This window comes from Patella vulgata, chromosome 5 (assembly GCF_932274485.2).
Source record: "Patella vulgata chromosome 5, xgPatVulg1.2, whole genome shotgun sequence".
Lineage (NCBI taxonomy): Eukaryota > Metazoa > Mollusca > Gastropoda > Patellidae > Patella > Patella vulgata.
Window position 1 is genome coordinate 51807301 of NC_065883.2, and position 144179 is coordinate 51951479.

The following is a 144179-nucleotide window of genomic DNA, read 5'->3' on the forward strand; positions in this document are numbered from 1 at the left end:
CAGTTTTATATGCCCAAATTTTCATGTGGCCGTATATTGTCGTCGCCCCTGTCCGCCCATCCATCCATCCGGATGTCCGTCCACAATTGTTTGTGAACACTCTACAGGTCACAATTTTTATCCAATTTCAATGAAACTTGAAACACAACAACTTTTGGTCTTGGAAGGAATTATTAGTGAGCAGAAATTTGCCCATTATCTGTTATCACTTGTCACTTCAGTCAGTTATATAGAGGGATGACTCGTGTTTTCCTTTGGCGTTCGTCACTTCTGATTCAGGAAACCTGTATTACTCAGCTATCGTAGCAATGATCTCTATGTTAAAATTATATTTGGAAGTGTTTAATTAGTTCTATCACATATGTGATAATGACTGACACCAATATTGACCTTTAAATTGAAGTACAGTTTTGTCCCATGTCATGATGTGTCACATTTAGCCAGAGATGTCACATATTTTATTCATGAAATGAAAGTAACCATATTCCTGTCCTTTCTTTGTGTTAAGATGGTGCATGTGAGGCTGAGATGGAAAGTGTTCCAGACATTAAGATGGGATGACAACTGACACTGACCAAATTCTGTTTTCTCACATGACACATTCATCCGTAAAAATACTGTATATTATGGTTGTGCAAAGATTTGAATTTCTTTGGTGTATTGCAACTGCTTAGAGTAAAATCTGTATTATTTCGTAATAAACATGTATTATCTTTTAAGTTTATAAGTAGGTTGCCAGGCAACAAAACATACACCCACAACAGCTAACTTGTCTGTGTGGTCTTAAAAGGTTATGGTTGACACCTAATTTTTCTCTTCTGTAGGTAACCAAAGATTTACATGACACTAAAGAATAACAACCGCTTAAGTAATTATAGGAAATAATTAAAATTTGATTGGCATCTAGTTCTTCCCAATCATAAATAAATACGAAAGACACTGAAAATGAACGGGTTTTATCTTTCTAGAAGCCCAACAAGATTTGAAAAATGACTCAAAGGCCATAACTCTTGACAGTAGTCCTAATTATCGTTCAACTAGGATTCTTCAATCAGTTGATAACCTTAGGCCTCTACCATGCCCACAAGGACCATAACAGACAGTAATTATCAGAAATTGTTCAATGAAGACAAGATCCATCATAAAAAGCAATAAACCTTTAACTTGATTTTATTTCAAATTATACAAAAGCTTGATGTGTAAAATAAAATAGAAATACATGATTAATATTCATTCTGAAAAATAAGATTAACTACTGTTTTTTTGCCAAAAAGTTTTGTAAAATCAAAGTAAAGGCTAGTTATATATTTTGGCTGGAGGGACATCCAACATTTTCAAAAGAAGAAAGGAGTTGGTAAATACAAGTTAGATCTAAAAATCTTGATTTTAACATTTAAGAATAAAAAAAATAATTTTAAACTATATGAAGGAAATTATCTCTTGCAATCATTGGATCATATCACAATAGAATAAAACAATGGTTGACTTAATTACACCAGTACACAAATAAATCTATAAATTAAGAATAGTTCCATTTTAAAAAGCTGTTTCACAGATTTGTTTTTTAAATTTCTAGACTATTATCAGTATTATGACTGGTGCATATATCTAGAAAGATGATGGAATGCTAACATCTTGGCGTTCCTTATGGTTAGCTAATAAGTTGTTTAAAGATGCATTATGTAAGATTTAGATAAAGAGTTGCCATAATAGTTTAAAAATAGATAATGAAAAAGGAATATATTGAAAAATTAATTCATTCTGAGCATAGTCTCGATTTTCATTATGTCTCAATTATTGATTTTTAAAATAAATTATTTAATGGCAACTGTGTTTCAATCTGTTCAAGATCACAACCATCCTGGAGAGTTGCTTATGAGTTTGTCCTGTGAATAAATTAATGTCTAATTAATGATTTATATAACAGTTTAGTCCAAAAGAGAGATCTGCAATAGACAGATTTAGCTCTTTCATAATGTATAAGTGACATTGATATCAAGAAAATCATTGTTGAAATGTTGCTCCTATTAAATTCACAAATTATATTCAGATATTTTATTATTTTTTTATAATTTACAGCTCTCTACCTTTTGTAATAGTCAGTCTATACTATAACTATAGTAGGCCTATCAAATGTTTAACATGGCCATGGTGCCAAAAGGATAAAAATAGCCCATTACCAAGGGTAATATAAAAACTAATGATGACAAACCAAGAGGAATACTTACTAATATTAACTACTAATGAACATTTACATTCTAGTTCTACAATGCTTAAACCCATAAATCCACTTTCAATAGGGTTAAAAAAAATGGAAATGAGCAATGGGACATTTTCCATTAGGCCACGGTTAATTAATTGTAAGTTTCTCATGACCTGAGTTTGTGAAATATACATGCTACATGCGGTAATTATTAATTATTGAGATGAATTTTTTTTTGTTTTTAGTTTAATGCTGTTTCTATTTCAGCAATAACTAATGTCAGTTAAACTTGGTCTATAAATATTTATAGATTAAAATATCCGTTGCACAGTATCCGGGCACATCGGAAGACTTGATATACTATTCAAAAAAAGTAGGGGATATTTGATTTTGGGGGCATAATACTAAAATATGCAAATGACTACGAAAAAAGTCACTATAGAACCTAACAGAAGAAACATTTCCAGTTACATGTGACGCCCAAACGCACCAATAGCTACCGCATGGAATGCAGGTGATGCTTGGGATCATCATGGGGGTCCAACCCAAGATTTGCACGACTCTGACTTTGAATGTTACAGTCATTGTGGCATTGAATTCCAGGGTGGAAACATCAGTTTAATTGTTTTAGTGACCAGAAAACAAATTTTGATATGCGTCGGCTTACCCAAAATGAAAGGTTACGTGCCCTTGGCATGCTACAGATCGGCACAACACAGGCGGTTGTGGCGCGGACGATGAATGTTTCTCAGTCTGTCATAAGCAGGCTATGGTCCAGATACCGTGATACACAATCTGTACAGGACAGACCACGCTCAGGTCGACCAAGGGCGGCAACTCAAGCCAAGGATCGATTTATCCGTACCTTGGCCTTGAGAAATCGTGTCATCACAGCAAATCAGATCAGCGCTCGTCTTCAAACAGACACTGGTGTGAGAGTGAGTGGCCAGACGATTCGGAATCGACTGCATAAGGGTCACCTTCGCGCCCGACGTCCTCGCGTGATCCCTTGTTTGAGAGATCATCACATTCAGGCAAGACGTCGTTGGTGTAGGGATCGTCAACACTGGGATAATCGATGATGGACCAATGTGATGTTTTCAGATGAGTCAAGGTTCACTGTTGATTTTTTGGACAGACGTAGGAGGGTGTGGCGTCGTCGAAACGAGCGCTTCCAAGACGTTAACGTCATCAGACATGATCGATTTGGGGGTGGTTCTGTTATGGTGTGGGGAGGCATCACTGTTGCTGGAAGAACGGCTTTACATGTTGTTGCAGGGCGTGTTACAGGCCAGTACTACCGGGACAACATCTTGGCAGTCCATGTTGTGCCGTTCGCACGACGTCATGGCCGCCGTTTCATCTTCCAGGATGTCAACGCAAGATGTCACAGGGCCAGGATCGTTACAGGTTACCTCCAACAACAGAACATCACCACATTACCTTGGCCAGCACTGAGTCCCGACCTCTCCCCCATCGAGCATGTCTGGGACATGCTTGGACAGAGGTTACGTCAACGTCAACAACGTCCTGCCAATGTCCAAGAACTTGCTGCTGCGTTGCAACAGGAATGGGACAATCTGGACCAAAATGACCTTAGACCTCTCATTAGGAGTATGCCACGTCGGATCAATGCTTGTTTGGCAAACAGAGGAGGATTTACCCGTTACTGACTTGGTTGTGATGCTGTGGTAACTTTGCTGTTTGACCCCGGGTATCATTTTACCCTTATAATGGTCAGTCTGTGCCTTACTTAGTCTAACGATCATTTGGAATAAATCGATGAATGTGAACTTCATTTCATTTTGTCATTTGTTTCTTCGTCAGTTTCATTAGGTGACTTTAATAACACTTAAAAATCAAATATCCCCTACTTTTTTTGAATAGTATATAATAAATCAGTTTAAATTATTAGTGATATGCTTCTAAGTTAACGGTTTGTTAATTCATTCATTCTTGGCATTTCATATCTTTATCCTTCTCTACTTTGACAGGTTACGAAATGACCTGTTCCAAACTGGTTAATGATTTGTTCTGACATAAATAATTAAAAGCATACACTTGGAATTTTAAATACAAATAAGTTAGATTATTTAACAAGTCAGTCAAAGAATTTACTACACACGTGGGCGTTTCTCTAGCCGTGAGCGAAGATAGTACCAATGCCATGGAAATAGCCCGTATGTTAATTGTCGTCAACTTTGAACACATCTTCGGCAAGAGGCATCATGATAATATGAATACTTTTATTATTGTGTCTATCTTAATCAAACTGTTTACATTTATTTGTATCTCTGTGTCCTTTTGAGACTGTTTATATAGTGTTGTTAATAAAATACCGTGAAGCAGTGTCAACCAGTTGGTATCTCATGATCGAGGCTATCTCATGGCGGCAGTTCTAGGACCGCTGCTAGTCAGTAAATGAAATAATTTAGCAGGAATCAAAAGACATTTATATCTTTCTGTGAATTTTATTACAAATGACAAGTGCCTTATAGAGTATATATGTGGTCTTTGGTGAATGTTGTAGCTACCATTCCTTGGTATGGATGACAGATATGATACGGCTTTATCACTTCCGTTTTGCGTATGGATTCACATTCTAGCCTACTTTTAAGTACTTTACTTATCACCCACGGTGTCCTGTTCAGCGATAAATAGTGTATTTTAATGCGTCTATTCATTGTTCATATTTAAAGGCAAACAAATATAGTTTTAAAGGAAATATTTTGGAGCTCACTAAATTTGACCAAATAATTATGGAAGTGCGTAATTATTACGGATGAAAACAGACATGCGGGCGGGTCATGAGAAACAAACAATTAATTAACCGCGGCCTTATGCTACAATATTTTATTCAGTTCAATCCTACCTTTCAAATGACAATTTTTGAACTGTTCAGATTAGTACCTTGTTGAGATATTTCCATCTGACAAGCATTTTGGAAGGTGACTCACATAAAACAGTAAACATAAAGTGATTGTAATTCCTCGATTAAAAACAAATTACTAAAAAAAAAAAATGCCGAAAACCATCAATATAAATCCCCAGACATCTTTTTCATTACGATTACGATTCATCTTTTTGTCAGTGACATTGCCGGTTTGGAGTGCAGTCATCTCCTGGGCGCACGGGAGAGGCAGCACTAATTTTCATCTTGGCTTTGACTAATTTTGTCTTCCCCTTTTTTTTAGATTAATATTCCTACTCCACTTTAAGTGACAACATTAAAATTATGCATTTATTGCATTTTATTGCCTTTTTATTCATTTATTATGCAATTTAATAGATATCTTTAAAGGGCATTTAGTGAAAGCAATATATAAAAACAGACAGTTTTACACTAGGTTTATTAACTGCAACATTTCAATGAGTAAAAGTGTATTTAATATGTTACATATACTGCACTTTAATAATAAGAACTCGCTCGGCCTGGATTAACAATACTGTTGATGCTGCCACATTATGGATAAAAAAATATCAATAAAGTCTTATATTCTAGTCAGATATCTAACTGCACAATTATTTTTGTCAAGAAAGGCATCTACCACATTTTTCATGTAAACACTTCACATGTTTGTCATGTTGATGGAAATATTCAACAATAATTTAACAAAGAAATTCATGAATTAGTTGGATATTAAACAAGAACTAAGACAATAAGACATTATTAACTGGATGTGTATGCTGCAAATATTTTCCTGGTATGCCTCTAAGACATTACAGGCAAATTAAAGCATATATTATGAATACATTCAAATATTTACACAACTCCCACACTCTAGCACAAATGGTAAAATCGTTCTTGTTTTAAATGGAAGGCTTAGAAAAATATATAAAACAGAAATCGTTTACTGACTCTTGGTGAGTCCCACAATTTTGCCACATAATCCACTTATAATACCTCCACTAGGGATGATGTATTCACCTGGTTCTCTTTCAGGTCCAACCTCTCTTAAATTTGCATTACTGTCCAATAATTCATTTAGGAACCAATATCCGGTATATTTGCTCTTTCCCTGGTGTCCGTACACTAATATGCCTCTTGCGGAACTAATTAATTCGGTTTCACATGGCGAAATACTGTTTACATCTACACAGTGGTACAAATGTCTGTGAGTATCGTCTGCCTTAAAATGTGTTTTAAGAGTTTTCAGGTGTGTCATATCCATCATGATTAAAAACCCTGTCAAATAAAATATATATATAGACGAGGTTAGCCATTACTAACTAGGAAATGCAGGGTTCAATTCTGTGGTTGTCCGAGAAAGTCCCCTGGGATTTCACAACATGGTTTCACTTTATAAGTGGTGCAGGGCGGAGGTCCTGACAATGGAATGATAAACCTTGGTCATGTGTACAAACTGGCATGCATGTAAAAGAACACTTGACAGTTAGATTTCAAAATAAGAATACACCATAGCTTCACTGACCGGACAACATTCCTCTCATAGCATATTATATGGTGTATGCCCATCTTTATTATATTATAGCAGGTGGTACAGAAACGTATGGCATTACATTTCATTTCTTATTTAGTCCACACATTATAGGTTTTATGTGTGCTACTGGCTAACAATCCATTGTCGACACACCATTGTGATTGATAAAAGTTATTTCCAAATGCATACTTTTATAATGGATACGGTTTCAGCCCTGATGGCGGCCATTATGTTTAGTTTTGTATAAACCATCATTGTATGAGTAAATGCTTAAATAAACATCGATATGTAACATGAAGGCAACAGGGTATTCTTGAACATATGTTAGTAACGAAAAAGTGCAATAGTCTACACTAAGTGTTCTGCCCGACAGATTGTTACTGATGAGAAATCGGACAGTTGGCAATAAACAATTCTTAGCCTACGCAAGCTTTAAGCCTCAATAATCTTGGGACAATGACAAGCAGCAGAAAGGATGGTCTGCTTTGCACTAAAATTTGTGAGCAGTGGTAGTATTTTTATAGAAAAACTGAATTGTCGACCATATTCTTACCAGATAACAAAGCCCAATGGGCCTTATGTCCTCTCTTTTTACATGGACCATGATTTTTATCAGCATCATATCTGGATATAATTGAGGATAATCAAATAGTAAAATTCAAACAGATTTATCAAAACATCTTTTTAACATTCATTCTTAAAAAAAAAAACAACAATATAATATTAGCAATTCATCTGGTTTCACCCACTGCTAATAATCCCTATGCACAAGCAAATTACTGAATTAAAATTGTACTATATGTTAGTCCCGAAATGGCCTAGTTTGTGTTGATTGGACCGCATTGTTATTTTTTTTAATAATTATTGAAATTCCTGTTGAAATACATGATTTTAAGTACAGTATGTACTGAATAATGAATATAATCAACAGAAGTAAATAAAAGCCAGGTAATTTTGTGGGTTTAATATCATTGTGAATATTGTATTTAACATATTAATATGAACTTGCATCAAATTTAAAATCGCAATCGTTGGAGTAAAGTTATTGCTACTTGAGGTCTTGGGTTGCCTTCAATCAGAGGATTGTTGAAAGACAACCACCTTGATTTTTTGGCTGCAAACCTGTCAATTATTTGGTCAATGTCCAAATTAATATCGCACAGAAATTCTTACATTGCAACCACTGGAAATTGAGAATGAAGTTCAATGAGACTATTAATGTATATCTCTTGCCAATGTACTGTCTATTGTAGATTTAAATAAAGGATACGGAACAAGTAAAATGGATCCTCTAAGTAAGTGTTGTAGAATTGTTTTCTTTCCATTCACCATCTCCACGACTTCAGAATGACAATTGAGAACTTGATGTGATAATCTGGACAAATAGTCAGCTGTAAATATAAAATAAAGGGCAAATAATCCAAAGATAGCAGCATGTATGATAAAAGCACTGGAATCTCAATAAAACATGGTTATATATAGTGGGTTTCTGTATAATAGACAATAAAGGATAACATCACAATAAAACAAGGACAGAACAAACTATACAGTAGAGACAGTACAATTGTATCTACATTCTCAGAGTATAAACACCGGGGCAGGGAATCCGTATAATGCAGTCATATGGTAAGGACCATTATGGAAGATAAGATAAAGAGCTGACAGTTCTCACTATAGCAGTTAAAAAATAGATAATAAAAAGGGAACGGCAATACTATATACCGGAAAACACAGGAGAACAACCGGAAAACACCATGTTATACTGAATACTGGAAAACACACTAAATACCGGAAAACACCCTAAAAAGGTAACCCGGAGCCGTCTGGTCCTCTTTGTGCCGGGGGTGTGGGTGTGTGTGTGTGTTAGGGTTAGGGTTTTCCAGAAAACCAGCGGATTGGGGGAACAGGGTGGTTGGGTTAGGGTTAGGTTTTTCCGTTGTTTTCCAGAGAACCAGGCTCCGGGTTACCTATTTAGGGTGTTTAGTGTTTTTCCGATATTCAGTATAACATGGTGTTTTCCGGTATATAGTATAGCCCAAAGGGAATGTTAAAAATTTTCGTCAAATTACTTCTATGTTACATTATATCTTTGTTACAATAACACTGCAGCCTTCATTGTCATTGCTACCATTGTTACGAACTTACGATAATGACTTACTTACGATAAGTCTGGATTATCCCTTTTTACGGTAAATCATCTACTCCCGTTGAACCGCAGATCAGATTTAAATCTGTTGATGGCATTGAGAGTTGATTAATGTCTAATTAATCTTTTATAACATGTAAAGCATAAAGAAAGACCTGCAATAGGCAGATTTAGCCCTTGCATAATGTATAACAAATCTACATGTCCATAAACAGATTTATAAATCTTTAAAAAACAATGTGAATAAATTAATTGAAGATGCTAAAATTAAATTTTACTCTGATAAAATAGCAAATGGCGAAAACAGACAAAAAGACCTGTATAAAGTTGTGAATTCCCTTTTGGACCATAATGCTGAGCGTACTATCCTCCCGGACAATGATAATGACACTGAACTTGCAAATTTATTCTCTGATTTCTTTCAAATAAAAATACAGAAAATACGAACTGAACTTGATGATTTAAATAAAACTATTGACTTTAACCCTCGTGATTTTGATAAGTTAGAAAATTCTGTTTATTTAGAAAATTTTAACTTGGTTAGTGAATCTTTTGTTTTAAAGTTTATTAAATCGTCTGCTCCTAAATCTTGTTCATTAGATCCTGTTCCGACTTCTGTTCTTAAGGACTGTCTAGACGAAGTTATTCCAGTTTTTACCAATATTATTAATTCTTGTATATCATTCGCTACTATTCCCAACGTTTTCAAACGAGCTTATGTTACCCCTTTAATTAAAAAGTCTACACTGGATCCTAATGTTTTTAAAAATTACAGGCCAGTCTCTAACTTAAATTTTATTTCTAAAATATTGGAGAAATGTATTGCTTCTCAGATAAAGGCCCATCTAGATGATAATTGTTTGTATGAACCATTTCAAAGTGCTTATAAACAATTTCACAGTACCGAAACAGCTTTAACCCGGGTTTCAAATGATATTTTAATGGAAATTGATAATAGAAAATGTACATTTTTAATTTTATTAAATTTATCTGCTGCTTTCGACACGGTGGACCCTTCCATTCTTCTACGTAGACTTCAATTTAAATTCGGTATTTGTGGCTCTGCATTAAATCTTTTAGAGAGCTATCTTGTGGGTAGAAAACAGTGTATTTTAGTTAATTGCAAATCGTCGTCTGAATCTGTTTTGTCATCTGGGGTTCCCCAAGGTTCTGTTCTTGGTCCGATTTTATTTACCCTCTATACGTCACCATTAGGAGATATTGTCAGAAAATATGGTCTCAGCTTTCATTTGTATGCCGATGATACTCAATTATATATTTCAATTACACCTAATTGTCCATCTTCTTTCAATTTATCAAAATTGCAACTTGAGAACTGTATTAGTGAAATTAGAAAATGGATGTCAAAGAACTTTCTAAAATTGAATGATGATAAAACCGAATATTTGTTATTAGGCTCAAGGCATCAATTAAGTAAATCTGCACAAGATAACCCCCCTGTTGTAATTGGTAATTGTGATATATTTTCATCTTATTCTGCTCGTAATATTGGCGCTATCTTTGATAGTTTTATGCTTATGGGAGCTCAAGTAAATAATATTTGTAAATTGTGCTATTTTAATATTAGAAATATAGGTAAAATACGTAAATGTGTAACTGTAAAGGCCACTAAGTCACTTGTTAATTCTCTAGTCACTTCTCGATTAGATAACTTTAATTCACTTTTAGTTGGTTTACCTTTAAAGCTTATAGATAAATTACAAAAAGTACAGAATACTGCGGCTAGACTTGTTACTTTAACTAAGAAATGTGACCACATAACTCCTGTTTTATATAATTTACACTGGTAACCTGTTAAATATCGAATTGATTTTAAGATTTTATTACTTACTTTTAAATGTTTAAATAATTTAGCTCCTGTTTACCTCTCAGATCTTTTAAAACTTTATACACCTGGCCGAACATTCATACATCAGATAAACTACTTTTAAAGCCCAAAACTGTTCAACTAGTCTCTTATGGTCAGCGCTCTTTTAGTTATCAAGCACCTGTTTTATGGAATAATCTACCATTTAGTTTAAGATGTTGTACATCTCTATATTCTTTTAAAAAACAACTTAAAACACATTTATTTAATCAGGCTTTTAACTGACTCTGTATACAATCGTTAACATGCCCATAATCTTGTTGTTTATGTGTGATTTACATTGTCACGTTGTAAAGTGCCCCTGAACATGTTATATAAAATGGTGCACTAAAAATATGCTGTAAAATAATAATAATGTTTATATGCCCTCATAGGACAAGAAAGAATAAACAAAATTAATTCTTAGCCCTTCCATATATGCCATTTGAAATTGCCCATCACATTTTTATGTGTGCACTGACTATAAACGACCACCAATATGTTAATAACTCCTTGGCTATATGACATATATGTAATAAAAATACTTTAATCTACTGTGTGTTCATATACAGGAGTTGTGTGTGTAAATAAACTGGCAGTATACTACTAATGGCTTTCGTTGGCAATAGTCAGGACCAGATTTAGACTTTGGGGAAAGGAACTTCAGCTCAGGGCCCCTCAACACAGAAATTAAATTACATGACAAATAAAAAGAGTGAACTAAAAACAAATGGTAAAACTAATTTGTTAAAAAAAATAGTTAGGCCCTGAAGTCAACTTTGACTACATTTTTTCAGTTTGTATCATGCCAAAGTAAATTTTTTTTTATAAATGAAATCTTATCGTCCCACTGTGGCTCAGCACAATTGATCCCACACCTCACCCCCTCCCCTTATGAATCCAGTCCTGGCAAATGATGTCGGTTTTATATTTTGTCTGTGATACAAGAGGTTTAATATCAAACAATATAACACAATATATGTAAATCTTACCAGAGAATAACTCTCCCTGTTTTGTGAAGTTTTTGGACTGTGCTACTGAATAAATTTTATCTGGACTTATATCCTGTTTACCTAACAATGGAGCAGCCATGGCTAAGGCTACCATTCCACACCTGTTCAAAGAGACAGAAATAAGAAATTCAAAGCATCTTTCTGCATTTAATTGATCTTAAGGTAAAATAACATCATTTAAACATGCATTATGCAAGAGCAAAATCTGCTTATTACAAGTCTTTCTTTAGGCCTGAAATGTTATCTAAATTATCAATTAGACATTAATTAACTTATCCAGGCCATAATAAACTCTTGATGTGAAGGCTAGCCTTCGATGTTGGCTGGATTAGATTCCTATATGCCGCTAACGGCTATTGATAATTAATCAATAAAAATGGATAATCGAGACTATGCTGTTTATATTAATGATTTTAGTAATGATGACCGAGACTATGCAAAAATTTCAGCCGCTTCTTTCTCGGCTCATAGTGGATCAATTTGACTGAAATTTTCAGCAAATTACCTTTACACTATCTAGTTTTTAACTATTATAGCGAGAACTGCCATCTCTTTATCTTATCTCCAATAATGTATCTTTAACTAAAAAAAAAGATTTCCCATGGTTAGTAGGTAACTACCGCAGTGGTATCTGGTATTCTGAAAGGAGTAAGAATACCCTTAATTCACTTCTTGTCATCTTATGTATAGCCTGCTAAAGACAATTACATATGTACCATTGACTGCAAATTACATTTTTTTTTCTAATCTAAACTGACTGATCAGGAAATCTGTAACAAAATTTGTATTTATATCTAGATCTACCTCCTGGTCAATATAATAAATCAATAGAGCAGATCTGGTATGAAATCTACTCCAAAATCTGAAGAGGTAACCCTTTTCATGGATGTACCTATTTATAAAAAAAAACCCATCTTGGATGGCGTGAATACAATAAAAAAATTTCATAATGAAGACTGAATGCTCTGTCATTTCAGAGTAAATTCAAGATAGATAGATAAATATTTTCTATCCTCTATCCTGGCAATATTAACATGTATTTCTATATATCTGGTTATAATAAATGTATTCAGGTTAATACACAAAAAGTGTTTATAAATACGGGTTATTTTATTCTGCAAGGAAATCAATCTATTTAGTCAATCTATTTACATGATGAACACTTCAAAGGTATGGTTAATGCTACATTAATAACTTTGAGACAATACCAAATACAGTAGTCTTATCTTAAAGGATATGGGTTCAAAAATGATTAAAATCAATCAATCCTAACATAAATTATCTCAATTTTATATTGCTATTTACTGCTTTTATGCCATTATCTCAATTGTCTAAGAATTGTGTGTCAATACCTGATAGATGATTCATTTCTATTAATAAACATTGAGCCAAGATGGCATTTAGTCTAGGTGGATTTTGTTTTAAGTGGCTAAATGGACACTTGTGCCTATCTTGTCCGATAATATGGTCTTTGTTGTCAAGAATGCCTTTTGGTTACATGTGCTTAATTTCAAAAGAGACTAATTCCAACTTCAGTCCATATTCCTGAAGCAATGGTCTGGAAATCCCTCAAAGGCTATTGTTGGATTGGCTTCTGATACTTGAGCTTTTGAGGGAGTGTGTCTATTCTTCCTGTTCAATCAAATCTATCCCAAGTACAGCCACATGAGAGCCCTTCGTTTAATCTGGGGTCTTCCCTAAAACTTTGGACAGTGATTTAAGGTTTTAAAAACGGTCAAAGTATTGTATGTCTCCAAACAGTATTGTTTACATTGTATCCATGTTGATAGGCTCATTTCTGCAATATTCTGCTATGCACTGGTTAATTGGGCATAACAATATCGTGAGTCATGACGTAACGTTATGTAAACATAATATGGTCCAATTTGGAGCTCTGTTTAAAGCGTAATGATATTGTTACGCAGTTAGCTATTGCTTGTTAATCGGACTATTGACCAATCATAATTTGGAACAGAAATTTGCTTCCTTTACAGCAGTGTTAAATGGGATTAGGTATAATCAAATGAAACACTGTGAGGAGTATGACTTCAATCATGCTCGACAGCCGTTTTGCAATGCCAAAGATGACTTATTAAATTCGCTTTAGCCAAGCTGATAATGATAAACTGGAAATTTATTCTTAGGCAAATCTTAAAAGTTCAGGTAAAATGTCAACCAAATATAAAGATATTAGACTAAGACTATTAATTATTCCAATTTTTCTAATACAAGAAAATCAGTTGGAAATGTGCCATACATATATTATAACAAGCCAACAGTGAGGCTGATGTCCCCCGCCGAAATCCCAAAATAAATAGATGACACATATTAATTAATCGCGCATTTATTTTTTTTCAAAAGTATCGAGCAATCATCACTCTCTATCAGATAGAATCAAGGCTATCTTGTCCCAAAGCATCGACAAATGAAATTGCTTAGCTTTAGCTTGAAATGTTAATCATTGAACTCGATAAAGACATTCACCTAATGAACATCTACATCAAGTTTAAACATTCTACCTCAATTAAAAGCAGAGTTGTTATGTTCCAAAGTCTTGACCAATCAAATTGCTTGTTGCTCCTTAGCCTTAGCAGAACATTCTCATCATCGAACGTAGTCAAGGTAATATTATAATGAATCTATACTCAAGAGTTTCCTCACTCTCACTTAATTAAAACTAAAGTTATCGTACCCCAAAGAATCAACCAATCAGATTGCTTATCTCTGCTTACCCTAAGCAGAAAAAGCTCATCTTCGAACTCCATCAAGGCACTGACCTAATGAACGCCTACACCGCAATTAGAAGGAGAGTTATTGTGTTCCAAAGTCTCGACCGATCAAATTGCTTATCGCTCTGCTTACTATGAGCTGAGCAGAAAATGCTCATTATCGAACTTAGTCAAGGTATGGATGTAATGAAACTATGCACCAAGTTTCACCACTCTGGCTTAATTAGAACTAAAGTTATCATGTCCCAAAGCATCAACCAATCAAATTGCTGATCTCTGCTTACCCTAAGCAGAAAATGCTCATCTTCAAACTCCATCAAGGCATTCACCTAAAAAACACCTACACCAATTTTGAACATTCTTGCTCAATTAGAAAGAGAGTTATTGTGTTCCAAAAAGTGTGACAGACAGACGAACCCATTATAATAAGGCAAAGGAAATTTTACTGTCATGCTTTTTCTCTCAATTTGATGTGATTTAACTTTGATAATTGGGTTGGCCCTGTTTATATTACACTATGATCTACTGACACATTCCTAACTAAACACCACACATTAATTAATTGCACATTTATCTTTTTGTAAAGCATTAAACAAGGAAACTTAGCCTAAACAGAAAATGCTCATATTTGAACTTAGTCATGGTCTTTATGTAGTGAAACTACCCTTATATAACAAGTTTTATCACTCTCACGCAATCAGAATCAAAGTTATTATCTAACAAACAATCGACCAATCAAATTGCTTATCTCCGTTTAACCTTAGGTGAAAATGCTAATAATTGAACTCCAAGGCTTTCACCAACTGAACATCTACCTCAGTTAAAATCAGAGTTATTGTGTCCAAAACGTGTGAAAGACAGAAAGATTGGCAAACCAGCCCATTTTAATAGTCCCCTGTTTTCTTTGAAAAGTGGGGAACAAAAATGTATGCCATTAATTAGCTTGCCTATAGTTATAAATCTGTATAAAACTTACTGTGGACCTTTCTGTATTATAGGATTAACTGTATAACCAAATGATAAATAACAATTCTCTTCTCTTCCTCTGCCTTGTCTACAATATACAATTTGTCATTGGGTTGGAATAAACTAAACACATGGGTCAAATAATTAATTTAAATTGATGTATTGAGGTCTTGTGGTACTAGAGTGATATTCAATGGCTGTTTACTATTTTGATTTGGTGATTTTCATTTTTTATGTATTTACATGTTTTTAGACCAAGACCTGGTTATAATTACTGGTCACCAAGGGCTACTCATCTTCTTGATATTTGGGGAGACAATCTTAGAAAAAAAGCCTAAGACTCTGCCAAGTCATGTACAATCGACAATTGTGCATCAATTGACAGACTTCAATTTTGATATGACATCCAAATTTTGAGATGGCTGCGATGATGTTCTGCTCGGTTCTTGATCCCTATAGTACACTCATACTTGTTATTTTACAATTAATAGTATTAAGTGTATAAGGTCTATTGTAGCTTACAAAAAATAAAGCACCGAGTCCATCTGGGTATGGAGTCAGACTGCTATATTCATTTTCAACAAAGATGTAGTTTACAAACAATGCACTTACCTCTCTAAAAATTCTTTGTAGACTTTATATCCTTCTTTTCCCATTTCAATAGGTGTGACCACTTCGAAATTATCCAAAGTGTTAGCTCTCAATTCATCTAAATCAGGAACAGATGATACTTGTGGGGGTGGTGGGGGCGGGGGAGGGGGGAGCATGGCTGACATATTCATCTTGGTTTCCTGATAAATGACCTTCAAAGACAAAGACATTTCAATTATGATTCGGTCAAAAAATATAAGCCAAGTTTTTAAATAACAACCAGATTAGTGTAAATACAGTGTACATTATAAAAGCATCCTATAAAGAAGGATTATGTAAGATTTAGATAAAGAGCTGACCGTTCTTGCTACAATAAAAGTTTAAAGATTGATAATGAACATAATTAAAATTTCAGGTAGCAATACATTATTTAAATACCAGTACTCTTTGAATGTGCATGCGTGTCCAGACTACAGAGGGTGGGTTCAAACCCCTTCCGCCTCACGCAAAGCATAATTTTGTCTCTCCTACATTCATCAAAATAACATCAGCCAAACAAACTGCTAAGTATGGCCACTATTTTGGCGTCACTCCACCCTAATCCTATATATGTATGCGAGGACAGATCTAGGATTTTTTGCAGGAGGGGGTTTGCCAGGTTCCTGTAATGGAAATATGACAGTAGACAATGCATCACACCATCATTGTCTCCAAATTACGTAGGCATACATACACACTGAGCTTTTTAAAGAGTGAAATCCAACGCCCCATTAGACGTCAATTTTTATTATGAATTAATAGGATCACATTTGAATGCCCATCCCATCCCATCCCACCAGGAGCCATGGTGGCTGAGTGGGTAAGACGCTGGCCCGCTTGCCTGAAGGTCGCGTGTTCGATCCCTGCATTGGCTGAGAAAGTTCATTGCCATATTCCGGCGTGACATCCCCTTGTCAGAGGTGCAGGACAAAGGGCCTGACAAGGACAGCTGTCTAGTCATTCAGATGAGATGAAAATCTGAGGTCCTGTGTACACATTCGCGTGCACGTAAAAGATCCCTTGGCAGTTGGAATTCGATATAAGCTTCTGATTTTATAAAAATCTTGGGTAATCCCCTAGACCTCACGCCAAATTTGATGATGTCTCCTCCTGAATACGCCTCTGATGTAGGAGGAATTTCACTGTACTGTACAATAGTGAGATAAGCTTAACCAGTTAACTACTCTACAATACTGGGATCAAGGCAACCCAGTTAATTATTCTACAATAGTGGGATTAAATTAAACTCACCCAGTTAATTACTGTGCAATAGTAGGATTAAACTCACCCTGTTAATTACTGTACAATAGTGGGATTAAATTAAACTCACACGGTTAATTAATATATTTACAGTAGTAGTATGAAACTCACCCAGTTAATTACAGTACAATAGTGGGCTCAGACACAACTAGTTTATTACTAAAAAATATATAGTGGGATTAAATTCACCCAGTTAATTAGCATACAACAGTGAGATCAACTTAAGATGACATACCTATGACCTACATTGTGATGCTTTAGAGTTTAGACCACTCTGCCAATCACCTATTGTTTTTAAAATGTTTATAAATGTACAGTTAAAGGACAATATTGGTGCCAGTCATTATCACATATGTGTTAGAGCTGGTTAAACACATTCCAAATAATTTTTTAACAGAGATCATTGCTACGATAGCTGAGTAATACATGTTTCCCGTATCGGAAACCTGTATTACTCAGCTATCGTAGCAATGATCTCTGTGTTAAAAATATATTTGGAATGTGTTTAACCAGCTCTAACACAAATGTGATAATGACTGGCACCAATATTGTTCTTTAAGTGTTATAAATGCCTGCATTTCATTACTTCTTTAAGTGGCATTTATAGTAATTGAACAGCATTTCATTAATATGCAAAGAAATGGATATTTTATATTCCAACTCCTAAATCACAATAATGCGGATGCTTACTCACAATATTAATGGGTCCACTAAATCCCTGGCCGTTTACAATAACTTCATGCCATAGTAGCTAACTTACTTTAACTTCAATTAAAGGGCCATTTCTTGCACGGTTTAGCACCCTGTATAAAACATGCACCATAGCGCTTATTATCCAATAAAATGTTCCTCATGTGTTGATTAACTCATTCTAAAACGATGATAAACAGATTACTATGCCAAATGAGAGCCATAAACTTAAGCATTATCATCATCACAGTAACTATAAACTACTTTCACAAAGTCTTCACTTTTTGCAAATTCAAGAGATCTACATTCCTTTTACATTATGTGTGCTATATGTTTTGCTCGGCAATTAGTACTGTACACATGTATATAACTATTTCACTCTGATATTATAATTTCTTCATTAAAGGTAAACTATTCTTATTGGTTAAAATCACAAAAACACCATTAGATTCTTTAAAATATTGTATAATTTCATAATTATTAGTAATAGAATCATTTTAATAAAAAAAAATTAATTATATAAGACATTTGCATATTAAAAAACTCACACACAAAAAAACTCACTGCTTTTGATAAGAACAGATAAAACAAAGTCTCACCAAAAACTTTACTAGTGATTTCACAGGATACTGGATCGGTCCATTAAAAGAATATCAACAAGATCACAATAGTAAAAATCAACTGCTATCTGTCACGTCAAATCTTTATGGGATACTGATTCCCTTTAAACACAATAAACTGATGAAAATACCATACATACATGAGAAATATCTTATTTTTGTAGATAATGGAAATAAGAAACATGATATCCTTCTATCAGTACCAAAATTTAACCTTATGATTTACCTGGCCAGTATATGATGCCATATGATGGATAACTCCCTAGAGATGTATTCAAAGAAGTCTATATGGTTCAGGATGTTAATCATTATGAGTACTATAACATTCTAGAAAGAGCTGATAGCAAGATTTTGGACAAGGCTTTGTTTTTTTTTACCCTACAATAGAAAATGTATAGCAGATGTAACGATGGTATGGAAAGAAAACAAGATAAGCTAGATATAGATCTACATTGCCTACGCCAGATGTTCCTGGCTATATACTTTAGAATTAATAATAAACACTGATAATAGATAGTGATGACCATAGTATGCATGTATCTATAATATTCTATCGTTATTATATCATTTAACCTCTTGACTTTTATGATAACTTTCACTAGCCAAATGGAAAAAAACCCCATTGTTTTTTAAGCGTGGGCAGTGAGGAAAAGAGGGAGAAATGGGGTTGAAACCAGGACCATGTTGCACAACATACAATTGAAGTTAGATGTATGTATTATGTCCCTTATGCAATGCAATCCAGGTAAGATACAGTAACACAAGTCAACAGTAAGTATGATAATCCACCAAAAAATAAATGACACTAATTAATTACTTGCACATTTATCTTTTTATAAAGCATACAACAATAAAATTGCTTATCAGACCTTATAGACCTTATAGTCATGGTATTCACATAATGAAGTTGTACATCAAGTTTCATCAATTGTACACAATGACAATGAGAGCTATCATGTTCCAAAGCATTGACAAATCAAGTGGAAAATGCTCATCATTGAAGTTAATCAAGACATTCACCTAATGAATATTTATACCTCAATTAGAAGCAGAAACCCTCATCACGGAACTTGGTCAAGGTATTGATGTAACAAAACTATACACCAAGTTTCATCACACTCACTCAATCAGAATCACGATTACCAATCAAATTGCTCATCATTCAGCTTAAACTCAACAAAAAATGTTTATTATCAAACTTAGTCTTGGTATTGATGCAGTGAGAGAGAGAGAGAGAGAGAGAGAGAGAGAGAGAGAGAGAGAGAGAAATGGGGTCTAACCTCCACTCCACACAAACTAGGTCATTTCAGGACCAACATGGTTTTTAATTTTATTTCAATAATTCGCTTGCTCCAAAGCATCACAAATCAAATTTCTTACCTGTACTAACATGAACTGAACTTGGATAAGTAATTCACCTAATAAACACCTACACCAAGTTTGAGCCTTCTACCACAATTAAAAGCAAAGTTATAATGTTCCAAAAAGTGTTCCAAAAGACTAGGGCCAAAAAAAGTTTAATTCATTGAAATCCAGGAGAAAGCCAATAAGGTTAGAACAGCATCATGACTCTTTGCATCTATACAAATTTAACTAAAATTAGAAAATATCTCAATCGCACCTGGAAAATGTGATATTAATCAGTATACCCACTACATGTAATACATGTGTGATGGATCCACCCACCTAAATATTGGGTGTCTCAAAAATATTACACGTTCTTACAAAAACACATCAACTATTAGTAAAAGATATATGTATGGAATTTATTAAATATCTACAGGTGCCAACCGATTAACATCATGTCAGTTTGTTTATCTAATATTCTAATATCAACCAAACTTCATATGTTTGGGATGTTGTAATTGATAAATTATAAATTGGTACATGCTGATGAGTACATGAGGAAAGTACCATGTGTTTTTCTAACTTATTTCTCTAAGTAATTTTGTCAAGGTGACTTTTAAATTGATGTAGATTCCAGAAATTCTCAAATTTCTATACAATCAAATAAGATTAACTTATTCAATTATTCTAGCATCTGTTAGAAATACCTCTCTTAATCATTCTTCTCACAGAAAATATCTGTAACATATGACTTCATTTAGCAACCAGAATGATTTTTCATTCTTAAACGAGACAACTGAATTTTGGTTTTCTTCTCATATAACTGTTGTTGTCAATTTTTAATGACTTTTGAAAATTTAAATATATCAAACTCTGTGCCTGTGAACATGCAATTTTTAAAACAATATTAATATGAAATAGCATCAGTAAATGTCTAATTTAATACTCTTTTCTTTGAGGAAAAAATCTAAAACATTTCACTGAGTGTAAGAGCTATAAGTACAGGTAATTCTAATCAAGGATACATAATGCTGCACTACACATATATACCCATAAAAACCATACAAAATATCAAACATGAACCAAACACACAAGACATCATCTAATTAAGTGACAAGTGATATCTGGTGTTTAGAAAATCATAAGCATAACCTGCCTCATTTATGACACCCATGACTACTTGAAGCCATTATTTCCAAAATGGCCAGGTTTCATGCCATTGGAAAATGTGAAATGCCATCCTGTTACCAAGGTCAGTTTGACATAGGCTTTTAACACCAATTAAATCATATAACATTTGTACTGTCATGTGGACATGTCATAACTATGAATAGAACCTCAGTCTTATTTTCTTATTATAAATTTGTCAAATCAATCAACATTTAACAAATAATTATCTGCATTCCATACAACCCAACCATTACATGGTATTGTTGGATCAGTGGGTGTAATTTTATTACTCTCTTAAAACTTTCTTGTCAGAACAATGAACAAGAGTTTAATTCTGACAAATAGATGTTCGTATAGAGGATTTTACTGCAGAGCTTAGAACCTATAGTGACCACATGAAAACAAAAGCACTTTTTTTTAAATTAAAAGACATTTGTTTCAAATCAAACAATTCTAAATAAGTTAAGGCTCTTTAAGAGTCTATTGATTTCACATCTTTATAATAGTACTAGCAGGATACCTGGCTTCGCTTGGGGGTCATAACTCCGAAACCGGAAGTGGTAAACTAACGCCACCTGGCCTATGTTACTCCCTGGTCCGAGCTACCCCTATACCCCAAATTTCAGAAATGAAATGAAATGAAATGAAATGGGGTTTAACGTTCTACTGTTTTGCTCCGAACTGGGTTAATGAAGATGGGCATACGCCATACAGTGTGCTATGAGGGAAATTTTGCCCGGGCAGCGGCACTATCGCCTACTCTTATATCGAATTCCAACTGCCAAGGGATCTTTTACGTGCACGCCAATGTGTACACGGGACCTCGTTTTTTTGTTCCATCCGAACGACTAGACAGCTTCCTTGTCAGCCCCCAAATTTCAGACTCGGACCAGACCTAGTGTAGCCGCCAACCACGAACAGACCGGCTTCGCTCGGGGGTCATAACCCTGAAACCGGAAGTGGTAGACTAACGCCACCTGGCCTATGTTATTCCCCGGTCCGAGCTACCCCTATACCTCAAATTTCAGACTCGGGGCTGACCTAGTGTAGCCGTCAACCCCGAACAGACCGGCTTCGCTCGGGGGTCATAACTCCGAAACCGGAAGTGGTAGACTAACGCCACCTGGCCTATGTTACTCCCCGGTCCGAATTACCCCTATACCCCAAATTTCAGACTCGGGGCAGACCTAGTGTAGCCGCCAACCCTGAACAGACAGACAGACAGACAAACGACAGTCACAAATATATATATAGATAGATAGATTATAGGACCAATAATAGCTTTAGTCTTAGAGACTTTAACAAAGGCTAGAAAGGGTATGATACTAAGTTACTATTCCATTGAAACACGAAAATATAACATTGACTTGTTTACCTGTAGATACTTTCAACAATAACAAAAAACACCCCAAAAACCCATTCTGCTATCATTTTGTACAAGGTCTTTTTTGTGTATTGATAATTACAGTATCTACCTCTATGCAGCTTTGTTTCATTAACAGCTTGTGATAGCTGCTCAAGTTTGCAATATATTGAAATATAGCCAAAATGTATTGTGATACATATTGCAATATATTGCAAAAAGCCACGTTTTGAAAAGATCATATCAGGTTTTATTTAAAAAAAAAAAATTTTCAAGAACATTCTTTAAAGCCCCAACAGCACTAAATAAAATTTAGACTAAATAAAGACAATAATGTTTTTATTACAAAATATTTTCCTTCAAAAATTATTCAGTTATGGGAATTTCTATGTTTTTCATTTTATCTCATTTAGATGACGTCATGAAATCAGATGGCTATAACATACATTACAACTGACCAATTTTAATAATTCATAGATGTCAGCTTTTGCATCCCATCTGAAAACTTTTCTTTGACGTGCCTTTTGTCCTGCCCTACTGACAAGGGAAATTAGGTTGGAAAATCTAAAAGAAATTCTTGGCTAACACCAGGATCGAACCCAGGAACTCCTGGTTAGTGAGCTGAAGAAATTCAAATAAACCAACAGAAAAATAAAATTCTCTTCTATGAAAACAAAATGTCTTTAGCACTCCACTGGTGGTCTGAAGATGAAATAGAAAAATAAACATCTTCCCACTTGGATGCAAAAATATCAAATGAATGCAGGTAAACTAGACATCTGTATACAATATATATTACATGCCAAAAGAATCTTTTGTATGTAGCATTATATGAATGGAAAAATAGAGGTGGAACGGCAACACTCCCTTAACAGAGTAGTAGAGGCTGGACAGCCTGTTAGATCTGTGTAGCTGCTGGATCAAACGGTGATACCATGCTCAACCGTAGTACAAACAGATTAAAAGTAGCAATAAGAAGTGGTTTATTCTTCATAACGTTTCGGGTGATATGACCCTTTTTCAAATGATACAATTAATTATTACTATGTCGCCTTTATATACACTGTAAATGATCCTTCAACTACTAGTGTCCACCGTAGAACTTTATCCCATACCTTAAATGTCACCGGATAATATGCACGACAGGTCTACATATTTGTCTACAACATATCTATTTCCTAGATTCTGGCATTTTTAACCGCTCCATACCCGAAGAATTAATACCTACCTTTTCTTTAAAATTTGTTTTAATACTCTGGGAAAAAGCTTACTACGTATTTGAAAAACAAGAAACTATACTTGCCGATTATTCGAAAGACAGATTAACTTATTTAAAGAAAAAATGAAGAAGAAATAAGAGATATCGAAGCCAGCACCAAAAAATGAAACCGAAACTCTGAAATCTATTAAGAACTCCACGATACTGTCATACATCATATTATTGAAAGATTTAATTTAAAAATCCAACAAGAACATTTCTATGGCTGACAGAATAAATCCCCCATTCTAATCTATACCCATCTTCAATAGAAGGCTTGATCTCGCTTTAACTACGTACATCTTATCAAGCCCTTCACATAATACCCCACATATTTTAGCACTAATTTCGATTGGGTATAAGCCCACAAGCGCAAAAATTCGGCAATTGTTGAGTATTGAAGCAACAACTAGATGTTGTAAAATTCGCGGTCGTTGCTTCAGGAACATGATCTATACCCAGATTTATGTACTTATATGGATTTATCATATGAACTCTAACCACCTGATAAGAGAAATTAATATCCAATAAAAATTTCCCACATGATCTACAACCTCGGATAAACTGCACAATGAAGAACACACCGCTGCAACAAATTTTACCCAGACTTTAACTATTCCATTCAAAATATTTTTTTGGCAATCTTAATTCGACTAAATTTAGAAAAAATCTTTTATCTTTATTTTCATATCACAATTTATTTATCATTTTTCATGCAATTAATTTTTAAATTTTGTATAATTTATTCTATTTTTATTATTTATAGTCCAATCCAAAAATTGTAAACACCCTGATTACTCTAATCATTCTACTCTGTTAATTTTAATAATCTTCTGTTTTTAAAAATCATTATTTGTACATCTATAAATTTAAAAACCCTGTGACCTCACTACTATTGTGAATAGAAAGGCGACACAGGATTAATTAATTGTATCATTTGAAAAAGGGTCATATTGACTCATATCAACCGAAACGTTATGAAGAAAAAAACACTTCTTATTGCTACTTTTAATATGTTTGTACTACTGTTGAGCGGGGATTTTTATATTTTCAGTATATGAATGGTCCTGCAAGGACAGCTGTTTAGTCCTTCGGATGAGACGAAAAACCTAGGTCCCGTGTATACATTAGAATGAACGTAAAAGATCCCTTGGCAGTTGGAATTCGATATAAGAGTAGGCGATAGTGCTGCTGCCCGGGCAAAATTTCCTTCATAGCACACTGTATGGCGTATGCCCGTCTTCATTAGCCCAGCATAGGAGCAGAACAGTAGGATGTTAAACCTCATTTCATTTCATTTCATATATGAATGGTAAGTAAAAGTGTACTTGTCAAAAACAATAGACTAACAGATCACATTGACATAACATGTATGACACAACAAAAATAAATTTGCTTGAAATAAATATACAAATAAATCTTGTTCACACTATGATGCAAATGCTACAAATGTAACTGATTCTTCAAATTTCTATTGTATTCTCCAGTAAAAATTACCATTTATGTTGCTATACTGGTCACTACTCTTTCTTTATACTTCAACTTTGCATTAGCTAATGTGATACACTTCAGAACGGATTAAACAGAAAACTCCCAAACCTACTAAATCTTACCTTCCAACAGTGTTTCATGCTTATTCCTTAAGATATTTGTTGAGATTTGCTAGTTGGTTCAGTTATTTGGAATAAATTAAATCATAAGAGAGGTTTATTTCACATGACAATTTCCACCCACGAGAAATCAGATTGAAGTGTGTGATTGGTCAAAATACTTGCAATCTGGAACCATGGTTAGTTTAAGTAACAATTTCGCACAGTATAACAGAGGTTAATTGTAGCTCAATCATACACATCATACCAATGTTTTATCTACATATTCTTTTATCTGCATATTTAGTAGCTTTTGGTAATTATTTTCCTAATTGTTACATATCTAATTGCATTAACTTCTATCTCACATATATACTTCTATTTTACATAATAATATTGTCACATATTTACTTTTATATCACGTATGGTTACATATTTCTTTCTATTTCACACACAGTGTTACATATTTACTTCTATTTCACATCCGTCGTAATTAGCCCAGTCAGAGCAGAACAGTAGGATATTAAACCAAATTTCATTTCATTTCATCTCTATTTCACATATTATTACATATACTTCACATATTGTTACATATACTTCACATATTGTTACTTCTATTTCACATATTGTTATATATTTACTTCTATTTCACATATTATCATATGTACTTCTATTTCACATATTTATGGTACTTCTATTATTTACTTCTATTTCACATACTGGTTACATGTATATATTTACTTCTATGTCCCATATTTCAAATTGAAATATCCATAACAAATGTGGTTCAATCACACAATTACAATTTATTTAACATTATTTATACATTATCAGTGCAATAACAAATATATTATTTTTCAATTTAATTTTTCAGAAAATTAAAATACTTTATATTCAAACCAAAATGTCACCAGTACTGTATATAAAAGAATTTTTCGCCTATTTTAGCAAACACTTACCTTAATGAACATAAATATTTTCTTGTTGTTTACCACTTGGTTTAATCTTATATAATATTATCATTGGTAGATAGAAGCTGTACTAGTAATAGTACATACACAAGTTTATCTCTATAGAACTTTATCACACCATGCTATTGGTGCCAACGTCTTAGACTATCAGAAAGCAATACGAGGATAAAGTTGTAACTGATAATACACTGGACACATTTTGGCACCTGCTTTACCTATACACCCTCTCACATCAATCTTACAACTTGTATCTGAGGCCATATTGGTGTTGGTAGTGCTCACTTTTGGCTGATTACATTCATTTGAATCATCATGTTCCTGTAACTATAACGCCAACAACAAAATACCACAAATACTTAACCAAATGAATCACTAAAGTATAATTGTTTAATCCATCCATCTATTTCAATGTTAATTTAAATAATGGTATCTAATTAACTCTAAGATGAATGTACAAGGCGAAACTATCAATAAAAACTATTAAAATTATTATTTTCATTGTATATTAAATATAAAACATTCTTATTAAGAAAAAACCCCAACAATAAGCGAAAATACCATGTTTTGTTTCTTTTTAAATTCAAGATGCATTATGTAAAATTTAAATAAAGAATTGTTTGTTTTTCCTATAGTTAAAAAAAAAGATTATGAAAAATGAACATATTGAAAATTCATTCAAATTACTTTATTGTGAGTGAAGTGTTCAAAGATATAGGGCAGATTGTTTATTATCATTATCATAGATATGGTACTGGGCAGTCAAGACTTAGTCTCGTTTGTCCATTTTATCATTAAATTTTTAAATCTTACAAGCATCCTAATCAATTTAAATCTTTGCCATCTGATGGTCTAGAGAGTGGATTATGGGCTTGTCATGTTAATAAATGCCAATCTGATCAAAATACAGATCTATATTTCATTTCGTTTTTTTATACTTTCGATGGCCTACACGAGTTGTACTCAAAGGTCATGTCAGGCAGGGGTCGTACGAGCGTCTTTTGACCCTATGACGTCAGACATTGATTAATCAATCAACGTTGGGGTTTCTAGTGGATTTCCCACAGTTCCGTGCATGGCACGGCAAGAAGATGCCGTAACAGACTGTTTCATTGGCCTATCCGTCACTTCAACCAAAATGTCGGTAATATAACAACTCTTCCAGATCCTAGTGTAATAAAGACAAGCAAAATGAAACTTTGAACTATAAAAATGAAATGAAATAGGATCTGTCTTAATCAGATTGAATAAATGCCTAAATAATATCACATCACATTTAAAGCCAAAATATGCAATAGGAAGATTTAGCTCTTGCATTTATAGTACATCTGTAATAAATCAGTAGATCAACCCTGTTTTTTTTTTTAAATGTGAAAGTATTAAGTACGACCACTTATTTTATTCATCTGTGGTTCAAATGATAGAATTTAGTTGACAATCACCATAAACAAAACCATTCAAATGTTATTCACTAAATGTAGATACCTAATCAGCAATTCCCATTGTTTTCATTATGACAATCTTGTGTATATGTTCCCAAGATGTATTTTAATTCTGTCCATCATTGCACTCACTAAAGTATAAACAATCAAGCTTTGAGTTGACATAAAAATTATGAAACTAGGTCCCTTTAATACAATGAATATCAAATGTAAATATTTGAATGCGTCATATCAGGTGGAATGTAAAATATCATAACTGGCATACCATTAATACAATTTAAACCATTTAAACAATTAACAATTGGTGAGATTGATAATATCTGATTTTACTCATCCTTGGACAAGGTAAGGTACATATTGACACCCCAATTTTGGACTATAGACTTGATCAACCACATAATTTAGTTAAACAAGCTACAGAGGGTCTAATCAGTTCGATTTCACCTAAAATGATCTTCATACATACATATGAAAGGATTATTTAGTAGCCATATTATCTGTTAAAGGTCAATTTTATAAATACCGGAGATCAGTTATTGTTACTGATTGAAGTAGAGAGGAGATCAGTTATTGTTACTGATTGAAGTAGAGAGGGGTAACAGGTACCCAGTCGATTGAAGCTCTATAGTAATTTCTATGAAGATGAGGAGCTGCAAAATAAAATGGGGTTTAATGTCCTACTTATCTTCACCAACCAGGCTAATCAAGACAAGCATATACCATGAATGAAGTGTGCTATGATGGAAGTTTATAATGGACAACAATGATTCCACCTACTCTTCTTTAAATTCCACCCATCAAGGGCGTACACGGGACCACAAAGAGTTGTAAAATACAGGATACCAGTTATTGTTACTGACTGACTTTAAATATATGAACTGTACATGGGCAGATCCAGGAATTATTGCAGGAGAGGGTTTTCCAGGCTCCTGTTAAGGAAATCTGACAGTTGACAAAGCATGATGTCATCATCGTCTATAAATTGCGTAGGCATACATACACATTGAGCTTTTTAAAGAGAGAAATCCAACACCCTGATTGACATCAATTTTTATATAATGATTTAATAGGATCACATTGCGATTCAATTCCATTGATGCAAAGCATTAATTGTGATATCACATATGTCTATATCATTATTTCGCACTTTGAATGCCAATCCCATCCCACCATCTGATGATAATGGATAAAGCACACAACCATTACACTTTTCTCATAAAGTGTTGTTTTACAAAATTTTTTATGTAGCTGAGCAAGGTGGGGTTTGCAGTTGGAACCCCAGTCCTCTGGATCCGCCCCTGCGGTAAAATCATCATTCAATGCAACCACTATCTGTTTCTTGTGAAATCACCGTGGAAAATTCCCACCAAAGAAGAAGCAGAGGGCTTATTTCAGGTCAAGATTATCAATGTGAGTTTAATTTCATTTCTGTAAAGAATATAAAATAACCTGATAGAGATCATATTAAACCTAGGACTGTTACCATTCTCTGATTAGCACAATTTAGATTCTAGAGCACATAATTCAACTAATTTCCTACATTAAATACTCCCTTATCAATAGAAAATTAACAGATTGTACACTTCACAATGTCTGTCATATTTTTTATTGACAAAAATGTCTTGATTGTCCACTTGAAAAAGATTGTTTTAAAACAAGTTAAAGCTTGATTTTCCTGTACTACTTTGCTTAAGGTGCTCCCATCGGTTCTAGGGATTAGAACATCCCTAGTTTAAACCCAGAGTCTGGGCTCTTAGAACATCCACTGAGAATTTTCAAGACTGGTTCCAGCTTGTCAGAGGTAAGACCTATGGGGGGCCAGATATGGAAATTGGCCAATCAGATATGAAAACAAAAAAACCATGGTCGTTCGCTGACAGTAAGAGTAGGCAGATATACTGCTGTTTTGGCAAAATTCTCTTCACTGCATATAACCAAAGTAAATCATAAAAATCATATTTAAACCTCAAAATGATGTTGGTAAGACATTAAAACAACCAATACAGAACTCATTCTGCAAGCCAGAAAGTTTATCTGAGCATCTGCCAAGGTTAATTTTAAAATTCAAACACCTACATTATGAGGATGCTAATTCACGAATGCTGTTCTACCCTCTAAACCTCATGGCATATATTTGTAGAGTTAAAACTAATACAAGATTTTTCATAGTAAAAACCGAGACTGGTCTTCATGTTCTGTCAATATTGTGGTGTGAAATGGTGAATACAAACACGTAAAACATGTATTTAAATAGTTCCATTGTTTAAACATTAAATAATTTACTCCTCATAAGAGGAGACTAGACGGAAGTTTCCAGATTTTATAAACCTATACCAGTGTACCAGCCAGTTATAGCAGATCCTTCTAACAATGGGTAACATTATCAATATCACCAGTTATTAATCCAATAAGGAAATTTATCCGGGTTAGATGATACATTGAGACTGACATGTAAATCGTCATCTATAATTCTTACAACTGAATGCTTATTTGGGCATTATTGCCAGTGAATAGGCAGTTTTGAAGTGAGGTGATGGGAGTTTGGCAATTCCGTAAAGTGCTGAAATATGAGAAACTACATCCAATTATGTATCTCATAGTCTTTGACTGGCATTTAGTAATTTATATATGTAATAAAGTTGAGAGGACCCTCAAGGAAACATTGCTTCAATTAAAATTTTGTATCTGTTCAGAACTCAGCGTTAGAAACCAACTAATATTTACTGGGTAGTTTAACATACATAAAAATGAGAGTTTCACATATGCAATAAGGATTCATTAAAAATAATGCTCACAGACACATGACTTTAAAATATATGTATCTATTTAAAACTTTGCATTTTCATATTATATATGAATAAAAGGTTATTTATATAATAATGTAAGTAAATCTATGCATTGTGTATAAACAATAAACACATTATTAAAATACTCCCTTTTAACAAATGCCCCCAATCAAAATGAATGCATTATATTTCTAGCAGACGACATATTGCTTATAGTGTGTATAAATGATAAACGCCTAACCCGAATATTTTAATATTCTTCCTGTTTGATGAGTGCCAACTTCCTGGTGAGTTTAAAGTACTCAAAGTGATTTCTATTGTTATCAAAGATAACACTAATAAGCACATCACAATGAACGTACATGATAAGCTGTATTAAGCTATATTAGATGTGGATAACTGTGTTTTAAAAAGTTTCATGTGATATTCGGATAACTATTTTCAGGGTTTGTGATTTTGATACTCAGTGTTAGAGAAGGAAGTTCTTTCGATTTATTGAGAATTTTAAATATGTCTGAAATTATATATCTCGTTAAATTTGGTATACCCATATTATAGTGTATCTTTCTAAAATAAATATTGCAGCAAGAGGTCTCACATCTGATCCCATAACTCATTGATTTAACAATCAGATTTTGCTTTGTATGTGTAAGTTTAGTTAGAGTGCAACAGTCAATTTGTTCAAGTACAAATAAGTTTATCAGATCATATCAAATGATAAGTTATTTCTCCTTTATATTACTTATGGCAGTTAAGAGAAAAAGACAGCCATGTTTTCTACTATAGCCTCATACTCATAAGCAATATGACATGTACAACATCAGATCCAGTTATTTTCAGTTCATTGAGCGGAATCAGTTGTAATTCTTTACTGCCCTCACCAGGTCTTCTAACTGGAAGATATTTAAAGGGACAATAACACTCTTGCTGGCTTGACAGCTCCAGAAAATAAAAAAATAGCCTTATTCTAAGTAATAGATGTGTTAGTGTCTTACCTGTTGTGTAAATTATCTATTAAATCCTATTTTACTTGTCCAGAGGGTTCAAAATTATTTTTAAATCCAAGTCACATTTGAAAAGCTTTACGTCAGTCTTTTCAAATCATTTAGTTGAATTTTTCCAATTTTTTAAATTAGGTGTGTTAAGATGAAATTTGTATCATCAATTAATTGGAATATTGTAAAATAGTACAATTTGTTGACCAGAATAAAGATTGGGACATATTATTCAGTTACAACAAGAGTGGTATTGAGCCTTTAATTAATACTTTTTCACTTAGTTGCTTCCATATTTAATGTTTAGACTTGGGGTAGCACCCCACCCATATCTCCTATGGATTAGCCCTTCCTGAATAAATGTAAGGATTACTTGTTCAATGTAATCTTAAACAGGCGTGAATTTTCATATCTTAACCAACCGAGAAAAGAAAGCTACCCATGACATACTTTATATGTATTGAATTGTAAATGGGGCTGTACATTTTATTACAAAAATGACCTACTGATGTATGCAGGCCATTTATTATTCACACAATTGAAGGCTATTTAAATCATTTCATCATGTACTATATATATCAGCACAAAATAGTGAAAATTATGTCCAAGTCTGTGTAGTTTATTCAGAGTACATGTTAAAACTGGGTAGGGCCTATACTATAAAACATATCTATTAAAATTCATTTGGGTAATAAAATACAATTTGACTTGTTAAAAAGGGAGCCAAGATATATTTTAATGATTCAAACAAAGTTAATTCTATGTAGAAGACTTTACATTGCTGACTCGGGAAGGTACAGCACAGGAGATGCTTATGGCTGGCCCCTAGATCCATTCACTTGATCTGATATTAATTGTTCTTGCCAAGTCATGTCTTGTCCACAGGTTTGTCTTATCAGTTCTGTTTGCATTTAATAATAATAATAATATATGCATTTGTATCGCGCTGACATTCACTACTGATAGTGTGCTCCTTTAAGTGGTCTATATGAGGTTGGTGATATATCTGCATATCACGCCATCCCTCATTCAACTGAACAATGAAACTTTCAAAAATATAGCGACCACTTCTCAATGTCTCAATATTTTGAGCTGACACACTTATTTCTTCATGTTTAGGTGTTTAATTTGTACACCTTATGTATTTTTAAAATCTGGGGCTGCTCCATCAAAGCATATAATTGTCAGTTTATAAAGATATCTAGGCATGAATTGACAAAGAAATTAATGAGGAAAATATAATATTGTAAACTGTAATCTTGGGAGGAGTCCCTTTGGATAACATTCAAGTAGTGAAGACATGAACCATTGTACTGGACGATGAAAGTTCAATGCATTTAAAATATGTGAAGCCATACAAATGGTTTTATAATTTAAAGGCATAAACCAGGTCCTCGTGGGACTAACATTGCTTGCACATACATGTAGGGGTCTTTAGAAGTGCGAGAAAACTGGATGTCATGTAAAAAACAAATGATTTTGACAAGGCGATCATACTCCTTGTCAGTAGGACGTTAAACTCCATTTCATTTCATTTCATTTCATACTCCTTGTATGCCCCAAAGACTCAATCATAAAGCCTAGTAATCAGAAATGAGAACGGGTGACATTCTAAATGTCAAAACATCAATGCATAAATTAAGCAGGGCAGCTTGTACAACAAAGCTACCAGCGAAACATTTAATATTTAAACAGAACTTAATCTAATTTCATTCTTTGATTGGACGCCAATCTGAAATGAATGCCTGTGACCACTGCCCCTCTATGAATGCCATAGTGTACAAGCCATCGAAACCCACACCACTTGACCAGTGACAGACCTTCTGACTTAAAGTGCATGCATTAGACCATTCAATAATATAAAAATATGCGAAAGCATATGAAATGTTTTATATACTCTTTTCAGACTGTGACAGAGAATTGCTCAAAATGACCAGCAATAATGCTCGACCACCAGTACAGAAAAAACTAGTCATAGTAGGTGATGGAGCATGTGGTAAAACATGTCTATTAATAGTCTTCAGTAAAAATGAATTTCCAGAGGAACATATACCAACAGTTTTTGAAAATTATGTGGCCGATATCTTTGTGGATAATCAACATGTGAGTTTTTATCACTGAAATATATCAATCACATTTCAAATTACATAATTCACATGGCTAGTTATCATTCTTCTGGGGGATATAAACGTAGTAAGCCCATTCCAGCTCCCAATGTAATAGACTTAAGGCCACATAATTGAAGTCAAATAAGATGACATTAAGACGGCTATATATAGGTTAGTTTTTAGGCCAGAAGACCGTTGTCTACAAGCAACATTAGCTTAATTTACTGAAAGCCACAAACGGAGATGATAGTTTAATTAAGCATGCATATATCGATATATCGGATCCTAAGCTACCGGTACTTGAAACCAGCAACATTTAGATGACCTATTCAGACAGCCAAAATAAGCTGAATTAGAAAATAAAAACCTTGTTGGAGGTTTTTTTGTGTGAGAAAACCCACAAGGATAGGACAGGCAGACGACGCTACCCCTTATCATGTATAAGATTAGTTTCAAAACCATATGATTTGACTCAATGACAGACTTGATCTAGAACGCATGTGCTAGATCACTTGACCACATAACAGAGCACAGAGCACTGTTACCAAAGTAGTCAGATCTTTATCTAACATACTATAGTCCAAAACAAAACTGCAACAAAATAAAGTTTATTGAGAAGGAGTTGATATGGAAAGTGTCTTACGCAGTGTGAGGGGCAGAAAAATGAGGTTCATGTTAACGGCTGGAATTTGTCAAGGGTAGACAAAAATAACCAGCCAATTTGTCCTCCCTTGCTTTACTTACTAAGCATAGTGATGAAAATTAGAAATGTTATCTAGAGTTAAAACTCCATTCCATTAATTTGACAACACAGATAACTCTTTTTCAGTTTAAATGTCATACAATTTCAACACACTTGCCAACAAAAATATATTCTGCTAACTCCATGGTTATAAAATTTCTTTTATACATAGATGAGCAACGATTAGTTCTGTTCTGGATAAATAAAGAATTTAAATATATAAATTCATTATTACAGGTTGAACTGGCATTATGGGATACAGCAGGACAAGAAGAATATGACCGTCTGCGACCATTATCTTACTCTAACAATGATGTTGTGCTTATGTGCTTTAGTCTCGACAACAAAGATAGTCTTGATAATGTTTCTGAAAAATGGAAACCTGAAGTAAGCCATTACATGCCTAGAGTACCAATAATCCTTGTTGGAACCAAAAAAGACTTAAGAACTGGCTCCAAATCCAAAAAATCTAATTCAGATGTTGAACAAGTTACATATGAAAAAGGTCTCCAAATGAAAGAGATGATCAAGGCACATGAATATCTTGAATGCTCATCCAAGACAAGAGAAGGGGTTAAAGAAGTGTTTGAAGCTGCTACTCGAGCAGCTCTTAAGAATAATCGAAGGAAACCAAATGCTAGGAAATGTAAAATTTTTTAAACTGTATATGCCAGAATTAAGCTGAAACTAATTTTAATTTAGTATATTATCTTATTTTGCTGAAAGTTTAGATCTTAAACATTTACCAGTTTTCACTTAGAACAAAGGAGGATCAGGGTGATGACATTCACTGTCTCAATTAAATATATGTACACCCCTACGTTTTTACTGTTATTAGAATCTGATTAGCATATAAATTTATTAAATCCAAGCACAAATTAAACTGTATATATAATGGCTTGGTTTCAGATAATTTCTGAATTATTATTTTTAAATATAATTAAAGATAACTGCATGAAATCAGTAAAAACTACATGTAAACTCCATATGACCATAACTTAAACATGCATTATGCAAGAGCTAAATCTGCCTATTGCAGGTCTTTCTTTAAGGCATTTAATGTTATCTAAATTATTAATTAGAGATTACTGAACTTACCAAGACCATAATCAGCTCTCGATGCCATCAGATGCCTGCGATTTTTAGCGGATTTGAATACACTTTGTGGTGAATGAAATAACCATAAATATGGAAAATTGAGACTTTGTTAGAAGCAATTTGATTGTAATTTTCAGCATATTCTCTTTTCATTATCTATTTTGTAACAATTTTAGTAAGAAATTTTAGCTCTTTATCTAATCTTACCTGATGCCCCTTTAAATGAGATAGATGTCTTTAATTTAATTTAGGTCACAATATATATCATTGAATTGGGTTGTTCTGATGCTTATGGTAATTTGATGGGATATTTTTGTTTAGAAATATTAAAGATACATTATTGGAGATTAGATAAAGGGCTGGCAGTTCTCACTATAATAGTTAAAACCTATAGATAATGTAAAGGGAATTTGTGGAAAATTTCAGTCAAATTGATCCACTCTGAACTGAGAATTTGGCGATTGAATTTTCAGCCTAGCCTCGATCATCATTACCAAAGTCGGTATGATAAAAACATAGTCTCGATTATCCATTTCATGATTAAATCATGAATGAAACTTGAGTAGCAAATCGGATCCTAATCCAGTAATTATTGCAGGCTAGCGATGACATCGAGAGTTGATTATGGTCTGGATAAGTTAATTAATGTCTAATTAATAATTTAAATAACATTTCAGGCCTAAAGGAAGACCTGCAATAGGCAGAATTAGCTCTTGCATAATGTACGTTTAAGCAGAATTTGTCTATCTTTTACTGTATCTAACTTCATCTTTAGATTTAGACTATTCAAATCACAAAACAAATCAAAATATAAAATCCAATGAAATCAAAATTTTGGGTGGAACAAGTTGTGTGTGTGTTGGTATTTATAGATTTGAATAACGATAGTATGTTTTTAGCATGTACACTTTTGATTGAGTCTTAGACTCTACTTGACTTATTGCTCTTGCATCTTGTTATCTACATTTACCAATTTATATTATGTATATTACCTGAATTAGCTTTATATCAATTGAAGAAATTCATTTTCTGTGGTGGACTTCTGCTTCATATATAATATATTCTTTCCTGAAAGAAATTGAACTTCATTCTTAAAACCGTTTTTCTTAAAATATCAACTTAATATAAAACAACACAGTTCTATGAATAACAATCACTATATTATATACACAACACATTTCAAGAAGATTTCATTAGTTGTTTTTTGTATGCTTGAAATCTTATCGAAGTGTTGTGTGTACCGTATATAATATTGTGATTGTTATCCATAGAACTGTGCCGTGTTATATTATGTTTAATCACCAAATGCCAATCTAAAAACATATATCAACTTTAATATGTAATTATGTATAATAAATCTCATAAATATCTAATGTTTATATATCTAAAATTCTTCTTTGTCTAGAAGACATTACCTTTCAATTAAAAGTGATTAACATTTATTTATATACATATATTTTTTAAAAATCTAGTCCAATAAGTTCAATTATGCCATCACCCTGTCGATCAGTTGGTACATCAACAATTGGCTTGCCTGTGAAGCGATAGAGAGTAGGCTACAGTTTTTTGCAGATTGTTTTTTAAATTTTTGGGGGAAGCATTGGGGCCATGAAAGGGAGGACCCTATTTATATTCAACATTCCAGACTTATGCCCCTTTTTCACAAACAGTTTTTAACTGATTTCAAATGGTGGTTTCTCTATCTTTGCTGAATATCCTAAAAGAATAGGGTTATTGTTTCAACCAAATGGTGAATAACTAATTCACCATCCGGGCAGCATATACCACTCCCTTGAAAATTAAATTTGCCTACATTTATTATTTTGGTGAGAGTAATAATTATGGTGGCTGATTGGTATCATGTCGTAATAATGACCTTCATAAGGCGACAACCCGACATCACGCCGTTTTAATCTGACAACACAAAATTTTAACCCAACCTGATACAGCATGATGTTGGGTTATCATGTTATCGCCTTTCTAGAACAATGTTAAAAGCTACCATGCTCATCTCAATATTAGGCATATGTACACTGATCCTGGCGTTGGTCAAGATAATTCTGCAGGATTTTGCAGTGTGGTTTCTCTCTGTCGGTAGGGCAGGGCGGAAGGCCTGGCAAAGAAGTGTCTAACTGGGACAAATAACACAAGCTTCTGTGTACACATTGGCATGCACATAAGATAAGAGAATCCTTCACAGTTGGAATTCAATGAAGAAATGCCCTGTCCAGGGAAAATTTCCCTCAAAGCACACTGCATAGTGTATATGCCCATCTACAATAGTCCGATTGGTGCAGAAACGTAGGATGTTAAACCCCATTTCATTGACTCAATTGGTAGAAAATTTGATATGATATATTATAATAAAATAGAGAAAAAGTAATCATGAAAATGTAGTTTATTATGAATAACACTATTATTGCACTATTAAATTGTAAATAATCACAAATCATAAACATAAATATGGAATGGGGTTTAACATATCTTGTCAACTTCAGTATTTCATTAGGATAACATGTGGTAATCTTTATTCTATGACTGTTTGTAAAATGCAAGGAAGGAGAATTTTGCCCAGACAGCGTCTATCTGTCCATGCTTCTTTGATTTTAAACTATCAAGGGCTCTTTTATGTACATGCTAAGTATATGGTTCTTTACGTATATGTTCCTTTACGTACATGTACTGGGTTCTTTTCTCTTGTTAGAACAATATTAATTACAACAAGCCAACAGTGAGGCCGAAATCCCAAAATAAATAGATGACACATATTAATTAATCACACATTTACTTTTTTCAAAAGTATCAAGCATTCAAACTACACTAAGATTCATCACCTTCTATCAGATAGAATCAAATTTATCTTGTCCCAAAACATCGACCAATGAAATTTCTTAGCTCTGCTTAGCTTTAGCTCGAAATGTTAATTATTGAACTCAGTCAAGACATTCACCTAATGAACATCTACATCAAGTTTAAACATTCTACCTCAATTAAAAGCAGAGTTGTTATGTTCCAAAGTCTTGACCAATCAAATTGCTTATCGCTCCTTAGCCTAAGCAGAAAATTTGGATCATCGAACTTAGTCAAGGTAATGATATGATGAATCTATACTAAGAGTTTCATCACTCTAACTTATTTATAACCAAAGTTATCATGCCCCAAAGCATCAACCAATCAGATTGCTTATCTCTGCTTACCGTAAGCAGACGATGTTTATCATCGAACTCCATCAAGGCATTCACCTATTGAACCCCTACACCATGTTTGAATATTCTACCTCAATTAGAAAGAGAGTTATTGTGTTCCAAAGTATCGACCAATCAAATTGCTTATCGTTCTGCTTATCGTTCTGCTTACCCTGAGCAGAAAATGCTCACTATCGAACTTAGTCAAGGTATTGATGTGATAAAACTATACACCAAGTGTTTATTTATCAAATATCTCTAACCCAGGTCGGATTGTAAATTCCTGGATTATTGCCCCTGACTGTACAACATTATAAACATGATAGAGGATTTGATGTGAAAATGAAATGAAATGAAGTTTAATGTTTATGTGCTATTTTTCTGCACTGGCTTGGCTAATAAACACACGTGTTTGCCATACAATGTGCTATGAAATAAATTCTGCTCGGACAGCAGCGTAATTGCCTATTCTTATTTCGAATTCAAACTGTCGATGATTCTTTTACATGCACGCAATGAATAGACAGTGTCATTGCTAGGCCCTCCATCCCAAACCACTGACAAGGGGAAACTACACTGAAAAATTCCTGGTTATTGAGCCACTGCAGCTTCCGAAATTTGGCGTGAAGTAGTGCTGGGTATTGTGACTGCTTGAGATTCAATACGCGAATCGTGAGATGGTGAATCGCGATACCGTGCCAACACAAGTGTGAAGCATTGGGACAATGAGAGCATGAGCTCTATTGATTTTCCCTGGACAGTGGCATTTCCAATGGTGAAGGTTTCTTTTATGTACACGCTGTATACAGGAGCTTGTGTTTTTTTGTTTCATCTACAGTACACAACTAGACATTGTGTTTTGCCAAGCTCTTCGTCCTGAACTACCGACAGAAAGAAACCGCACTGCAAAATCCTTTAAAAGACATGGACAGAATGATGTTGATTTGTGGTCTAGAGCATCCAGACCAAGCAAAATTTAGAGAAAAGTTAAAGCCGGGCATTGGTGGTCTTCCCCCGTTGAACGCCTAAGGATGCATTTTGACTGTAACAAAAAAAAAAAAGAAATTACGAACCATCCTTGACATATTTATACCGATGGTAAAATCTTTAGATGAGTTCCAGACCAAGGAAAATTTAGAGAAAAGTTGGTGGTCATTGGTGGTCTTCCCTCGTTGAACGCCTAAGGAGTTATGCCCCTTGATGCATTTTGACGGTAACAAAAAAAAAAGAAAGAAATTACGAACCGTCCTTGACATTTTTATACCGATGGTAAAATCTTTAGATGAGTTCCAATAACTGTACATGTGACTTGCTTCGTAATAACCATCACGGGTTGGGGCTAAACTGTATGGACAATTCGTAAACAATAATACATCTTCAAGTGAAATTTCATGGTCGAATCTATCCAATGAGAGTTACGTCCCTTACATGATTTTCAATGGTGGAGGTAAGATTACGGTCACAGAAACAGGTGCTTGGTCAATGTATAACCATAGACATATTTTTAATAATAATATTATTAATATGTCTATGGTTTGGTCTTCTTTGTGCCCATTTGTGGTGTGAAATTTCTCAATTTAACAGGTATTTTATCATAAGAAAATGACAGCACGTTAGTTTTGATTAGATTTGTGTAATAATGTAATTACATAGAAATGCCCAACTATGGTTTATTTCATATGTTTACCATAGCAACGCAAGCAAGTTCAGTGACAGTTTGAGTTGACGTTGTGATCAGAATGATCAGCCAAATCGGACCCTTTCTCAAACTCCATTTAAGGTAGTTTCTTTAGGAACTGTCTTAGTTCAGCTCTGAATGTAGGTCTCATTACACTCGCCCAGTACGTTCAGGAACCTTCCTATTGAATCCTTGTCAAAACTAAAATCAGCCCCAGTCAATTTAATTGGGCAACTTTTTACTGCTAAACGGTCGTGTGTCAGTCTCCGTAAAGGGAGCAGGTCGTTTCATCCCACTACTGGTTCGTCTTGGGCTGTTTCATCCCAAATTTACATGGGTCGTTTCATCCCACTTATATCGGGTCGTTTCATCCCACAAATTTAAAAAACAGGTATTGCATGAATTTTTAATATTTTATTTATACATTAATACCAATAACAATATTTCAATGCAATTTTATCATGAATAGTGTCCAACTTCTTCCTTTGCATATTTTAGCTTATTTTCCGAATATTTTATTTATACAATATGTCAATGCAATTTTAACATGAATAGTGTCCAACTTCTTCCTTTGCATACACTTTAGCTTATTTTCCGAATCCACAACAATTCTCGACACCAATTTCACTAAAATTACATCGCTTACAATCGAGCGATACCCATAGCAAAACTTTGAACTTGTAATATAGTCATTTACATGCATGTTGGTTTCACTAACAAAATTGCCCGTGATAGAACAGATCAAAGAATAAAATTGCACGTACACATGTTATCTTCAGTTGTTCACACTACCTGGCGCCTCAAATAACCTAACGTTAAAAGAAAGCATGCAGTGTCCACCTTACAACAGGTTCCATTGATTATTGATTTATGATTTATTTTAAAATTTATCACACAGTTTAGACCACAATGTGTTACGATTTGCATTTTGGTATTCTAAATTAATTCTTATTCGGAATTCTTATATTTGGAGTTGTTTAGTTCGATTTCGTGTACAGAAATTAAATCAACAATTAGTTTTAAAATCTTTGAAAAGTTGAGAATCTTCAGTCATTTATTGCTTTGCCTAGCCCAATTGCAATAATTTACAATCAAATTTTTTCAAACATCCCAAAGTTGTTTCACCTGCTTACCTAAATTTTGTTTCGTCTTATATGGCCGAGTTACGTAAATTTGTGCATCACCCTATATTTAGATTTCAATGGTGTTTAGCAGACAAAAAATTTACTGGCCTATTAATTCCTTTAGTAACTGTGTTTTATCGGACGATGTCGTCGCAATATGAAAATACCGCTCATCCCCCACCTCTGGTCTAAGCCTATTTTGGAATCCTTATCGACTATTTTTCACCGTGATTCATTTCTTGCCACAGCTGACACAGATTTATAATAATTCAACACTATTGTCAAGTAGAATTTTGCGATTAAAAACATACACAAAATATGTTTAAACTAATGAGCCATTACGAGACTAGACCACACATTTATTTAATCGCTAAATTCTACTTGAAAATAGTGTTGAATTTTTATAAATTTGTGTCAGATATGTTGAGAAATCATTTCGTTTGTAAAAAATAAAGAACCATAGTGAAAAATAGAAGGTAAGGGTTCCAAAATAGCCTGAGAACAGAGGTTGGGAGGAGCATTATTTTATCGTAGTTTCATATTGCTGCTATATAGGAAGGGATAGGAACTGTCAGCCGACATCGTCTAGTCAGAGACATTTCCTAAAGGAACTAATGGCCTATCACTCCCTTAATAATTCCTAATTAATCTGACCCCAAACTGTACTGCAGATAGCTTAACATATACTATTCAAAAAAAGTAGGGGATATTTGATTTTGGGGGCATAATACTAAAATATGCAAATGACTACGAAAAAAGTCACTATAGAACCTAACAGAAGAAACATTTCCAGTTACATGTGACGCCCAAACGCACCAATAGCTACCGCATGGAATGCAGGTGATGCTTGGGATCATCATGGGGGTCCAACCCAAGATTTGCACGACTCTGACTTTGAATGTTACATTCATTGTGGCATTGAATTCCAGGGTGGAAACATCAGTTTAATTGTTTTAGTGACCAGAAAACAAATTTTGATATGCGTCGGCTTACCCAAAATGAAAGGTTACGTGCCCTTGTCATGCTACAGATCGGCACAACACAGGCGGTTGTGGCGCGGACGATGAATGTTTCTCAGTCTGTCATAAGCAGGCTATGGTCCAGATACCGTGATACACAATCTGTACAGGACAGACCACGCTCAGGTCGACCAAGGGCGACAACTCAAGCCCAGGATCGATTTATCCGTACCTTGGCCTTGAGAAATCGTGTCATCACAGCAAATCAGATCAGCGCTCGTCTTCAAACAGACACTGGTGTGAGAGTGAGTGGCCAGACGATTCGGAATCGACTGCATAGGGGTCACCTTCGCGCCCGACGTCCTCGCGTGATCCCTTGTTTGAGAGATCATCACATTCAGGCAAGACGTCGTTGGTTTAGGGATCGTCAACACTGGGATAATCGACGCTGGAGCAATGTGATGTTTTCAGATGAGTCAAGGTTCACTGTTGATTTTTTGGACAGACGTAGGAGGGTGTGGCGTCATCGAAACGAGCACTTCCAAGACGTTAACGTCATCAGACATGATCGATTTGGGGGTGGTTCTGTTATGGTGTGGGGAGGCATCACTGTTGCTGGAAGAACGGCTTTACATGTTGTTGCAGGGCGTGTTACAGGCCAGTACTACCGGGACAACATCTTGGCAGTCCATGTTGTGCCGTTCGCACGACGTCATGGCCGCCGTTTCATCTTCCAGGATGACAACGCAAGATGTCACAGGGCCAGGATCGTTACAGGTTACCTCCAACAACAGAACATCACCACATTACCTTGGACAGCACTGAGTCCCGACCTCTCCCCCATCGAGCATGTCTGGGACATGCTTGGACAGAGGTTACGTCAACGTCAACAACGTCCTGCCAATGTCCAAGAACTTGCTGCTGCGTTGCATTACCTTGGCCAGCACTGAGTCCCGACCTCTCCCCCATCGAGCATGTCTGGGACATGCTTGGACAGAGGTTACGTCAACGTCAACAACGTCCTGCCAATGTCCAAGAACTTGCTGCTGCGTTGCAACAGGAATGGGACAATCTGGACCAAAATGGCCTTAGATGTCTCATTAGGAGTATGCCACGTCGGATCAATGCTTGTTTGGCAAACAGAGGAGGATTTACCCGTTACTGACTTGGTTGTGATGCTGTGGTAACTTTGCTGTTTGACCCCGGGTATCATTTTACCCTTATAATGGTCAGTCTGTGCCTTACTTAGTCTAACGATCATTTGGAATAAATCGATGAATGTGAACTTCATTTCATTTTGTCATTTGTTTCTTCGTCAGTTTCATTAGGTGACTTTAATAACACTTAAAAATCAAATATCCCCTACTTTTTTTGAATAGTATATAATAAACCAATTTCCATTGAAATAAAGGTCAAACCTTACCACATAATTATATGATTTGATAAAACCCAACTGCTACACAAAATTTCTGTCCATTTTAAAATGGCCGCCAAACAAGAATTAGAACCCGCACATGATTTCACTTTACCTCGAAAATACAGAGAAAACTGTTCGGTAAGATAAGATTAAGATTTCAAAGTTCCACTCTTCACAATTTGTAACATAATTACTTATTTCCATGCAAACTGTGACAATATGTTTTCAAAATTTTGCAATTGAACCAAATTTTACTTGTGCAAAAACTTAAATAGTGTATCAATTGATTGCAGCTACATTTAAGGCATAACATTATGAAATTCCAGACTTAAAGGCAAATATAAACTTGCATGCCATACATAATAAAAGTAATCTTGCCAAAATGCACATTGTCATTGGTCCAAAATTGTTTCTAAATCAGCTTAGTCAGTCCTTAATTAAAAGGAAGTCATGACCATCTAAACTTAAAGTTACCATTTTTAAGAAATAAACAGTTTTGGTTTTTGTATGCAGTATTCTTACTTTAAAACTATTATTGTGCAAATGATTGATATCATGATAATCATACAATGTTCACTTATCTTTCTAAACAGTGCACCACACATAAACAACAGAGAAACCAATACGACAAGCCTATATACAACACACCCATATTACTAACAACAGTAGTACTGGTACTCTCAAATCAAATGAATTGATCCGAGGTCTGGCCTGTAAGCATCCACTGTACTATACAGTCTCGTGCTACAGTAATACAGGCTTCACTCAAAATGAAACGAACTCATAGAAAAAGAGACAATGTATAACAAGAATTTACATTGTAGCCTGTTATTCAAGTGTCGTTCATAATCAGCTGTGTCTTTACAAGAGCTCTGGAGAAATCAATTTATAACTAGACTATTCACTTTATAGAAATGGGACAAAAAGGCAAGTCCAAAAGATTTGAAAAATATGAGTCTATTATATACAAAGTTCAGGTATAAGTTGTTTTTCAAAAACAGAAAAAAACCCTAGAAATACCAGAAAGAATCAATATAAATGATGTGAGCGTTCCTGATGGCAGTCGTCTGTCTAATAACGTCTCTTGACAACAGTAGTTTGCGGAATGATGTTAAATTAAACTGTCAAGAAATGCAAATAGCAATATAGGCAATAATACATTAAAAAAATTTGAAATGTCCCACAATGGTTTGAATTTTAAAGGTCAAATCCTGATAATATTTTGGAGAATAAAATTGCTTTATTTTGTGTTAAAATCCCTTACCTAAGGGCCGAGCAACTAACTCAATATTTGTATACGTTTTCAAACAACTTGAACCCATCAGTCTTCATCTGGAAATGCAGACCGGTGTCCCAAGCTGTATTATGCAGTGATAGTGAAATTACCATTCGTTATCAAGTACAGCACATAGGTCATTTACTGTATAGCCAAAGGAACGGGAATCGATTATCAGGTCACCCATCGAAAAAATTGACCAAAAATCTTAAAAGGGTTACGTGTCCGGATAAGCATTTTTGACATTCACGTCCAATCGACTCAATATTTGGAACTGAAATCTTTGAGACAATGTAAATACACCATTCCTCTATATTTTGGCGCTTAAATTTCATATGTACTCAGACTTTTATTTTTGAGACCCTGTTCAAATCGGGATAGTCCCTTTAAATCAATATATATAGATTATCTGAGTCCTCACCAGATTGTGACTAGCCCTAGCGGCATAGTGTATTGTATCTTTCTGTCTGACTGAGTATCATTATTGTTTTTTCTAAGATCCTGTTAAATCAAGACCTGTAGATGTAAAAGTATGTCATCTTTCACAAATGAAGAACCAGTCATTGAACAGAACATAAAAGAGTTTATTTACTCTAAAACTGGAGAATGTGTGTTTGTTGATATACAAACTCCTTCCTCCATAAAGATTGTTCCAAAAATCAAACATGGGTCAATTGTCTTGGGAATCTTGTGGGTGAAAGTATTACAACATCGTGGAAATTATCCTGTGATCAGATATCCATACAAGAAAATGGTTGGTTCAAAATCTGTGAATGAAATAGTATTGGGTCTTGAAGATGTTGTGATTATAGTTAATTTGAAGACCGGATTATTGGAGATCAAAGGCCGATTTGTGATTGAGTGGTTTACTAGATATTTTCAGTCAGTTCTAGACGTGTATGATGGTATCCTTAAAGAAACCTTTAAACTTGAAAAGATTTACACAGAGAATGAAGTAAAGCATCTAGATCGAGACATCGAAACAAATAAACAATACTGTAATTATATACCAGTTCTTTATTTTGTTATCTGTAATAAATATATTAAAGGCTTGATGTAGCATTTAGCCTATAGGAATCCCTTGCAAACTACAATATTGAGAAAGTTTAATAATAGGGATATTAGTCCAAAAACAGTTCCATTCAGTATTTACAAAGCTATTATAATTGAAATTTCATTGATCTATGATGCTTGAGCGTAACAAGACACTGCCATCTTTTAATAGTAGCGGAGAAACCTGATGGGCCTATTTTAAATCTGATTGAATCCAAGCCGGTAGATTATCTAGCGTCTGTATTTACATATTTAGCATGTATTAAGCCTTGAGAAATTTGATATTTTTCCAAACATGAAAATAACACACCAAGCAACAGTAACTCACAAAATTACCAGTAGTGGTTTATAAACATGCAAGGTTTCGTCTCTATCAAGCAAATGGTAACATGGCAGGAACTTATCTATAAAACATGATTTTGCTATAGAATAGACCCCCACCCCCTCTTCCCTTGTACCTCAACCATTCTGGTTAAATATTGCTATATATAGCTCTAAAACATACTTGCTTAGTTGTAACAGTAGTTTAAAATGTAGGTATCTAGTATAATTTATATTTATTTCTATGTTCCAAACATTTTCTTTTTAAAAATAGATGCTAATAACTGGCCAGATGAAGCCCTGAAAGATGGAGTATCAGTTTTTAATGTCTCTTCTAATGAGTTAACTTCTGTTGACAATGAGGTACCATTAGAACTACAAGTTCCAGACAAAAAAGATTTGGATGTGGTAAGCATTTATCAACAGCTATAAAACAAACATATCCTACAGACAATTAGCTGTAGGTAGACACAGCCATTCCATAGTTATTCACCTACAATATGGAAATAGATCACTAATGATTTCCCCATTGACTTTAATATTAATTATCATCTCTTAGACCAGCTCTAACTTTTTCCAAAATTTTCGTTGGGTAGAACGTTTTCCGCCACAGATGGAGCAACATGTGGCAAACTCTTGCCCGAAGGCATATGTAAGGTTCACCATGAAAAACTTGAGATACACAAGCTTCAAGTAGAGACAAGTAAACATCCAATTTTCGGCCCTACATTTCAACCTAACATCCTCTCAACTATTGTATCCTTCCACCTCAAAATCATGAATATTTACCAAAACCTGGCAGAAAGTAATTTTCCACTTTTTTTAGATAGCCAGACTGGCAAGGAATATATTTTTAGAAACCCTGGACAATATGCAAACAGAAAAGTCACAAACCAGTTGCATTGATTGTAATATTAGAGATCTATACTGAAACATGTATTCCCACCCCCTAAACGTGTCACTGACTAAATCTATCTAATCTTTGGTTGCAGAACTAACATTACCAAAGGAATCTGTCTAACAGCTATGTTTTACCATCCCTGGCTGACATATGTACAAATAAACTAAAATATGTGCAATAAATATGAATTATGGTTAAAAATAGGCCTTGATGAAAGAAAACAATGGTCACAGAATACACAATTTTGACAAATTTGGAAATATTTCAATGTTTTCAACATCTCAAAACTCAGAGGCATCATACAAATCTTTGTTTCGACCTTTACATCAATTTAGGGAAAAATTTCCAAAATTTCCAAAATGTAGTTATGACAGAGTTGACAACATAAAGGAGACCTGAAAAGGAGCAAAATTAACATTTTACCTCAATCACCACAAATCCTAGATTTTGATAAGAAAATATTGAACATTAAGCTGACATTTACACATCTACACCAGTTTTGTATCAGGGTGTGGTCTCATTGACCTGATATGTCTCAGGGCTCTAAGTTTGACTTTAAACAAAAAAGGTTAGAAATCTTTGAAATGTACAAAATAACTATTTATTGTTGAAAAATAACATTCCTAGCTGTAATTCAACCACAAATTAAAATTTCTATCATTTAATTGTCAACACAGGTGCAATTAAATCTCTCAAAACACATTAATAAAAAAGGTTGGGGTGGGGCATTTATAGCCTCTCTTAATGGAATGACGGAGTGAAAAATGTCTAGAAAGACTGGAATATTGCTTTCTAAATGAAGGAAATGCAAGAATTTAATGTTTCAGAGAAGAAAAATGCTTGTTCTAGGTAAAATAGTAGCAAAATTGAGCCAACCCCTGTTTTGAACATTTTGTACAAACCCATCTGCTGTGCATTATTAACTCGGTGCTACCAATTTTCAATTTTCTGTAGGAAAACTGGAACTATTTCTAAACCTGTCAAACTTATAGATCCCATCTAAGTTATAATAGAAAGGAAAATAAGGGCATTCTTAGACATTTTGACAGTCATGAAAGGATTAATTTCTACATCGAAATGGGAGAATCTGGAGATTTTCTGTGAATATTCCTGATTTTTAGACAAAATTTGGTGAAATTACAATACTGTTCACTTTATCTGTGCTTCCCGAGGCTGAATAAGCCAAATTGTGCATTAAAATATTTTTCTTACTGTTAGAAATTAAATAAAAACTGAAAATTGAGAAATTTGCAGTAAAATCAGAATTTTTTCTCTAACTTTTTTTTTTAAAATTTAACTTTTTTTTAGTTTTTCTGTTGTCAAAATATTTTATACATATTTTCTTAGAATTAAGTCTTCATATTTTCAAAACTAAGACATATCAGTCACAGCCTTGTCATACACAGACAGGCCACAGATCACTAATGATTTCCCCATTGAGGGGATCACGTGGCTAGCCTGGAGGTCGGGTGTTCGATCCCTGCATTGGCCGAGAAAGTTCATCATGATTTTCCGGTGTGGTTCCCCCTTGTCAGTGATGCAGGACGGAGGGCCTGACAAGGACATCTGTCTAGTCGTTTGGATGGGACGAAAAACCAAGGTCCCATGTACAAATTGGCGTGCACGTAAAAGATCCCTTGACAGTTTGAATTCGATATAAGAGTAGGCCGTAGTGCCACTGTCCGGGCAAAATTTTCCTCATAGCACACTGTATGGCGTATGCCCGTCTTCATTAGCCCAGTTCGGAGCAGAACAGTAGGACGTTAAACCCCATTTCATTTCATTTCCCCATTGACTTTAATGTTAATTTTCGTCTCTTTCCCCAAATTTTCGTTGGGTAGAACACTTTCTGCCACAGGTGGAGCAACATGTGGCAAACTCTTGCCAAAAAGCATGTATGAGGTTCACCATGAAAAACTTTAGATACACAAGACAAGTAAACATGCAATTTTCGACCCTACATTTCAACCTAACCAACCTCTCAACTCTTGTATCCTTCAGCCTCAAAACCATGAATATTCACCAAAACCTGGCAGAAAATGTATACTAAACAGCAAACAATATGTTGACACATTATTGATTAATTCATCACAATTCCAAGACATTACACAGTCTATACATCAGTATCTGGTTTGTCCACTGCGAGTGTCAATAACAGCAGCGCAGCGTCTGTACATGGAGTGGACCAGACGATTGATGAATGCCATTGGCACCTGGAACCACACTCTCAGAAAAGCCTTGCGCAATCTATCGACTGTTTTTGGTCTCGGTACGACGTTGTTAAGTCTCCTCTGAATTTCATCCCAAAGATGTTCAGTGGGGTTTAAGTCCGGACTAAGCGCTGGCCAGTGCATAACGTTGACATCGTTCTGCTGTAGAAAGTCCGAAGTAACTCTGGCGGTGTGGGCACGGGCGTTGTCATGCTGGAAAACGTTGTTTCGATGACGTGCGAAATGTGGTATGACGTGGGGTCTGAGAGCTTGATCGATGTAGTGCACTGCTGTGATGCCGCCTCCTCTCCCTGGACCAAGATTTTGGCATACCACAGGACCCACTCTCTGGTTGAGGCCGATTTTGCCCCAAACCATTATGCTTGGACCCCCCCCCCCCCCATGAGTCTCGTTCCATGACACATTGGTCAGAATAACGCTGGCCACGTCGACGCCATATTATAGTCCTGCCATCTGCAGTTGATAGGGCCTACGCAATACCGACTTTCATCTGTGAACAGAACAGTTCTCCATTGCCAGTGTAGCCAGTTCTGGTGTTGTTGGGCAAACTGTAGACGTTCACGTCAATGGCGAGGGGTGAGGATCGGTCCACGGTAAGGTCTACAGCAATTGATGTTCTGTCTGGTGAGACGTCTGCGCACTGTATCGGTACTGATGGGTCTTCCGTGTGTTCCCACTGGCTGACGTGCTGTCTCGGATGCCTGTGTGAAGGGATTCTGCACGTGCTGTCGCACAACATGGCGGTCTTGTCGCCTTGTGGTAACCCTTGGTCTACCAGTTCGGGGCCGATCATCTGTGGTGTTGGTGGCCCGAAAGCGTCGCTGAAGCCGGTAGATGGTCCGAACATGCGTCGAGTCTTCCAAGCGCCTGGTTCCTCTGAGCTGTCGTGAGTCGTGGCATGCTGCTGACGTTGTAGTGTGAATGATTCAACCTAGGTATGGGGGTGTATTTTATAGGGCAGGTCCAGGTGAACAGCACGTGCAGCATGAGTTACATGAAAATCATGGAGAACACATTAGCATCTCAGAAGTCAGGTTGCCTTTTTGAGAACATTTCCTGGGTTTAATTCTGTGTTTGGGAAGGAGCCTTATTGCTCAGGTAAAGTTGGGGATGTGGTCACAAATTATACAATAAAACATTTGGCAAGTTGTATGCAATCCGTCTGTTCACAGTAACATACCAACCTGATGTTTCTTTTGCTGCTTAGTATATTTTCAAACCCTTTTCTTCGATTCTACACCAAAAAGTCAACAAAAATCGCCATGAAAAAGGGAAAGGGAGAGAAAGACTAAATATAACTTTCGCCCTACATTCGTGGGTGACGGCGTAGAAATATTTGGTGAGGTTTGTTCAGTTATGACCAGCTCTGGCTAAATAAGATATATAACTTATGCCCCTTATTTCAGAAAAGGTACAAATTATGCAACAATAATTTTACCAATCCACCCTAGATCTTAAAGATGATTTAATTTAAGTCAGTGGTTTTGAAATCATGTTAGTTTAGTTTTTTTTTTAACTTTGAAAGTTTAATGGCTCTTGATATAATTGGACATCTGTATTTTAAATAGAGAGCAGCACTTCAATGACATCATTCCGTTTGTAAAATATGCAGGGTTGTGTTATCCTGATAGGATTGTTCTATTTGTTTCAGAAATCCTCATCGTGCTGGTTCTGATTTTTATAAACACGATGTATGTGCCACATACAAATTTAATGGTCTTGAATACAGAATTTAGATTTATGCATAGCTGTGTTTTGATCTTTTGACTTATACTGGTATGTCTCATTCAGCTATTTACATATATATTGATATTTTTGTTTTATTTTTAGATGACACAAGAAGAGGTAGATGAGCAGACATCAACATTAGCACCAGGCTCGGTATTAGATGGTGTTACTTTACATAGAATCTGGAGATCCCTTCTTAATGCATGGTGTTCAAGTGAAAATTGCAGTATTTCCATAGCAACACCACGAATTGATGTACCTAGTCTTGTGGAAATTTGCCACTTTTTCATCAAATACCGAGAAATTGTTAAAATATGTGCGATTTGTATTCCTATGCAGTTTGATGGAACAAAGCTTGGTGTTGTTAAACAGAATGTTTTAAAGGAGTTTTCTCCCAGTAATCAAATTTTCATTGAATATAAAGTATTCACTCAGTTTCTTTATCCTTTAAACACATTCCAGGTAGCGTTTATTTCCTCTCTAAATGAAGATGGCATTGTAGATGTTTTAGCAACAAGTGGCGATTTCACCAAATCGGGTTTCGGTAAGAAATCTAGTAATTTGGTTGTATATAATTCAATGCGGGAAGATGAATTTAAATCAAAATATCTGAATCCAATAATGGATTAATAATCAGATGTATTATTCAAATATAAATATTATAATAACAGAGTTTTAATTATTCTATACATTCTAATCAAAATACAGTGATTTGGGTTGTATTTAATTCAATGCGGGTAGATGAATTTAAATCAAAACATCTGAATCAAAATAATGGACTATCAGATATGCAATATACAATTATTATTTTATATAGACCTAATAAAAAAAGGGCTTTAATTATTGTACACATTCTAATCAAAATACAGTATCATGGTTGTATGTAATTCTAGCAGGAAGATGAATTTATATCAAAATATCAGAATCTAACAATTGATTATATACAATACAGTATACAATTAATATTTTTATACGCCCACATTTTCATGTGGACGTATATTGTCGTCGCTCCTGTTCGTCCGGACGTCGACAATTTGTTTGTGGACACTCTACGTGAGTCTACAGGTGTATATTCAAAAGATATTGTTTCCTTTCGAATTTGGCATGTATCAGACTGTAACTTCATGGATTATGGCCCCTAATTGTACGAAAAATCATTTTTTAGCCTGTGAACACTCTAGAGGTCACAATTTTTATTTGGTTTTGATGAAACTTGAAATGTAAGTTTATAACCCAAAGATCTCAGTTCCTTTCGATATTCGTGCATATCGCGGACTGTAACTTCCTGGATTATGGCCCCTGATTGTATGAAAAATCACGTTTTTAGGTCACAATTTTTATCCAATTTAAAAAAAACGTTCGAGTGTATCACCGTTGCACCATAATGTAGGTTGAGTTCGAATTTCGTGAAAATCGAATCGAAACTGTCAGACAAAATGGCCGCTCCCTGTACGCACAATTTTTATCCAGTTTTTATGAAACTTAAAACACGTGTTACCACAATATTGGTTTATATCGTCACTATTTTTTATCCGATCTAAAATACCGTTACACCATAATGAAGGCTGAGTTTGAATTTCATAAAAATCAGACCGAAACTTCCCGAGAAAATGTCCGATGCTTGAACGCAACTAGTGTAAAAGTATGTAATACCAAGGTTGTGGACCCTTTTTTCCCGATTTGTATGTTTATATCCCAAAGATCTCGGTTCTTTTCAATGTTTGGTATATTAGTAGACGATAACTTCCTGTATTATGGCCCCTGATTGTACAAATAATTATGATGGTTGAGTTCAAATTTGTGGACCCTCTGTAACTCACAATTTTTGTCCAATTTGGATGAAACATTAAGTATGTGTTTATATCCCAAAGGTCTCAAGTTTCTTTTGACATTCGCGCATTTCAGACCATAACTTCCTGGATTATGGCCCCGGGATTTATGAAAAATCGTGGGGTTTTTTTTTTAGCTTGTTCTCTATCCATCTCTTGCAAAATGTGGTTGTATCTTGCCTGACAACCGCTGGTTTACAGAATTGATAACAAAAAAAAAAGATTTAATTACTGTATATGCATTCTTATTAAAATACAGTAATTTAATAGTATGTAATTGAGTGTGGAGAGATAAATTTAAATCAAAATATTTGAATCCAATAGTGGATTTATTAATCAAATTTTAATTGATAACAAAATAGCTTTAATTACTGTAAAGTCAATCTGATTAAAATACAGACATGAATGCTTTTGATATTTTTTCATTATTCGCCCACATGGAAATGTGGACGTATATTGCCGTCGCCCCCGTCCTTCCGTCTGTACGTCCGACCGTCCGTCGTCCACAATTTCTTGTGACCGCTCTAACACCAAAAGTTATCACTCGATTGTTTTAAAATTGATATATGTTGTTGACATTAGTGCGATAAAGAATCCTATTGAATTTCCCATAATTACTTCTAGAGTTATGGCCCTTGTTTCACTTTGTTGCGCCTTTTGAGCGCTCTAACATCTAAAGTTATCTGCCGATCTGTATGAAATTTATATGTGTTATTTAAATTAGTAAAAAGAAGAATCCTGATGAATTTAAGCAATTTCCGTTTATTGAAATTTAAATGAAATGAAATGGGGTTTAACGTCCTACTGTTTCCGTTTATTACTTCTAGAGTTATGGCCCCTGTTTTCACATTGTTGCACCTTGTGAATGCTCTAACATCAAAAGTTAACTGCCGATCTGTATGAAATTCATATGCGCCATTTAGATTAGTAAATTTCAGCCTATTGAATTTCAGCAACAATAATTACTTCTAGAGTTATGGCCCTTGTTTTACTTTGTTCAACCTTGTTAATGCTCGATTGATGAAAGTTATCATCCGACATGTATGAAATTTATATGTATCATTTAAATTTGTGAAACGGGGGTCTGTTGAATTTCAGCAATTTCCATCAATTATTTCTAGAGCTATGGCCCTTGTTTTACTTTGTGAACCTTGTGAAATTTCAAAATTTTCTGAAAATTACTTCCAGAGTTAAGGCCCTCGTTTCAGTTAGTAGAACCTTGTGAACCGTCAAATGACAACAATTATAATCGGATCTGTATGAAATTGTCTTGTAAATGCTCCCAATTACCTACAAAAGAGTAAATATGCGTCAACCCTTGTCGACCGCCCGGGCGATTAAGCTTCTGTGGACGTATGTTTTGTTGCCTGGCAACCTATCTTCTTTTAGTAATTTTTATTTCCTCTGGTACAAAGCATAGGTCAGGTCTTGTTTTGACCACTTCTGCGAGAATACCACTGAGTCTTTTTGGCTCTGTTCCTGGTGTGGTAGAGTAAAATTACTCCGATGTATCTATAGATTTATAATTTATTAAAGCAACACTCCCAGAGTTCACATGTATTACGTTAACCAGTCCGTAAAAGTATCAAAGGCCAAAATGTTTAGGTATATTATTATATGTTTGTAAAGTGGTGGATACACTAGCTGAATCAATCGGCGTCAAAATTCGCCTAGTGTGCCCACTGCCATTCGGCCAAATGATTCGCCCGAATCAAACATGTTTGATATATTTGGCCGAATTTGGGGTAATATAGTTCATAATTGTCGCACAATTTTCCTTCATAAAAATAGAAATATGTTATCCTAACAATTTTAATTAAGCATTTCTGTCTGTTTCACTCAAAGAGTAATCATATCCCTTTCCACTACACCAGTATTTTGAAAGTATATAACATAGGACACGCATGTATGAAAGTATAATCATGAATTATCAACTGGATTTGTTGTTGAGAGGTTTTAAAAGTTCAATAGAACAAAAGTATGGTGATTGTTGTGTTAGATATTTTTGAGAGTTAAACATCTCCATCATAAAACAAGGCAAATTATATGATCTGTATTTTAATCAAATTGATAAGTTGTTGATAAAATAACTATAATATACCAAATAAAAGTATTCTCATACATTTACATAACTATATATATATATATGCCTAAAACTGTGATATATTTACGCATTTTTATATGCCCACATTTTTATGTGGATGTATTATGTCGTTGCCCCTGTCTGTCCACTCTACAGGTCACAATTTTTATCCGATTTTCACGAAACTTGAAATATAGGTTTATCTCCAAAAGATCCTGGTTCATTTCGATATTGGCATTTATCGGATTGATACTTCATGGATGTTGGCCCCTGATTGTACGAAAAATCACGTTTTTAGCTTGTGGACACTTTAGAGGTCACATATATTTATCAGTCTTGATGAAACTTAAAATATATGTTTATATCCAAAAGATCTCGGTTCTTGTCGATATTAATGCATATTGGACCGTAATTTCCTGGATTATGGCCCCTGATTGTACCAAAAGTTGCATTTTTTTTTTAGCTTTTCTCTGGGCGTTTCTTGCATAGAAACCGCTTGTTCTAATATTTTATCATTTTTTAAAGAGTGATTTTTCTGTTATCTGTTTATATTCTATGAGGTGTAATTTTAGATGTTCCTGTGTAATTTTACTTTGTTAAAGTGTGTGATAATGAATACAGCATGTAGAACTATTTATGATGGACAGGCTGTAGAACAAGCATTTTCTAATTATTACCAACTGCTAGTTCTGCAACAAAGTTTTTTCACATGTTGTCAATAAAACAAGTATTCCTGATATGAAAAATCAATTTGTTATGTACTCAATGATAACGTTTAATAAATTGTTCTTTTTTGTTGTTTCCTTGTATATTTCATTTAAAGATACATTATGCAAGAGCTAAATCTGCCTATGGCAGGCTTTTCTTTAGGCCTAAAATGTTGTATAAACTATTAATTAGATAATTATTAACATAACAAGACCATAATCAACTCTCGATGCCATCTTATGTGTCCGATTTTCATTGGATTTGAATACGCCGATTGATGATTAACCGCAAAAATGGATAATGGAGACTTTGTTAATTATCGTGACAGCGGTAACAATCATAATCGAGGCTAGAGTGATTTTAAGGTAAGGGTTTCTTGGCTTAGGGTCAAGCAATTTGACAGACATTTTCAGCATATTCCCTTAACTTTATCCAGTTTTTAACTATTATATGGAGAACTGTCAGCTCTTTATCTAGTCTTCCATAATGTATCTTTAATCCGTTTCCTTATTATTACCATATACCTGCATTTAGAAAACCTCCATAGATATTACCTAATATGAAACAGGAATTAATGCGCCATAAAATAAATGTGATCCTGGTCAAAATATAGTTATTTTAGTAACGTAAATGTATCGGCCCTGCTCTCTACTACTTTAAAGTAACTAGTCAAAATAATGCTGTTGAAATTAATGTGAGCAGTCGTACCCTACTTGATTTTGTAATTTTAACAAATAAATTAGTTGGACACTGTTCACAAGTTATGTTCCTTGGTTACAATTAACTTCCAAACTTGCTTGAAAATCGCGTTTTTAGGTGAATTTTGACACGTATTAAAGCAATGATTTTATATTAAAAATGACAATTTGGCATGAAGAACGGTATATTATCAAATATCAATTTAATAGGGCTATAAATTGTTGAACCAATGATGGATTTGGTTACAACTTCCAAACTTGTTTGAAAATTGCATTTTGAGGGGCATTTTGACACCAAAAAGTTATGATTTTATATGAAAAATGACAATTTGCCATAAAGAATATACATTATCAAATATTGAACTTTTGTGAACTTCCAAACTTGCTTGGAAATAACATTTTGAACGGTATTTTGACCCTGAAACGCTACGATTTTATATTAAAAATGAAAGTGTGTGATACGACACGAGTTGAAATAATGGTGAATTTGGTTAAATTGTGCAAGCTTGCATGGAAATCACATGTTAAGGGGCGTTTTGACACAAAAACGCTACGATTTTATGTTAAAAATTCTGACAATTTGATATAAAGAACGGTAGGCCCTATATTATCATTATCGATATACATTATAAGCTATTATACGAATTGAAATAATCGTGGATATGTGTAAATCGTAGGCCTACGTGTAAACCGATAAAATAAAAAAAAATTAAAAAAACCCGCTCGGATCGGTAATTAGAAGAGGACCGTTTTTGTCAATGTACTGTACTGTAGGCTGTTGCCTTATAGTTATAAATAAACTGTTTGTTTGTTGTTTGTTGTTTTTGTCAATATTTCTATTATCCATATATTTTTTTTTATACGCCCACATTTTCATGTGGACGTATTATGCCGTCGCCCCTGTCCGTCCGGACGTCTGTCGGTCCGTCCGTCCGTCCGTCCACAATTGTTTGTGGACTCTCTACAGGTCACAATTCTTATCCGATTTTGACGAAACTTGAAATATAGGTTTATCTCCAAAAGATCTCGGCTGCTTTCGATATTGGCATGTATCAGATCGAAACTTCATGGATTATGGCCCCTGTTTGTACGAAAAATCACGTTTTTAGCTTGTGGACCCTATAGAGGTCACAATTTTTATCCGATTTTGTTGAAACTTGAAATGTAAGTTTATAACCCAAAGATCTCGGTTTCTTTCGATATTCGCGCATATCGAACCATAACTTCCTGAATTATGGCCCCTGATTGTACGAAAAATCGCGTTTTTAGCTTGTGGACCCTATAGAAGTCATAATTTTTATCCGATTTAAAAACTCGTATTATTATATCACCGTTACACCCTAAGGACGACTGAGTTCGAATTTCGTGAAAATCGGCCCAAAATTGACAGACAAAATGGCCGCCGTTCGTTCTCAAATAGCGTAAGAATATGGTATATCAAGGTTGTGGACCCTATAGACGTCACAATTTTTATCCGATTTTGTTGAAACTTGAAATGTAAGTTTATAACCCAAAGATTTCGGTTCCTTTCGATATTCGCGCATATCGGACCGTAACTTCCTGAATTATGGCCCCTGATTGTACGAAAAATCGCGTTTAGTAGTCATAATTTTTTTAGGAAAAATCACTTTCTTGTTAGCTTATTCTCTATCCATCTCTCGAAAATGTGGGCGTATCCTGCCTGGCAGCCGCTGGTTATGAACCATATAATGTTGTACATATATGATGTATCTATAACACATCACAAGCCAGTGCGCCTGTTATCGTGTATCTCATGATAGAACATGAATGTTATTGTGAAATTTTGTTATCAGTTTGTTTATTTAGCATACATTTAAGTCCATTCTGTTTTAATGGGATTGCTATGTCGGCTGCAATAAAATAATTGCACCGCAAGATTGAGTCGGCGTGGCATTTTGATAAAGTCAAAGTAGATAGGTCCACTGACGTATGTTCTATATTTAGCGTAAACGTGTAGTACTACGCTTTTTTTTATTTTATCATATGTACCGATATAATGAAACGTTAGACGTGCAAATCACATAATTACAGCATAAAAATGAATAAGCGGCGTATAAAAATATCAGAACTTCATGAAGAGAATATACTATTAAGCTAGAACTACTTTTAGAATGGAAGAATATTGCGTTAATTGGCTATGTGTGGGCGTTGTTATTTATCCATTTCTCGTGATCTTGACCTCGCCGAGTTGAAGCTGGCATACAATAAGCCACCATACAATAGATCGTTTAGCATACAATTAAGCATCCCAAGTTTAGCCTGCCAAGATGGATCGCTGCGTGCAGTATGGGATTAAGATATTATAAACAGATAAAAACAACATCAACATGCATTGCACGTAAACTTAAAGTTGCAATTGCAAATTTTCAAGTTATATTTTTAAAATGTATTAAAATAAAGCCTTAAAATAGATGGTATCCATAAACAGTCCTACCTTGTTAAATATTAATCCTATAATTCGCTATTGCCAGCTGAGAAATTGGCAAAAATATCATTTTTAACTTCAAATCCCAACGTTGGAAAATGGCTTCCCCATGTTGTCAATAGCAAAACAGGGGAGGTAATTATGTTGTTATTTTCTGTGTCATAGATTTTTAAGGGTGGGAAATAATGCCCATGATCGTATAATAGTGATTTGATAACCTATTAAGCAAAAGACATAGAAATAATTATGTTTTGACTTTCTTAGAAAATTTGAAATTCTCGCTTTAACATTTAATAAATAAATAATCTCATTTATATTACACTACACATTGGGTTTGTCACACCTGGTCATGAAGAATCAAGGATGACATCAAATAAAAGCACACATTATGTGTTAAGCCGCAGACACGTTTATACACCTGAGAGACAATGACATGAAATCGGTATTTTTCAGAAGAGGTTATGATATAACAATAAGTTTTAGAAGTATACAAACTGGGAAGAACTGTATGATATTATAAGGAAGACTATTCCAAAGCTTCTGATCACTATAGTGAAAAGATTTTTTTACCACGAGATTTAACATTAGTTACTTTTATTGACAACTGACTAGATCTAGTAAAGTGTTTATGAACATCATTAGTGAACATTAATTTGTCTGTCCATGGACCTTATAATCCCATGGTCTGTCAAGTACCTATAGGGGCCAGACCATTTACTATACGTAAATAATGGTTTAATTTTATTTGATTTACCCTTAAATGGACCTTCGAGGAATTCATCACTTCCAACATGGGAACGATTACTTAAATTTAAAACAAATCTTATAACTTCTTCTTTGTTATTTCTGATAGACTGGAATACCAGAAAGAACAGGCATAATCGAAATGACATTGGACTAAAGCAGAAATTAGTAATTTCTTAGCATGTAAAGACAAAAATTTACTCTTTCTATACATGAATTTTAGTTTACAGTTTGCTTTTTTGATTAGCCTTCTACCCATACCCCCATCCTTGCCCCACTGACTACAGGCCTGTTGCAGACTACCTTTATACTAGAATGTTCCTTTAATTTTGATTTAGTACCAAAAATAATGGACTCAGTCTTGCCTAAATGTAGTGATAATTTATTATCACATAACCACTAACTGAGTTTTGAGAGGTTGCTACTAAGTTTATTTTCAATTTCCTCTGTTCCTACTTGAAACAATTAGGGTAGAATCATCTACATACAACAGCAGCAGTCTACAAGGCACCGACGCTTGCATATCATTAACACACAAGAGGAATAAAAGGGGTCCAAGTATTGACCCTTGGGGCACCCCACATGATATATTAGAGTAACTGGAATGAATACCATTTACATCAACCGTCTAGCTCCCCCCAGTTAAACATACATTAAGCAAGAGCTAAATCTGCCAATTGCAGGCCTTTCTTTGGGCCTGAAATGTTATCTAAATTATTATTTAGACATTAATTAACTTATCCAGACCATATTCAACACTCGATGGCATCGCTAGCCTGCGATATTTACTGGATTATGATCCCATTTGCTGCTCGGCTTCCATTCATAATTTAATCATGAAATGGATGATCGAGACTATGTTTTTTTATCGTACAGACTTTAGTAATGATGATCGAGGCTAGGTCAACATTTCAATCGCTTAATTCTCGGTTCATAGTGGATCAATGTGGCTGAAATTGTCAGTAAATTGCCTTTAAATTATCTAGTTTTTTTTTTATTACAGTGAGAACTGCCAGCTCTTTATCCTATCTCCCATAATGTATCTTTAAGTAAGAGTGAAACCATCCAACTGACATTTTGTCCATACCCATTGCTACTCTGTCGAGTAGTGTCGGTCGAGTACCCCGGCCTAAAACCAGATTGGTGCTCAAACAGGAGTTTTTTCTTTATTAAATAGGACTCCACTTGTTCATAAAAAAACCTTTTTCTAGTACGTTTGACACCACATTCAAAATTGACACAGGTCTGTAATTACCAGGTGTTGTTTTATCACTTTTTTATACAGAGGGACAACCCGGGCAGATTTTAGATCATCGGGCACATTGCCTGTTTGTATGGACAAGTTAATTATGTAAGTGATTGGTTTCACAATTGACTTTACACTATCCTTTAAAAAATTTGCAGGAGGGCAGTCGAGACCTGTTGCTTTTTTAGAATTTTGATCAATTAACATTTTTGAGATGTTCTCTTGAGAGACACTCTAAGGAGAACTCAGATTGCTGAACATCTTTGTTTTTGTAAAACTTATTGAAGAACTTAGAGTTGTATATGCCCGGACCTGTAGGTAATTTTGAAACCAAAGAAGATGCCACAGAGGTAAAAAAAACGAATTAAAACATTCGGCCTCTGACTTATTGTCAAAAATTTGATCTTCATTTAGAAGGTGTGTCGAGTTTCTTTAGAGCCCTAGAGCCCCCCCCCCCCCCCCGACCCTTTGGGTTGTTTTTATTTTCGGTTATCTATTCTTTAAAATAAGAGGATTTTTGTATTTTGTTTCTCAAACTTTTAAACTCAACAAGATCTGAGTTGTCCTTAGACTTTTAAGTCTTTTCAGAGCTGTATCGTGAATACATTTTAGAATATCATTAGTAATTTAGACCTCAGTTCTTTGTTTAATTCTAACTTGTTTACTAGGCGCGACTGGGCCGGGTCTACAGTAGGCCTACCTTTATATACACTCTTAAACATTAACCAAACATTATTTTTACATTAGTACAGGAGGTAACTTCATTCCAATCAATTTTGTCCAACTTTTCACAGAAAACTTGTTTATCAGAGTTTTGGGATGATCTGATTGTAATTGTGTTATGTTCATCAAAGTGCCCCTTACTAACTTTCTGGGTACAAAAAATGGCATTATTTATTATTAGTAGTATGTCTATGCGATTAGCCCATACCGATGGTCATCCAGCGCGAGTTCCTTTTATTGTATGCTGATTTGATTCGCCCTTATTGTATGTCAGCGGTATGGTATGGTGGCTTATTGTATGCCAGTTTGATCGCAGCTTATGACCGCGACCTAGTTGTGGAGAAGAGAATATAAATTACGATATTGTAACTGTTTAGTAATTTACCAGTTATTAACACACAGTTAGGTGTCGATTATTTCTTTAAGAAGATGGCATTCGCGCAACCCCCAGTTGTCAACCCGGTAAGTACATTGTATTAATTAGTTAAGGATGTATATCAATTCATATCTTTATTTTATTTTGTGGGAGTCTACTTTCACTTTCTATTAAGTGTCATGCCGAGTTGAATTTAGTCATGGATCTTGCAATTGGGTCCATGATTCATCCAACAGAAATGGTCTGTTGAATGCATAACTACGTCTAAGGTTAGCTTGATTACGAATTTATAGTTTATGCAAATATCAGGTCTAGGCTAATTATATTGGAACCATTACCGGTACATTATTTAGGAAGATAATTCTGATACGAAGTTACTTCCTTGTAAAATTGCCACATTTACATTGTCTCTAGATCAAATCTATCATAATAAAACTTAGGTTGCCTGTCTACAGTTAGCTCCACTTGGGAACAGGCACTAAGCTAGTTGACTGACATTTTAAAGGAGCTAAATCGCTAATATTTGCGACCTAGAAATTGACCCAAATATAATAATGTAATCTGATTGTATATAAACTGATTTACATTCAATTGTTTCCGTTTTGACTCTAATTTCAAATCAGTTATATCCAGCGAATTACAGCATGTGTCTTAACCCTATAGCAATTTCTAGCGGCTGGTTATTCCAGTCTATTGAGCAGACTCTCTAGTTTAATATGTCTAACCTTGTTCTTGCTGGTCACTTAATTGTTGCAAATGACGCTAAAACGCACTATGGTACACGATTCGTGTACCAATGGTAAAATGTTTATTTTGTCTTAAATATTGGAAATTAGAAGTCCACATTTTCCCGGTAAGGTCACAACATCAATGTTGATTTGAATTGACAAATAATTCGTATTTTCAACGTGTAAGACTTTGGATGATATTCAGTTAGAGACTTTAAGTCCTAAATCGACAATTTTAGTCGAAAACACAAGTATACTTCAAGAATTTGTTGAGTATTTATTCTGCTTCCATTTAATAAAATTGAAAAAGTTTATTTAGTCTTTGTATGTATGACAGATGTGAAACGGAGTAGAAACGCGTTACAAAACAGTATACTAATTTTTGTATATGGCAACCATTTAGGGCAGAGATCTATTCTTGAGGAATGAAGTAGATTGATCTCTGTGTGCAGAATGTGGATCGATTTATCTACAAAGTTTTCTTTCCTTCCAACTCATTAAAATTGTAGATGGTCTACATCTTATTTTTAATAGCTTTTGTACGTTACTCAAATAGAAAATTGATTAAATTGTTCAGAAATGTAATTCATTTCAATCCAAGCCAAAAACCAGAGAAATAGTGATTGAAAATCTTATTTACGAAGATTTAAATGTATTAAGATGACTTTCACTGGAAATGTTGACGAGACAAAATGAAGTTGAAATGTGATTTTTGGCATTATTGTCGACAGGACATTTACCTACATCAGAAAATCAACAAGAACCCACTCACTATGGCCATGGTTGCCAGCCATGTAACAACTTTCAGTGAAATGTAGGCACATAGGATAAGTCAGTAATGTGTGGGTCCACTGCTAGCACAATTTTGCCAAAACATCGCACCAGGAGAGGAGATAGCTTCTAAATGGCTGTTCATGGATCATTTTCCACTGTTCTTGCAATGCTGCTTCCAGTGGCTCTGATGCTCATGTCCACTTTAATTAATGCAATGACACAATCTAAGTGTTCAGGTGTCAACCATAACATATCGCTGTGTCTACGATACCCTAACTTTTTAATAAAAAAAAACACCTTTTATACCACATGGATGTACCAACATTCCCCATTTGTCATATTCAATTTCTGTGTGTTTGAGAGAATTAATCTCTGTGTGGATGCCATCTTATTTGTTATCATCTCTTAATCAGATGTTGTTACATTCAGATTCAGAATTGCAAAATTAAAGTGTATATCTGTCAAATGAGAATAGATATCATCCATTTAAAGAAGTGGTCCATTTTCATTGCGTCTCAGTGTATTACACTTAAACATAGAAGAATATGATTACTAAGTACAGTGTATTACACTTCATATTAATATTTAATCTACAACTAGTACCTAACAAAATACAAACACAAAATTTGCATAAAATTAGAAGAAAGGGGCAGATACATGATTATTGAAAAGTGGGCTCTGAAAAGAAATTTTATAATCTTTTCTCATGTTTCATATTTATAAGTATATATGACAAAAAAAAAAGGGGGCACGATGCAAAACAATTTTTTTAAAATAATAGTTTCTTTTTTCGACTAGTCCAGAAGAGTTGTGCAAATGTAGTGTTTGGAGAACCTTAGTAAAGCATACTGTAAATAAATGAAGAACTGAGATATTGCAAGTTTATACTATAATAGACAATCGACTAATAAATTGATAAAGAGAATATAGTAAACAATCATAAGAAGCCTTTCTAATGTAGTGAAAGCATATTTTAAAAAAGGGTGCCTTGTTGTACACAAAATAAACATATAATGGTACCACCAATGATCTAAAAGATATAAAAATCAAGTTAGTTTTTCTTTATAATAATCTGTGACAACTCAACAGTCTGGTAGATCTATTCTTTATGTTTATAGGGTACAAATTCCTCTAGTTCAAAGGTCAGTTATATTAAAGTATAGGTACCTGACTAGAGCAGTAACAAGTAAATGATAATTTGAACTGGATAAGTTTCAAGATAGTTTTAATCTCTTTAGATATGATGTGCCCGTTGATAAGATTAAGATGTTGAGGGACAAAGATTGATATTGAGCAATATAAGTTTAATATCCATAGACATACAATAGCCTAATAAATTCTGTCCTTCATAAAGACTCGTATTTCAGTTGTGATCTTCAACAATATGAAGTCGAGTATAATCTTACCTTGTAATCAGACACAACAGAAAGCTACATTATGTCAAGTTGTCCTTTATGATCTGTAAAAGATAGGCCTAAGCATGTTCAAATGTTCTAATCTTGTTTAAGATAAAGCAAGAAAGAGGTACAAAAGATAAATTAATGATATATTATTGTTAAATCCAACATATTGAAATAAACCAATTTTATTATATTCCCAAAGCAGACATGTATTGTCACCAATTCGAATGGGTTTCGTGGTCGAATGGTTAACGCGTGCATGTTGAAGACCCCTACGCACAAGCGAATTATTGAAATAAAAATTTAAAAATATATGTTAGTCCCGAAATGACCTAGTTTATGTCAAGTGGCCTTAAACCCCATTTTTCTCTCTTTCGAATTATGAATGCTGTTCGTTGAATTATTGCATTTGATGTAAACATAATAGGTTAAAAATAGCTTATGAAAGCATTAGCTAACATTTTTTTTTATCTGGTTTTGATGTAACTGGCTCATGAAATCATGGACAAGTTCAAATTTGAATGAGGTTCATTAAAGAATGTGTAACATTATTGCGATTATTGAGTATTACGTCTGGTTGACAGAGAGTAAAGCACTTTTGGCCAATGAAATTGTCAGTTATGAAGGAGAGGTAATTTTCTCTGTCTGAAATGTCTTTTTGGTTAAATCAATGCGATTAAAGATACATTATGGGAGATTTTAATAGAGAGTTGGCCATTCTTGCTATAACAGTTCAAAAATAGATGATGAAAGAAGAATATATTGAAAATTTCAGTCAAATTACTTTATTCTGAACAAAGTTATCACTATTGTAATTTTTGACTAGAAATAGGAGTCAACTCTCACTTCACCTACATAATCTCGATTATCAAGTAATGTTTTCAATGACTGTGGTTTGAGACGGGGTTGCAATTCAATTCGTATCACATTTATTTTTACTACAAATTAAAAATAAGACTTTTAATATATAGATAAGAAGCGAAAGTTTGAAAGGAATGGACCAAATCAATGAGGCATAATTATAGCCGACTTCTTGTTAGCCTGCGTGTACTCTTGTACTGTAACTGGTAGGCCTACGTAACTCCCAAACAGTGCAATTCAACTGGGGTGATGTTAGCTGCGATGTTTATCAATTTCTATAATTTTTCTGTAAACGCAAGTGACAAAAGGGCGTATAATACCGACATCCAAACTCTCATTTTAACCACAACTAAACATAATATCAAGGCCGTATATATCAAACTTTCAATCAAATTGACTGACATGCGGCCTCGCTTTGTACAATCTATCATTAAGCCTTGATCTAAAATTATTTCCGGGAGTATGACGTCAACGTAACGGTTAATTTCCGCTTACGACGCCATTTAAAAATTTAATCAATCAACAAATTCCTGTTTAAATCCAAGCCAAATCCAAGCCATCCGTGGGTCTACAGAGTTGATTTTATGCTTGTTGTGTAAATAAAGATCTAATTTATAATTTCTATGACATCTGAAGCCTAAATAAAGACTTGCAATAATCTGATTTACAGTATATTTATGTGGTGGAAACGGTTTTATTAGAAAGTACAATGGTCTAAGAGAACACACAAGTGATCAGTTGCTCTGGTCAAACAGAGTTGATAGTAGAGAAAATTAAAGAGAAAGACACATGATATATAAACCTTTCATTTCTTAGCTTTTTGGACTAATTGAGAAAAGGTTTTAGATGTTGTTTTTCCTTGAATTTGATGATCTCCGTTATTTGAATATGAGCATAACAGACTTTCGGCATAATACTTAACTAGTGTTACTTGTGAAAAAAATCTTCCATTTTATAAGTGCCAGTGCTTCAAACATTTATCTCTACTCATATGAGAGCTGACTGTAAAGTTCAAAGTCAGAAAAGGATAGGTCAGTTGGGTTGAAACAAACTTTTGCCACCATCAAGTACAATCATTGAATGAATCGTAGGCATAAGAACTGCAACTGTAGTGTGTTTATTGTCTTTGTGAACCTACCCATTGAAACAGGTATTACATGAATTTTTGATATTTTTAATATTTTATTTATACACTAAAACCAATAACAATATGTCAATGATATTTTATCATGAATAGTGTCAAACTTGTTCCTTTTAACATGAATAGTGTCCAACTTCTTCCTTTGCATACGCTTTAGCTTATTTTCCGAATCCACACCAATTCTCGACACCAATTTGATTAAAATTATATCGCTTTCAATCGAGCGATGCTCATAGCAAAACTTTCAACTTGTAATATAGTCATTTTCATGCATGTTGGTTTCACTGTAACAGGATTGCCTGTTATAGAACAGATCAAAGAATAAAATTGCACGTAGCCACTATTTCGATAGGTGTTATCTTCAGATGTTCAGACTACCTGGCACCTCAAATAACCCAATGTTAAAAAAAAACATGCAATGTCCACCTTACAACTGGTTCCATTGATTTATTTTATAATTTATCATACAGTTTAGACCACAATGTGTTACTATTCGCATTTTGGAATTCTAAATTGATTCTTATTCGAAATTCTTATATTTGGAGTTGTTTATTTCCATTTTGTGTACGGAAATTAAAACAACGATTAGTTTTAAAATTAATTATGGTTTCGAAATAATATCAATCTAATTTGTCTTATTTAAAAGGGGCTCCTGGGCAATTTAGTTGATTATTGGGTAATACGTAGAGTCCCTGATTTATTTTGGCGAGTAATTAAGCTGTCACTATGTAATTATAAAAAAAATACCTTTTTATATAAAAGATAAATGATGTTAGACATCATAAACCAACAAACAATACGAGTATACTTTATTACAAAACATCGGTGAACTAATCTAAAATCATATTGGCAATTAACTAACAATACAAATATACTTTACCACAAAAACATTGGTGAACTGACCTAAAATCTAAAATCAGAACGGCAATTAACAAACAATACGAATATACAGCGGTGAACTAATCTTGGTCGTGATTGGTAATCAACAAAAATCGACCAGTAAAAATAAATTATTCCCTACATTATTGTTTTTTTAACGATAAGTAAGTGTTTAACAGTTTATTTAACAATAATTACAACTCAGTTAATTAACTGCTATTATCAAAACAAGGGGGATGAAACCGACCGGGATGAAACAGCCCGATAAAAAAATAAGTTGGGATGAAACAGCCCAAGGTGAAACGGTTGTGGGATGAACTGACCTGCAACCCATGCCGACATGGTCTCCACTTTAGGGGATGATGCCCCTTCTTTTACCACAGTAAAAAAAAGTGGGCTGCGGAATTTAAGCGTGGCAGAGAGAGACAGAGTCTTGATGATGACCCGCGTCCTGGAAGACCATCAACAGCAACCATTCAAGAAAACATTACCTGGGTGCATGACATAGTGATGGCTGATCGTCGATTGACCACTCGACATATTGCCAGTGTTGTGGGCATCTCTTACGAAAGGGTTGAGCACATTATCGCCAACGACTCAGGAGTGACAAAGGTTTCTGCAAGATGGGTGCCAAAGCCGTTGACTGTGGATCAGAAACATGTCAGATTCCTGACGTCCCACATCTTCAATAGGGCTTGATCTCGCTTTAACTACGTACATACCCTGCATATTTTAGCACTAATTTCGATTGGGTACTACAAGCCCAGCTTGTGAGCCTATCAGATTCCTCTGTCGTCGCGAATACCAAGTCTTGCGCTTTCAAGCTAAAATGTCTACCTTTGATAATCGAGTTGCAAAGTTCAAGGTTCGGTCAATGTCAATGTTTCCGTGGAGGTTGCTATGTCACAACCTCTGATTGGATGCTACTGTTCATGTGTCTGTAGATAACGTAGCTATAAGTTCGGGAATTGTGAAGTAATCTAGCAACATTTAGATGTTGTAAAATTCGCAGTCGTTGCTTCAGGAACATGGGCTTCCCGTGATAATTTTTAGGCCACTAAAAGGAACTAGCCAGTCGTCATTTTTTTTAGTTATGATACATGTCAGCTGTGAACAACCCTTTTAGGGTGGCCGAAAAAAATGACTTCCTAACCGCCATCCAGGCCTTCCAAAATCGTTGGCAAAAGTGTGTACACCTCCAAGGGGATTAATGGAAAAATAAATGGAACCATTGACTTTGTACAGGTCTTTCACAGCTAGGCTTAGAACTTTTCAGCCAGCCCTCGTATATACATGTATGTAACGTATTGTCAAAACTGTTTAGTGGGTTTGAAATGTGTCAGGAATTGTCTTCATAGTCGATTAAGCTTACTAAATAATTTCAATTTATAAGACAGATCAATTGCACTGTAAATATTAATATATACACACATTCCATTTTGTATTGACTGTTAAGAATTCATATATTTATATTGCAGCCTATTCCATATGTTGGTCCTGTACGATTATCAGAGGGCTTAACAATAGCAGTTCAAGGAAAAGTTTCACATCATCATAACTCGTAAGTATTACATGACCTTCTATATATATATATATATATATATATATATATATATATATATATATATATATATATATATATATATATAATATATATATATATATATATATATATATAATGAATCCCAACTCTCAAATGTAATGGCTTGGCACAACATGAGCAAGATTTCATAAATTACAATACCAGCAGTCAAATGAAAATTAGATCTGGGTTTCTCTTTTGATTCCGGTGTAGAGGGTTTATGAGAAGTTGTCAATGGATGACATATCTGGTGACAAGTAATTTAATTATATATTTGGAGCCATGGTGGCTAAGTGAGTAAGACACTGGCTCACTAGCCTGGAGGTCGCGGGTTCGCTCCCTGTGTTGGCTGAGAAAGTTCATCAGGATTTTCCGGCATGGTTTCCCCTTGTCAGTGGTGCAGGACAGAGGGCCTGACAAGGACAGCTGTCAAGTCATTCAGATGAGACGAAAAATTGAGGTCCTGTGTAGTAGTGTACACATTGGCGTGCACGTAAAACATCCCTTGGCAGTTAGAATTCGATATAAGGGTAGCCCATAGCCCCGCTGTCTGGGCGAAATTTCCCTCATAGCACACTGCATGGTGTATGCCTGTCTTCATTAGCCCAGAGGGAGCATTTAATTATATATTTAAAAAAAGCTATGAGTACAGTCACAAAAGTACAGTCTAAGTTTATAGAATCCATTGTACATTTATATAATGCCCAAAGATGACATATTGAAAGGATTTTAATTTTCTCCAGATTCAGCATCAACTTTACAAAATCTCCAACCAGTTCAGATCTACATGATGCAGCTCTTCATTTTAATCCACGATTTAATGAAGGATGTATTGTGAGAAACTCACAGGATTGTGGTAACTGGTGCTCAGAAGAAAGACATGGAGGTCTTCCACTACAGAAAGGTGTTCCTTTTGAAATAACATTTTGCATTCACCGACATCATTACAAAGTAAGTTCAAACCCGGAAGATTTCTTTGGAGTAAAGTGTTAAAGTAGGCATTGACGAGTAAACCTACCATAACGTAGAACCTGCGACAAGGGTTCTTAAACTACTGTATACCTTAAATACGAATTCTGAATCCTTTTCTTGTGGTCACATCATCACGTGGAGATTTAAATTGGTATTATCTTAATTTAAAGTAGCTACATGTAAGTCACTAACTCAATATCGTCCAAAGTCTTCAACATTGAAAACACGAATTAATGTCAATTTAAATCAATGTTGATGTGATCGCCCCTGTCCGTCCGTCCGTCCACAATTGTTCGTGAACAGTCTACAGGTCACAATTTTTATCCGATTTCAATGAAACTTGAAATATAGGTTTATCACCCGAAGATCTTGGTTCCTTTCGATATTGGCATGTATCGGACTGTAACTTCAGGGATTATGGCCCCTGATTGTACGAAAAATCTCGTTTTTAGCTTGTGAACACTGTAGAGGTCACAATTTTTATTCGATTTGGTTTAAACTTGAAATGTATGCTTATAACCCAAAGATCTCGGTTTCTTTCGATATTCGTAATTGTACAAAAAATCACGTTTTTAGCCTGTGTACCAATAGAGGTCATAAATTTTATCCGATTTAAAAAAACCTATCATTATATCACCGTTAAACCCTAAGGACGGCTAAGTTCGAATTTCGTGAAAATCGGCCCAAAACTGACAGACAAAATGGCCGCCGCTCGTTCTCTAATAGCGTAAAAATATGGTATATCAAGGTTGTGGACCCTATAGAGGTCACAATTTTTATCTGATTTTGTTGAAACTTGAAATGTAAGTTTATAACCCAAAGATCTTGGTTCCTTTCGATATTCGCACACATCAGACCGTAACTTCCTGAATTATGGCCCCTGATTGTACGAAAAATCGCGATTTTAGCTTTTGGACCCTATAGAGGTCATAATTTTTATCCGATTTAAAAAAACGTACTATGATATCACCGTTACACCCTAAGGACGACTGAGTTCGAATCTCGTGAAAATCGCCCCAAAACTGACAGACAAAATGGCCGCCCTTCGTTCTCAAATAGCATAAAAATATGGTATATCAAGGTTGTGGACCCTATAGAGGTCACAATTTTTATCCGATTTTGTTGAAACTTGAAATATAAGTTTATAACCCAAAGATCTTGGTTCCTTTCAATATATCGGGGGAGGGGGGATGGATGGCCGAATGGTTAGCACGTGCGTGCTGTATCATAAGACCTGTCATTGAGTCAACTGGCGTGGTTTCGATTCCCCGGTTGTACGTGACAAGGAGTAGGGTCGCCTGTCCAACCTTGTGGGTTTTCTCCGGGTCCTCCTGTTTCCTCCCACTACTAAAGACCCCTACGCGCAAGCGAATTATTGAAATAAAATTAAACCATATGTTTGTCCCAAAATGACCTAGTTTGTGTCGAGTGGACGTTAAACCCCATTTCTCTCTCTCTCTCCTTTCGATATATCGGACCGTAACTTCCTGAATTATGGCCCCTGATTGTACGAAAAATCAAGTTTTTAGCTTGTGGACCCTATAGAGGTCATTATTTTTATCCGATTTAAAAAAACATATTATTATATCACCGTTGCGCCCTAAGGACGTTGAATTCGAATTTCGTGAAAATCGGCCCAAAACTGACAGACAAAATGCCGCCCCTCGTTCTCAAATAGCATAAAAATATGGTATATCAAGGTTGTGGACCCTATAGAGGTCACAATTTTTATCCGATTTTTCTTAAAACTTGAAATGTTAGGTTATAACCCAAAGATCTTGGTTCCTTTTGATATTTCCTGAATTATGGCCCTTGATCGTAGAAAAAATCACTTTCTTTTTAGCTTGTTCTCTATCCATCTCTCGAAAATTTGGCCGTATCCTGCCTGGCAGCCGCTGGTTTTAAGTTTTCATTGCGAGTTCTTTCCCTTGAACAAAATGGCCTCCCTACGCTATTTTTTTTTAGCATAGAACGATTAAAAGGTCCATTTGCCCCCAAGAGAATATTTAAATCATAATCTAGACTCTGATACATTTTAAACAATTATCCAAGAATTCCATCCACCAATCTATTCGTGCTTCATGTTCCTCGGCGCCGACTCAACCTAACATAAAATTGAAGATTTATTTCGCACAGAATATTTATGCTAGTTGCTACGGTAGATTTACGGTACTACAGTACTACTAGATCTAACAATGTAGAGCATTAAAAAAAAACCAAAAAAAAAAAAAAAACCTACCTACCGACCCTACCCTATTTTCCATCCGTTACAGGAAACAGAATCCTTTTTTTCCCCCGCCTTTGGAAAAAAGCAGGGGACTATTAAAATGGGTTCGTCTGTCTGTCTGTCCGTCCGTCACACTTTTTGGAACACAATAACTCTCCTTCTAATTGACCTAGAATGTTCAAACTTGGTGTAGGTGTTTATTAGGTCAATACCTTGATGGACTTCGAAGAAGAGCATTTTCTGCTTAGAGTAAGCAGAGATAAGCAATTTGATTGGTTGATGCTTTGGGACATGATAACTTTAGTTCTAATTAAGTGAGAGTGATGAAACTTGGTGTATAGTTTCATTACGTCAATACCTTGACTAAGTTCGATAATGAGCATTTTCTGCTCAGGGTAAGCGGAGCGATAAGCAATTTGATTGGCCGAGACTTTGGAACACAATAACTCTCCTTCTAATTGAGCTAAAATGTTCAAACTTGGTGTAGGTGTTTATGAGGTCAATACCTTGATAGAGTGTGAAAATGAGCATTTTCTGCTTATGGTAAGTAGAGATAAGCAATTTGATTGGTTGATGCTTTGGGACACGATAACTTTAGTTCTAATTAAGTGAGATTGATGAAGCTTGGTGTATAGTTTCATTACATCAACACCTTGACTAAGTTCAATGATGAGAATTGTCTGCTTAGGCTAAGGAACAATAAGCATTTTGATTGGTTAAGACTTTGGAACATAACAACTCTGCTTCTAATTGAGGTAGAATGTTTAAACTTGATGTAGATGTTTGTCTTGACTGAGTTCAATGATTAACATATCAAGCTAAAGCTAAGCAGAGATAAGCAATTTCCTTGGTCGATGCTTTGGGACAAGATAACTTTGATTCTATCAGATAGAGAGTGATGAAACTTAGTGTATAGTTGATAATCAGTTTGATTGCTCGATACTTTTGAAAAAAATAGATGTGCGATTAATTAAAGATACATTATGGGAGATAAGATAAAGAGATGGCAGTTCTCGCTATAATAGTTAAAAACTAGATAGTGTAAAGGTAATTTGCTGAAAATTTCAGTCAAATTGATCCACACTATGAGCCGAGAAAGAAGCGGGTGAAATTTTTGCATAGTCTCGGTCATCATTACTAAAATCATTAATATAAACAGCATAGTCTCGATTATCCACTTTTTCTGATTTAATTATCAATATCCGTTAGCGGCATATAGGGATCTAATCCAGCCAACATCGAAGGCTAGCCTTGACATCGAGAGTTTATTATGGTCTGGATAAGTTAATTAATGTCTAATTGATAATTTAGATAACATTTCAGGCCTAAAAAAAGACTTGTAATAAGCAGATTTTGCTCTTGCATAATGCATGTTTAATATGTGTCATCTATTTATTTGGGGATTTCGGCGGGGGACATCAGTCTCAGTTGGCTTGTTTTTTTTGGGCCTAAGACATAAACTTATTATTTATTAAAGTAAAACAATCAATGAAAATCAAAATTACGCAGTTACTCTTCACTTAATGTCATCAAAGTTAGTCATAATCATCATCACTGTCACTACATGTATAAACATCAAATTCGGTTTCTTTAACAGTCTTTTTGTTTCATTTTCACATTTACTACACTTAACACAGATTAGATATGTACATGTACATGACAACTCCGATGTGGTTTCCCTCTGTCGGTGGTACGGGATGGGAGGGGACTGGAAGAACAATGCCCAGTCGTGCGGATGGGAGAGAAAACACAATAGTTTAAACAATATTTGATTCAAAAGGCAAGGGGTTACATGGGCATAGGGGGCAAATCTGAGTTGGGAAGGGGGTGGGGGGACTGAGGATATTTGCCCGAAAATTTTCTTTGTCACCCGAATTTTCTGAATGCATCAATCATTAACTAAAACAAATTTTCCACAAAGCTGTGATGGTTGTTTATTTTTAATTAATTATACAATTATATTTCCATGATATATGGTCGCATTCTCCATTCTCTGATATTTGTGCCCCAAAAACTGAAGGGGCTGGGGCAATCTGATTTCATTTTTATGGTTCAAAATTTCGTTTTACTTGTCTTTATTACACTAGGATCTGGAAGAGTTGTTATGTAACAGACGTTCTACTTGATGTGAGAAATTAGCCAATGAAATGGTCTGTTACGGCAAGTTCTTGGCCTTTTTATGCACAGAACTGTGGGTAAACCACTAGAAACATTGATTAATCAGGGTCAAAAGCCGCTCGTTTGACCCCTGACATGAACTCCCACTATAACTTGTCAGATCTTCATGTATAAAAAACAAACGAAATATAGTGGGGCTAGGGGGCATATAGGTTCTTCCAAAACAATAATTCTACTAATATATCTGTAAACCTTTAGTTTAGATGAGATTTGAGGTTAAATTCCTTGCAAATATTTGAAATGAAACAAAGCATCTTTTAATATTTAATTTTCTCACTAAAATAGATACATGTACATGGCAAAACCTAAATAATACTGTAAAGTAGTGGCAATTGTAATGAAGAGAAAAAAAATCAAATGGGAGTTTAATGCCTAACTGTTCGGTATCAACTGGGATAATGAAGATGTACATACGCCACGCATCATGCTATTTGGAGAATTTGGTCCCAACAGTGACGTTACGGTCTTCTCTTTATTTCTAATTTCAAGTTCTTTTACATGTACGTGCACATTACCTCAGTTTTATATTCCATTCAAATAACTAGATGCTGTCCATCACGGTTACCCCCCTTCCTGCACCACTGGCAATGGAGAGAGAGAGAGAGAGAGAAATGGGGTTTAACGTCCACTCGACACAAACATGGTCATTTCGGGACTAACATATGGTTTAATTTTATTTCAATAATTCGCTTGCGCGTAGGGGTCTTTAGCAGTGGGAGGAAACCGGAGGACCCAGAGAAAACCCACGAGGTTGGACACTGGCAATGGGAAACAATGCTGGATAGTTTGGGGAACTGTTTAGGTCAACACAGGGATCAAACCCACAGATCTCCTGATTAGTGAGCCACTGACAAAAGGAAACCAAGCCAGACCAGGATCAAACCCGGGACCGCCCGGGACCACCCGGTAAGTGATTCAGTTCCTTACTGAGTCACCAAGGCTCCCTTGCACACTGATGACATTTGCATTGAAAGCAGGAATACTACGTGATGTTTTCCCCCCCTTCCCCTCCCACCGAACTAAAATGAAAATGTATGGTGTTCTCATCTTCATTATACAGGTTAGTGCAGAACAGTAAGACATTAAACTTCATTTGATTTCTGTAGATGCTGTTTCAGTTTAAATATTTATTAGAACTTTAGCCTCAAATCCTATCTCAAAAAGGGGGGTTGGATGGCCGAATGGTTAGCACGCTCGTGCTGTATCATACGGTCTTTCATTAAGTCAACTGGCGGGGTTTCAATTCCCCGGTTGTACGTGACAAGGAGTAGGGTCGCCTGTCCAACATTGTCGGTTTTCTCTGGGTCCTCCGGTTTCCTCCCACTGCTAAAAGATCCCTACGCGCAAGCGAATTATTGAAATAAAAAAATTAAACCATATGTTAGTCCCAAAATGACCTAGTTTGTGTCGAATGGACGTTAAATCCCATTTTTCTCTCTCTCTCTATCTGAAAAAAGGTTGAACTTATTTAGGCCCTTGTCTGTAGTTAAATCCTATTCAGTTTATCGAATAAACTCTTTTAACAAAATACTGTTATCAATAACTATTGATTTTTATACGCCCACATTTTCATGTGGACGTATATTGTTGTCGCCCTTGTCCGTCTGTCTGTCTACAATTTGATTGTAGACACTCCTCTACAGGTCACAATTCTTATCCGATTTTGACGAAACTTGAAATGTAGGTTTATTTCCAAAAGATCTCAGGTCCTTTCGACATTGGGATATATTGGATCGAAACTTCATGGATTATGTCCCCTGATTGCACGAAAAATCACGTTTTTAGCTTGTGGACACTCTAGAGGTCACAATTTTGATCTGATTTTGATGGAACTTGAAATGCATGTTTATAACCCAAAAGATCTTGATTGTAACTTCCTGAATTATGGCCCCTGATTGTAAGAAAAATCACATTTTTTGCTTGTGGTCCCGCTAGAGGTCACAATTATTATCGTATGCAAATAGTGTAAACATCTGGTATATCAAGGTTGAGGACCCTCTAAAGGGCACAATTTTGATCCGATTTTGATGAAACTTGAAATACATGTTTATTATAACCCACAGATCTTGGTTCCTCTTGATATTTGCGCATATTGGATCTTAACTTCCTGAATTATGGCCCTTGATTGTACAAAATTTAGAGGTCACAATTTTTATCTGATTTAAAAAAAAAAACGTGTGAATATATCACCGTTACACACTAAGATATTGGTTCCTTTTGATAATTGCACATATTTGAACATAACTTCCTGTATTATGAACCCTGATTGTTCGAAAATTCGCATTTTTAGCTTGCGGATTCTCTAGAGGTCACGATTTTTTTTCCGATTTTAAATATATCACCATTCCACCATAATGAAGGTTGAATTCGAATTTCAGGAAAATTGAAATGAAACTACTCAACAAAATGGCCGCTCTTTGTACGCAAATTGTGTAAAAGTATGTAATACGAAGGTTGTGGACCCTCTAAAGGTCACAATTTTTATCCGATTTTGATGAAACTTGAAATGTATGTTCATAACCCAAAGATCTCAGTTCCTTTCGATATTCGTGCATATCAGACCATATCTTTCTAGATTATGGCCACTGATTGTACAAAAAATCACATTATTTTTTAATGTCAATGAGACGAAGAAGTCTATTGATTTTCAGCGATTTCCGATAATTACTGCTAGAGTTATGGCCCATGATGACTTCAAAAATTTTGATAACTTGAACAGCTAAATCCACAATATTAAATGTTTTGTATACTAAATGTTAGCATGGGGCTAATGATTTTCTGATTATTACTTAATGAGTTGTTACTCTTAATCAGATTTTAGTGTATTATAAATGGTTCATTACCGAAAAAAGTAAAATATGCGACAACTCTTGTTGATTGCCCGATCGAATTAGCTGCTGTGGGCGTATGTTTCGTTGCCTGGCAACCTATCTTTGTAAATGGATTTCCAAAATTCATTATGTTCCCTTATCCATAATGTTTGATGCATTCTGCTTTAAATCAAAATTTACCCAATAGCATATTCTTTGCATAGGATCAAGGGATCGGGTGTTTTCGCCAATCTTTAATTTTTATGTCAACTTCACAATTAGTATAAATATAGCATTTACTTGACAATTATCACAATTTTCATCTGACCCTAAATAGAGTTATTGCAAATGTTTTGCATGGAACTCTCTAGATTTGTGTTCCTGGTGTTAAAGCTTTCCAAAAATTTATAGTTTGTTTAGTAGGAAGGATCTTGTTGCGGAACTTCACAATAGAAATTTTGGCAGCATTCCTATATTGTTCGAATTCGAATATGACTGTTTACTGATGACAGTATTTTTCACATTTAATATTTTGTTACAGATATCTATAAATGGAAGACATTTTGCTGATTTTAAACATCGTATTCCAAAAGAACATATAAATTACATTGTTATCACACAAGGGGTGGAAGTCAGCTTTATTAAATTTGATGGACCTGGAGCAGTAAGTTTATTAAGCATTATTATCATTCTCAATTCAGAGTTTCCAGCACCCATCTTATTCCCATGTACGCTTAGCTTCCATTTTTATACGCCCGCATGGAAATGTGGTCGTATATTGTCGTCCCCCCATCCATTGTCCACAGTTTCTTATGAACACTCTACAGACTACATTTATCATCTGATTCCGTTAATTTCTTCTGCAGTTATATGGTCCCTGTTTCACTATATTGCTCCTTGTGAACGCTTTAACAACAAAAATTATCGTCCGATCTCTATGAAATTTATGTGCATCTTTTAAATTAGTGAAACGAAGAAGCTTATTGAATTTCAACAATTTCTGTTAACTACGTTAAAGAGTTTCGGCCGTTGTTTCATTTTGTTGAACCCTTTGAATGCTCTAACATCAAAAGTTTATCTTCCGATCTGAATGATATTTATATGCTTCATTTAAATTAGTGAAACGAAGAAGCCTATTGAATTTCAGCAATGTCTGTTGATTATATCTAGAGTTATGGCCCTTGCTTCACTTTGTTGAACTGTGTGAACGCTCGAATGATGAAAGGTATCGTCTGATCTGTATGAAATATATATCCAACATTTGCATTAGTGAAACGAAGAAGCCTGTTGAATATCAACAATTTCCAATTATCACTTCTCGAGTAATGGCCCTTGTTTTACTTTATTGAACATTATAAACGCTTGAAAAACAAGTCAGCATCTGATCTGTATGAAATTTATATGCATTATTTAAATGCCCCATTACCTGCAAAAAATGAAATGTGTGACAACCCTTGTTGGCCACCTGGACGATTTATCTGCTGTGGGTGTATGTTTCATTGCCTGGCTACCTATCTTTAGGAAAGGTAATTTGATCTAGTTTGGATAATAATCAAAATTTAAATAGTGAGCATCTATCAAGTTTAAAGACAAAGAGGCTGCCAGTCGCTATTTTAGGCCTGTTTTAATACTTCGAATTTGTGTCGGTATTACAATTTGAGTTTCTAAATGGCAGCACAATAATAACAATAAAACACAATTTGTCTATTGTGTTCATTGATGTATGCCTATGAATTTATGCAACAGTAATTTGTATACTTTGATAGGATTTATAGCTGGACTGGATCAGTTTGCCTACTTCTTCTCCCACACTGTCAATTCTATTTAGCAATATTAATTACTGGTAGTGAAATTATTTGTTCATCAACAAACGGACAAACAAAAAATGACAACAGGAAAACCTAAAAACATTTGTAAAAAAAAATGACATTGCACAGTCCTAACAGTTTTCTAGGACTATCAAAGACAACCCACACACAATACTTTCTGCACCTCCGTTGCAACCAACAAAGCATCTCACTCCTATGTTGTTTGGTATTTGTGTACCATCTGATTGACATATGGCTAAAATTAGCCCTGACTGCTGTTACTGATCTAACCAGAGTTCTTCATTGTTCAATATGTGACAAGCGTAGGTTAAGAAATCCTAAACCGTTAAAATAAAAAATAGAACTGAATCTCATTTGCTTCGTGCTTCTATTTATGCTTGTCAATTTATATGCATTTTCTAAGCCTTTCAGCTGATTTTCAGGGATTACCAGGCCATGGTTCTGCAGGATATGCTCCAGGTTGTCCTCCACCCAGTCAACCATTTCAACCTCCCAGTCAACCATTTCAACCGCCAGGCACTCATCCCCCTCCCTATTCAGCACACAATCCTTTTCCAACCCAACCTTATCCAATGGTAAGATTATAATTGTTTAAATATCTACTATAACTTCGATATTGTATCAATAGCATTATCTCTCCTTTTAGTAAATGCTCTTTTATATTTCACTGCCATTCAAAGAAAGCAGGGTACTATTAAAATGAGTCTGTTGCTCTATGTGTCAACTTTTTTGAGACTCGACAACTCTAGGCTTGTTGTTACAGAATCTATATATTTGATGAATTATATTTGTCACAGTGTTATTGGCTCTGCCCCAGTCTGTCCATTAGTCAATCTGAGGCCTTGTAATCTCTCTATACAGAATAGAGTTCTTTTAAAAAAAGATTTTATACTTGCTTGGCCTAATCAACTTCATAGACATTTACCCTATCTAACTTCATTTGCACATTATGAGAGAGGTTATATAGGCTATGCTTCTTCCTCAATCCCTTTCAATTTTTATAACCCCACATTTTCATGTGGATGTATATTGTCGTCGCCCCTGTCTGTCCACAATTTGTTAGTGGACACTCTACAGGGCACAATTTTTATCCGATTCTGACGAAACTTGAAATATAGGTTTATCTCCAAAAGATCTTGGTTCATTTCGATATTGGTATGTAACTTCATGGATTATGGCTCCTGATTGTACAAAAAGTCACGTTTTTAGCTTGTGGACACTCTATAGGCCACTATTTTTATCCGATTTTGATGAACTTGAAATGTATGGTTATAACCCAAAGATCTTGGTTGTTTTCGATATTCCGTCGGAACAGAAAAATAGGATGTTAAAACCCCATTTCATGTTCCCTGATTGTACAAAAAATGACGTTTTTAGCTTGTGGTCCCTCTTTTTTTATTAAATTTATTAAATTTTTATTAAATTTAAAAAACTGTTCGAATATAATAATGGTGGAAATTGGACTGGAACTGTTGGACAAAGTGACCGATCCCTGTGCGCAAATAGTGTTAAAGTTTGTAATATCAAGGTTGTGTACCCTCTAGATTTTGATGAAATGTGTTTATATCCCAAAGATCTGGGTTCCTTTCAATATTCGCGTATATCGGATCGTAATTTCCTAGATATGACCCCTGCAGGCCTCAAAATGTTTAAAAAAAGCTTTACTTCATACCTGTCGCTTCAGTAAATAACCTGTCACTCTCAATTGTCAATGACCAATCACATCACACATATCCATACATGTAGGTACACACACACACACACACACACACACACACACACACTCTTAAATTGTTAAGGTCTTGACCTACATTGCTACATATAAATATCGTAATATAAAACCTTTTTATTTCTTCGTCATCGGAATGCCTAAAGTTCTTGAAAGTCGGCAAATCTGCTTTGGCTCAGCGACTCGACAATTCTATCATCTGTATCCACATGAATTCCGCCAAGTATCATGGTATCAAACTTGCGTACTACATCAAATACTTCGCTGTTGAGGTGTAGAATTCAGATTTTAAAATATCCATAATAAATTGAATACCAAAATACGAATCACACCTGTGCATGCATCGTATTTACATGTACCGTGTGCGGAGGACATGTAATGCCCCCTGGAGTTCCGTTCTCACATATCCTGTCTATATTAACGCTACAAATTATATACTAAGCGCCATGGAAAACGCATCACTTAGTTTTTCGTATAACAAAATGATCCTGTAAACATATCTTATTTATTCTGCTTCTTATTGTGAACAATATTCAAATGGGAACACATCAATAACAACACATTTGTACATTTATGGATGTTTAATCTTTAATCAACGGTACAAAGTCAGAGGGGTCAAAACCAAAAGTACGACACAGATGTCAGTAGTGCGTGTGCCCTCCACGTGCAGCGACGTCGCATGGAACTTACCAATGTTTGAAAGAAGGCCTGGGGCAAATTGTTCCATTCTTGGACAAGAGCAGCTTCTAAAGCAGCAATGGTGTGCATCTGTGGTCTCCGATACAGACGACGTCCAATCTCATCCCAGACTAGATACGAGAACGTAGCTAAAAACGTTGAGATATACTGATGTGTTTGTTTTTAGCTACGATTGGATGCCTTTAGTTCCAAGTGGCAAACTCAATTTCTTTATTAATGCATGTAACATCTTTAAAATAAGATAAGTTTATGCTATTATGATTAATTAAACTTACAGGGGCCAATGTAGTGGCACAACTGTCGCCTAACTCCAAATATTCGCGTTTAAATTAATGAAGCGTTGTTTTTGTCTGACATTTCACCGCCATCGAAATCCATTCCTAGTTACTGTGCTTTAGATTGCCCTTTTGATTGGCTCTTATAAAAGCCTTATATTTAGCCCCGCCTTCATGATGACAGCGTACCGTTTAAAAAGATGGCGGACTTAGTAACGGCTTAACGCCTCGATTTTAAAAACGACGATTTGTACCCGTTTCAGGTAGGATTATATGCTTAATTGTAGTTGGGCGTGGTAGACATATTATAAATAACAATAATCAATCGTTGTTTTGATTAAAACTACATGTATTGTCAATTTTGTTTAAAAATGCCGGGTGTGAATCGCTCCCACAGATGCAACGTTATAGGTCATGGCCTCATGCCTTATCTCGAAACACGGAGGGTTGAGAGATTAAGGTTTGTTATCTAATCCCAGACATGTTCTACCGGAGACATGGCTGGCCAGTCCAAGACACTGATGTTGTTAGCAGCCAGGTAGACCATACTAAAATGGGCGTTATGCGGACGTGCATTATCCTGTTGGAAGTGCTGAAGTTGTGGGTGCGCTCGAAACATCGGAACAACAGTTGGTTGCAAGACATCATCACGGTAGGCTACAGCATTAACGCGACCCCAGCAAATGTGAAGCCTCCCCACACCATTACACTTCCCCCACCCCATTGATTCGTTTCGAAGACGCAGCAGTCTGCAAGACGTTCCCCAAAACGTCTCCACACACGTTGACGGCCATCAGCGTGATAAAGATGAAAGCGACTCTCATCACTGAAGAGCACACTTTGCCAGTCTACCAAAAGTACGACACAGATGTCAGTAGCGCGTGTGTCCTCCACGGGCTCTTACGCATGGAATTAACCATAACCAATGTTTGAAAGAAGGCCTGGGGCAAATTGTTCCATTCTTGGACAAGAGGAGCTTCTAAAGCAGCAATGGTGTGCATCTGTGGTCTCCGATACAGACGGCGTCCAATCTCATCCCAGACATGTTCTATCGGTGCCATGTCCGGAGACATGGCTGGCCAGTCCAAGACATTGATGTTGTTAGCAGCCAGGTAGTCCATAATAAAACGGGCGGTATGCGGACGTGCATTATCCTGTTGGAAGTGCTGAAGTTGTGGGTGCGCTCGAAACATCGAAACAACAATTGGTTGCAAGACATCATCACGGTAGGCTACAGCATTAACGCGACCCCTGCAAATGTGTAGGGCGGTCCGGTGATGAAATGTGAAGCCTCCCCACACCATTACACTTCCCCCACCCCATCGATTTGTTTTGAAGACGCAGCAGTCTGCAAGACGTTCCCCAAGACGTCTCCACACACGTTGACTGCCATCAGCGTGATAAAGATGAAAGCGGCTCTCATCACTGAAGAGCACACTTTGCCAGTCTACTCTTCTCCATGTCTGGTGTCCTTGAGCCCATATCAAACGTCGCTGACGGTGATGATCCCTGAGGATAGCTCCAACATAAGGTCGTCGTGCACGGAGTCCTACTTCTCTTAGACGGCGTCTTACGGTGTTGGCACTTACTGGTCCTTGTCTTCCGACGACTGCTGCACCGGTTCGAATCGTTGGGCGGAATCTGTCACGCAGATGAGTGACCCGGATGTAGCGGTCTTGAGCCTGGGTTGTAACGCGTTGTGGACCAGGAAGTTGACGGTCACGTGTTGATCTAGTAACTCGAACATGTTCCACCAACCTTACAATAGTGGACTGATGACAATTGAAGTGTCTGGCAATAGCACGTGTAGACATGCCAGCCCGGGACATTCCCATGGCTTCATTCTGTTGATTTTCAGTAAGTCTCAGCTCGATTCCTTCACACATCCAACAACAAATTACGACAGATTGACTTTTCACAGTTCATGTACTGCACATTAAGTTGAAAACATGCTTTTAAAGGGCTCACACACAATGCTGCACGTGAATATTGGGTTTTTCATGTGCATCTCATGCAATTTTTTTTTGTGCACACGGGCCGATATTTTTTGCGTTTGGGAGCATTGTGTGAAACAATAGTTTATAGTATTGTATAATATTATACATACAAAACCACCTAGTAATAAAATATTTGGGAAAAAAAGTGAGGCGTTTTCCATGGCTCAGTATATTTTTTTATGGAAATTGTTTTAAACTTTTTAAATGATTAAATACACCAGGCAACAAGCAGTGTGCATTTCCATTCCAGCCACCACTATATTTACTGTGGTGTCGTTACGGTAGAATTATTTCACTTGGGGGAGCATTTTAATTTATTTAGATATAATACTTCATAATGCTACAAACTAGTGTCAAGCAGATGAAAACAAACATAGATGGTGTGAAATTCATTGTGAGAAAATTGTCTACTTCCAAACTGTGTGAGTAACTGTAGCCTACGACAGAGCGAAATGTAAACATTGTAAATGGTGGCTTTTTCGCAGTCTTTCCTTGCTTAAATCTTGCATTTAGAAACGAATAATTAAATGTACCTGACGTGGACTTCAGTATTATGGTCTTGAGTCAATTTATTGAACATCAGTACCCGTCGCAAGGTAGTTTTACTTGCTACCTGTCAGACGAACATTTCGAGCCATGCCCCTGATTGTACAAAAAAATCACGATTTTAGCTTGTGGATCCTCGAGAGGTCACAATTTTTATATGCCCACGTATGATTTTTACAAAACTTGAAATATAGGTATATCTCCCAAAGATCTTGGTTCCTTTCGATATTGGCATCTATCGGACCATATAACTTCATGGATTATGGCCCCTGAAGTCACGTTTTTAGCTTGTGGACACTCTAGAGGTCATAATTTTCATCTGATTTTGATGAAACTTGAAATGCATGTTTATAACCCTAAGATCTTTATTCCTTTCAATATTCGCACATATCGGGTGGTAACTTCCTGAATTATGGCCCCTGGTTGTGCCCCTGGTTGAGGCCACAATTATTATCCGATTTAAAAATCTGTTCGAATATATCACCTTAATGATGATTGAGTTCAAATTTCGTGAACATCGGCCCAAAACTGCCGGACAAATTGGCCGCCCCTCGTAGGCAAGTAGTGTAAAAATATGGTATATCACGGTTGTGGACCCCCTAGAGGTCACAATTTTGAATTTGATGAAACTTGAAATACATGTTTTTTACCCAAAGACCTTGGTAATTGGTTCCTTTCGATATTCGCACATATGGCTCCTGATTGAACGTAAAATCATGTTGTTAGCTTGTGGTTCCTCTAGAGGTCACAATTATAATCCGATTTACAAAACCATTCAAATATATCACCGTTACATTGTAATGGTAATTGAGTTTGAATTTCGTGAAAATCAGGCCAAAACTTCCGGATAAAATGACTGCCTCTTGTACGCAAATAGTGTAAAAATATGGTATATCATGGTTGTGGACCCTCTAAAATCGTGTTTCAGTTTGTGGTCCCTCTAGAGGTCACAATTTGTATCCTATTTAAAAAAACGTTTGAATATATCACTGTTACACCCTAATAATGGTTGAGTTTGAATTCGTGAAAATCAGACCAAAACTGACAGATAAAATGGCCGGCCCTTATATGCAAATAGTGTAAATATATGGTATATCAAGGTTGTGGACCATCTAAGAGGTTACAGTTTTGACCTGATTTTGATGAAACATTAAATTTGTGTTTATATCACAAAGATCTTGGTTATTTTGATATTTGTGCATATCAGGCGATAAGTTCCTGGATTATGGCCCCTTTTAGCTTGTGGAATGTCTATAGCCCACAATATTTATCCAGTTTTAAAAACTTTTTAGCAATATCACTGTTACATCTAATGATGGCTGAGTTCGAATATCGGGAAAATCGAAACAAAACTGGCCGACAAAATGGCTGCTCTTTGTACTTGTAAAAGTATGTAATACTAAGGTTGTGGATGATGAAACTTAAAATATATGTTAATATCCCAAAGATCTCAGTTCCTTTTGGTAGGCATGCGTTTCAGACCATAACTTCCTGAATTATGGCCCCTGATTGTACGAAAAATCGCAGGTTTTTTTTTTTTAATTTGTTGCATAGCAACTGCTGGTTGATTAAAATATTATTTTAAAATAGAAAATTACAACTTAATTATTAGTTAGTTTTCATGTTTTTATGACACATCTAGTTATTGTTCTTTTAAAGGGAATGGCACCACCACCAGCACAACCTGGATATCCTGGAGGAGCATCACAACCGATGTATAATCCTGTAAGTATTATTAATTCAAGAAATTCGCTAAGCAAAACTATGATCGTTGGTTTACTGTATATTTCATATAAAACGGAAAAAGGGTGACCAAAGATTTTTTCTCTTTTGATTTGATACTTTGCATGTATTGATTTTATACGCCCTCATGGAAATGTGGTCGTAGATTGTCGTCGCCCCGGTCCGTACGTCCACCTGTCCGTTGTCCACAATTTCTTGTGAACACTCTACAGACTACATTTATCATCTGATTGTTTTGAAATTGATATATGTTGTTTACATTAGTGGGATAAAGAATCCTTTTTAATTTCAATAATTTCCTTTAATTTCATTCGACCTGTATGAAATTTATGTGCATTAATGCAACGAAGAAGCCTGTTGAACTTCAGTAATTTCTGTTAATTATTTCTAGAGTTATGGCCCTTGTTTCACTTTGTTGGACCTTGTGCATGCTCGAATGACAAAAATTATCATCCAATATGTATGAAATTTATATGCATTATTAACATTAGTGAAAAAAAGAAGCCGATTGAATTTCACCAATGTTGTTAATTATTTCTAGTGTGTGCTATGAGGGAATTTGTACATGGGCAGTGGCTCTATGGCCTACTCTTATTTCAAATTCCAACTATCAAGGCATCACTCAGTTTTTCGTACCATCTGAACGACTAGACAGCTGTCCTTATCAGACCCTCCGTCCTGCACCACTGACAACGGGAAACCACGATCTGTATGAAGTTTTATGTATTATTTAGATTAGTGAAATAAAGAAGCCTATTGAAATTTCCGTCAATTACTTCTAGCGTTATGGCCCTTGTATTACTTTGTTGAACCTTGTGATTATTCAAACAACAAAAGCTATTATCCTATCTGTATGAAATTTACATGTATTATTTAAATTAGTTAAAGATACATTATGTAAGATTTGGATAAATAGCTCGCCATTCTTGCTATAATAGTTCGAAAATAGATTATGTAAAATGAATAATTTGAAAATTTCATTCAAATTACTCTAATGCGAGCGAAGATATTAGCCTTTGAAGGTTTGACAAGACGTGTAATAATTTCAACCACCGTACTGGTTGTTCGTAGCTAAGTCTCGCTCCTCCATTTTTAAATTAAATCAAAATATGGCTGAACCTTGCTAATCTATTTACTATCGGAGAAATCTGATGCTGTCGAGAGTTGATTATGGCCTGGATCAGTTAATTAATGTCTAATTAATAATTTAGATAACATTTCAGGCCTAAAGAAAGACCTGCAATAGGCAGATTTAGCTCTTGCATAATGTATGTTTAAACGAAAAAGCCTGTCAACTTTAAAACAATTTCTGTAAATTTTAATTACTTCCAGAGTTAAGGCCCTTGTTTCAGATTGTAGAACCTTGTGAACCCTTAAATGACGAAAATTATAATTTGGGCCTGGTTCCTAGAAAATTCTTAAAAGTAAGCACAAAGTCATGCTTCACTTTTGCTTACGTAAGAAACTCTATAAAACGTCTCTAGCTAAGCACATTGTGACTGGTAAACTGAGACTACGTAACGTCATAAAAACAATTTTGGTATGCGAATTATGTCATAAATTGGTTGGCTGCATAGAGTTATAAATAGATCAATGACATACATTCCCGGCAAATAGTCGATTTAGATGCATTTGACATGTCCTCCATAACATATAAAATGTGCCACAAGCTAAAAACAACGCAAGCACATGAAAACAGACGGAATAATTGTGAGAGCGCCTGATCTTAAAGTAGCCTGTGTTTGTGTTGTTTACTAATTTGTTAATAAATAAAATGGTTTCAAGGTAGGCCTACTAGAAGCGAAATTTTCTATAGCATTCATCTTGAGAATATTTTTCTGAAGGATTTTCTCTGTCTTCAATTGTCTCTTTGGTATCAAAAAATGTAGGAAATGCCGTTGAATAACTCTTCGTTCAGCCATCTTGTTTGAAGCAAAAACAGACTTAAGGTTGGTAAGCAAGCCATATACCATGCTTGGGACTTGTGCTTAGATTGACAATGTGCTTAAAATTCAAGCACAAGAACAATCTTAAGAATTTTCTGGGAACACAAAATAAGATAAGTTTACTTAAATGCAAAGTCTACTTAAAATCTAAGCACAAGAACGTGCTCAAGAATTTTCTAGGAATCGGGCTGTGTCACATTGTCTTGAAAATGTCCCCAATTACCCACAAAAGAATAAATATGTGACAACCCTTGTCGACCGCTCGGATAATTTACCTGCTGTGGGCGTATGTTTCATTGCCTGGCAACCCATCTATACATAATGTCTTATTGGTCACATAATGAAAAGTGTGCATTGGAAATGAGTTATTAGGAGCCACTGTGGCTTGGTGAGTGTGGCACTAGCTCAGTAACCAGGATGTCCTGGATTCTATTTCCAATTATTTAAAAATAATAGCGCAAGTCATGACAGATTATTATATAAGGTGCAAGAATAATATAAATTTTATTTGTTAAAAGTCTTCAGGAAATGTAAGATTTCACACTTCTGGTAGTGGGAGTAGTTTCCAAGAAAAAAGTTCTATATCTTCAAGTTGTGATTCTCATACACACGGTGTGGCTCTAGGTGCTGTACATGTAACCACAGCCATAGGAAAAGCTGTATTTAAAGATATTAAATCATTATTTGGTGTCCGTGAAAAAGATAATTTTGAAAGCTCCCTTGGTCCACAGGTTTCTAGTTTCTTTTTTTCTTTTATTTACTGCCTCACAACATAATCATTTCCTTACATTTTGTCCCCCGCCTTTCGAAGAAAGCAGGGGACTATTAAAATGGGTTCGTCCGTCCATCCGTCTGTCTGTCCGTCACACTTTTTGGGACACAATAACTCTCCTTCTAATTGAGCTAGAATGTTCAAACTTGGTTTAGGTGTTTATTAGGTCAATACCTTGATGGACTTCGAAGAAGAGCATTTTCTGCTTAGGGTAAGCAGAGATAAGCAATTTAATTGGTTGATGCTTTGGGACATGATAACTTTCGTTCTAATTAAGTGAGAGTGATGAAACTTGATGTATGGTTTCATTACATCAATACCTTGACTAAGTTCGATAATGATCATTTTCTGCTCAGGGTAAGCAGAGCGATAAGCAATTTGATTGGCCAAGATTTTGGAACACAATAACTTTCATTCTAATTGAGCTAGAATGTTCAAACTTGGTGTAAGTGTTTATTAGGTCAATGCCTTGATGGAGTTTGAAGATGAGAATTTTCTACTTAGTGTAAGCAGAGATAAGCAATTTGATTGGTTGATGCTTTGGGACACGATAACTTTACTTCTAATTAAGTGAGAGTGAGGACACCTGGTGTATAGTTTTATCACATCAATACCTTGACTAAGTTCGATAATGAGCGTTTTCTGCTCAGGGTAAAATGAGCGATAAGCAATTTGATTGGTTGAGACTTTGGATCACAATACCTCTCCTTCTAATTGAGGTAGAATGTTCAAACTTGGTGTAGACATTCATTAGGTGAATGCCTTGATGGAGTCCGATGATAAACATTGTCTGGTTACGGTAAGCAGAGATAAGCAATCTGATTGGTTTATGCTTTGGGGCACGATAACTTTGATTTTGATTAAAGCTACAATTTCATATTTTTAAGTTATATTTTTAAAATGTATTAAAATAAAGCCTTAAAATAGATGGTATCTATATACAGTCCTACCTTGTTAAAGAATAATCCTATAATTCACTATTGTCAGTTGAGAAATTGGCAAAAATATCATTTTCAACTTCAAATTCAAACGTTTGAAGATAGCTATTCCATGGGGGGGAATAGAAAACAAGGGAGGTAATTGTGTTATTATTTCCGACGTCAATGATTTTTAAGTGTGGGAAATAATGCGTATGATCGTATAATAGTGAGTTGACAACCAACTGAGCAAAAGACATAGAAATAATTATGTTTTGACTTTCTTAGAAAATATGAAATTCTCGCTTTAAGTGAGAGTGATAAAACTCTGAGTATAGATTCATTATATCTTTACCTTGACTAAGTTCGATGATGAGAATTTTCTGCTTAGGCTAAGGGGCGATAAGCAATTTGATTGGTCAAGACTGTGGAACACAACAACTCTGCTTTTAATTGAGCTAGAATGTTTAAACTTGATGAAGATGTTCATTAGGTGAATGTCTTGACAGTTCAATGATTAACATTTCGAGCTAAAGCTAAGCAGAGGTAAGCAATTTCATTGGCCGGTGCTTTGGGTCAAGATAACTTTGATTCTGTGCAATTAATTAATATGTGTCATTAATAAGATAACTTTGATTCTATCTGATAGAGAGTGATGAAACTTAGTGTATATTTGATAATCAGTTTGATTGCTTCATACTTTTGAAAAAAATAAATGTGCGATTAATTAATTTGTGTCATCTATTTTTTGGGGGATTTCGCCGGGGGACATCAGCCTCACTGTTGGCTTGTTAAAAACAATTTGATACAGCACAAAAATACAACTGCAAAATGTAATCAACTGTCCCAGTAACCTGCAAAATTTTTCAACCCTCAAGCCACACTTTTACACATTTTGTTCTTACTTTCTTTAACTACAGATAATCATCTTTATATGCCCACATTTTCATGTGGATGTATATTGTTGTTGCCGCCGTCCAAAATTTGTTTATGGCCACTCTACAGGTCACAATTCTGATCCGATTTTGACAAAACTTAAAATATAGGTTTATCTCCAAAAGATCTTGGTTCCTTTCGATATTGGCATGTATTGAATCAAAACTTCATGGATTAAGGCTCCTGTTTGTTTGAAAAATCACTCTACAGGTTACAATTTTTATCCAATTTAGATGAAACTTGAAATGTATGTTTATAACCCAAAGATCTTGTTTCTTTTCAATATTTGCACATATCGGGCCACAATTTCCTGGATTATAGCCCCTGATTGTACGAAAAATCGTGTTTTTAGTGTGTGGTCTCCCTAGAGGTAACAATTTTTATCCAATTTAAAAAAAATGTTCAAACACATTACCGTTACACCATAATGATTGAGTTTGAATTTTGTGAAAATCGGGACAGAAACTGCTGGACAAAATAGCTGCTCTATGTACACAAATAGTGTTAAGGTATGTAATATCAAGGTTGTGGACCTCTAGTGTTCAGAATTTTGATTCAATTTTCATGAAACTTAACATATGTGTTTATGTCCCAAAGATCTCGGTTCACATCGATATTCAGGCATATCAGACCGTAAGTTCCTTAATTATAGCCCCTGATTGTACGAAAATTGCCCGTCAAAATGGCCACTCCTTGAATGCAAATAGTGTAAAAGTATGTAATACCAAGGTTGTGGATTTTTGTTCGATTTAGATGAAACATAAAATATATATTTACATCCCAAAGATCATAGTTGCTTTCGATATTCGCGCATTTCAGACCATAACTTCCTGGATTATGGTCCCTGTTTGTACGAAAAAGCGCTGGGTTTTTTTTTAGCTTGTTCTCTATCCAGCTCTTGCAAAGTGTGGGTGTATCTTGCCTGGCAAACACTGGTTTATTTTAGATATAAGGTTTGAATTTTTTTTTTACTATATTGTTTGAAGTTAATATGTAATTAAATAAACACAGTTTTAATTTAAAAAAACAATATCTGATTTGTAGTTTTAGATAGACCTTGCTTTTATGTTTTCCCTTACATCTTTTACTGTGATTGTGATTTTGTGTGTGATATTTTATCTATCAGTGGTGGGCAAACTTTTTAGGTGAAGGGCCCCACACAAAGTTTTGAAACAAAGCAAGGGCCAACTACGTCTTTGAGTGATGCTGCAAGCTATAAAATGAAATGAAATGAAATGGGGTTTAACGTCCTACTGTTCTGCTCCGAACTGGGATAACGAAGACGGGCATACGCCATACAGTGTGTTATGAGGCAAATTTTGCCCAGAAAGCGGCACTACAGCCTACTCTTATATCGAATTCCCACTGTCAAGGGATCTTTTACCTGCATGCCAAGTTGTATACGGAACCTCTGTTTTTCGTTCCATGCCAGCTACAGCTGTCCTTGTCAGGCCCTACGTCCTGCATTACTGACAAGAGTGAACCAAGCCGGAAAATCTGGATGAACTTTATCGGCCATTGCAGGGATCGAACACCTGACCTCCAGGCTAGCGAGCCAGCGTCTTACCCACTTAGCCACCGTGATCCCCTGCAAGCTATAAAAAGACCTACAAAGATTATTGATCCTACAAATAGTAATACCTGGTTAGAGTTTGGGCCCAACAGCAATTTCGATTTTCATATTATTTAGAGATAAAATTACACTCAGATGTAGTGGAAGGGTCTGGCTGGCGGATGACAAGGTTTCACGGCAGGATTTGGCCCCCGGCCATAGTTTGCCCACCACTGTTTTATATGTATATCATTGATCTTGGCTGATTTTTAGGTACTATATAAGTTGATTATATTATTAGTATTACACATGTACCAAGAACAATCCATGTAGTGAAGATAGTTCCTTAAAATTTTCAACCTAACTTATCTAAGTGATGAGTATTCTTTCGACTACCTTAAAGGGCTGGGAAACTAGATTTTCAAGTTATTTAAATTTTTAGTAAATTAATATATTTAGATTGGGTCAGTCTTGACTGAGAAATTGGCATTTTAGAAAGGGATACTGTGTAACTATAATACCATAGGTATATCTCAAATAGCTAAGGGCTAGATTTACTTGATTGTCTGAGCTAACAATATACACCCATAAACCTAATATTTCACATTTAATTGGCTTTTATTTCATTGTTAAAGAATCAAGTATTTTTTGACCATATATTAATTTCTATAAATAATCATGTAAGTTGTTTATAATTATTTGTCTTTTTGCGTGTTGCCACAATGTGAAAACTTACATTTTTTGAAGACATAGGATCTATGTTGTGTTTGCATTAATTTATGAATATTGCACTTTGAGCATGCTTTTGGATGGATTTGGCGCAATACAAATGTACATTATTATTATTATTTTTATATTATATATTTAAATGCGTAAAGTATAAATTTGAAGGAACACATTCTATTTCCTGAGCTGATACCATGTAATTTGTGAAATGAAAGAAGTATATTTACACTGAACAGACTGTGTACTTAAAATATTTTCTCTGTGGTTATATACATCACATTTTTGTACGCCCACATTTTCATGTGGACGTATATCGTCGTCGCTATCAGTCCGTCCACAATTTTTTATCCGATTTTGACAGAACTTGAAATATAGGTTTATATCTCAAAGATCTTGGTTCCTTTCGATATTGGCTTGTATTGGACCATAACTTCATGGATTATGTACCCTGATTGTACGAAAAATCGTGTTTTTAGCTTGTGGTCCCTCTATAGGTCACAATTATTATCCGATTTAAAAAAAACGTTCAAATGTATCACCTTTACACTGTAGGGAATAGTTTGAATTTCGTGGAAATCAGACTAAAATGCCGGACAAAGTGTAAAAATATGGTACATCAAGGTTGTAGAACCTCTGGAGGTCACAAGGTCACAATTTTGATCCGATTTTGATGAATCTTGTAATAAATGTTAATAACCTGAAGATCTTGGTTCCTTTTGATATTCGCGCATATTGGATCGTAACTCCCTGAATTATGACCCTTGATTGTGTAAAAAAAATCCCTTTTTTAGCTTGTGGTCCTTTTAGAGGTCACAATTTTAATCTGATTTAAAAAAAAACGTATGGTTGAGCTCAAATTAGATGGATAAAAAACCTGTTACAAAAATATTACCTGTTGTGTAATAAACAATGACTTTATTTTCATGTAAATAGAGGCATTCGACAAGGCAATCCAATGTCCTCCAATATTTTTAATATGATAATTGAATTATTGTTATACGCTATTAGAGATAATATAAATATAAATGGAATAAAATTTGGTAGTAAATCCGTAAAAGTGATAGCCTTTGCTGATGACATAACTGCATTATTAAATGATTTTAGCTCTGCTCGACACTTATTTGAAATATTGAGAATCTTTGGTTTAGTTTTGGAACTTATAATTAATAAGACTGAGGGGATAGAATGAAATTGATTTAATGCAGCATTTAAAATCAACTGGAATAACTTTATGCAAAAAATCCATAAAAATTCTTTGGACATATTTTTCCAAAGACCCTTATATTACCAATAAATTAAATTCTACAAATAAAATAATTGAAATAGAAAAAATATTAAAAGTATGGGATAAGCACATGGAAAAATACAAATAATTAAAACATTGGGTATCGCAAAAATTCTTTACCCGACAGCTATAAACCCAGTATCTGATACCACTATTCAAAATCTAAATACAATATTTTACAAATTTATATGGAACAGTCCTGATAGAATAAAGTGAGACAATAAAGAATGCGGATTAAGAATAATTGACATGAAAGAATTCTTAGAATGTAATAGTATTTTTTGGTACATCAGTCGCCCGTTCAAACATGCCTTATACCATATAAATTTATATGGCTGAATATGGCGGACAGTTATTATTACTCACCTGCAACTTTCCAGTAGATTTAAACTTAAACATAACCTTTTACACAGATCTATTTGCCAACTGGCATAAAATCTACACAATGCATATAAAGAACTTTATTCAAGCTGAAAACCAGATAATTTGGAATAACACAAATATAAAGATTAACAATAAAATTATATTTTTACAGGTATTTTTTAGCAATAATATTCGTTACTTATGTGAATACGTTAATAAACTAGAGAAGATAGATAATCAGTATTTAGAGAAACACAAAATCATCCTAAACGGAATAGAAAAATGTATCTCGAGGTATGTAAAGAACGCGAGCTAAGTTGAAGGTTCATTTCATGAAGAGTTTAATTGTAACAAAACTCCTGTGGAAGATATAAATTATAATTTTTACAAAATATACACAAATGAGCTTCTTAATGGTAATTCAAAATATGTTGATGACAGCCGGATAAAAGCAAAGTCTAGTAGACCAAACACTATTGAGAAGTGGGAACATATTTTTAATATAGGGTTAAGCGATCTAGATGTAGAAAATACATTTCAAACAATAAATACTTTATGTCTTGTCACAATCTCAGTTTTGTATATAAATATCCCCATAGGATCATATTCACAAATGATAAATTATTCAGAATTAAAAAAGTAAATAACACACTATGTACCTCTGCGAGTCAATATAGAAACGGTGGAACATCTCTTTGTGTTAAGTTCTTCCTCACAAATAATATGGAATTATTTTAATACTATCATAAATCGCACTGATATAAAGATTAATATAACAAGCAAAGTCAAGCATCTTGGTCTCACTAACAAACCCTATTATATAAATAACACCAATGGATCTTCATTAATCAGGTAATTATTTTAACTAAGTTGTATATGCATCGGACTAAATTACGAAACTAAATATAAATAAATATGAAAACTTCTCAACAGAAAATGCTAAACTGGAGATAGAAATATCTCCGGAAAAAATATAGAAATAAATGGCAATATTTTTTAAATAATTAAAGAGGCATTATTGGAAATTACATAAAGAACTGGCAGTTCGCACTATAATAGTTAAAAACTAGATAACGTAAAGGGAATTTGCTGAAAATTTCAGTCAAATTGATCCACTTCAAACCAAGATATTAGCTTTTGAATTTTAGGCCTAGCCTCGATCATCATTACTAAAGTCGGTACGATTATCTATTTTTGGATTAAATCATCAGTAGCAAATTGGATTCAAATCCAGTAAATATCACAAGCTAACGATGACATCGAGAGTTGATTATGATCTGGATAAGTTAATTAATGTCTAATTAATAAATTAGATAATATTTCAGGCCCAAAGAAAGACCTGCAAAGAGAGAGAGAGAGAATCGGACCCAAACTGCCTGACAAAATGGTAGCTCCTTGTACACAAATATTATAAAAGTGTAATACCAAGGTTGTGGACACTCTAAAGGCCACTATTTTGATCTAATTTTGATGAAACTTTAAATTTATGTTTATATAACAAAGGCGTTGGTTTCTTTCAATAATCACGCACATCCAAACGTAACTTCCTGGATTATGGCCCCTGATTGTTAAAAAAAAAACGCATTTCTAGCTTGTGGAACCGCTAGAAGTCACAATTTGTATTCAATTTGTATTCAATTTTAAAAAACGTTTAAATATATCACAGTTACACATCAATGTAGGATGAGTTGGAATTTCGTAAAAATCTGACCCAAACTGCCGGACAAAATGGTCGCTGCTTGTACGCAAATAGTGTAAAAGTCTGTACTGTAAATACAAAGGTTGTGGACACTCTATATGATATATGGTATATCAAGATTGTGGACCCTCTAGAGGTCACAATTTTGATCGTATTTTGATGAAACTCGAAATACATGTTTATAACACCAAGATCTTTTTTTATTTCGATATTCGTACATATCGGATAGTAACTTCTTGAAATATGGCCCTTGATTGTACGAAAAATAACTTTTTTAGCTTGTGATCCCTCTAGAGGTCACAATTTGTATTCGATTTAAAAAAACATTTGAATATATCGCCGTTACACCCTAATGATGTTCGAATTTCATGAAAATCAGACCGAAACTGCCTGACAAAATGGCCGCTCCTTGTTCCAAATAGTGTAAAAGTATGTAATACCAAGGTTGTGGACTTTATAGGAGTCACAATTTTTATCTGATTTTGATGAAACTTAAAATATATCTTTATATCCCAAATATCTCAGTCCATTTCGATATTCACACATTTCAGACCATAACTTTCTGGATTATAGCCCCTGATTGTACGAAAAATCACTTATTTTTTAGCTTGTTCTCTATCCATCTCTTGCAAAATGTGGGTGTATCTTGCCTGGCAACTGCTGGTTTTATACATTTTATGAAGAGTGTTTCACTGGTATCCACTTAGCAAGATAAATCTAGAAATATCAGAAATCACTATTTATACATAAAATGATCCTGTGATGTAAAGGCCTGCTGTGTTAAGGGGGGAGGGGCATGAACCTAAAATGCCCGAATAAATTTTGGGTTACAGATGACGTTGCCGGTTGTCTACAAGAGGTGAAGGAGCGCAGCGGAGCTGACCCCTGGCTTGTATGCCAATGGCCTTCATTTTACTCGAAAACAGATATTGAAAATATTGTTGTCATTTTTAAAACGATGCTCCACAGGCATGGAGGCAGAATCATTTCATGGGAATGGTCACCCTTTTGTCTGCAACCATTTTGTTGAGAAGCCACAACGATGTCTCGGTCACCTAGAACCTCCTAGTCTTCAGGGGGGTGTTGGATGGCCAAATGGTTAGCACGTGCGCATTGTATCATAAAGTCTGTCATTGAGTCAACTGGTGTGATTTTGATTCCCCGGTTGTACATAACAAGGAGTAGGGTCGCCTGTCCAACCTTGTGGGTTTTCTCTGGGTCCTCTGGTGTTCTTCCACTGCTAAAGACCCTACGCGCAAGCAAATTATTGAAATAAAATTGAACCATATGTTAGTCCCGAAATTACCTACTTTGTGTCGAGTGGACATAAAGCCCATTTTTCTCTCTCCTAGACTTCAACATACAGAGAGTCTGGGTCAGTGGTGAACATTTGCTTAAAAGTTCCTTTGCCCATGTGTAACTAGTCTCTATCATGCAGAAAATTATTCTACTAATATGAGTCTGGATGTGTTGTCAACATTTTGAGAAAAATAGGTCATTGGCTAGATTATCTGGTCTTTTACATTATCATAAACAAAGTTTAAGACAGGTAACTGGTCCTAAAACAAGATTTCGACGCCGATGAAATTAATTCAAGAATGACATTTTCAAAAAATCCATTTGATTGCATGCCAGTTCAATATCCAACACTCTTTTTTGCTCCGCCTTTTAAAGAAAGCAGGGAACTATCTGTCCGTCCGTCCGTCCATTCGCTCGCCTGCCCGTCATACTTTTTGGGACACAATAAATCTCTTTCTTGTTGAGCTAGAATGTTCAAACTTGGTGTAGGTGTTTATGAGGTCAATGCCTTGATGGAGTTCGAAGATGAGCATTTTCTGCTTAGGGTAAGCAGAGATAAGCAATTTGATTGGTTGATGGTTTGGATATAATAACTTTAGTTCTAATTAAGTGAGAGTGATGAAACTTGGTGTATAGTTTCATTACATCAATACCTTGACTAGGCTCGATAATAAGCATTTTCTGCTTAGGGTAAGCAGAGCAATAAGCATTTTGATTGGTCGAGACGTTGGAACACTATAACTCTCATTCTAATTGATGTAGAATGTTCAAACTTGGTCTAGGCTTTCATTAGGTGAAAGCCTTGATGGAGTTCAATGATGAACATTATATGCTTACAGTAAGCAGAGATAAGCAATCTGATTGGTTGATGTTTTGCGGCACAATAACTTTGGTTCTAATGAAGTGAGAGAGATGAATCTCTGAATATAGATTCATTATATCATTACCTTGACCAAGTTCGATGGTGATAATTTTTTGCTTAGGCTAAGGAGCGAAAAGCAATTTGATAACAACTCTGCTTTTAATTGAGGTAGAATGTTTAAACTTGATGTGGATGTTCATTAGGTGAATGTCTTGACTGAGTTCAATGATTAACATTTCGAGCTGAAGCTAAGCAGTGCTAATCAATTTCATTGGACGATGCTTTGGGACAAGATAATCTTGATTCTATTTGATAGAGTGATGAAACTTAGTGTATAGTTTGATTGGTCAATACTTTTGAAAAAAATAAATGTGTCATTTATTTGTTTTGGGATTTCGGCGGGGGACATCAGCCTCACTGTTGGCTTGTTTTTTTTCTTGTAAAATTTCTCTCTACATGGGCCATATCTATGTTTTTAAAATTAATCCTAATTCGTCATCACAATTTATATTTGTTTATATTAATGCAATAATTATGGGATTTATTGCAGGAAGGGGTGCAACTCTTACTTGACTTGGCCAGAAGATACTGGATAATGAACCACATTAAAAACTCCCGGTTATGCATGGGCAATGGAATTTTCGTCAAATAATGACAATGGTCCCAGACCCTACGTACGTTGAAGACTAGGAGGTTCTGGGTGACCAAGACTAATACGTAACCGAAAGGTTTTATTTTATATATGGTTGATTATCCAGTAAATTTCACCTTGTCAAGTAAGAGTTACGCCCTTCTCGAAATAAATCCCATAATTCATGCATTATTATAAACAAAAATTAGGATTAATAGAATAACATAGTTATGGTCCATGAAGAGATAAATTTTACAAAAAAAAAATAAGAGTATTGGATATTGAACAGGCAATGCAAATAGATTTTCTGAAATGACAATTCTTAAATTAATTTCTTGTTTTAGGGCCAGTTAGTTACCTCCCTTAGATTTTTTTTCTGATAATGTAAAAGACCGGATAATCTAGTCAAAGACCTAGTTATTCTCAAATGTTAACAACCCATCCAGACTAATATTTGTAGAATATTTGTCTTAATGATAGAGACTAGTGACACCTATGACTCTTTCTCCTTGATTAACCAGCTTCAGTAATTAATCAAACAATAGCCATAGTAAAGAGAAATATAGTTCAAGCTGAAAAAATAAAATAAAAAGATCATGGAAAAGTGCAATAAAATTTTTTAGCTAGTCGGTCAGGTTTGGTGAAACAGCTGGTGGTCATATGTTTTGTTGCATGGCAACCTGTGTTTGCTACCTTCACTTCTAATGGTCATCGAACTCAGTGAATGATTTTGTATATTTTGATATTTTAGGCCGTTCCACTGACAACTGGTATACCTGGTATGTTAACTAATGGACGCATGATATTTATTAGTGGTGTACCACCACCTAATGTTTCTAGGTAAGTCACATGTTGGCGGTTGTAAACACTTAATACTGGGTAGTTAAAATGGGTATATAGAAATACTGTAGACTAATCGTAGATATTGCAGCATGCTGTTTGTCATAAGTTTTGATTATTCATGCTATATTTATTTTCATACATTACTGATGGAATTAGTGTATTACAAAAGGTTGCATTTTGTTGTTGTTTGGTAAATTCAAGAATATCGATTGTCAATATGATACGCCCCACACATACAGCTTAATTCACAATTATTCTAACCAAATGAGCAATTCTGAATTTTGAAATGTCTGTGATTTCAGCATTTCTTTATTTTGAGTAGTACAGAAGAGTAGAGATGTTTTGAAAAATTGTTAAAGTCATCTACAGGTTCTGTCAATGTTATTTGATCATATTAAGTTATATTTTCTATTACAGGTTTTCTATTAATCTTCAAGCAGGATCAGACCTGGCTCTTCATTTTGATGTACGTGTCAACTATGGAAACACCCACAACCAAGTCATACGAACTCATCGTCAGTATGGAAATTTTGGACCCGAGGAAAGACAGCAACCTTTCTTCCCATTCATACCAAATGTTAACTTTGATATGATTATCTTGGTCGAACCACACTGCTATAAGGTAATTTTTTTTTGTTTCATAAAGAAGTTTATAATATTGATAATTTTGATTGGGCTATTTTTTTCTTGTAAAAGATTCTGGTATATAGCCAAACAATACATGGTTAAGTATTGGTCTTTCTTTGGGAAGATATTTTAGGATATTAGATAGAGAAAAGGTACAAAGACTGAGGAAATTTCAAAATCAATTACATATACATATCACAATACAATTAAATCATGGTCCATATTCAGGTCACAAATTTAACAGGAAAACCTACCGGGTAATTTAGATACTAAATATGTAAATAGTTTTGAATAGATACAATGCTCAGAGAGAAATTTAGAAAAGAAATTCCACAATTGCAACATTTGTTTTTATACCCCCACATTGAAATGTGGTCGTATATTATTGTCTCCCCCGTCCGTCCGTCCGTTGGACGCTCTATAGGCTAAAGTTAATATCCGATTGACTTTAAATTTATACACATTGTTTAAGGTCATGAGACGATAAAGCATATTGATTTTCAGCATTTTCCGATCATTACTGCCAGAGTTATGGCCCTTGATCACTTTGAAAAATCTTGTGACGCTCTAGAGGCTCTACTAAACGTTAGCATGGGGCAGAACTTTATAAAAACCAAACAAATTCTAATGGTTTTCTGATAATTACTTAATGAGTTGTTTCATTACCGAAAAAAGTAAAAATATGCGACATAGCTGCTGTGGGCGTATGTTTCGTTGCCTGGCAACCTATCTTTTTGGTTTTGTTTTGTGTGTAGTGCGGTTCTTCTGCAATTGCTAATAGAACTTTGGAAGATGAAAAGAACTGTAAAAAATTCATTGGTCAAATTGCTCAAAGTGTCTAATGGAACTAGAAGTGAGAAGAAATAAATTTGACCATTTTTGTTATCATTTTAAACAGTTTCTTTCTTTGAAATATTGTTTTAATAGATGTTCTGTTTAGATGAAATACCATCATTACATATCTTATTCACTTTTTGATTCTTTTAATTAACAGATTGCAGTCAACAACCAGCATTTCGTAGAATTTAACCATAGAATTCCAGTTAATTCTGTTACTTCACTTAATATTGATGGTGACCTGAGACTGACTCAAGTCCGTTTCCAGTAATTTATCGTCTTATTTCAACTCTCTATAAAGTTTAATTTCATTGATTATAAACTGATTTTCCTTGTATATCTTCTTTTTTAACCCGCAGTCTTTGTTTTATAAGTTTATATTTGTTATACAATATGTTATTGTTATAAATATAGAATTTAATCAAACCATTATTTACCGTACATAGTGCTAGAAAATAAAGTATATAAGAATATATAGACAGCTACCGGTACATGTTTTTGATATAAGTAAAATAGTTTTATCTAATACCAAAAATGTTCATTGATTTCCAATGCTACATAGTTGACTGTGTAATGTTAGGCTAAGAATACTGTTGGTATTAAAATTGGGATGCGAAACTTTTCTTATCCAAAAACATCTCAGCAATGGTTTTGTTCCATCTGTGAAATATTGTTTGCAAACTCACCTTGTGTGTATACACAGGTTTAATTGCATTTAAGGGGGTCATTTTGGAAGATTAGATAAAGAGCTGGCAGTTCTCACTACAATAGTTAAAAACTGGATAATGTAAAGGGAATATGCTGAACATTCAATAAACAGACAGGTTTATGGATATCATTCACTAGGTTTATTAACTGCAACGTTTCAGTGAGGATACTCTCACCGTTATAGTGATTTAATTTTAGGCCTAGCCTCAATCATCGTTACTAAAGTCAGTACAATAAAAAAACAAAATCTTGATTATCCATTTTTGCATTTAATCATCAAAGAGCGTTGAACAGCAGATCGGATTCAAATCCAATGAAAATTGGACAAATAAGATGGCATCCAGAGTTGATTATGGTCTTTTCATGTTAATAAATGTCTAATTAATAGTTTTTATAACATTTCAGGCCTGAAGTAAGACCTGCAATAGGCAGATTTAGCTCTTGCATAATGTATGTTTAATAAGGTTCTTTAGTTTCAATAAAGTAGTTAAATGATTTTAGCACTGTATGTGTTTATTCCTTAGTAAATTTGTTTGTATGTTCTGTAGAGTATTTGTTAACAGAAATGTTAGAACTGTAGTCAGGGGTGTAAATGTGGGAGGTGGTGTGAGAAAAATAGTCGATCTCAAAATAAGTCAATCAGTTTCAAAATTATTCATTGGCAACTAAATGAATTAATTAGGTAAACAAACAATGCAAAGGGAAAAATCCCAAATACTCCATATTTATATATATGAATATATCTGTGTTTTTGATTGCTTTGATTGGATATCACAATACGCACCAGTTTTTCAAAGCTCAAATTATTAATAACTGTTATGCGTTCAGTAATGAAACAGTAACTCCTCAATGAACTATTGACTTATATCTTTGCTAATTTGTGTATATTCACCACAACAATATATCAAAGATATAGGTCCATGTAAATGATGATATGATCACTTTCATATGTTGACACAGATTCACAGTACTTTGTATGTTCTGGCAAAATTCTTAATAAATAACATAAATAGTACTCAATTTTGTTCATGTTAGAAGTGTTTTCTGACCATCAGAATTCTGCAAAATCCAGGAAATGGCATTTCAGGGACTCTAGATTTTAAAAATTTCTCACCGGGAGCATGGCCCTGGCCCCCTGCTCCCATAAAGCTCTGTTCGTGGCTGCATCACTTGTATTAGGGACCTGTGCATCAGTCAGTCTCATTTTTGCTACCCCCCCTCCCCAAACAAAATTGATATGTACTCCCCTGACTAGTAATTGTTAATATTGACACTGGAATTTCAATTTTGTTCATTGTTTAGTGCTCAAATTAATGTTTTTGTAATATTTTGAACTTTGATTTAATCAAATAAATATACTATTAACATACCGGTAATTTAATTTAATAACTGATCATGCTCAGATGACATTATTTAAGCAATTCATAATCTCAAATACATATAGATGTTTAGAAAATGTAAATAAAAAACAAAATAATATCTTCAAGCATAGGAAAACTTAAGACAATATTTCTGCTCATATATAATATTGACAATAAATAATGATATATTTATACAGATGTACTGGAGTTTGTATGTTATATCTTCTCAAAGAATTTGTGGCAGGGTGATGGTTTAGGAATGTAACTTGTGCCTTTAAGAGCAAATTATGCTAGTTAAGGGGAAAATATTGAAACATGAATTCCCCATAGCTTGTGATTTTAGAATGGGATTTAAAGATTACATGTATGTCCCTCATGTCTTTATTTTGCATTCAGTATCCTCAAATGTTTATTAAATTTAGTTTTGTAATTTAACATGACAATGTTAAGCTTTATGATTTAGAGGGAGAATAGAGGGATAGATGTTAAATATGTATAAAATGTCTGCAGTACTGCTAGTCATATATCTTCCTGCAAAATTCATCATATCTACAATTATATGCTTTGACCAATTATGTTTTGTCTAGTAGCAAACACCACAGATTTCGCCTTAAAGGCCTTACCCCAAGGAATACTCTAGAGTTGTTATTGATATTTGCTAGAGTGGTGGCCGTACATACATATGCGTAATGCGTATGGACAGAGGGATGGGGCAACTGCCTCCCCCTCAGATATTTTGGGCAGACGGGTAAAGTTGAAAAAAATTAAATAATATCTTTTGTGGGAAAAAACTTTTTGCCTTCAAGATGGAAAAATAAAGTGTCTGATGGCGCGATAGTTTTCAGCCATCGATCATTATTTGTTTCATTTAATTTTTCACACAGATTCGGTCCGACTAGTTAAGTAGAAGGGGAAAAAACAAGCTTTTGCCCTCTAGTCAGCAAATAAAGTGCCTGAAATCCTATTAGCATTATTTGTGTCATCAACACCTCCTTTACAATTAATCAAAGGACATATGAATATTATATATATATATACTATCATTGGACTATAACATCACTATATATAGTGATCAGGACAGCTAAAGCAATAAAATCAGGATAAGCACACGAATGTGATTTACACAACAAAGCTTGTTAATTATAAAATCTTTCAGATTCTTTTAAGAATTTCTGACGTATTCTAAAAATCAAGGAATTCAAAGGGTATTGCATATTTCACCATATAGTAATGTATTTGAATTTAATGAAGGCATATCTATATTTAGTTTATGGAGATCAACATGCATATTTCTCCGCTCTCTCGTAAAGTTCGCAAGAAAAAAAGAAATAAACATTTTGGATCTGGAATCAGATTTGCAATATACAAATCAGATTTCCGTGTACTGCATTTGTTCCATAATCTACTATGTAGAATATTAAATTGCCTTGATTGTTTGTTTGATTGAAATTCAGATGTCCTATATTGGACCACTTGTAGGTGGCTGTATTCACGTGCTGAAATCACAGGCGTCTGAAACGTAGAAAATCTCTTTAAGTTGTGACGAAGTGAGCGAGATCATAAAATAACTGCTCTGAATCATCTTAAAACATTTTAACATAGTTCGAACCCCAGTCAATTTTACTGGGTAACTTTTTACTGCTAATTGGTCGCGTGTCAGTCCCTGTGAATGCCTGTACAATGTAAAGTAAGGTAAGCAAAGTCTTATTTTCTCACGAAAATGTTCCTCTGATCGTTCCTGTTCATCCCTATTAAGCTGCAATATGAAAATACCACTCTACCTCCATCTCTATTCTAAGGCTATTTCGGAATCCTTACCTTATGTCACCGTGATTTTTATACGCCCACATTTTCATGTGGACGTATATTGTCGTCGCCCCAGTTTGTCCGTCCGTCCACAATTTGTTTGTGGACACTCTACAGGTCACAATCTTTATCCGATTTCAACGAAACTTGAAATATAGCTCTATCTCCCTAAGATCTTGGTTCCTTTCGATATTCGCGCATATCGAATCGTAACTGCCTGGATTATGGTCCCTGATTGGTCGAAAAATCACATTTTTAGCTTGTGGATTCTCTAGAGGTCACATTTTTTTTTCGATTTTAAAAACCGTTTAGATCACTATTCCACCATAATGAAGGTTGAATTGGAATTTTGTGAAAATCGAAAGGAAACTGCCGACAAAATGGTCGCTCTTTGTATGCAAATTGTATAATAAGTATGTAATTCAAAGGTAATGGACCCTCTAGAGGTCACAATTTTTATCCAATTTTGATGGAACTTAAAACATATCTTTATATTCCAAAAATCTCAGTCCCTTTTGATATTTGCGCATTTCAGACCATAACTTTCTGGGTTATGACCCCTGATTGTACAAAAATTCGATTTTGTTTTTAGCTTGTTCTCTATTCATCTCTTGCAAAATGTGGGCGTATCCTGCCTTCCAGCCGCTGGTTGTTTTCTCCAAAAGGAATCATTTTTGGCCACATTCAACACTATTTTCTAGCAGAATCTTGCGGACAGCAGTAAAAATGACGTTTCCGAATCCTACCTTTCTCATGCAGTCAGGCAAGCTTTTGATAAGATAATATTAAAATGCTGTCCCTTTTTGTGAATTGTTAGATTAAAATCCACGATCAACTTTAAAAAAAAAACAACAAAAAACAGCACACGTGTATGAGCGGTTCGGCCAAAAGCTTCATGTAAGTCCACAGTTAAAGAACACTGCCCAAAAGGCTCGATTTGGATCACCACCAAAGAGAGTTGCCTCCCTTCCATCAGAAACTATAAATATGGTGATAAACGTGCTAATAAATTAGTGAGTTTTTAAAACATGTGTTTTACTGTGAGTTTGGTTTTCATTTTGAGTGAAGCCTGCTATCATTTTAAACTTCCAGGTCCACACACTTGCAATGTGTGTGTAGTTTGTGTGTCTTGTCCGTAGGTTTGTCCTGCACTTACTGATAGGGTTTTACGTATGGCTACACCAGTGGTTTCCCGAAATGTTGCCATTAATGTTTATTCTCGTCTCTTTAACCGTCTTTAACCTTCCCCAAATTATCGTTGGAATCCACGCTTTCTGTGGAAAGCAGCGTTTTTCTCAAAAGCACCATAAGATAGTAGCTGGTAGTCCTCGAGGCTTTCGGAAGAATATCCATTTGACGGAGTAATGTTTGTTTTCAGATTTAGACTAATCAGACATCACTTCCGGACTTAGCAAATGAAGAATGTCAGTCATAATAATTAATCTGGATATTAAAAGAAACCGCCCTAGATATAATTTAGTTAATTATACGGGTTAATTCTGAGTGAAAACCTTAGAAATTGATACTTATACAACTATATGAAGATTTTTTTTCCAGAAATAAGAATGTTCAGTTACCATATAATAATGTGTCCCAACTTTCCATGCCATTCCTTATTTGCCTTTGGCTGAGAATGTTCAAGGGTTTTTCCGACATGGTTTCCCCTTGTCAGCGGTGCAGGACGGAGGGCCTGACAAGGACAGCTGTCTAGTCGTTCGGATGAGACGAAAACCCGAGGTCCCGTGGCGTGCACACAAAAGATCCCTTGGCAGTTGGAATTCGATATAAGAGTAGGCCATAGTGCCGCTGCCCGGGAAAATTGCCCCTCAGCACACTGTATGGCGTATGCCCATCTTCATTAGCTCAGTCGGAGCAGAACAGTAGGACGTTAAACCCCATTTCATTTCATTTCCCTTATTTGCCTGGATAGTCATACAGTACTATGTCTACATTGTGGCATTAGTGAACAACGGAATTCCTTAAATTTGTTACGCAACCTCGTGAAGCAAATCTCTTGATCACTTCGACCGGCCCAATACTTAGACCTGAAAATTTAGACAAGCTATTTGGTAGTATCTCTTAACATCTTAGTATCGTTAACGTAGTATACTTAAATTAACTTTTTTATGAACGGGTATCCCTCGAAATCGATGACTGCGCTTTTAAGAAAATAAAAACGGTTTTACGAAATAAACAATCAGCAGAAACCCTACGATCACTCCAGCGCCAGAAATTAAAAAATATACACCGAGAAACAAAAATAACCCTTCCTGTGATGTTTAAGTCATTATTACCTCATAGAATGTGTCTTAAGGAAATTGTCATGCGCAAATGGAAATACTCGGGTAATCAGTTGTCATTATCATGTCAATTTCTGACAAAGATTAAATACTTTATGAAACATTCTAAAAATATTTTTTAGGCAAATAATGAATGTGGAAAATGAAAAGGCAGAAGGTTTTCTACTTAATGGTGTCTGGTTTTACAAGTTTTGCATAGATCTTTATAGAGAAAACATATGACGGGGAGGGGTTCTTTACGGACCATGATTTGGTGTTGAACCGTCAACGAGTGTCGACACAGTGGAACACCCAGTATTGCAACTGGTTTTTTTTCTTTAAACACATATGATATATGAGTGACAGAAATACCACATTATGTCGCAATTTGTCAGCGGTGTCAGTATATTTTTTCATCGCTTTCACTTTTCAAATGTAGATATGTAAATATTTAAACACGATGCATATCGGGGCCTTTTTCACTTGTTTAGAATTCTTGCTAATAGATTGTATACATGTTACATTACGATTTCAGGAGTCACTTAGAGCGAATTAGAAGTTTCGTGGACAAGTTCTGTCGCTTCTCTTCATTGTGTTATCATCCATAACACCTTCCAAAACTATTTTCTTGGCAGGAGCATGTAACTAGTTGTTCAATTACCAATGTAATGCAGGGCAGAATTTACTGGTTGCCCAACAGCAATATAATTGAAATTTGATTACAATTTTGTATAAATTATTTTTTAGATTTTATACTCCATTGCAATTATAACCAACTTTCTATCTACAATTCTAACCAATAACCACTCAGAATTATTCTGATATACGCTTACTCATAATTCACCGCAATATCTAGGCAATGGGCTGAATCCCTACTTGTTAACATGTCAGATTTCAATGTAGTACAGGATATAAAATACAACGAAAGGTAATTAACATCTGATTTTTATCAGATTGACACAGGCTCTGATAAAGACATTTTGACGCGCTATAATACTTAAAAGAGCATGGTCGTGTCACCATGTATGTAATCCAAACCATGAAATAAATGATGAAATTACAATAGTTTTTATCTAGATTGTCTTGTCACAATTCTAAATTAGTGTGTTTTTTTATTTCTCTTTTGAAACCCCCTTCCAATAAATATTAACCGCTGTTCACTATCATCAATGTTTAATTAGCTTAATGTATACAACTTTTTCGTAAATACATTATATTGAAGCTGAGAAAGTTTACTACGTTCGGTTTGTTCCTGTGTGGCTGATTGAACGAATGGGCAGATGGGAGAAGGTGAAAGGTCAAACGATATCGAGTACAACACGGTATGAGTAAAATGTTATAATCGTATTAAATTGCGAACCTACTGGATGACCTCATCATTCTGTGATTACATTTACAAGAACCCGGTTCTACAAGACTGAAACATTATTCATCTGGGTAAAATTCTTTTTTATGGAATAATTTTTTGTGGCAGATTTTAATATGATCAGAGAAGTCGACGAGAAAAGAGAAAAATAAATACCGAATATACTAGTAAACAATACTTGTTCCATAGTCGTACTAGCCACGGGTAGGGGGCGTTGGGGGTGGGCTGCCTCCTAACTTTCGGGCAATGTGGCTTTTCGGGCAGACGGGTAAAGTGCAAACAAAAATTATTATTTCATCTAGTTGGCAAAATAAAATGCCAGAAATCTAATAATACATCAATTTTACATTTTTTTAAATTGAATACCACAATTTTGTACTGAATTGACTATGGATTAAAACAGTTTGTCTGGAGCCACTTTGTGCGACATTTTTCGGGCATCGATTATTATTTGTGAATGCAGCTCCAACAGTCTGTTTGGGTGGTTGGAATTGAAATCGGCAGTGGCAGTTCGGTTGCAAAGCGATTGAAAACTTTGAAGTTACTGCTATTCCAGCCCCCATACACGCGACGATTGATTGATTGGGATTTAGGTCAGTCACCTAAGTCAGGCTATATTGGACCAGATTGAAGTTGCTGTATTCACGGTCTGGAATAGCAGGAAAACGCGTTTGCGGCCGTCAAATTTTCCAAATAATCGTGAAGGGGAGGGGGGGGGCGTTAAAAGAATCTATCTTTACGGGATTCTTCGACGAGACATGTTGCCAGTTAATTTTTCGTGGATTCTTTTTTTGCAAAATTTTAACAAGTTTAATTGAATGGGCAGGGCAACCACATTGAAACCTATTCGCATTCGTTGTTTTATCAATTAATTTTGATCACTGAAAACCCTTTATATTCAGAATAAGTGTTTGAAATTTTCTTTTCAAATTTGCTGGGAATACCCATCTTAAACATTTGATACTTATTGACATGTAAATTATTTCCGGGGTTATTTTCACCGGCATCGCAGCAAGTAACTGTTTCTAGTAGATACTTTTACAACGTGTGGAGATTGTCATGAGACATAATCATATTGGTTATCGATTCGCAGTGGTATTTGGGGTGCATGACAAACTATCTTTAATTTAAGTTAATTGTTAAAGTAACGATGCGCCATTGGCACTTGTCGATAAAATATCAAAATTCTCACGGCTTCATCCAAGTTAATATGTACTCAGATTGATTATTTAACATTTAATTAAGAAATCAAATCAAAATATCAACGCTAGATAATGTCGACCCGGCTGGGATTCAATGGGATTTAAAACAGGCCTATCATTAAATTTTCCCGGACAGCAAAAATTGCGACGGGCTTATTACATAGCAAGCATAGATCGATGAAGTTTCAATTCCACATATCTTTGGAAATACTGAACGTAACTGAACCATTTTTGAACTGATATTCCTATTAGAGACAGTAGGAAGTTAAACCCTATTTCATTTCATTTCCTACTAGATATCCATATTTCACAATATTGTAGTGTACATAGGCAAGTGATTCCTTTTACTTAAAATGACGCATCGGGACTTTAAAGAAATAGTTCTGTTTATCGATATGCAACCGTTGTGGTGTCTCGAAGATCCAGTTGAACAAATCTGTGATCATACATTTATTCTACTTACATGAATTGTGTACATTGTACATCACCTTCGAGATACTCATTTTGTTAATCGATGGTGAATTGTCCATGGTCATATGTCGGATTTATACACATTGTTTTAAAGTTGACAGGCTTTTTCGTTTAAACATACATTATGCAAGAGCTAAATCTGCCTATTGCAGGTCTCTCTTTAGGCCTGAAATGTTATCTAAATTATTAATTAGACATTAGTTAAGTTATCCAGACCATAATCAACTCTCGATGTCATCGCTACCCTGCGATATTTACTGCTGCTCAACGCTCATTCATGATTAAATCAAGAAATGGATAATCGAGGCTATTTTTTTTTATCGTACCGGCTTTAGTAATGATGATCAAGGCTAGGCCCATAATTCAAATGCTAAATTCTCGATTCAGAGTTGATCAATTTGACTGAAATTTTCAGCAAATCCCTTTTACATTATCTAGTTTTTAACTATTATAGTGAGAACTGTCAGCACTTTATCTAATCTCCCATAATGTATCTTTAATGAACGTATAGGTTTTAATAAGACTTTGGTCGAAATAAGCCGCTTAACTGTCAAGATGGTGTAAAGACGTTATTGGTGTTATTTTAAACCGTTAGTTTAAATCTACTTGGTAACACTAAAGGTTGAGAAGAAGTATTTACTTGAGGGAAGCTAGGTAGATTGTGTATATTTTCCCACCATATTGACTGTCGCACTTAAAAAACGGAAAAGAAAGCTTGGCGCGACAAGAGATCATGTAGGCTAATATTTACCCATGTCAATTTCATTCATAGAACCATTCATAGTGTTGCTTCGTTTGGTATACATAATGTTTCAAATATTTATTTAACACTATCCTGTCTATTTGAGTGTCATTCCTCAAGGGTTTGTCTGTTATCTTAAAACTACTAAACCCAGAGACGTAAGGGGGGAAATGCAACCCCGATTTTCTGGACATCGCGGGCTAAAAAAAAACCCTTTTAAAACCCCAACACAGACTACGGAACATAATGCGTTCACGCTTTCATGACACCTGTCAGTCAAGATCTGGTGTGTATTATTCAATAATGATGCCTACTTTTGATCGTGCTAAATTTGCAGATAAAAGTGTTAAGGTAGGGAGGCAGCGTGACCAGAGTCCACCGAAGAGGACAAGCAATGGGGGTGATTTTCGACGTTCAATGTACAAAAACGTTAAACCTATAATTAATCCCATATCGGGTAGCAATGAGTTGGGGCTTGAACTATAGGATTAATTTCACGATATCAATAAGAGTAATGGAATGCTGTGACTAAACCTCATCGTTTTTCCTCTCTACTTTTTAAGATCGTCAGGCATTAATAGATTTGAACGCGTTTCTTTCATACTTCATGTTATCCTTTTTATCCAACAGAGCCGTATAACCACTTAATATCATCAGTGTTTCACCAGTGTCTTTTTTTAAAAATGTAACACAGATTAATTTCAGTTTTCAGCAAAAACATGTAGTCATAAAATTCCTGTAACACTTGAATTTTACGGTGGGGAAAGAAAGAAACGAGAATATTCCGAAGAAACAACCCTTATTTACTTTTTTAAAAGACACAGCCCAAACACACCAAAAACCAAGAAACGTTCATTTGCCGCTCAGTATTATAATCAACATTGCAGCCATAGATCAATGTCATATGAATTGGATACATGCATGAATGGCTTTTTTTATTTATTTCAGATAATTTCTGATTATTGTTTGAAACCTGCAAATGTTTGTGGTTAAAATTGTCGTTGCTGAAAACAAAGTAGTTAGCTCCCTTTAATATAAACAATCGCCTTCATTCGTGAAAGCCAATGTAAAGCATAATGGCTAAGCATTTTATTGGCACTTCTTATAATATTATCTCTATTGCACGTACAACAAACAAGGGTTGCGTTAAAGTTAGTAAGGCTGCTGGAAAAAAATTATATTTTGAAATCGCTCCTCACAAGCCCATTACATTTAATGTGAATTTGAATTTCGATTTTTTTACTGCTTATAAATATACTAAGTTATATAGATGTTAGGGTTTTATATTTCCCATACCGAATGTACATGAAAAAGAAAAAAGTTTAAATTATTCCCAAACCAGCACAGATTGTGAAGAAGATTAGCGAGGGTGTCTATAAATAATACATTCCTAAAAAAAATCTCTTTACATATTTAATCATCGTCACTGACACGGGTTGTGTACAAGTGACAGAGTATATTTATGAGAGTTATTATGGAAGTCGTGTAGACGGGTATCATTATCGTGCATCCAGTTTCTATTTTCGTGAAATCGGGTTATAATTTCTTAAGCTGAAGACGTGAAATTACCCAAGTTGTAACATTATAGCCGGCGAGAAAAGAACACTGACAATACATTTCATTAGGTTGACAATAATCATGCGGGTTTCAGCCCCACCCCGTTCTATACAAGTCATTACAACGGGTACTCATTACTTTACCCACGTGATGCAAATTGAAATAGACACGGCATTGAAAACCAATACCCCCGGGGTGATCTAGTCAGCCAACGATATCCCTGATATATGGTTAGATTATAGTTTTAAGAAGCAAAATCCTCCCATTTCTTTTTGTAGTAAAATACATGTGCGCCATTATTGTTAGGTTGTTAAAACTCTATAGGGGGTAGACGGGTAGTTTATTAATTTAATTATGAGGATTTATTTTTTGTCTTGTAAAAAGGATACATAAACCAGGATTTGTCTTTTAGAGGAAAAAGAAACCAACACAAGAAAACTCAAAAGACATTTATTACTTAAATCAATCAAGAGCTGAAATTAAATGTCGCAGCCCCTCCAAAACGTGCTCTAAAATTGTATTCATTTGTACTGTAGCGATCTCATTTTCTAATAGGTCTACAAGCATTATCCATTTTACTGTGATTTATTCGAATATTGGATTGGCTGATTTAAATTAATATTAAATCCTTTCAAATCTTATTTCACAGTTTCTTAAACTAGGATTCAAAACCAGGGTTGCTCACTAAACAGGTCACTGGTCCCGTGTACGCATTCGAGTGCAGTAAAAGAACTCTTGACAAATGGAATTCGAAGGAGTCAGAAACGCCACCGCCGGGGCGAAATAAAGCTCATATCCCATCGCATGGAGTAATCACGTTTTCATCATGGTGCAAAAATGTAAGGTTTTAAACCCCATTTCATTTTGAGAATGTTTACAATCCTGTTAGGTTTTTGTTTTACAACAGATGGTCAATCAAGTCGCCGTGTTTTATGACCAGTATTGATACCATCTTGCTGATTCCATCATTTCTCATACATGATCAAACCAACTTTTCATGACACTGTTCAGATAGCATCAGTTAGATTGTCTGTGCGATAGATTTAACAATACAGCCTTTGATTTCTAGCACCATTCCTTAATAAAATGCAGAATAGCACGAATCCTATACAGACAAGGTATATGTATAATTTCACACAATTATACTCTTTCTGACTTGACGAGTTTGCACGATTTAAAATGTTTTTCTTGAAGTACGACTGCCGTTAGAATTAGAAGTTTTTTTAATTTAAATAGTAAAATAGCACACGGAAAGCCCTTCGACTCACCTACTGTGGGTCCTCAATTTTGTTGGAATTATGAGTGGGTTTTCGTCAAAAGACAGTGGAAAATAAACGTAGATTTAGTCAGATTAAAAGTTGAAAAACGCTTTCTTTCTTCTAATTTTCTGAAAACAGCTGAGTAAACGTCTAATTGTGCAGAAAGATAGAGTAAGAAACAGATTGAAATAGACAACTTCTTCTGATCATTGTTAAAAAAACCTTTCTGCCTCGTCAGCTGTCTTTAAATGGTAAATTCCTGCTTGTCATGTTTTGACGGAGACCACCCCGTTATATCATCTAAACGATAAAATCAAACTAACTTTCATACAGTGTTTAATTCCATAGCACAGCAAGGCACTTCATAATGTTACATGTAATTAGAGCGACTAGTCAAACTAGTTTTCAGTCAGAATTTATTGTCTTTATTACGGCTCCATACACCTACACCCCCTAATGAAGATTTATGGCATATTTGATCAACTATGTAAGCGGAAACATCATTTTCGATATTTTGGCGCTTGTATATCGTTTGAGGTGTTTTTTGCATTCTTAATACAGTATAAACCAGCGGTATATCTAAATTGCGAATTTAAAAAAAAAGGATACGATATGTGATGATTTTGTAATACAATATTACCGTTATAGAAAGAATTACAGGGCAGGTCGTCTTGAAGTATATTATACATAATGTTTTGTCACATTCATCATCGAACAATAACTCAACAACTACGGATGTTAATCACAACTGCAAATGGCGCCGGTCGTAATGATCGTTCACGGTTAGTCTGTACTGACAACAGGTAAGGTATTTCAGTGAAATGGATATCATTGTATTTCATATCCTCGAGTGATAAAACCAATATTAAACGTCACACCAATTAGTCTCGCAGCCATGATGAAATAAAGGCATAGAATGATGGAAGTTAATAAAGCGTAAATCAGATTACAATTGAAAAAGAAGATCAAAAAAACGTATTAAAGATTGGTTACTGTCATGAACATCAACTTTGAAATATTTTAAATTTTTACATGGTGCTTGTAATCTTTTATTTGATGTACTTCTATATATAGTAAGATTTATAGTAAGAGCAGGGGGTCCGCAACACACAAACAAATCACATAAAACAAACCCGTGGATAAGACACACACATTGTACATGCAAGCAATAACCAATAAACTTATTAAGTGAACGGATTCGGGGGCCAGCAGTAATTGTTTGGATTGTCCAACAAAAAACACTTTAGATTTAATACTTTACTGTATTATTATGTTTGTTAGTAATTATAAATAATGCCTTGAGTTGCTTTTGTGAATATCACATGGATATTTGATCAAATATCTCCTTGTTAGGCTTCCCGTCGACTCCGGTGTACATTGTCTGCCTTCTATGCAATCCACAATACTGCTACTCCTGTTGGCATCTGACGTTTCGTATCCACGTTGTAATACGTTAATCACAAAACGAATTACCATGTAGGCCCGAATGGCATTTTAGCATTAAATAATAGCGACTAAATACTTATAATAACATCGGGGACAGGCGTATCGTCTAATCTATAAAGTAGACTGGTATAGTTTCTGCCTCGTGGCCTGATACAAGAGCTTTTGGTAAGAACCACCCACGCCGTCAGCATAGAAACAGCATCGTCTTCCATTTGCACATAATACCTGCCGGTGATAGATGGTCAAATTTGTGGTATAAAATCTTCTTAAAGATGGTGGCCATCATTAAGGTAAGGTGGTTGGTTGTTAAACACAACAGCCCCCAGGCATCAGGGCTCGAGTTTATTTTCATTTCAATCCGATATACACACTCCTTGTCATGTAATATTCATAAAGCAAAGTCTAATTATATATCAAATTATATATCATATTTGCTTAACGCACCAGGCGTAGTAACTTTAATCTACCCCCTACAACTATTGTGACAATAACCCATGCACTAGATTCGGCTAGATATCTTATACGACCAAATATTATTCATAGAAATATTGTATTTATTATTTATATTTCAATATAGATTTGATACCTAATTATTCCATCACTGTCTGCAAAGAGTCTGACAGATCCACCCGTGTTTGTATGAATAAAAGATGACGTCTTGAAATCAGATTCTATGTTATGGTGTTTTTCTACTTTTCTTTTTAATGAATGGCCGATCAAAGACATAAGTTCTTCCCCAACTTTATCTATTATTAATTACCTGTAGAAACAAAAGCCCCGATAATTGTTGGAAATGTACATTACTGTTCGAACGTAATTTGATTTATAAGGTTTCGTCATCTTGTGGACCTTAAATGTCCATTTAAGCAATATCATTCTGTAAGAGTCACTGATTTTAAGCATGACTGGAAAAAATTGACTACATTATAATCTGCACAGATAGAACATATATCAAAACTACCTTTATTACTAGCACTATTATACAAAAGTACAACAATTTGGTTTTTTTTGCTGTCTGAACTCCTCAGATAAGAAGTGTTACCGTGGTAAATCAATCTTACGCTGCCCCATACACAATACCTGTTACAATTTTAGCTAAATGGGGTTATAGTCTTGACTTGGATTTATATCAAACCTAACATGGTTTAAGTGACCTTGAGACTAAAGTCTAGGCGCAGCACACAATGTCATTGTATATTTTGTAAGATAATAAAATGACATACAGACAATAATACCTACTGTGATTTTTGTTATTACAACTATCAGGTATCTCTTTATTTCATCTATGAATATAATAATGTGAAAGGTTAAAACACTCACAGTATTGATGATGGCAATAAGCATTGTGTCGAGGTTAGTGAACAGTCTACCCGGAAAGAAGTAGGGAAATATTTCACCAACAAATAACCAACACAGGTACATGTAACAAAACATGAACTTTTAGGTATTTCAGATTTGCTTTTAGATGAATTCTGTGTTTCTTCTCGTATAGCATAAAGAATTGCTGACGAGGTTTCGGGGATTAAATTCGTCTCAATCTTGCTGATGTTTATCTGCTACTTCTGGAAACCATTAAAGAAAAGACAAGAAAGTCCACGGTGTGTAACAAACGTTTGTCAATGTGTATATAGATGTAAATGGTTAACCCGTGGTAACATTACGACTTGTGGCAGGCATCTGATATCCATATCCATATCCTAATATCTGCTTTACACTTTTGTGGCAGCAAATAGTTCCAGAAACTGTCAACATCTCCGACATATCTCCCCCCTCCCCTTTGACCTTTTATGTCAATTGTTGAAAATTTGGAATAACCAACATGGGAACGTAAACTAAATGTATGAAGTACAAGCACTGACTAAACAAAATATGTCACCATTCAAAGCACAATTTTTAAGTCGTTACCCATATCTATGTTTGTTTATTTCTCTTCGAGATTTGTTGACTACACACAAGCTCTTTCTGTAGGCAGACTACCACACCCTGTTTTCATTAATATAAAAAGGAAAGCTATATCACCATATTACTATTAATATGTCTTTCGATGTTTATAAGCATGGAAGCATATTGTGGTCGCCTCAGATCGTCGTTCCACATATATTGTAAACACTCTATAAATCAGAGTTGCTGGACTCAAGGCGTTTCCCCCGCCCTGTAACCTTCGTAATACCCTGCAGACCATATTTATTGTAACCATACGGTGAAATTGAATTTTTATTTCCATTTCGCTCATCAATTTTATGCTTAGTTATTGCCCCTTACCCTGGAAAATTAAAAGGAATCCGTGGGCGTATATTCGTTGCCCATCAATGCTTTATTATAACCACGCAATTTTTTTTATACTTAAAATGTTTTTAAAAAATTATATTGGACCAATTAAGTCCCATTTACAGAAAAGGTTGCCCATTGATAACTATCTATTGCTGTGATTTGACAGTTTAGCGTTCTTTAATGGATATCGGACATCACAGGTACTTAAACGGATCAAAACCAATAGTGTAAGGGATTTCGTTAAGAGTGGGCACACGCTGCTTCGCGCACTACTCCAGACACAACTATGAGTTTTTACTCCAGATTCCTTAGATTAACTCTGTCGGTGTTGCTGAATAAACCATTTCAAAGTGACCAATAATCAAGTAAAAAAGCTAACTTTTCCAAAACCAGGAGACTCTTTATGGACAATACTTTCAACGTGTCTACATGGGTTGTTTATATGCGAATGATTTAGAATCAAATAGTTACAGCTGTTGACTCTTAGCTATGATTATCACCAACACTTTTTTCGATATGTGTAGCCTCTGGTACACCTTGTTCGTCCAATCATGTGTACAGCACAAATTGTTTCTGAGTTGATGTATAGAAAGCGCGAAGGAGAAAGAGATCAAACGAACGACTAAAGTCCAGCTGCTCTCAAAGATATTCGCCTAATTGAAGAAAGAAAACATCGAAACAGGTTTCCTTCTTTAGATGGGTTCAAAGATTAAATTCTGTTTTCCAATTCCAGCGACAGTCTTAAACGCAGAGGAGTTAAAGACGTGGAATCAACTCCGCCCTGATTACAAGCACGTGGTCTAATCAACTTTCTCGTGTTTCGTTTTTTGAAAAATCTTAACAGATTGGGGACTTTAAAGAGCTGACTGTATGTTTTGGACTATGTGTCTCTTTCATTTAATTTCATTATTTAACTAAATCCGCCCTCCTTATATTGGGTAATAACGGTCAAGACATCTTTATACAAAAAGTTTTTAAAAGATGGAAATCGACTGTTAGTTTTGTAAACAGATAGGCTTCATCTTTTTTGAGCTCCGATCTCATACGGAATGTTTAATTGAGTTCGTGAGTGATTTAAACGATGTAAATCTAGCATTTATTCTCACAGATGGGATTGCTGATACCTTAACTATATCTGATGTTATTTCTTTTTACGATGCCTTAAATCCACTTTCCTTAATAAAATCTCAGATAATGATTAGTAATTGTATTTTTTATGGTGGATATCATATCAGGTGACTTGATCTATTTAGGTTTGCGATGGCATTGACCTATCTATACATACAAACCTGTAATTATCACAGATACAAAATGATCCTTGAATTGTGTTAAATGCACATGTACATCAAGATTTTGTTCGCTGATACACCAAATTGGTATTTAACACATTATAATAGCAGTTAAGTACATGGGCTAATGAAGATGGGCATACGCCATACTGTGTGCCTACTATTCTTCGAATTCCAGTGTTAAGGGTTACTTTACGTGTACATCAATGTGTACACGGTATCAAGGTTTTTCGTACTTTCCGAATGACCAGGCACTGGTCCTTGCCAGACCCTGTTCATTTCTATACGCCCACATTGAAATATGGTTGTATATTGTCGTCGCCCCTGTCCGTCATAATTCCTTGTTGGCGCTCTAAAGGTTACATTTATACACATACGCTTATTGATTTCAACGGTTGTAAATAATTTCCGTCAGAGTAAGTTGTGGCCCTTGTTAAAACATAAAAATATTATGGCGTTCTATAGAGGCCAGGGTTATTATCATACACAATGTTTATGTTCATGGGGCGAAGAATCCTATAACATGAACAGCTAAATTTATCTTGGTCAGTTTTTAGTTTCTTGGAATGTTTCCAGTCCCTTAAAAAAAGAATAAATACGCGACAATCATTGTGGTTTATCCGAGCGACTTAGCTTCTAAGGGTTGTGCTTCGTTGCCTGACAACCGGTTCTATTTGCAATGCACTAAATCTGTTAGAAAACTATCTTGTTGGTAAAATAAAGCGTATTTTAGTTGATTGCAAATCGTCATCTGAATCTGTTTTGTCATCTGGTGTTCCTCAAGGTTCTGTTCTTGGTCCGATTTTATTTACCCTTTATACATCACCATTAGGCGAAATTGTCAGAAAATATGGTCTCGGCTTTCATTTGTATGCATATGATACTCAATTATATATTTCTTTTACACCTAATTGTCTATTTTAGTTTTCAAGGCCCTGTTTTATGGAATAAGCCACCATTAAGTTTAAGATGTTGTACATCTCTATATTCTTTTAAAAAAACCCAACTTAAAACATATTTATTTATAAAAGCTTTAACTGACTCTGTATACAACTGGTAATATGTTCATAATCTTGTTTTTTATGATCACATTGTCTCTTTGTAAAGTGACCTTGAACACATTATATGAAAGGGCGCACTATAAATATGCTGTAATAATAATAAATGAAATGAAATGAAATGGGGTTTAACAATATGATTACAAATAATAGTGTGCGTGGGGGCGGGGGATCATTGTGTCAGACATTCGCATTTGCTCGGGGTGGTGGGTGGTGGTGGTGGTGAGTGTATGTGGAGGCGGGGGTGGGGAAGCCCAGTGAGTAATCTGGAGGTCTCGTGTTCGATTGTGATTCGAGAAAGTTCATCGGGATTTATTTCGGCGGGCTTCCCCCTTGTGAGAGGTGCCGAACAAAGAGCCCGGTAAGGGACATTTGCTCGGTAGGCTGTCTTTTAGTTAATGTACAACATATCTACCGAGTAACCTAGAACAATATACAGGCATACGTTATGAGACGTGGGGGTGGGGTGGGGCTCATAATTTGTGGCATTAAACAGAATAGCACTCCATTTTGCCCCAAAATGATCTTATTATTTCGTTTTCATTACACCTTGACACAGATAACAATGAGGTAAACAAGAAGACCCCCCCCTCTCTCTTTCACTCACACACACAGACATTGTGAGTTTTGTAAGGAATGGATAATAAAAGTACTATTAAATCAAGTGAATGGATCAGGAGGACGGTCTAATACGTCACTGGATTACAAGATCCGTTACACATTAATGTTTTTAATTCTCAGTACAAATTTGTCACATGATTTAGAATTTATTTTCGCATCAAATATTTCGCCTCAATATGCATAATTACAGTACGGCGCCCGGGCGCTTATATTGACAATACTATTGTATTCCGTAGGACAATAATTATCGTGCCAAAAGCCATCTTAAATAAAAATGTATCAAATATCTGTGACATTTTTATAGTGGGTATTATTTCCTCGTGTTGGGTGCAAGCCAATTGATGAACCCGATAAAAAATAACTGTTCAGAAACCTCCCAAATCTCATTCGAGTTGTTAATGACATTGGGTATATTATCAGATTGCCATCACTGACCACAGTACGATCAGATCATTAGATCAGTTTCATTTGGATACTTTTAATGGCGGTGACTTTTCTATTTATTAGATAGACATTGATAAAAGACCAAATGGAACGGTAATGAAATAGATCCTAGGAAATCTTTTGTCTAGAACAAATTGAAATAGACTAAATGTTATTGTTCCATACCAAAAGACGTATTGCTGATCGTAATCTTTTATTTCATTTTATAAGAGTCGATGGTTATCGGCGGTAGTTCATGTTTCAGAATGCGTTTGATTGTGGCGATTTGGCTTTTACCGAGAGATGAGCCCCTCGGTTGAACTGTTCTACCAAAATACCATCTTACTAAAAAAACATGAACACTAAAAATATGAAATGGACAAATTATTTGATAGCCGAGTGTCTTTTAACCACAATTATAATATTTTGACATTTTAGATTAAATGTTGATCTAGTCATCTTTAAAAGGCATTTAGTGAAAGCGATATTTAATAACAGACAGCTTTATGGATACCATTCACTAGGTTTATTAACTGCAACGTTTCAATGAGGACACTCTCACCGTTATCAAGCAATCAAGTCATTAACATATTCATCTGAAAATGTTCCCCTCCGAAATAATTATGATTTATTTTGATATACATTTACAAATAATATCTGCCATTTATGCTATTAGTTACTAATTACATATAGTTGTTTCCCTTGTTAACGACTCTTTGGTAAGTGAGGTGTAAAACATAAAGGTTATCAGACGATTTGTGCAAATTAGTTTCGAATTAATCCGATAAGATCGTGCCGAAATGCATGTGGATATGTCATTTTTGTAGAATTGGTTAATTACAATAAGTTATTTCCTAATAATTATCATCATCAATGAGGAAAATTTTTGAAACGTTATATATATACAAAAAGTTTGAAGAGGCATTAAAGCTTGATCGGACTACGTCATCTGGTAAAAAATAATATTTTTCAGTTAGACGTGAATTTCCCCCCCCCCATCAAAACTGAGCTTTTAGTCTTGCAAAATGTGAGGTAGGTGAATCTGTGGCAAGGCTAGTTTCATTTTGTTAGTATTGTTTTATTTATAGTCTGTAGATGCCTAAATAGTCGAAACTAATAATAGCTATATTTAGATTTAGGTCACTGTATTTATATATAGTGAGGGACGGGATATTTGATAACTGTATGAACAGTATGTTGACAGACTCCATCTAAGTTTTATTATAATATTGCTATCTGCCATATATTATGTTTAATTTTATACTTTAATAGAAACCCATGTCTTGTTATTTAGCATACAATTATTGAGTTTATATCCCAGTTATATAATCTATTTTGTTGGAAATGTACCCATATACATTGTCTAATATTATTGAGTATTATTATGCAATTATAATTTATATGCATATTCTATGACTTATTTAACGTAACTAAATTATACTTTTGTATGTCAACTTTATCACAAACCACATTGTGTCCATCGGTTAAATAATATCGAATTTATAATGTTGACAATGTATACTTTGTTTACTTAAGGCGCGTACGTATAGTTTATGATTTTGCATGATTTGGGAATGAATTCTCAGAACCAATGACATTCTGTCGAGACGGTCAGGCGAACGCTTTATCCTGGGCTAGTAGCCTGGGTTAGTTGTTCCACTGGGATATCCGTCTCCAGGGTCGAAGCGAAGCTTTAGCTAATACGCCTATAGTTCTTGAGAAATGCTCTTTGAGCGCACAGCCTTCAGATGCTTGCGTCTAACGAACAGGCACAGTCTTCAAACGCCTGCGCTTAATAACAGATATAGCCTTTAAAGGGACTATCCCGATTAGAACAGAGTCTCAAAAATTAAAGTCCGAGTATGTATGAAATTTAAGCACCAAAATTTATAGGAATGGTGTATTGACCTTGTCTTAAAATTTCAGCTCAAAATATTTAGTCGTTTGGACGTGAACGTCAAAACTGCTTATCCGGACACGTAACCCTTTTAAGATTTCTGGTCAATTTTTTCGTTCGGTGACCTGATAATCGATTCCCGTTTCTGGAGAGTTCTATACAGTGAATGACCCATTGCTGTACTTGATAGCGGACGGTAAATTTCACCTACACATTATTTTTTATAAAAAAAGATCTGGTTTTATCCAGACACCGTATAATAAAGTTTGGGACACCGGTCTCCATTTCCAGATGAAGACTGACGGGATTAAGTTGTTTGCAAACGTATCACAAATATTGAGTTAGTTGCTCGGTAGAGGGTTTTAAAGCATTTTAACAAAAATTAAGCAGTTTTATTCCAAAAAAATTTATCGGGATTGGCCCTTTAACTGTTTGCAGTTAATGAACAGTATAGCTTTTAAACAGAACAGATCACAGAACGGCTTGAACTGAGACAGTTTGCCTCTTTATAAATAGTGTAAAAGAGTTTTCCCAGTCCATTAAAACTCACCTGTATATATATGTTATAATGCATAATAAAACTTCATAGTTTTATACAGTTTTGTTCCGTTTGTTCGAAGAGAGGGAGGCGAATATAGCATAACTACTTTTTATTTTAGCTAGTCCACCCTCTCCTCTGAAGAGGCTCAACTTTAAACGGCTTGTGGTCGGCCGATAGATCACTGGTGGCAGAGAAATAACCGGTGTGTGGGTCCTATGCAACAATTGCAGCAGAATTCCAGACACTTATACCAAACCGCTACACCATTTTGTGGCCAAAACAGAAAAAGAGAGCGCCACAAATCTAAGGTTTATTTGACACATACCAGATCAAACCGTCGCTCGCCTTCTTTTCTTGTGGACAGTTCATCTGAACTCTTTATTTATGTCCAATTTGCGAGGATGAAAATTGTCAGGGACATTCTTTGGGACATCCCCAAAGCTTTAACGGCGCCAGAAAACGATTTATTTGGTACATTTCAGGCGCTATTTTTTAAGCCGTTCGTGACCACAACGTGATGAAGTTCTAGAAGGAATCGAACTGGTTACACAAATTATGCTATTCCTCGACATAAATTGGATTTATTTTCTTATTGAAAACAATAATGTGGCTTTCGACCCAATTCTGTACTTTATTTTTAACTAAATTAAACAGGTTTTAGAAGTGGAATATATTCTTGTGTAATTTTGTCACAAACATAGATTCTGCAGAAATTTAACTTACCCTTTAAGTGTTTGGTGTGATTGCTCAACCACAATACGTTTGATTCAAGATGTCTCCCGACAAAACCCTATGAGTGAGTAGCGAATGCTAGTAATGGGTTCTGTATAAATTAAGGAGAAATATTAACGCAAACGGAAACAAGTGTAGCGTACTATCAATAACAACATCGCATTTTGACGACGATCATAAATTGCTTTTAGATTATACGAGAAGGTATCAGTCATTGATTTGGTTTTTATCATTAATAAAGGTTATTATTGCTGTGTGACACCAACACTAAATTCTCCCTGAATGACCATCTTGATGACTCCGTATTTTTGTGAATAATTACAACATTTGGCCTGGGTGGTTTCTATGTCGCGTGATTCGTCTTGGGGAGGCCGGACAGCTCGATCTTCACCTCCGATAGCCGCGGATAATATCATGTCTTAGCGACTCTATTTACTTGCAATGATGGCAATTGAGGACTAATTTATCGTTTTGTCACGGCATCTATTTCAATAAATCTCCCATTTTTATTGAAGCATTAATGATGTTGTATTATAGGATATCAGCTAGTAATTTTCTTGTATCTCATCACAGAAGTGGTGTTTGGTCAATTGACTCAATTCATTATAATTATAATAATTTGTTTGATTACTTTTCAAATTGTTTATGTGTGTATCTCAAGTGAAATATATTATGGTAATCTAATCAATTGTATTAACATGTATGTAGAATGACCATAGATTATTATTTGAATAGTGAAATGTTATTAAAGAAACAGTAAACTATAAAAAAGGGTGAAGTTTCAATGACTAAAAAGGAATCCCATTTGTCAAATACGATAACATTTCGGTGATCACCACGTCATACAGTTAATACAATAATATTTCTGTTGACGTGATTGGTTACAGGATTACAGCCAACACTCTAAGGTGTGCAAAATATGATGTGTCTAGATTAAGGATGTAAGAATTTATATTTGGAAACACAGGGGTTTAGTGCACGAGGTAGGGTATGGTAACTTGCTAGCACACCCTATTCTACACGTATGTACTTTGTAAGGATATATGAGCGAAATATCAGGTATTCTATAAGTTTGACCTGCCTCATACACAATACTTGTTACTACTTTCAGCTATAACTGGGACTTAATATGGGCTTGCTTGAATTCAATTGAAATCTATATAAAAAATGGGTGAAAGCAATGATTTATTAGTTAGGAAACGACATGCGTACGTGAAGGCTGAATATTGCGTTTTCTTATTATGACTAACACATTTTGATGACGCTAAATATCGATAAGTCCCTATTTTCCTACAATAAATTAATAAAAAAGAGCGCAAACAAAAAAGGTTCTATTTTGAATCTCGAAAGAATCCCTGCTTACGAGACTAACGGAACTAACAAAACTGAACATGACTTTTCAAGGGTTCGACTGCATATATACAAGTAATAAATCCACCTAAACCAATGCACAACCCGGAGTTGGACAATTCCTCATTATAACTAACCAGATAATGCGAGCAAGCTTGAATGTTTTCATTTGTTTTGAAAATGAATTTCAGAAGTTACTGGATTTACAATAGTTAAGGGCCATAGTCAGGAACCCAGGGGTTGAATACAAAACTAACCCAAAACAAAATTTTGATAGCTGCCTGAACTCTTCAAATACAGCAATTTAAAGGGTTGGACACTTGGACGCACGGACAGGGGTGGCAGTAATGTGAAAGCTTGATAATAATTTATTCATTAGAATAGAGACTCCCCCCCCCCCGGAAAAATTTACTGGAAACAACAATAGTCGCAAAGATTATGCATACTTCTGTCTTGAAACAAAATCAAGCCCGTTTTACGTCGAAATATAAAAGGAAATTATAAATCAGCATTTTGGCACTACCGTTTTCTTAAGTTCCTTAATTATGCAGCAGTGTAAAAAATATAATAAAATGACTCAGAAGATATATAACGTTTATATCTTTAATATTATGTAAGGAGTATTCAAATAAGATAAAGATTACTATAAGAATGAATTATTTGTTTTTTTTAGAAACGCACTAAAAGTTCTGCTCTCTTTACAAGATGTTAAGAAGCATTTTCTTATCTAGTTTAAACACTTACAGGAGTTATCTTATTTGGTTTAGATATTATTAAAGGAATCGGTTATATCGTGTGCGGTCTTATTTGATAACCCCGCTGTTAGAAATGAAAATTGGAAATCGCCCTAGTGAAATTTCTCTTACTTGAGCAGTCGGGGGTAAGTCAAGGCGCTGCACGTGTTGCCTGTTTAACTATCCAAATTTTCCCCATAAATCAAAGAGGTTTAATAGCACCGTTGCCATCATAGACAATAATGATTATTTATATTTCCGTCCGACTGGGTGATATAGATATTTGAAACTTAGGCAGAAATAGGATGCTATCTGAATGAGTGATAATAAGAATATTAAACCGATCTAATAGCTGGGTATTATGGTCTCAGACTTCATGGACGACCTTCTTTCGCAACGTTTACGAGCGCTTTTAATCGTCATGCCCTTATCAACGCCCGAAACGTGCAGTTTAAATCACGATAATTTTATAATTTTCTACAAAATAAATCTCCGTATTACATAAATTTAGTTAATAGATTATTAGCTAAGGTGACGTAATCTAATCAGCATTATTGCAATACATGTTGCTGATAAAAGGTGATGTTTGCACGTTTTAATATTTGACTATGCTGGAAATAGGAGATACTTGCTTAAAGTGATACATACTTGTATGGAAATTAAATATCTGTATATATGGTTCATTAGCTATGGGTGAGGTAAAAAAATATTGGTTTAAACCATCATAAACCAAATGACTACCAGAACTTTAAAATAAAACATCATCATATTCGGTCCTGTACATTGACAAATACAAATTTCAATACACGAATTGGCAAACCCAGTAATGCCAAGAGCTGTCCATACTGTAATGTCTCTCTTTGAAATGTATAATTTCTTTACTGAAATATTTGTATGTAATTCAGCATTGACCAAGATGGCTGCAGAACAAGAAATGCCGTATGTTTACCAGAAATGTGGTAACAAAAGAAGTTCCAAGCATGTATGAATTATCTCTTTGTTTTCTATGTGTCATATTTTAACACGTTTGTATGTAACTTTATTCCCGACTGTTCTTCATTTTTCAGCCTTGAGCAGAAAGGTTTTTCGCACATGTCCATGAATTTCTTTTTTATTTCAAGTTTGGCGGGAATAACATTATGGTGTCTTATTGCGTCTTACTTAATAAGAGAAGTGCCTGTCCATTTATTGTCGGCACAGTTAGGTAAATAGTAAACAATATGGGCGTCTTTCGTGTCTACTTAAATTTGTATACATACATCTTAAAATTCCATTTTCAAAACGTAACACGTCGAGAAGAACTATGTTGTATTTAGTGGTCTAAACCGCTGTTTAAAATACCACGCGGTCCAAAATGGACACAATTTTAATGTAGATGGCTATTTAAAGCCTTGGATCACAAATATATACATGTATAGGTAGTTTGAACCTTGACCTCTGTTCCTGTCACAGTGGTTGTTAAAGATAATAGTGGGTATCAGGAAAAGTAGAACAATAACAGTAATATCAGCCGCGACAGTAATATTACGAGTTTTGATATTTGTGAAAATAGATACACCATAAAGCCAAGATGCCCAAAACTGACAGGGGTAAACTTTATTCCGATATACTAAATTGTTTGAAACAGCTGGTCAGTAATTGAATTCTATAGATTAAATGGACATGCTGAAAGAACTATCGAAGGACATATACATTAATATGTGAAGTGTACAAACGAAGAATGTTGAATAAAAATCAACCATTGAACAATAATGAAATGCAGAACTGCATTGAAACGTTAAACCACTATGGAATTAGAACTCTGAAATGGCACATAGAACATGTAAAAATTTTCAGTGGATCACCCATGCATCTTTTTTATAAGGTGTTAGGGTTGAATATAAATTCCTGAAGATTTGATGTATTAATAACTGACATAGTTTAATATGATAACACATATTATTGTTTTAACTACTTACTACCACACATTGTATACATATGTCATCTTAAGTGATAATATTTCCATCATATTGAGTTTAAGGCGTCTTCTTAACGACACGACGTATCATCTCTATGCTTTTATAATACACGTTACCACCATATGTATCATAAATACTAGAAATAACGCGCTTTACTTTTTTTCTGATTCGACCTCTTGCTGGGCGGATGAAGATGAGATACACGTGTGGTTCTATCAAAATTTCGCTAACCAAGTGCTTCTGTCAAAGCCCCACCGAGCTCCAAATATTTATATAGTTTATAGTTGAACTTATTTAGGAGTACTCAGAAACAAGGTTTTACACGTGTTCTTTGTTGAGCTGAAGGCACATGCATTCGGTGGCAATTTGACAAATTAATCGCGTATTTATATCAATCCATTCGGCCATGTTTCTTATGTTTTGTTTTTGCCAGAGCATACAGAAATACATTCCCGGTAGTTCCTTGGGTTTCAACTCTATCCCAAAACCGACCTCTTCTTGCGTGGAAATAAATCACTACCATTCTCTCCCACTTCTCAAAATTTATGTTGGAAAAACTCCAATAGCTGCACTAAACTAATTCAGATGAAAATATGAAGCTAGCTATAATATTACTACAGTGCATTGTTCTCAGATATTTGCTATTCATTGTGTGAATGACAGATGCATCATGCCATAAATAGTGTAGTTTTAAAAAAAATAATATTAGTTATTCAACACAGTCATATCGTGCTTGAACACAGTGCCAACTATGACGGAAACAAATATATATCTAATAATTATATTGGTAACGTTTGTATTCTTAAAATCTAACTTACAGGGTGACACAAAAAAACCGTTCATCAATAAAAATCGAATAATATATTGGTAACGTTTGTATTCTTAAAATCTAACTTACAGGGTGACACAAAAAAACCGTTCATCAATAAAAATCGAATAACTTTTATTTAGATTAACACAAAAATTCAGCTACATTAGGTTAAGTCTATGTAGCAGACATCTCCAAAGTTTCAAGTCTGTACCACAAAAACTCTTTGTTTAACTGGCGCTCAAACAATGTGCTCTAAATGAGCTCCCCGGTGCTGCATGCACATTTGGATCCGGCGGGCAAAGTTCTCGATGACCCTCCCACATTCTTCCATTGGGATCGCTTTTATTGCTGCTGTGATTGCTGCCTTCAGATCAGGGATAGTCTGGGGGTTGTTGCCATACACCCTGTCCTTAAGGTATCCCCACAGATAAAAATCTGGGGCGTTCAAGTCCGATGAATGCGGCGACCACTCCGGGTCACACCTGCGACTGATCAGTCGGTCAGGGAAACGCTGCTGTAGCCATGCCAATGATTCGTTTGAGGTGTGGGGGTGGCACCATCCTGCTGGAACCACTGGAGGTCCCTGACGACCCCTCTTCGTTATTCAAGTTTAGGTGATGAACGCTTTTTTGCGTCACCGGTATATGTAACATTGTTTCGTTCAGTTATACAATAAACATTCCACAATAAACGTACAAAAACTAAGAAGGGGATATTTCTGGAGGTGGGTGTGTCTCGTGGAGTAACGGTATATGAGATAAACATACTTCGTAATCTCAGACTAAGATTCTGTTCATATTCTTATGGAAAAGAAGTTTGCGGATCCCCGATTCGATCCAAAATACTCTAATATATTTAACAACACCCAACTAACTAGAAAGCAGATCATATTGACAATTCACATACATTTTGTTAAAACAAGAAACGACATAAGTCGTAGACATTTAGAAGAAAAGGGGACCTACTAGAATCTGAAGCTATGCATCTTTTGAAGATGTCGAATGGTATCAAAAATTAACTATGATCTTTTGATAATAAACAACTTTTCTGAATATTAAAAGCACATTACATGTATTTGGAGAACGAGTAAGTCAAGTGCTAATTATAGTTTTAAATCTTTTCATTTATTCTCCCAAATTATTAGGCATTTTTATGGATATGAATATTCATTCATTAATATGTACATTGATTCACTGTCATACTCATGAAATATGTACATTCATTCATTGTCATACTCATGAAATATGTACATTCATTCCTTGCCATACACATGAAATATGTACATTCATTCATTGCTATACACATGCAATATGTACATTCATTCATTGTCATACACATGAAATAATATGCACATTCATTGCCATACACGAGAAATACTTTCATTAATTCAAGATCATATATAAGAATGTACAGTAATTCATTATCATGCACAAGAAATATGTACTAGAATTAAAGTCGGGTTGGAGTATTTTGTAAATTTACCAATGAAAAGGTTACATGCCTACATGTATTTTTCATATTCCTGCCAACTGAATGAATAATTACATGCATTGTAAAACTAGAATGACATAAACAGAATAATTAATGATTCGTGAATAAATGAATAATGATTTTAAATAGAGGGAATTGATAAAATAACGGAAATTTTATGTGTCGAATTCTACAGACTTAGACTGCAAGGCTTGTTTTATTGGGTGCAACGAGTACGTCTGTACCTGATAAAGTGCGGTTAATCTGTATAATAAATATCGTCTGGTCAATTCTACTGACCAACAGTAGCTATAAATATATGATGGCCACTTAACACTAAGCTATGAACACATGTTAGTAGATAGTTTACGTGTACATTACAAACTATTGTGATTTACCCTATTGACATAACACAGTTTTATTACCCCCGTTTGGTCATTTCCTACCAGAAATGTTGTCATCAAGGCTAGAGATGTGAACGTTTTAATTATTTGTTTGGAGTAACTAATTGGCCGATAATACTTGTTCGGATTTTCATTGTCATGTTCGAGTGTAAGTATTCAGTTTTCAAGTATTATATGCTTTTATAATAGCTAGAGACACCGACTAACACCCTGGGAAATCGACTTGCATACAATAGGCATTCACTGTTTTATAACCCCCTTAGTCGCTCGCGTATCCTCTTGAATCACAACCAGACGACTTAGCCCTCGGGTTATCTCCCTTATGCCGTAATAATGTCTCTTAAATTGTAATCACCGTTGATATAACTTAAAAACCGATATTGAAATGAAATGAGGTTTATCGCCTTACTTTTCTTCATCAACCGGGTTAATAAAGACAGGAAAAGTGGATATAGATTCATGTTTGAAGTTTAAAGTAATTAAAGACATACATAACGGCGACCTTCACATAATGCATTAAAAGTGTTTATCCGTGAGAAAATTTGGTTTAAAAAGGGGAATTCTATTTGTATAACTGTAAAATACCAATATTTAATAAACGAACTAAACATATCGGTGAGGGTTATCTCTCCTATAATTTATATAAATGATAAGGTCCAAGGGGTTTTAATTGTATAGACCTACTATGCAGAAATCAGAACCAGGAAAATTAGAGAAATTTCGAGAAAATTATTAAATAAACCCGGATATTATTATTATCTTTTTTATACATAAATTATCCTGTTTACACGCCATCCACATTGAATGTTTGTCAATTGTTAATACCTGTCCTTGATTATCAATGTATTGTTCATGCTCGAAATACACATACGATTTATATGCATCCGTAATTATTAAGAACTGGTTAAAGTGGAACACGTCAGATAATCTAAGATGTAAACCATGCCTTAAATAACTAAATAACTTTTAAAAAAAAAAATCCCATTAAAAAAATAAAACAATGTATGTAAAAATCAAGCAGTTGGTGTACCTTAAGGGATTGGTTTAACATAATAATATAGATATGTTTTAATGAACATCAATTGGGCCCCTTTACTGTTAAAGCTTCCTTCTACGGGGATTACGTGCAGAGCTGCATACTATTTTATTCAAGTGTCACTTTACTTTATAATTTAATTCACGGGGTTCCTAAAAAAATCCAGTGTAATATAAGGAACTGTTCAGTTGATTTATATGTAATATGAATCGTGGACATATTCATTCAATATTTCGTAACCGGATATAATTTTAATTGTGTTTATGTTAACACAATACTACGTAACATGACAAAAATTACTATTCATTACATTGTTATATTATCACCGCTTTACAGTTTTTAAAATACACAATATTTTATATTTTCCTATTTAAACTACATTTACCTTTTATTAATAATATCTTATTCAGTATTTTTGAAGAGGTTTGGGGAGCCGTGTCTGTGTAAATCCGTTCTTCAAGCATATACCTCTTTAATGGAGTATACAAAACAAGAGTGTAGGTTGCAATTTAAGCAGACGATTTGACAAAAAGCTAAAATACCTAAAATAATTCAGCGGGATCAACACCAGTACCTTGTTTGGTATCTTGACTACTTGGGCGATTCCACGAATACTACTTGATGTTTAAATCAAGGATTTGGCCTAAAACCACGGTAGTATGACTATCCATTAACTTCTATTCTTTACTTTCAATAATTAAACATACTCCCCACTTTTACTTAAAAGTCAACTATTTCTCCACTATACCCCTGTATTGACCCAGGTAAACAAGCCCTTAAATGGAACCATATAATTGCAATAAAAGTAAATCGCTTACCGTTTACATTACAAGAGCTAAACCAACACCATGGGACATTGTGTCTTTACCCCCTAAGGTGACACACCACAGGTCTAAAGTACATAAATATTTCTATAAGATTGTTAATTGCCCAAAACAGTCCGAAAAGCGAACAAACAAATATTATGAGTAAAATTTTGAGTCAATATTTGAGGAAATGTTTAGACTAAGAGGGATAGGACATACATATAAATGGAGTCTAATGCTGTGCAGATTAATGTGATGTCACGTTTACTGTCGATTCCGTCTTCAAGAGTTGTTGCAATTATCGCCATCCATTTAAATAAGTAGTCCTTATCCATTAACGTTGCGCAAAGTCGTGTGGGGAGGAATCGGACACCTGCATCCTTTTAGATTTGTTAATGTCCATCAATCTACCTAAGAGATAGTATAACGTCTTCCCAAGGAATGAACTTACAATGTATTTTACTAGGGAACCCAAAATATGTTACACAAGTAAGCCAACCACCGCATTAATGTTTATTCTAGCTTATTTTCCTAGATACAAAGACCCCAATCTTGTTTTTCATGAGGTGCACATTTTTGTAATATCAAAGTAATAATAAGTCTCAGTAAGTATTGCGACAAGTTCAGATTACCCAGTCTATTGTGCCAATATGTGCCAAATTCAGATTACCCAGTCTATTGTGCCAATTTGAAGATAAAAGTCAATATAAATGGCCGAATTGAAGAATTCGTTCACACACTTAACCGCCTAAATCACAAGAAGACAAATTTATTGCTTTTGACAAGTCAGATCAGAACCCTATTAAAATCACGACATTTCACCTCTGGTTTCAAATGAACAGTGATTGTCAGAACAATTAAAGAGCAATTTACGACAATTGTTCGTGAGTCGTGTTCAATCTTGCTACATCAATATAAAACGGACAGCGAGACTTTATTTTACGTCACTTCAGCAAATCTGCCATTCCATCCTGTTGAAACTTAAGCCGAATATATCATCTAAGGTTGCAAGGACGACAGACGAGATCCCAAAATAAACGTTGAAAATGGCGCCAATTGTTAGATTGCAGACATGACTACTTCCGGCTTGAAAGAAGTGTCCCGGAAGTGTGATGATATTTTGCTCCCATCACGACTTTATGATGATTGTATGATAGATTTCCGTGCTGATCGATTAAAAGCTCCTCATCGACAAATTTCCTTTTGGCGTCATGTTTTCTGGCAGAAATCGAGCAGTGTTTTCAGATCAGCAAACATTTCCGGTAACTGCATCAATAAAATGTCTTCAAGCGTCTGGCGTCAGTCACGAGAAGAGCGTGGAAAATGTGAATGAATGAGAAAATAAAAATGTTAAGGATCTATATATAACATTTGACATTATGTGGTGTTTAGTAAGATAGGTAGGTATTATTCAGGGGATACACACAAGGCTCAGTCGTGTTTACATAATATGCGATAAAAATAGATCACAGTTTCCTCTCAGTGATCAGATACTACTTCAACAATTCGACCCGTTGTTTATACAATAATTACATGAATATACATTAACATTTTCTAGCCTTATATTTGGCATATGTTTGGACCAACAAAACGATAGAGATGTGTCGATTTGCAAAAATAGACACTCACCAATTATCCCAGGAATAGAAAACATCTTGTCAGACATTTTGAAATGCCAATACAGTCGACTGACATAAAAATGAAATGCTTTTGATAATTTCAAGCATGGTGTTTTATAAATATTTTTCGGTTTGTTTTACGTTGTATTTCTGCAGACTGACACGTTGTTCAAATTCCCAAATAAAGATTACTTACTACAATTTGTTGTGTAAATACATAACCAGATTTTGGTATCTGTTTACATCAATTTTTAAACACATTACATTCTTGTATCTCTACATTAAAGATGCATTATGTAAGAGCTAAATCTGACTATTGCAAGTCACCTTTTTTTTTACCTGGTTTCGAATGTGATATAAATTATTATTTATGCATTCAATCACATGACAAGTCCATAATAAACTCTCTAGATCATCGGATTGCCGAGATATTGAATGGATTAGATCCCCACGGCATTTAATAATTCAATGTTAAAATGGATAATCGAGACTTTATTTATTATCTTAGCAAGGGTACTTGACAATCGAGACTATATGTACGCTATATATTGTCAAAACTTCAAACACCCATAAATCTCTCAGAATAAGGTAATTATATATTTTTTATTATCTATTTCTGAACTATTATAACAAGATAAACCAGTTCATTATCTAAATCTTACATAATTGAGCTTTAAGCTATGGTAACATTGTTTTAAAGGTTGGAAAAATCAAACTGAACAATTTTCAATTATTATAAAGATACCAAAATCTTAAAAACTGTCGCTAATAAAATAAATTCCGATAACTTTAATTGTTTTATCTAATGTTTATCAACGTCATCGGCAGACTGGCATATCGGGTTTTTTTTTATAAAGAAATCCTCTGTAAAATTGAGCATGGGCGGGGAAGAGTCCATAAAAGTTAGTCGATAGATAGTATTTTATCCGTTTGTGCCGAACATCCATCTGTAAGTAAGGAGATAAACAGGGTTACAGCCCTTGATCTCGTACGCCCTCACATCTGTGATGAGAACGGGCGTTGCTTTGTTATAGATAACCTCTTTGTGACGGTAGTCGTAAAAACAAGAGGTTGAAGTGTGGTTATAGAGAGTTTATTGTTAGTGTGAGAAATACAGTGATAATTATACAAGATGTTGAAACATATGGTACATCTAATATAAACAACTTCAATCTATACTGTTTATAACGAAAGAACCGCATACACCATTTTTAAACAATCAATTCACTTTGTATTTTAGAATCAGGCCTTCTTATTACTTTGCTTTATATCTTGAGTCGTCATCATTGGCTTAAAAAATGACACTTTAAATGGTGTCACATTTCATCATAATTATATGATTCATTCGTCGTTATGAAAGAATACGTTTACACGGATTAAGGTCATCTTCCCAAATGAACTTTTCGAAAAGCCCCATGTTAAATATCTATTTAGTTTCGTATCAATTTAATCTTCCAGTCACACATGAATCTTGTTTCTGGTCATGTATTAAGGGCCTGTTTATTATGTCCTGTCATATCCCAACTACACATTGTCAATCATACGGATATTAAAAGCGGTGGCAGAAATGAACACTCTAATTTGATTGGTTACAAATATCAAGTGTGAACTTTCTGTAATCGGGTTTTATTGAGGTAAATTCCTTTGACAAACTATGGGCGCCACGTTGTCGACGTCATCACGGCTTTGGTTACAGGACTCCGATCAGACTCAATAGCGCATGCGTGGATTGAAGAGCTGATCTCGACGTTTAAGAGGTTGGATTTCAGTAATCAGACGAATTTTGTAAAGAAACACGATTGCATGATACAGATAGTCGAGCTTCTGGAGGAGATTAAGATCTACTTAACTAGGTTGCGATTACTCCCAGAAAAACAACACATGTCTCACGTCTCGCCCAAATCGCCTTGACGGTTTCATAATTTCTAGCCCGGACCAAGTTACGTTAAATCGCCTCGACCACTTAAAAGATTCTTGCTATGTTTCGGAAAGGAAATATTAGTTTCCTGCGTGTAACTACCTCTCCACGATTAAGTTTCATCTTCTAATTTCCAAATTAATGAAAGAATTACGGATTTTGTGAAATTGGGGAATGTGATAGGGAAACTTTATTAAATCGTTGATAGGGTTATCCGGAATCGAGTTCCAAGACAAATTTTATATTCCCCCATATCGTTGTTTTATTTCGGTCATTTTCTTCGTGATACGATAACGCGTGTTAAAGGAACTATTATGATTGTAATTCTAGACTACTCTACTTTAATTTGCTCTTTAATCCGCTGATTATGTATTCTGTTCTTCTTTGTTATTATTAATCCATTATAATTGTTTTATTATAAGAGTCTAATTAAGCTTAGACATCTCATCTTCCAACCAATGAATCATACATGAAGATATTGCCAGGCTACTAGTTATCATTTACTTTTTATCATCACTTAAGCCATAATTTTATTCTTCTTCTTCCTCTTCAATTTTCCAAAATATGAATTTCTATGAAACAAAATAAAATGAACTGAAATGGGGTTACCACGTACTTTTCTGCACCAACCGTTCTAGTGAAGACGGGCATACACCATGCAGTGTTCTATGACAGAAATTTTGTCCGGATAGCAGCGCTACGGCCTACTCTTGTTTTGCATTCAAACTCTACGTCATGGTCTCGGTTTGTGCCCCATCCTAACTCCTGGAAAATATAAGTAATATGGTATTTGTTTTTTAATTCTGTGGTTCGACTGGTCTTCTTCGATTTCCAAATGTCAAGGGTCTTTTACGTGCAAGCCGATGTGTATGCTCCCAAGCCGTGGTTGTTCGTCCCATCCATAGGCGCCACCCCTAAGAAGTGATGCCGGGCTTGAAACCTAGTTTAGTAACCTAACAGCTCGACTACCACGGTTTAGGCAATGATAATTTCGAAAACTTTAAAGGAAGAATGTTTTAATAATTTTTAAATCTCTTTTCTGACCATTTAATATATTAAATGAAATAAATAAATGGAATGGGGTTTAACGTTCAACTGGAAATGAATAAATCAGTGTTGGGTATGTTTATATTGAATGGATTTAGTGTTGGGTATGTTTATATTGAAATTTATTATTTGTGTTTTGACTATTGCCAGTTATTTTTATCACTTTGCATCGGTGGACCTCGGGTTTAAATAGTCCTTAAGATGAATCTCACAATATTTTTTTTGAAAATAGTAATAGTGTACATATTTTATTAATTATAAAAGTATGTAAATTGTATTATATGCATGCTATGTCCTCAGCTGTGGTATGTGTCAAGTTCCAAACGAGAATTATTTATTTTATTTTCCTCCAAAATATTCGTCAACAGAGACACCATGATATAGGTTCAATAATTAGGAGTCACACAAAGAGTGATTCTTCTTCATATTTCATTCTTGACCTGTCACTCATGATGATTGATGGTCTTAGATGGGTAACAATGAAATCCGACATTATCTCTACTCCAGTAGATATTCCCCCTGATCGCTTTAAGCCTGGCTTTTTGGTCCATACAGTCGATAATCAGCGAGATATCGCGAGAACTGGCCACACGCGTGACATGACGTGAAAAGTATCCAAAATCTTCGAGATTCTCGTATGATAACGTGTCATTACAGCCTCGTAAACCGAGATAAAATATCAAAAATTCTACCAAGCGTAACTAGCTTATTAAATCTAGTCGTCTTTACATTGATCCCTGACCCTAATGTATAGGTGGCGCTATTAATCAATCCCATAATTATACACCAAAACAAGTAGATAATGACTGTCAGAAACTGTACCCAGTCAATATCCTTATTTGTTACGATATTTATGTATATTATTATTTATCGTTATGGTTGATTATCTACATAAGTTTATATTGGAACATAACACATGACACAATTATATGGCATAAAAGTTACTTAAAGGATTTATTTCAGCGACGTTTTGACCTTTATCAAACTTGATAAAGACGGGAGAACCCTCGTCGAAACATCGCTGGAATAAATCCTTTAAGTAACTTATATTCCATATAATTGTGTTATTCTCATTCAGTTACTTATAAAATACCACTTAAACAATATATTGGATATAGTTACGTGTTTCGGACCTTCGGTCGAAACACGTATTTTTTCTGTAAGTGTTTTTTATTGCGTTATGGTTGATTATCTATATTATTTATATTGGAATATTTTATTATTTTTTTGGGGGGGGGGGGAATTTAGTCAGTTTGTGCAGACAAAACTTTACATGGTGCAAACATTCTGCCAACATATATGTGATTGACCTTCGTGCGTCTATTTATTAAATATAAATTGGGTCATTTTTGAAAAACAGGATTGCCCATATCTCGGTTATTTATCAACGGATCTTCTTCGGGTTTTGATTTTTGGATTCTTTGGACGAATCCCATATGGGCTCTGACTGAAGGTTTTTCGAAATTCGAAAGTTCGCTCGATTAATATTAGCATCAAAGATTTGCGAAAGTTTTCTTCTTCATTTTTTCGACATTTAAGATGGCGTATCTCCGTCATATTTGATGTATCAAGTTGAAACTTGATAGGAATAAGGAACACATCAATGCCTTCAAGATGACATATTAAAAAAATTTGTGAGGGCTTCCGAAAACTTCCGGAAATTACCGAGGCCTTCCGATTTTTCCCGAACCTGAATAGTTCTCTCCATTTTAAAAATAGACAAAAAATGACATATGGTGGTGTTAGCCCCAGATATTATCTTTCATTTTCAAAGACCTTGTACGATAACATTTTCAACCGCTTGGACGCCATATTGTATTTTACAGAAAACATTCAAATAGATATTCAACCGCCATTTCAATTCCGATTTTTGAAAACCTGTTTTTTGTATTAGACCTACTTCAAATGGCAACAATTCTTAGAGAGCCGATTTTTGAATTTAGATTTTGTTTACTTCCGTTTTCACTTTGAATTTTGTTCGACTTTTCGCTTTCTAGATGGTGACCTAACCTTTCAATGGTGTAACTTGAATGTTGATGTGACAAGACGTGACGTGACGTGACATACCCAAAAACGTCAGTACTCCTTAGGCTAGTTATAATTATTTTTTAACATTATTATATCTAATGTCTTTACTAATTTCGCATCGCCTTTGGATTAAACTGTCGACAGTGGAACACAAATTCAGCTATATTTCAACACTGCAAGCCTCTCTGACATTTTCTTTGCCCAAATCAAATACACTTTGTCTTTTTAAACTGGAACACTATTCAGCTATAATATTACAACACTGCAACCCTCCGTGATATTTTCTTTGCCCAAATCAAATACACCTGGAACAATATAACAATTATCTTCGTTCAAAATAATGTTTCCGATTCCCCGGTTGTATGTGACAAGGAGTGGCGTCGCCTATCCATCCTCGCGGGTTTTCTCCGGGTCCTCCAGTTGCCGGATTATTGAAATAAAATTGAACCATATGTTAGTCCCGAAATGACATAGTTTGTGTCGACTGGACGTTAAATCCTATTTCTCTCTCGCTCTCTCTACCTAAACTACCTACCTATACAGAGTATATACTTACTCTTCTTAGACCTCATCATACCACTTCTCATTTTGGACTTCCTATGGCTAACAAATATTTGTTTTACTTGTACTTTTGTATTTAATGCAAATGAAATCCTTATTCGAATAATAAAACCCATTTTATTTTAAACGTGTCCAATAAAAGCTAGGGGCATTCGGTGGAAGAATGGTTTAACGCGTGCGCGTTAGTTCACAGGGTCTGTCATTGAGTCAAGTGGCGTGGTTTCGATTCCCAGCTTTTACGTGACAAGGAGTATGGTCGCATGTCCAACCTCGTGGGTTTTCTCCGAGTCCTCCGGTTTCCTCCCACAGCCAAACAAGGCGAAACAAGGCGAGATGATGGTCATGGGTTTAGCGACACGATCTTGTTACAAAGGTGAACATATTATTTCCAAAAACTGAATTGTGGTCGTTGGATACAACAGTACGAAATAAAATATATTAATCACAATACATTTGTTCACTACCAGTTCCCCTTTAAATCGAAAATTTCAATTTCAACACTTTCTTGCCCATCGCGGTTAAACGATAAAAGTTGAGGATTATCTCTCAATTGATACTCTGGTTTCTGTAGTATAAATAGTCGAGTCTTACCTGTCCGTTTTGTCATCTTCTTTTCGTGTAGTTCTTGGTACCGTGTGCTTGAGCAAAGAATTGTAAAATAAAGATGTAGTATTTACTTTTTTTTTCACAAATCAGAGGGCATATTTTTAATATTATACATGTACATCATTGTTCTTCATTTGTACAAACTGTCTCTTCTTTTAATTTGATTAGCCACGTGGAAGGGTCTACAAAAATCAAGAGTTCGTAATATCAAATTGCTTGTTTTTTTGTAAAGATTATTATAACAATAATAAGTATTTGGGCAAGTTTGGTATAACGTTTGTTAGCTTAACATAAGGTCTGGGGCCAAGGGGCAGCATTTGAAGCATAGGCGTACGGGCTAGATAAATGTTGGGGGGGGGGCAGAACCTGAAATACCCGAAAGAATTTCGGGTGGCTCACGGCGCCCCCTCCCTACACGAATATTTGGAAAATTTGGCGGCCGCAAACGCGTTTTCTTGCTTTTCCAGCCAATGAAGACAGCAACTTCAACGTGGTCTAATATAGCCTAACTTAGGTAGGTGACTCGAATTCCCATCAACCAATCAATTTTGAAAATTTAACTACCGCAAACACGTTTTCCTGCCATACCAGCCCGTGAATACAGCAAATTCAATGTGGTCCAATATAACCTACCTTTGGTGGCTGACCTGAATCACAAACAATCAATCAATCGTCGCAAGTATGGGGGCTGGAATAGCAGTGACTTCAAAGTTTCCAATCGTTTTGCAACCGAAATCCCTCTCTATGCCGATTTGAATTCCAATCATCCGATCAGACTGTTGAAGCTGCATGCACAAATAATAATCGATGCCCGAAAAATGTCGCAGAAAGTTGACTGGCTCCAGACAAAATGTTTTAATCCATAGTCAATTCAGTACAAATTTGCTGTATTCAATTCAAAAAAGACCAAAATTAGTGTTTTATTAGTCACATTGCCCGGTAAATATTAGACGGGGTATATTAGACTGGAGTGGATATTAATTTAATGTTAATCTGGGATGGAATACATCTTAGTCTGGGATAGATATTAATATATGTTAAATGGTAAAATATTCAAGTATCTTCGTCAGAACTGAGGTTTTTATTGGTAATTGTATATATAGTTTTAAATGTTATTTTGTTGTTGAGATTTAAATGTTGATGTGTTAATATCATGCCGTGATGTAAAGTCTGGTTTATATCTTGTTTGATAAGTGGCCAGAAAATGAGAAAACTAAAAATATGAGGAAACGATTTAGTTGAAAACATATATAATACCACCCAGAATGTCAGATAAAATGCCCGAATGGCAGGACACTTGACGAGGCGTTAAACATAGCATCAAAACACCGTCTTTGATATCGAACCGCATCTACAATATCGACACATTTCAAAAGATGGTTTCCTCCCTCTAGATGACTGCTCAGCACACGTAATGGAAAAAGAGACTGTGGTAGATTTCATTGAACCCTGCCAATCAAGAACACCAATAAGCATTGCTATATTAGCTATTTTCTAGAGGTACAAATTTGAGTATGGGGGATCTGATTTTTCATCAATGATGCCACAAGGAGATCTCGTTAAATGTTACCAGACGTTTAAAGCGGCACTCGGGCACCAAGTGCATCTATCTTCCGCTTGGCGGCAGCTACTATTCCCCAGTTGCCCACAGATCTTCTAGCCTCATGGGTGACTTCTAATAGGCCACAAACTATTCCAATTTGAAGATTTTGAAGGAGATGTTTAATATACAGTAGAGTATCAGTGATAAATACAGGTTTGATTTCCATCATGTTGTGATTAGTTCTGGTATCACGACCAATGATTGACAGCTTAGTGCTAAAATGAATTTTTGAAGATTTGTTGCTAAATTAATTATATATATAGTTGTCGTGTCATTCGGTGCATGCTTCTAATAATCCTGTTGGATATTCTGCATGGAAGCTTTTGAGTTTCGACTTTAAGAAAAGTTCACAGAAATGACTGTTCTTTATAATAAATATTAGGTTTTAAAAATTATTCAAATTTAATTTTGTATAATATATTATTTGTCTTGGATAAATATTACTAGCACATCGAAATATAAACATTGTTTATTTTTCTTGGTAACTACCCTGACAAGTAAAACAGCTTCTTTTTAAAATCTTCGAAATTTCTGAGAAAAATTAATAATGCTATTTACAGAGATTCAGATTCATGAAAACAATATCATTTTAAAATTAATAGCCCACAGGTTCTTATAAGTGAATTAATGGTTACCCTGACGCAGTCTTCTTCTGTGTTATTGTCTTTAAATAAAAGATGGAACCGGGCCACAAGTTTCACCTCTCTAGTATTATTTCCAAGGTTAAGTTTCGTACAAATGTATGTTAGATGCATTAAGAGTATCCAGTTGCCACGTTGTGATTTCATCTAGTCGTAAATAACTTCTAATCACATTCTCTCTAGCTGATGTTATAGTTATAATGTTTAACGGGATATACAGTACATCCTCAATAAATATATTATACCGTTATGGTCATTAAAACATCATCAGATAGAAAAAGCTTAACACCATATCTAAAATGAATATAAGTAATGTTGTGGATTATAATGATTATGCAAAAACATTACAAATTCCGACGAACTGTAACGAAACACAAACCAGCTTCACTCTGCTTTATATAATATTACATTGTTAGACATATTATAAAAGTATATACGTGTAGAATATATCCAATGATAAAAACAAGGGGGCTACCACTGTACGAGAAACCTATAAAGATCCATGTTATGCATGATCCAGATTACAAATACTGATATCTCCGACCTGAGAAATGAAATGGGGTTTATCGTTTTCGCCTACGTTACTGGTACTTTTACTGCACGGGACCTAGATTTTTTATTCTCATCCAAACTAATAGACACTGTCCCTTGCAAGGCCATTCGAAGAAACCCTCCCATTGCTTAGGTTACCATATAAAATTAACTCAGTGAATAATTCCTATCTAACCCAGTTCC

The 144179-nt window shown here is 34.9% G+C and overlaps 4 protein-coding genes and 1 long non-coding RNA gene across 16 annotated transcripts in view; 3 read left to right on the top strand and 2 right to left on the bottom strand.

Moving 5' to 3' along the window:
* Positions 1-5536: 5536 nt before the first annotated feature.
* LOC126822082 (actin maturation protease) lies at positions 5537-40011 on the bottom strand. Of its 7 annotated transcripts, none has more exons than XM_050550824.2 (9): positions 39862-40011; positions 36425-36500; positions 17492-17541; positions 15979-16169; positions 15377-15454; positions 11651-11772; positions 7916-8036; positions 7199-7269; positions 5537-6389 (listed from the first exon to the last, which is right to left on the bottom strand). In XM_050550824.2, exons 4-9 carry the CDS (start codon positions 16146-16148, stop codon positions 6055-6057), a joined length of 897 nt encoding a protein of 298 aa, XP_050406781.1. In that variant the 5' UTR covers positions 16149-16169; positions 17492-17541; positions 36425-36500; positions 39862-40011; the 3' UTR covers positions 5537-6054. The 7 variants fall into 7 exon arrangements, with proteins under 7 accessions (XP_050406781.1, XP_050406777.1, XP_050406780.1 ...); XM_050550820.2 differs by lacking the exon at positions 17492-17541 and adding an exon at positions 26253-26588; XM_050550823.2 differs by lacking the exon at positions 17492-17541.
* Positions 28024-36874, top strand: LOC126822083 (ras-like GTP-binding protein RHO). Of its 5 annotated transcripts, none has more exons than XM_050550836.2 (3): positions 28024-28048; positions 33391-33587; positions 34572-36874. In XM_050550836.2, the coding sequence occupies exons 2-3, from the start codon at positions 33414-33416 to the stop codon at positions 34992-34994; spliced, it is 597 nt and encodes a 198-aa protein (XP_050406793.1). In that variant the 5' UTR covers positions 28024-28048; positions 33391-33413; the 3' UTR covers positions 34995-36874. The 5 variants fall into 5 exon arrangements, with proteins under 5 accessions (XP_050406793.1, XP_050406788.1, XP_050406791.1 ...); XM_050550831.2 differs by lacking the exon at positions 28024-28048 and adding an exon at positions 29971-30077; XM_050550834.2 differs by lacking the exon at positions 28024-28048 and adding an exon at positions 30680-30776.
* Positions 40012-40023: 12 nt separating the features above from the next.
* Positions 40024-56014, top strand: LOC126822081 (uncharacterized). Its single transcript, XM_050550819.2, has 4 exons — positions 40024-40201; positions 45570-46069; positions 46720-46853; positions 51408-56014. The coding sequence occupies exons 2-4, from the start codon at positions 45604-45606 to the stop codon at positions 51933-51935; spliced, it is 1128 nt and encodes a 375-aa protein (XP_050406776.1). The 5' UTR covers positions 40024-40201; positions 45570-45603; the 3' UTR covers positions 51936-56014.
* Positions 56015-62090: 6076 nt separating this feature from the next.
* LOC126820904 (galectin-9) lies at positions 62091-104524 on the top strand. 2 transcript variants are annotated; one of them, XM_050549078.2, is made up of 9 exons: positions 62091-62244; positions 69420-69502; positions 70267-70474; positions 78252-78374; positions 79962-80114; positions 86445-86510; positions 100268-100356; positions 100777-100981; positions 101981-104524. In XM_050549078.2, exons 1-9 carry the CDS (start codon positions 62212-62214, stop codon positions 102092-102094), a joined length of 1074 nt encoding a protein of 357 aa, XP_050405035.1. In that variant the 5' UTR covers positions 62091-62211; the 3' UTR covers positions 102095-104524. The 2 variants fall into 2 exon arrangements, with proteins under 2 accessions (XP_050405035.1, XP_050405036.1); XM_050549079.2 differs by lacking the exon at positions 79962-80114.
* Positions 104525-137248: 32724 nt separating this feature from the next.
* LOC126821013 (uncharacterized) overlaps positions 137249-144179 on the bottom strand; it is a 7245-nt gene continuing 314 nt past the window's right edge. The window contains exons 2-3 of the long non-coding RNA XR_007680224.2: positions 143439-143738; positions 137249-137723 (exon numbers count right to left, since the gene is read on the bottom strand). This is a non-coding gene — a long non-coding RNA (uncharacterized LOC126821013). The remainder of the gene's footprint in view (positions 137724-143438; positions 143739-144179) is intronic.

Bases quoted from the DNA above. Each gene is read 5' to 3' on its own strand.
- LOC126822081 (XM_050550819.2), top strand. From the start codon at position 45,604: ATGTCATCTTTCACAAATGAAGAACCAGTCATTGAACAGAACATAAAA. The intron at 46,070-46,719 runs GTAATTATATAC...TTTTAAAAATAG, and splicing joins CGAAACAAATAAACAATACT to ATGCTAATAACTGGCCAGAT. The intron at 46,854-51,407 runs GTAAGCATTTAT...TTTTATTTTTAG, and splicing joins ACAAAAAAGATTTGGATGTG to ATGACACAAGAAGAGGTAGA.
- LOC126822082 (XM_050550820.2), bottom strand. The intron at 11,773-15,376 runs GTAAGTTTTATA...CTCTTTGAACAG, and splicing joins ATAATACAGAAAGGTCCACA to GTGTGGAATGGTAGCCTTAG. The intron at 8,037-11,650 runs GTAAGATTTACA...TTATATTTACAG, and splicing joins ACAGGGAGAGTTATTCTCTG to CTGACTATTTGTCCAGATTA.
- LOC126820904 (XM_050549078.2), top strand. From the start codon at position 62,212: ATGGCATTCGCGCAACCCCCAGTTGTCAACCCG. The intron at 78,375-79,961 runs GTAAGTTTATTA...GCTGATTTTCAG, and splicing joins AATTTGATGGACCTGGAGCA to GGATTACCAGGCCATGGTTC. The intron at 100,357-100,776 runs GTAAGTCACATG...TTTCTATTACAG, and splicing joins CCACCACCTAATGTTTCTAG to GTTTTCTATTAATCTTCAAG.
- LOC126822083 (XM_050550831.2), top strand. The intron at 33,588-34,571 runs GTGAGTTTTTAT...TCATTATTACAG, and splicing joins TCTTTGTGGATAATCAACAT to GTTGAACTGGCATTATGGGA.